We start from the raw sequence: 142,105 nt of genomic DNA on the forward strand, positions 1-142,105 counted from the left end.
TTGTTTCCTCTCTGATACTTGAATCTCCTAAGATTGAAGTTTTTCTGCACAGCTGTGAGGGCTAGAAGTTCTCTCTGTTCTGAGTTCACTTCCTGGCTTTAGTCTCAGGTTGCTGATAATCGAAGCTTTACTCAAAAAATTGTTACTCAGAGGAAAAGGAGTGGCACCACGGCATCTTTGGTGTGGCAGTTCTGTCTGCAAAAATCACAAAGAAGACTACTGTGGTCTAGCACCAGGGCAGGAGCTTAGGAAAGACATAGAAAAGCCTGTACTGTCCTTGAAAACTTCCTCCATCTCCTGACAACTTCTGGTCCTTCCAGAGAAATCAGGCTTTGTTACCGGTTTAAAGAAACTGCACACTCCTCGCAGTTTTTGTTTGGCATCCATCTGCCAGTGGACAATTAATGAAATAATAAGGTTAGACACTACTCTTGTCTTACATTTACTTGGAGCAAAGCATATGCTTTGAAACACCCATCTTTATTCTTTTTCTCTTGAAGTTAATGTCTTATATGAAGCTCTTAGATTTAGCATTATAATAGAAAACAGATGCAGATCTTCTTACATGCAGACCTACTAGTTATTTCTTATTTGTACCAGATTTGTGGTATTTTAGATAGTTCTGCATTTCCAGGTTCATGGAATGAGTTATTACATACTCAGGATCACTTATGTTCTCTTGTGACCTCCAGTTTCCTTATGGGCATTCATGGTTTGTCACATCCAGAGGCAAAAACTGTTCTGCATAGAAAATATGACTAGGGTATGAATGAGCAGTGTTAGGAAACAAAGGCACAGCAGGTGGGAAAATACTGCTCCTCAGAAAGAATGTGTGAAGGGCAGGACAGAATTTGGGCTGAAGCAAAATGCAGCGCCCCGTGCCCACTGTAACAGCACAAATCTCCATGCCCCTCACTGTTCCCAGCACAAGCCCAGCACCTGGCTTAATGTCTTTGCCTCGATGCAGTTACTTTTTTTCCTGACATGAATGTATTTTCCAGAGGGATGATGGTGGTCCCCAACCCTCAGTGTGTGCCCATTGCAGTAACAGAGCTGGTGTGCAGCGCATGGCGCTTGCAGAGCTTCCACAGGAGCTGTGACCAGGCTTAAAATGAAGAAGTGCAAAACTCCGCTTTTGTGACTTGACATCCATCAAGGTGTTATGTCTGTACAAGGGTGCAGGTCCCCCACCCTTACTCACACAGCAAGCCGCCCTATTTATTCCTCTACCTTGTTTTCACACACAAGTCAATTTTACTATTATTGTATTTGAGTCAGCCTGTGGCAATCCACCTGACAAAACCTCGGCAGACAATCTGCTTTAATGTTAACAGGATTGTAGGGGGATGTATCCTGGTAAACCCAGGGCTCACGGAACCTCACCTTTGGGGAACTAATTGAGTTTTGGACCAAAATACGAGCCCTCACTCTGGAAAATAAGCGATTGTAGAACTGCATTTACTCTTTCTGAAAGGCGGGGTGAGCTCTGCGAGGGAGCAAGGTGAATGGTGCATTTTGGGGGATTAGATTCATTTCGCCACCGTGTCACTTGTCACATTTTGGCAACAGAATTGAATTTCCTACTCTGTGAAGGTGAACGCAGATGGTATGGATGCGAGTTACACACTTCACGTTAACAGAGGGGCTCGTGCTCTGAGGCTGCACGTTCAGAGTTTGAGGAGAGGGTGCTCAGGTAAGGCGTATTTATCTTTATTAGCTTTAAACCATCCAGTTTGAAGCACCGAGGCCTCCCCCGGCCGCATCAGCCCCAGCGCCCCCTCAGCACCGCCTCCATCTTGAGGCCGCCCCCACGGCCACGCTCTCGCCCCCCCCCCCCCCACCAGCCCCGTTAGGCGGGGGGTCGGCACTGCGCACGCGCGGCATCCCCCGGCGGGGGCGTGGCCGCGACGCGGCTCTCGCGAGACCTGGCGGGCTATATCTGGGAGGGGGGCGGGCGCGCGGCTTCCTTTAGTGCGCGTCCGCCCGCCGCGCCGCACGTACCGCGCCGCGCTCCGCTCCGCTCCCCCCCCGCCGCCGCCTGCAGGCCCGCAAGATGGAGGACAGCGCCATGGACATGGAGAGCATGGGCCCGCTGCGCCCCCAGACCTTCCTCTTCGGTAACGGCTGCCCGCCGCCATCCGGCCTCCTCCGCGCCGCGCGGGGCCTGGCACAGGCCGCGGCCTGGGGGGCGCCTCAGTGGGTGGGGAGGGGGAGGAGGGAGGGGGGCGGTGAGGGGAGGGAGGGGGCGCGTGGCGCTGTTCCCGCCACTCGCGCGCGCTCTCCGCCGCCGCGCGCGCCCCACGTGGCGGGCACGTGGCGGCTTTGTTCCGCGCCCGGCCCGGCCGCGCGTGGGGAGCACGTGGAGGGAGGGGGGGGGGGGCACGGCTCTGCGCATCTCGGCCCCGGGGGGGGGGCGGTGCTGCTGTGGGGCGCTCCGGGGTCCCGTCGGTGCTCGGCACCAGGCCGCGGCCTGCCCCGCCGCACGTGCTGGGGCTGGGGGGGAGGGTTCGTGGAGATGGGGAGCCTTGGAGCGGTGGGGTTAGGGGTAAAGGGGGGGGGGTGCCTGCCTGTGAGTAGCACACCGTGCTCGTATCGCGCCCTGCTCATCGCTCGGTGGTTTCTTCGCAGGCTGCGAGCTTAAAGCAGATAAGGAGTACAAATTCAAAGTAGATGATGAAGAAAACGAGCATCAGCTGTCTTTGAGAACGGCAAGTACCATGCGTGTTTTAAGCTGAAGTACTGGTGGGTGATCTTGTGAGAAGTGTGTTTAATGTGTAAATTCATTCTCTTCTGTGATAAGTGTAACAAAAACGTCCACTGATATTGTATGCTTTATAAGAAGTGATATAAGGTTGAAAAAGCTTAAAAATTAATTTAGAGTGAATTAGTAAGTGTTTGTTGAAAGGTATTAAAGGCTGGAGTATACACACTAACAAATCAAATGTTAATAGTTCAGATGCTGCAGGAGCACAAGAGGAGAAGAGGTTATTTTAATCATAAATGGACATCCTTCAGAAGACTATGGGAACTTTATTTTGGAAAGCTTTTCTGTACATTTCCCAGATAAAACTCCAGTGCCTTTTTTTTTTCCTTCCCGCAAACAGCGAATAACATGTGTCTTTTATTGCCCCAGTAAGCAAGACACAGCATGTCAAGGCCTTTGCTCAAGGCTGAGCATGTTTTGTTACGGTTAGCATAAGCAGAAGATGCCACAACTTCATAGGCAAGGAGTTTGAGTTGTACTGTTTCTGTGCTTTATCATTTAAGAACAAAGATATATCCTGATGACAGAAGAGCTTTAGAATTGGGAATTGCTTCCTGTGGGAGACTTGGGTGCTAGTCTTGTCCAAGGCACAACTTAAAACAATGGTTACAATGCTTTCATTTACACGTTAGTCTTTTAAATTACATGTCTTCAGTCCTTGCATGTTATGAAAATTGCAGCCTTGACAATGACTAATTTGTACTTAATTGGTAACCTTTTAAAGTTTATTTTGAGGGAAGAATAATTAGTATAGGCAGGGCAAGTTCATCTGGTAATCCTCACACCTAATGCAGATTAAATGTGTCAGTGTGAGTGACAGTTAATTGTATGGCTTTATCCACAGATTCTGATTTGGGAAGTTACTGATGGCATCTCTCGATTGAGTGAGTCCCGATTGAGTACATCCTTCACTGAGGATGAACCAGATTGAATGTTTATCAGTACTTAGTTTTTTAGGGTTGTCTGGAAAGAGGTCTTCTTCAAAAACCTGTCTTTGAAAGAGAAGATTGACCACAGGAGTTATGGGGGTTGAAATAAGAAGGAACAAAATGGAAATATCTTGGAATATAGTTTGGAAGCTTCTAAGAAGCATCTGTCAACAAAAAATACTGTGGCAAGCAGAGAAAGGAGGTACTGGGAGATGAAACTTGAAGCTAGTGAGCTCTGTGCCTGTGATCTGTGCACATGATAACAGACTAGGTGAACAAGGGCTGACACATGTCATGCAGGGCATGTAGGTAAGAGATGCAGAAAAGTGAGGAGAAAAAAGTAAAAGTGAAAGGGGAAGCGGGACTGATGATGCATGTAGAGGCAGAAAGTGGTATGGGGACAGATGTACATGTCTTATTAATGAAAGCTGAGATAAAGCAGGGTGGTCACCACTTTATTGCCTACGTACTGCAGTTGTGCATCTCTCCAGTGCAGAAGGCAAAGCCCAAGAAAAGCTACTTGCCAGCCACTCAGTAAGCAAACAGGAGCCAGAGTATTGCTTGAGCTGTGCAAATGACAATGGTAGCTGGGGGTGGGGGCAAGTTCTGTAATGAAACTTGTCATGGTGGGTAGACCCACCAGCAGAGTGATTCATTGTGGTACTAACCCATTTGAGAGATGACATCAGAGCACCAATTTCCCCTGATCAAATTTACAGTAACAAAACATGTCAGCATTAGTAACTTTTGTATCCTATTTCTCAGTCTTCAGCCTGAAAAGCCTTCCCTGGATCGTGATAACTTGACTAAAACACAGCTCTTAAAGAATGGGAACTTGAGCGTGCCACTGTCAGCCTGAAGAGTTTACACCCACATCTTCCATGGGGGGGTGGGAAACTTTCTTTTCATTCCCATTGGAAAAGAGCACAGAGAGAGCCTTGTTAACTTGTCTCAGGAATAATGGTAATACTTGAGAGCATTATTGGTTTTCAGAGCTCTTAGATGTAATGCTGACTCAGAGGTTAAAACAGGAATTTTAGGCCTGTCCCGTGTCTGTCATTTGTGCCTCCCTTCAGCTATGATTCTGAGTCTTCAGAACATGCCATTGTTGTAGTTGGTGTAAGGAATAGAGGAACTTTAAATGTGCTGGGACAGCAGCTCTGTCCTTGGTGAATGAATACAGAAGGTTCCTGCCTAAAGAATAGCATTGAACTCAGCAGCTATATAAAACTTAACTCCTCCTCAGACTTAGTGCATACTGGAGTTGCATAGAGTAGGTGATGTGGTGAAAGATTTGGCAGATGAAGCATGGTAGGAAAAAGGTAAGGTTTGAGGCTGTGATACTTTGGGAATGAAAGTAGTTGATTCTGTTTCTGTAGTCACGTATTTGTGCTTCTTCTTATGGACCAGCTCCAGTGCTGGTAGGACTTAGCACTGACCCCCCAGAAAGCTTTACTGTGTCTTCATTGAAGCAATTGTCTGCAATCGCACCCTGTAAGCACCAGTGTTACTGGGAAAGAGGTTATTGGCTGGGGGAGGAGTGCAACTCAGTCATTAGCATTCAGAATCACAGACATGAGTCTTGAGTCACAGAACAGTGAATGTACTCTAAAAGTCTTTGAGTATTTGAGGTTCTCAGAATGTGTACTGTTCTTTGCTTCACAGGTTTCTTTAGGGGCTGGAGCCAAAGACGAATTACACGTTGTAGAAGCAGAGGCATTGGACTATGAAGGCAACCCTATTAAAGTAGTACTGGCGTCTCTGAAAATGTCTGTGCAGCCTACAGTAAGTAAATGAGCAAGGAAACCTCTGTTACAAATTGGGTCTCAGGTGAGAAGGACAAGTTAGTAAAGGTCTAGGTTGTCTGGATTGTAATGATCTGCAAGTGATGTAGTGAGGCATAGTGAGTGGGTTCAGAGAAGAGTCACCTTTCGCACATGCCATGAATGCAAGCTAAATGGATATATATCTTTTTGCACCTAGCAGACTTGTTCTAGTCACCTGGAGATGATAGACTTCGGTTCAAATTACGCATTTTTAAAGAAGCTACATTAATTGTGTATGTCATCTCCGTGTATACAAATGTATGTACTTGCAAGTGGGTGCATCTCTAGTCTGTGTTGCTTTCTTGGAGCCTGGGATGAGAAAATCTACTTTTTCCTTCAGATCAGAAATTCTTATAAGATTGTGAAGATGATTGCTACCTTCTGTGGAATTAAAAGCACCTTCCTTTGGTTCTTGCCATCTGGAATGTAATTTGAATCGGGGTTGTTGATGTTGTGCAAGTGGAACTGCACAATGCTGGGGGCAGGTGTGATGGTTGATCTTGAAATTATCATTGCTGCAATGTTGTACAGAAACATGGATTGGTCTGGTTTTGAAAAGCGTGATTTTAATTATGATATGCCATGACTGTTGTAAATCCGACCCTATTGTGGCACTTAGACTGGAATCACTTATGAAATATTCTGCCAGTTTGAAACTTGCAATTGCTGTATTACCATTGGAATCTCCAGATGTTGGTGCTGCTGGTTTTGCTTGAATGGATTGACTGTTACGCACACCTCACCTTCCATAGTTAATGCTTTTTTTTGTTCACCTAGGTTTCACTAGGCGGCTTTGAGATCACGCCACCAGTCACCTTGAGGTTGAAATGTGGTTCCGGGCCTGTTTATGTCAGCGGTCAACATCTTGTAGGTATGTATTCTGGTTGCTAATCTTCAAAACTAATGTTCGTTAATTTGCAAAGCAAAGGCTTCTTACATGTTCTTGAAGTCAACATGCGTGTTACAGCTGATCAGCATGCTATGTTGTAGCAGTGCCATGTGCTTAATTAAGGCATTGCTGTTGGAAAGTTCCCATGCTTGAGCCTGAATTGCATTGGGGCAGAGACCTGAGACCTTACTGACAGCACCACCAGAACTTTAGCGGTGTATCTGGTATCTTGAGCAATGCACTGAATGTCTTCAGAAGCCTGAAGTAACTGAGGGCAAAGGAGTTCAGAGAACTGCTTATATAGACTTTTCATGCCTCATTTTTGTATGGATAAGGGGAGTTTGTCAGCCTCTCAATTTGGGTTCTAATCGCTCCCCTTAAAAATGGACGCTGCTGTTCCCCATATGGGAGCTTTTTCCTTACCTTAGACTCAGAGGAGAGCCTCTGTGAATTATTATTATTTATTTTTTTTTCAGTAAAGGATAAACTTTTTCTTCATAGAACTGTCTTGAAGCTCATCGTTCTAGAAATTCTTAAACGTGTTCTGGATATGAAGAAGTACTTGCTCTTACCTTCTATGGCTTTTTGTGAGATGAGTGTTGTAGCATATGGGTATTTTTTTTTTTTTCCATTCTTCGATTTTGGTGTAGTAGTACCTGCCCCCAGTCAGCTGGAAAAGCTTCTGGACGTAGTGGTTAGTGCTGATAGGATGCTTGCTCAATTGGTTCCAGCATCCCAAGAAGGCCTTACTTAGTTGCGGGTGATAATTTGTTTTACTAGTAATCTTCTTTTTGCTATTGTTAAATGAGGTGGGTATTTTACATGTTGCCATCATTTTATCAGCATTAGAGGAAGAACCAGAATCAGAGGATGAGGAGGAAGATACAAAAATTGTGAATGCCTCAACAAAGAGACCAGCGAGTGGAGGAGGAGCTAAAACACCACAGGTATTCTTCTAATTTGTTGGTCCGCAGAATTTTCTTTTGGTTTGGTATTTATTCTGCCAAGGAGTGGTTAGGTTTTATGCAGTGATTTACTTAATAAATGTTCTGACATTTCGGAGGGGTGGGGGGCGGCAGCGGGCGGTTATTTTGTACTTAGATCTTGAGATGTTTTAAGTTAAAGGATGTGTTAGCTACAGATTGTTTTCAAAGCTTTGCTGGATAGGCTAATATGAAGGCTATTTATGTAGAAACTTTGGACACTGAAGTAACTCAATATGTGCAGATTTTTGAATAAACATTAGTGTGCTGCAAGAGTTTGAGATTCTGTTGAAATACTGTAGTGTAAACCCTTAATTTTATTTATTTATTTATTTATTTATTTATTTATTTTTTAAGAAAAAGGCAAAACTATCAGAAGATGATGAAGATGACGACGATGAAGATGATGATGAGGATGAGTATGTATTTTAGTTTTGATCATATATTTTGAAACACAAGGATAACTTCAAGAATGAGTTGAGTGACATAACTAGATGTTAAGTGAGGAAGCTACTTCTTGGTCTTAGCTACCAAAAATGAGCTCAAATTTATCTCCACAATGTAACCTGAATCAATTACATATTCAAATATGTAATACTGGGTTAGGAAACTCGTTTACCGTAACTCAGTAACTTCGAGTAAATTTAGAATTTCTTTAGTACTACTGCAAAGCCCTAAGATTCACACATTGAGTACTAAAGCAAAGGGAGTGCCTTTAAATACTTGAACAGTGCTAAGACTATTTGGCCTAACACCTTGTCACGTGTTAAAAACAAGTTATGGTGAGTGACCCGTTTCTAATTCTAGTGATGAGGATGACCTGGATGATGATGAGGAAGAGATCAAAACGCCAATGAAAAAAGTAAGTGGCATGTTTGTGTGTATCTATTGAATGTAGACATAGCGACCCCTCTTTATGTGCTACTACCAGATGGACAGTTCATCCGGACAGGAGGGACAAGTACTCACACCTCCTTTTTAATAGGTGTTAATTAACTCTCATGAATTTGACAAATAGGCATCTGATTTCTTACTTTGTTACAGAGGGGTGTCTGGGTACTTCTTAACTGTCCACGTATACCCACATGCAGGAGTCAGGCTATTTTGGTTTTATGTATAAAACGCTGGTGATACATGTGGATTGAGCTTCGCCATTTCAATTAGTCCTGCATGTTGTGAGAAAGGTCTTAGTGACTTTTTTTCAATTAAAAAAAGTTCTGAACTGTGTAAGCCTATAGGAAAAGACTTGCTTTAGGCAGCCAAGTGCTTGAATGTGAAATTACATCAGCCCTTGAGTGCCATCTGGTGGTAAAAACAAAGGAAGACAATTTGACAGTTATAGAGATGAAAGATGGCATATTTTTTTTTTAAAGACTTATATTTGCATATTGACGTTCTTAGAAACAAACGTTTAATGTTTTATTTCACTAAATGCTTCTTTCTCCTGATGAATTTCTTTAGGTAATAGTGCAAGGTAGCTTAATGTTTGGTGAAGACTGTTTGACTGCAAGTTTCTGGCTATATAATCAAGTCCAGTGTGACTGAAGGAAATGGTCCCTTGATTATATAGGAATACAAGAATCCATTCTTAAATCTGTGTATGGCACTGCCTTTGCACATCCTGGACAAGATTTCTGTATAACATACATAGAAGAGCTAATGATTGTGTTACAAATAACAAGTGGTGCTGGTCGGATCTTAGGCTTGCAGTGACATCTAGAATTCATTAAAAAAAAAAAAAAAAAAAAAAAAAGACTTAACCCTTGCACCATCTCTGCCAGAAAAACCCTATGGTGTTACATATACCCTTAGATAATTATATAAATGTATGGAAAATAAAGTCCCACATAGTTGTATGGCATCATAACCAAACTGTCTTGACTATGTTCTGTATTGTGTTGGACCAGCAGTTTGTCACTTGAGTTTCTGTTGCATAAGCTATTTATGCTCAGATAAGAGGCACTGATCATACTGCATGGAAAACGAGAGTGCCTTTTTGCTTGCAGTTAAATAGTATGTATTTGTCATAGTCTCTAGTAGTATGTTAGTGAGCATAACAGCAGTTTTTCATGACAAGCTTAAATGCTTTCTTTTCAGCCTGTCCGTGAGCCTTCAGGAAAAAATATGCAGAAAGCAAAGCAAAATGGAAAAGACTCTAAGCCGTCCACACCAGCATCCAAAACAAAAGTGAGTGAAGGCAAATGAGTCAAATGTTTGTTCTGCTGTGGAAGCTAGTTTCCTTGCCTACCAGAAACAAAATGTACTAATCCTAGGTTTTTGAATGAATAGGAACCATGCTGTTGCTTCGTTGCATTGTGTTGCCTTGTGAAACTCTTCAGTAAAACTGCCTATACAACTACAACAGCTGATACTTGTAATCAGCTCTGCTGTCCCTTGTGAAAGTTAGCAAACCAGTTGTTTAATTGGCTAGTGTATATTTTTTGGGCTACTTGCTTCTACAAGAGTGTTGGTCCAACACTCAGCTGCAGTACAACAGGAGACCCTCCCTATTAGGGAGTCTCACTTTTGGTTCTAGTTTGCTGCCTACCTTGTCCCAGCAGTGTTGCTTTTATGGCTTAATAATATCTTGGGTTCGGAAACTGATCCATGTGAGAGCTGAAAGTTTTCTTCAGTTCTGTAATTCTCAGGCTTCCTTATTCAGCTTTTCCTTCCTGCGTGCACTCAAACAGGGAAGGTCAATACAGAAATTAGTGTGGGATGGACAGCAACATAGCACCTGGAAAGCACTGTGGCTGTGTACCTTTTTTTGAAGTATGAATTGAATCTGGCTGCAGTTGTGGAGCAAACGTGAAATCACTGAATGTTTGGCCTGTTTTCAGTTTCATTTGTGTTGGGAGAAACAGCTGTGTTGACGCGTGCCCAGAAGCATAAGATAACTATAGTTAAATTCCTAACTTAGCATTCTTTACATTTTCTTTGAAGAATGTTTTGGAAACACAACTTTTTCTGTGACTTGTTGAAAATAATCTGAAATGCCTGTGATAGCTAGTTATTCTATTAAATATAAATTACGATTTTTTTCAGAAAAAAATGATTTTGTGTACTGAACAGCTTAATAAGCAATTTTCTAACAATACCTTTCAGACTCCAGATTCCAAGAAGGATAAATCTCTAACTCCAAAAACACCAAAAGTCCCTCTGTCGTTAGAGGAGATTAAAGCAAAAATGCAGGCCTCCATAGACAAGGTGAGTTTTCTAAAACTTCAGGTTTCATCAGCTTTATAATACTTGTGCAGCAGAAGAACGTTGATAAGATATGTTTACATGTCACTGCTTGCAGTCTTGTTAGCAGAGTAAATTGATGTTGAAGCTCAGAAATGAAAACTCACTTAGGACAAAGATGAGCATTGTTACAAGGAAAGGAACAAATAACAAATTCTATTGTTATTCTACCAATATGTGAAGTCAGTGAACTGTCCTAATTTGTGGTGATGGGGGGATGACATGACTAAACTGTGCTGCCTGTAAGGCTTCGTAACTTCCAGAAGGGGGAGGTAGGTGCTTGTGATTAAAAGAACTGCATTTTAGTAGGTGCTCTGTCTGTAGGTTGGCTGGGTAAAAGTGTAGAGGGTAATAGCAATTCTTTCCTTGTTAGCCAAATTTGGATGTGTGCTGTCTAGGTGTGCAGTACAGTACAAACAAAGCTTTACTGCAGCATAGGGGGTAGTGGGGATCTGACATGTACACTATGCTACTGTTGTGTTTTTTCTTCATTGACTCAGAATTGCAGAAAGCATGTAACTGATCCAAAGTCTTGGTTGGAAATTTATTTTTGGACAAAGCTAAAGCCTCTGCTGATGTCAGTGCTACAAAGAGTTCTGGTTTTAGTTTGGTCTGAGAACTGTTTTTTCCTTATGCAGGCATTCAAGTCATCTAAAGAATTAGAATCCCAGAATGGTTTTGGTTGTAAGGTACCCTAAAGATCAGCCAGTTCCAACCTCCCTGCCATGGGCAGGGACATCTTCATCCAACCTGGCCTGGGGCATCCACAGCTTTTCTGGGCAACCTTGTGCCTCATCATGCTCTGAGTGTAAAGAGTTTATTCCTAATAGCTCATCTAAATCTACGCTCCTGGTTAAAGCCATTACATCTTGTCCTGTCACTACACTCCTTGACAAAGAGTTGCTCCCCAGCTTTCCTGTAGCCCCCTTTAGGCACTGAAAGGCTGCTGTAAGGTCTCCTTGGAGCCTTCTCTTCTCCTGGCCAAACAGATCTCAGCCCGTCTTTAGAGGGAGAGGTGCTTCAGCCCTCTGATGATTGCGGAAGCATTAGGTTTATCTTGGGTTTAGATTCTTAAAGCTTTAAGGCGGTTTGGTCCCACAAACTCCTGAAATAGAGCAAAAAAGGTTTAGGTGTATATAGTAGGTGCAGAGCGATTTATGATGACACTGATGTATGACACTTAAGCAAGGAGTGATATATGACACTTAATTGGGATAGAAATGCCTATCTCTAAATTGTGAGCCTGATGGTGATGGATGGTATCATTCTGCTAGGTCAAGCTAACCTCTTGGATCAGATGGGCGTTAGGGTGGTTTCCATGCATGACTCACGGAGGAGCAATGATCAGTGTTTCTGCAGTGTAGGCAGAAGGGGCTTAGCTATTCATAGTAGGCAGAGATGTCCCTTTGGAAGGAAGGATGCACACCAGTTAGCTGGCAGGGAGCTGTAGGTTACACTTCTCATTGCTGAAAAGTTTTTACTGGGAAGTGCTGCGTAGGCAGAAATACTGTAGAAGCAATAGCAGGCAGCTTTAAGGCTTTCTAAGATGCTGTTAGTTTGCCTTAGTAAGTCAAACGGTTTGTGTGGCTTTTTGCCGTAACAGCCAGCAAGTTAACAGCTTCAGAAACAGCTTTTATTATTTTAATTCAGGGGGTCTGCTCCAGTAAGTAGATGTCAGCAAGCTAATAGGAAAGTGTCAGTACTTGGTAGGTAAGGCTTAGTCGAAATACAAGCTTTTTGGTTGTAGTATCTTTCACATAATCTCAGTGTAGCATTGTATCCCTTGAACATAAAATTGCCAACCTGGTAGGTGTACTGTCATAGTTAGCTAGATACTTGAACTGATGTACCTGAAGAATTGCTCATGGGGCATATGAGAGGATAATTATACTGTGCTGTATCTTCCCTGGAGATGGGAGGTGTGAGGATGAACCTAGATCGTGAGTTACTCAGTCTGTTTTGTATGTTTGAGTACATACAAACAGTTTCAGAGGTGAAAAGAAAATGTCTCAAACAGTTCATTAAGTTCTTAGAACTGCTGTATCAGAATGAGATGTAAGGGGTTTGGTAGAGGGAATGTAGGTGGGAGATGACTTAAATTTTTGCTTGGGAGAAGAGCTAAAGCAGATACGTGTCACAAGTTGCACCCTGCAGTAGGAATCTTTAAATGTAGAATTAGTTGATCTGAAAAGCACAGGAATGTTGCCTACAGACTGCTTGCTGTTGTGTTTCGGAGCAACGATGCTTGTATGGGCATTTCAGTGTGTAGGCATGCTGCTGTCAGAAATAACTGGGTGCTGTAGAAAAGCAAACTTTTAAAAAATGGTTTGGTGGGTTTTGGATGTTGCAAGTTGAGTTTGGTAAAATTCCACTTGTATTGCAAGGGATTTAAGCTTTGTTGGAGTTGTTTGTTGGAATGATGAAACGGCCTGCATACGCTAAAGTTTATTTTTTTCAAAATAGGGTTCTTCCCTTCCTAAGCTGGAACCCAAATTCGCCAACTATGTTAAGAATTGTTTCAGGACGGAGGACCAGAAGGTAACTAAATTTATTGAAACTTGATAAAATCCAAAAACTTTTATAACCTGACTTAGGGATTCTTTTCCACTTCTTAATCTTTACAAGCTTTGGACTGTTTCAAAGGGTTACAAACCACGAACAATACTTCAAATTAAATAAATGGGAACGGTTTTAAGGGTTTAGTTGGCTAGGATGAGAAAGCTAATATTTTATTACATTTTTCCAGCTTTTATATGGTTGGTAAATTATCTCTTGCTTACTAAACCCACAGAATTTTCCTTTTGGCACCATATTGGCTAAGGAAATGAGCTGTGGTTTTCCTTGCTGCTGAAGTTGGCCACCTAGGCCAGTCTGCTGTTCAGCCTTTTGTTGGGGAGGGTGTCTGGGAGGGGGAACTGTTTTGCAATTGATATTATGGCTTTCTTGCTGCGTTTTCTCCCAAAGTCAACTGAACTCTTGTAAGAGGGCAAGCCAAAAGGTGGTATCAGGAAGCAAGTTTCTGAATTAGTTATTACTCAACATGTACTAGGTTAAAATGTGTCTTAGATTTCCCTATCAAAATTCCTGTAAGTTAAGACTTTCTTCCAGTGACAGAATTCCTTATGCTTTCCTGCTTCCTTCAGTGGTTCAGAGTAAACTTGTCTGATAGACAAATTGATAGGTTCTTGAAAGAATGTTTAAAAGCAGTTAGCCTCAGCTACTGGAGTTGGTCTGACATTAGCCAGGGTAGGCAGAGTTCAGCCAATATTTGCCTAGCTGGTCCACACCCATCCTCTTACCTTCACTGAATTCTTACTATTGCAACTGAGTGAATAACAGCCTTTTAGCAGAAGGAGCTAGTGTGTTGTTTTCAACTTAATTTTCTCTGAAAGAAGTACAGTTTTGTTGTAATTTAATGTTAATATTTTATAGAGAGTAAGTGGAGATAGTAAACTGAAAATAATAAAAATAGATTTCAATTACTAACTTTTTTGTGTACACTTCCAGGTCATTCAAGCTCTCTGGCAGTGGAGACAGACTCTGTAAGAAAAGAAAACAGTTTAAACAGTTCATTAAAATCTGCAGTCTTACTTCTGTAACCATTATTTGGCTGTCCTTTTTACAAATGCTGAAAGAGCTTTCCCTACAGTGTCTGATAAATGTCATCCAGATTACCTTGCCAAGAATGTGTTGTCCAAAATGCCTGTTTAGTTTTTAAAGATGGGACTCCACCCTCAGCTTCATTTTAAGTATGTATGGAATGTTTTGATAAGGCATGGTGGTGGTGGTGGTCAGACAAATGGAAATGGTGGGAAGACTAAATGTACGTGGAAAAAAAATAAAATTTAGTATTTTAATAAAGTACTATCATTTCTTTTTTATGGGTTGGGGTAGTCTGCATATTCACTGCAGAAGATAACAGGGCTTTAAAGTTCTTGTAGGAACTACAGAATAAAATTCTAAAGTGTTTTAGCTGCTTCTCTTTAGCAAGTACTCATCAGTCAACTTTGTCATCAGTGTTGTCAGCTTCAAAAACAACTATCCCAATTTGTATGAGTTTTACAGCTACTGAGCGTTCAGCTTGGTGAGAAGACTAGGTGGTAAGCGGGACTTTATTCTTGTCTGGAAGTGACCACTAATGATATAATTGCATAAAACAGCCCTTCCTGCATCTCAATTTCTGACCTGCTTCATTGCTCTTTGGTTTATGGTTTTTCTCTAACAACTAAATTTGTAGGGCTTGTGATTCCACTTGTAAAATGTAATGCTTTTGATTTGGGAATTGCTGGCAGTGCTGTTCCTCTGAGGGGCTACAGTCTCTGAGGTTGTCTCACTTAATGACTGGGGTAAGGGTTTTGTGGAGGAGAGTAAGCTTCAGTGCTGAAGGGTGTGCCTAGAGAACTCACACCGAGGGAGATCAGTGACCAGTGGATAAATTCCTGGGAATGGTGGAGGGCTAATCTCCAGTCTTTGAGGACTGCAAATCCCAGAAGCTCAGATGGGCAGGTAGGCAGTTACTCGGATCATTTTCTGAGGTGCTCCAGATAATGGCTGTCCAAGTTCAATCCTTCAGTTTAAGTGGGGCAATTTCTGTACAACTTCTAACATTGGCCTTTGGGGAAAAATAATTCTCAGAGTAAACATGATGAAACTTTCTAAGCAGGAAACGTCCTTTAAAGTGGCTGAGATAGCACAATGGAGCCTTACTAGCTATTCTTGGTTTTGATCCTAAGGATACTATGAGATTGATTTAAAATTACTTGTTGGGTGTGTTCCTATTGTCATACAAAGTAGAAATGCCAAGGTATAAAGGTACTTCTATGTGAAAGGAGGAAGGAAAGCGTGGATGATATGCCTGGCATTGTGAACGTGTCCTCAAAGCTCTTGTCTAAATGCTGTATTGCTTCAGGTGCTCGAATGCTTTATCTGTGTAGTAACTGCAGTAATGGTATAAAGATCTAAATGATACTTAATAAACACTTAAACAGTTGTAACTGTTAAGCTTGATTTAATCCTTCCTTGCTATGTGTGAGAATTAATGCAACTTCATATTTTTCCCAGCAGAAATATTAAACTTGGGAACTGAAAGGCATTAGAGAAGGTCTTAGAGGTTGAGGATTTTTCTGCCTGAAGGACTTGAACAGTTGGGGTCCTACAGAGGTTGCCTTTGTACCACATGGTTGAAACAAAATGTTGGGTTGTGCTAGCTGGGCATGGGATCTCTTCTAGGGTGTTCGGATTGTTCTAGAAGCAGAATATATCGATTTGTAAAATTGTCCGTGAAAGTATTTAGTTTGCTATTACAAAAACTCATTTCTATAGTGGAGATTCTGGGTGCGATGGAAGCAGATGCAACTGTCTGGAAGCAAACGCTTCCTTTGGGAAAAATGAAGCCAAGCACTGCGCATGGTAGGGAAGCTGAACCACAGTGCACGTCTGGTGTCAAAGATGCATTTAAGCTTGACTATAATTGCAGCATGTGAAATGGCAGAGCATGAGCATTTGAAATGCCTCTTTCGGTGGGGTTATGTCAATAGATGATGTCATATGCACAAGTGAGCGCGAATTTCCCTAGTGAAATAGAGCTAATGGCACAGACAGGCTCATTTAAGCAAAGTTGCCCTCAATTTTGGCTGAAACATACTAAAATTGTACAGTAATTTTAGCAAGAGGTTATCCAGCCAATAAAATATTCTGAATATTAAATGTTTAAGAAAAGTCAGGGTGTTTTGTGCCCACAGGTCACTGACAAAGCAGGACAGTGGGGTGCAGCTATGTTTGGCAGGATTGCAGGGGGAAGATGAAGCCTATATGGGCAGTTCTAGTGGGAAAATGTGTTCTTGAAGTATGTAAAGCCACATCGTTGTCAGGCTGCCATTACGCATCATGAGGCATCTACATCGTGGCATGAAAATGGTACCTCTAATTAGCTCCAGTGAGTTGGCTTACTCTGTTTTCTGTCAGTTTATGTCCTTGCAGCTCCAGCTGCGAGGAGTTGGTGGCTCTCTGCTGCCTGCTCCCCGCCCGGCTCCGTGGCTCTGCCCCAGCCCTCTCAGAGCCAGGCTCTGCCCACTCCTGCCAGTCACGTCTCCAAATGCTTCGGTCCTGTTGGGACTGGCCGGCCGATGACTGCTCTGGGCTTCCTGGGCTGTGCAGCCGTGTCCTCCAGGTAGGATTTCACAGGCAGCTGCCAGTTCTTTCAATTAAAGTTCTTTTGACTGGAGCCTAAAAGGTTGAATTAAAGCATTTAAGCTTAGATTTGAAGAGAAGATACCAAGTACAAGATGGGTTGCTGCAGTATTAAGTATTGCTCTTGACTTCCTGCAGTGTTTCCCTTGAACATGTTAATGGCATGATTGCACTAAAACTGGAATGTTTCGATAGAAATAGTTGCATCTAATGATAGGGACTACAAAAGCCTGTATGGTTCTGGTCCTTGAGGACGGCTTATTTGAGAGCACAGAGGTAGAGAAGGAGTAAAGAGCGGTGATGCAAGCACAGGCGTTCTCATGTGCCGTGGCAAAGCATCGTGCCTTGCCTTCACAGTGGGGTCAACACTTCTTCAGGTGGCTGTTCCTCAACCTTTGCTGCATGGTGTTGGCCGCAGCCGCAGCTGCTCCTGATATGTGTTTTGTCTCCAGGTCTGCTACCTTGAGTCTGGACATCTCATTGCTGATGGAAGGTCCTGCAGTGAAATGGCCTTTCTCAGCTTCAGGAGGTCGAGGTCTTGGTCTGTGTCTTCTTTCTTGTGCTCAAGAAAAGTGCTTGTGCCTTCCTTAACTCTGCCCTGGGGCTCTGTTTGCTGCTCCCGTACGATTAGGACATCTCGGAGCCTAAGACAAGCGTGGGCCTCGGCTGCTTCACCTGCGCTCAGCACCGCTTGGAGCCTTTGGAGAGGCACAACCCCAGCATGGCTGGCAGGAGGGTGGAAGGGAGCGTGTGTGGGCTGAGGTAATGGAAAGCAGGGCCAGGATGGGTGGTGGTTCTGGGCTCCTTGCCACCCAGACGGTCCCTCGGGGCTAAGTTCATGCTGGAACATGCTCTGTCCTCCCCTCCTCTAGTAACGTTACCAAGTGCCCCAGGCTGTGTCCTGTCTCCTTCCAACGTGCCACGGCTGACTTGCAGCCAACCTCTCCCAACTTCTCCTTCCCTCGTTCCCTGTGGAACAAGCCGATCCCTATTCCTCTTGCTGCTTCCCCAAAGGGGAATTAAAGGCTGCATCCCGCTTGTGAAATGTCGTAGACAAAGCGCCAAATGATTTTGGTGGTTTGGAGCTGAGCGTTCGATGGAGTGCCTTTATTCCCTGTCCCGGTCTAATGGGCAGTTGGTCCTGGCAAGCGGCACCACGCGCAACTGGTTGTGTTGAGTGAGGTTTGGAGGCTTTGTGGTCTGGTATTTATTAAGGGTTGCTTTGTCTGAGCACTGACTCCTCCATCTGAAAGGGCAGAGCAGAGCCTGCGTGGCCAGGAACAGGAGAACAGGACGTGCTGAGGTGCCTGCGAGGGCTGATATTGTCCTTCCTTTCTCGGACAGCAGAGGGTATCCCCCAGCCTCCCTCTGCTTGCTTTTTACCTACACTTAGGCTTTTGGAAGCAATCTGGTGTGTTGTGTTGGATCAGCTCTTCAGTGGCTGGCTGTTGGTCGTCTGTTATGCAAGTGGTTCTTTTAAGAGGGGATTTGAAGCTGTGCTTTATTTGGACCAAATAAGTCAATCCAAAATATATTGTGTGTTAATTAAGATGTTATAAAAGTGCAATGTGGAGACCACTTGACTCTTCTAATTGCATGCATGGGCTGTGGTCAGCTGTTTTGGGATGACTTTTGTGCTGCTGCTTACTTCAGAAACTTTCTTCTCCCCTTGCGCCACATCTATCAGCTCTCCTGAACCCAGCCAGAAAAGGGCCTTTGTGGGAAAAGGATCCCAGGAGAAAACAAAGAATCAGAAAGGGCAATTCTTCAAAAAAAAGAGCAAATGGGGTTGAGGATCAAAATGAGGGCAGGAAGAGTGGAGACCCTGCAGGGGATGGTCACCACGGAGCTCTGATGGTGCCTGCAGCTTGCAGAGGTGCCCTGGCAGGCAGTGCCGTGCTGCCCGTGGGCTCGTTAAGCTGGGGGAACGGGGATGGTGAACTTGTTGTTATCCCATGAGCGTCCTTGCTGAGAGGCTTCCACTGCCACAAGCCACTACTGAGGGCAGTAACACGTTATGGGGTCACCAGGACAAAGGAAACTGAGCCTTGTGATCCCGAGACTGCAGAACGAGACAGAGGCTGGAGGATTTGGGCTTTTTTAGGGTCTCAGACTAAGGTGAGATGCCTCTGCTTGTTCCCTCTAGCTTTGTGGCTCAGAACAGTCCCTGCCAACTCATTCCCACTTACAGCACTGTTTTCCTGGTCCCTCTTGCTCTCGCAGTATTTAGACAACATTTGAACACCGATGTGAACCCCGTGTCCCTGCATGAATCCATTCCCTGCTGCGTGGCTTTAGCATGGAGTGTCCCTGAGAGGGTGAAGAGCTGCAGAGGTAAATGGGTCCAGCCCTGTCCTGCTGCTGGACACTGGAACTTCCAGGGAGTCTTTTTGCAGAGCTGTGGTGGATTTTCCAGGGAAGGGTCCTGTCTGGGTGTATTTTGTGGAAACAGCAAGACGACCCATCCATCTGTTACACTTCAAGTTCTGGCTCTGAAGCCAGGTGCTCTTTGGTAGAAATGTACTTTTTTCAGCCTCAGTTTTAGAAAGAAATGAGCTCTTTTGACTTTTTTTTTTGAAAGTTACCTGATGCAGGTACATGAAAGGAAAAAATCATCCTGCCCAACTTTGTTTTGCAAAGCTAAGAAAAGACTTTAGTGGGATGTGCTGAGTGGCCTCTGCTTGGTCTTTGGTGGCAGTCTGAGGGCGCGGTTACCGGTGTAAGTCTTCCTCCTGCTGTATTAGGGGGGATGCATAAAGCCTGAGGAGCATCTCCTAGCGAGCAGCCTGCCTTACGTATGGGATCCCAGCAGGAGCATACCCAGGGCTGTCCCTGCAGCCCTGCACAGGAGCACAACGCACCTTCACTGCTGGTGCTCGCTGCCAGCCGAATCCTGCACAGGTACGTCTGCTTCTGACTGCTTACAGCTCTGATGCTCTCCGGTAGAAGGCCTTGGAGATCCAGGAGGGATGATGCTGAACCAAAAGCCCTTGCCCAGGGCTGCACATTGCTCCAAATCACATCTGGGGTGGCACATGGCAGCCGTGGGGCCACGCGTGGTCGTGCAGCCTCCGCGTGAAGTCCTGCCTGTGGGACAGTCCCTGGGAGCTGTGGTGGCGGCGTGGGCAGGGACTTGTCCCCCCAGGAAGAAAGGCTCCACGGGCTGGGCTTGAGGTGGGGACTTGCTGGAGACAGCTTAATTCAGGAGACTTCAGTTAAAGAGGTTTATGTTTAAGAGCTGTTGAGCTGAAAAGCTCCGAGTTAAGGAAATATTAAGTTTTGAAGCTTAACAGCTTGCAACTTTTTTTTTTGGGGAAAAATGAAACCATGGAGGAATATAAATCCAAGGAGCCAAGCTCTAGGATTTAATGCAGTGCGAAGGCTGGAATTTCCCACTGGTTTGTGTAGGGTCCTCTGCAGAGGTTTGTCTGTTCTTCCTCCCTCCAGAAGCACTCGAGCAGCTGCCGCGTGTTCTCCCAGGGGACCTGTGATGCTTGTGGGTGGTGGGACCAGAGAAAGCCCAAGGTAAAGCAGCGATGCCATTGCCACTGTTCCCAAGAAGCCCAGGAAGCTCCTGGGAGCAGCCTTGCTCTCCATGGGCCAGCTGGGCGGGCTGGGGGGGTCCTGGCCAGCTCCCTCCTTGTGGGACTCGGTGCTGTCCCAGCTGGTTGTCCCTCCCGTTTGTATTGCTAAATGAAAGCTGCCAAGGTTGATATTCCATTATTTGCAATGATTTGTTCTTCTACGATTCCATTGCACATTATTCCACTCTTCCCTGGCTGCCCAGGGACTTCAGGGCATCCCTCACAGCTCTCTGCTCAGTGCTGCTCGATGGATTTGTTTTTTTCACCCAGGCTGCAGGCAGAGACCTTCCTCTCTCTCCAGCTGGGCTTCCCAGCAGCAATGACGTGGTCAACACTTCTCCTTGCACACCTGAGATCAGTGGTGCCAGTCATGGGGTCCCTCGGTGGAGACAGAAGGCTGGGTGGGGGCTGCAGGGGCTTTGCAGCCCTGCTGGGGAAGCAATGGGACTCGTGCTGTGGGCTGTGTCCCGGGCTAGAACCTCTCCCAGCTCTGGTCTCCTGCAGGGCTCAGCGTCCCCATGGATGAGTTTCTGTTAGAAATTACAGCCTTGCTTGCTAAGCTTTTCTGTGGCCTAGATATCCATATCTATATGTCCAAAAATTGTGGTGTGGCTCTGTGCTTTGTGCTTCCAGGCTCTACCCCGGAGCGTGTGGCTGAAGCTGCATCCTGCCTTTGCTCATCGCTGCGACTGGATGTCGTGGTGCTGAGGCTTAGCTCTGTCCTCCTGAGCATCAATTCATGTGTTTTTGGTGCTCATCTGTCAAATGAGTGTAATTGTAAAGTATCCACCCCCTGCATGGCCCATCTGTGGGCAGAAGAGTTCCCCAAATCCGTTACCTCGGGCTGATGTTGTTTCTTTGTGTGCATGCTGGGTATGGACGGAATATGCACCGCATCCCTTCTGAAAGTTGGCTGTCCTTTTTCAGAGAGGTTAAAATGTAAAAGTCCTCCATAAATTCTTTTTCAGTAAGAGTCGCTCATGGATGCAACCCAAGGGCAGAGATTCAGAACCTGATGGGGCAAAACCAGCATAGGTACCACTGGCGGGGCTGAGCTGCGTTGCTGGACTTCTTGTAAAATGTGAGCCTGAGGTTTTCCTTGTGCCTTTAAACCCTGGCTGCAAGGGAGGAAGGGCCCTGGTAGTGCAGGGTGCCGGGATCCTGCACTGGCCTTCTTGTCCCAGTTCTGAGCTCCAAGCACACAGGGACACCCTGCAGGTGGGGAGGTTTCCCCCCCACTTAAGTGCACAGCCCCATTGAATGTGCTGTGCCCCATAAAGCTCCCGCTGGTCTGAGCAGGGAAGGGGACGCCCTGACAGCCTGAACAAGATTCACTTCTGGTGTTGTTATTCTCCAGATAACTATTGGGATTTTAAAGACCGAAGGGCTTCCTCACACTCCTGAGGCACAAAACACGGATCTTCAAATGAAAACCCCATTTGTGATGACACAGGGAGTGTTTTCAGGATGAACACCCCCCTGCAAACCCAGCATGTCTTCTTTAAAACCCACCAGCCCTATGTCCAGTGGGGACCCAGCAGTACCAGGTGCTGGCTCCACAGCCTGTGAGTGGTGCTTGGGTGGCTTCCCAGTGTCACCACAGCCCTCACGAGTGACAGGTCCCAGCCTGGGCTGGCTCAGGAGATGCTCTTCTTGGTGAGGAGCTGCTGGCATCAAAGGTGGTGCATCCCCACCACATGGTCTGGAGGTTGGCATGGATTTGGGGTGTTGAGCTTGGTTACGTGTCCTGAGCGCTCCCCAAACCCTCTGCCAGCAGCTGTAGGGCCAACCAAAAGCTGGTGCCATGCTGTTGGTGCTGAGCTGATGCTTCAGGAATGACGGTGGGCCAGTGGGTTCGTAGTAGGTCAATAGGTTGTAGGACCCGAAGTCTGGGGCCGTGTCCCTGAGCCAGATGTGCTCTGATGGGGTGGGATGGGGGCTCATGGCTGAGTCAGGGACTTTGCCCCTTCACAGTGGGTCACTAATGGTGGTGCTCCAAGCCTGGTGAGTCCCCTCAGCTGCTCCCTAGAGAGGCTGGGTAGGGAGAGCAGCTTTGGTGTGCCTCACGTTAGCCATTTGGGGTTTTCTGGTCTAGGAGAAGGAGTGAATTCAGCAGTTGCCAGCACTTTGCTCAGCAAGAGCCCTGCGGAGCTGCGGGTGGTGCTGGCCAGGTCTCAGCAGCAGGGGGGGGCTTTTGGGGTCCTGCTTCAGAGAGGTGCAGGGCAGCAGGGAGGGCAGGTGCCAGGCGTTGTCCTCCTGATTGCACCCCTGTGGTGAGCTGCTGGTGGGCACGGGGAGCAGCTGAAGTGCTGGTGGTGGTGAGGGGCAGGTTGTGGGGGTGTTGTGGCTGGGAAAAGGTGATGGGGGATTCCTGGTGTCTGCGCTGTTGGTAGGGTCAGAGGAGAGATTATGTCCTGAGGATGCCGAAAGCAACACATCAGGGCCCGACTCACGTCCTGAGGCTGGTCTGGGTAGAGTTCAGATTAATTTTCCAATTGCTCTGAGGTTTGGTGTGTGAGAAAGCTGGGGTGGAGCAGTCAAAGCTCAGGTTTGAAGGGTATGGGGGCTGTGAGAGGGTCTGAGCAAAGGAGAAATAGGGATAATTAGGAATATATTGAATACTTTCCTGACTAAGCTAAGAGCTTTGATTTTGCGAGGGTTTTGACAAACAATGCTTTCTGTTACTCCTGGGCCTGAAACTACGAGCTGAAAACCACCGAGTTCTTGTCCAAAGGATCCCTGCTTCAGGGATGAGGAGGCCGCTTGGTTTGTGGCAGAAAACCGGGGGGCAGCTTGGGGTGCCCTGCCCAGGGGGAGAGCAGGAGACGGGTGCCCCTGCGTGCCGCTATCCCAGGGTTTGGGAAGCCCGCAGTTCTGAGCTAGGGTTATGTTCTCACTTAACAAGGTGTTAACTGACGCTAGGCTCTCTTCTGAGAGTTCCAACAGGCGTGGAGGTTAACAGCTCCTGGCATTTTGTCTGCCCGAAACCAGCTCTTGGAACCACCCGGGCACTCACCGCGCGCTCTCAACGTGGGAACATTTTATTTTATTTTTTTTCTCCTCGATGGGGAGGGAAAAAAAAAAAAGGAAAAGAAGGAGAAAAGAAAGGGGACCTGGGGGGTTGAGGGGGGGAGGCCGGCGGGGCTCCTTTGCGCGGCTGCGGTGCTGCCGTGCGGCCGCTGGAGGGCAGGCGAGCCGTGCCGGAGCGCGCCGGGCAGGGCGCTCCGCGGGGACACCCCCGGGGGATGCTCGGGGGGCTGGGGGGGCCGGGGGGGGATGCCCCTGCCCGGTGTGGGTGGTGATGGGGAGCCCGGGGGGGGCCGGGGGCTGCCGCCCGCCCGGTGCTCACCGAGGACGCGCCGCGCTCCCGGCCGCGCCGAGGTAAGACCCCCCCCGGACCCCCCCCCCAAACGGGTGCGCAGCGGGCTGCCCCCCCTCCTCCCCCCCCATTATTTAATTGTTTTCGGGGTTTTCCTCGCGGCTCGGGCTCTGCCCGCTCCGTCGTGCCCCGCTCCCTTTCTCCGTGTTTTTATTTTTTTTTATTTTTTTTTTTCCTTATTTTTTTTTTTTAATACTTTTCACGCTTTCCCAGCCCTCCCAGCTGGGCTGTGCTCCCCCCTCCTCCCCCCCCCCTTTTATTTTTCACCGCAGCGGCCGTGCCGAGCGCTCCTCGCGGGGCTCCCCGGCCGGGCACCGCCTCCGCACCCCGCTCCGCTCCGCACCATGCCCGGGGAGGGGGCGCGGAGCCGCGGGGAGGCTTCAGCCGGCTCGGGGCGGGGGGGGGGGGGGGGGGGAGCGGCGGGGGGGCACGGGCTGACGATCGGAAGTTCCTGACAATAAGCACCTTCATCCCCCCCAAAGGCGGAGAGAGAGAGGGAGAGGAGGAGGAGAGACAGGGGGAGAGGAGAGCTGATGCCTGAGCGAGTCACTCGGCGGAGGCAAGGCGGGCGGTACCACAACTTCCAGCGGTGCGGAGCGGAGCGGAGCCTGCCGGCCGGATCGCTCCCATGTCAGGGCGGTGGGGGGCTGCACTCCGCTAGCGGCAAGCCACCGACCTCCCCCTCTCCTCCAGCGATGTATTCACTGCTCTCCGCCTGCACTTGCCTGTAAGGATTACGGCATCTTTTTTTTTTTTTTTTTTTTCCTCCTTTTTTTTTTTTTTTTAATATATACATATATAAAAATATTTTTATTTTTTCTTATTTTTTTTTAATTGCTTTTCTTTTTCAAACTTTCCTTTTGGAGGCTCCGGTTGCGTTTTCCTCGCGATCAGGTGGGAATGGGGAGCCGAGCCTTTTCATGCGCAGAGCATCGAGCTGCGCCGTTTAAAAAAAAAAAAAAAATCGCAAAGAAAAACAAAGCAAAAAAAAAAAAAAAATCCGACTTTAACCATTTTACCGCATCATTTGATCTTTTGTTGCTTTTTTTTTCTCCTCTCCAGATGTTTACATTTCCTGCTGCTGTGCTTTCAGGTACAGGTACGTGTCCTTTCTGTCCTCTTTCGCTTTTGGTTGTAAAAAAGAAACAAAGGCGGCGTGCTGACCTCGGAGTGCCAGGCAGTTTTGGCTGGGGCTTTCACTTTTCTTCCCCCTCTAGTTTTTATAGCCGCATTAAAATGATCCCCACGCCAGATGCTGGAGTGGCACTTGCCCTGGGAGCTGAGCCGCTTTCCAGTGGCCACTCGGTGCTCGGCGGGCTGGGGCGCAGCCGGGCGCCGGTAGCCTGCGTTAGCGGGATCCTCTGGAGTGAATTAGCCTGGCTAATGATGTGAGAGGCAGTGTTGGACTCTCCTCCTCGCACAACGTTGATTGATGCACTTGCCTTGGAATAGCAGGCGCTCTCCTGCTCGCCCTATTTTCATTTTTATTTATTTTTTTCTTCTTCGTAGGGAACTTACTCCCAAAAACTGATACTTTGAAAAACACGACTTTCCCTAGCCAGGAGAAGGAGGCTGCGCGCTCCCTCCCCATTATTCAGGAGAACGCAATCCAAGCCCGATCCTGCCTTTGATCCTGCCTCGGCAGGAACGCAGCCGCTGGAGGAGCACCCGTGGGATGGGGACGGGTGGTCGCTGCCCCCCGGCAGCACTGGGGCTCCCCAGGGTGCTGCTTCCAGGGATGCCCACCTGCGGGGTGGGCAGGGCAGGTGCCGTGTCCCCGTCACCTCCCAGCCGGTGTCCCTTGGGCTGGGGGCTGCTCGTGCCACCCCTGGCCCTGCACCGAGTTTTGGCTAGGGTTGCACCTGCTCATCCTCCAGCCAGGCAGGGTCTGGGCAAAGCATGGTCATGGGTTTGGGAGGGGGCTCCATCCCCCCGGCCAAGCCTAAACCCAACCAGCCCCTTCCCTGCTCCCTTCCTCTAAAAAAAAAAAAAAAAAAAATCAGATTATTTTTTTCCCCCCTCATCCCCCCTGAAAATTGTGGCTCGAACATAAAACCAGCGGAGCAGCCTCCTCGTCGGGAGGGGTTCCACAGCTGTAAATTACCCTGTGGTTGGGAGGCGTTCGTTGCGTTGCTCCAGTGCATTTTTTTGTTGATGTTTTTCCTTTTTTTTTTTCCTTTTTTTTTTTTTTTTTTTTTCCAAACCCGAGGAATAACAGGCTGCGCAGGGCTCGCAGCGATGGCACCCTTTGCAGCAAGGAGACGTTTTTTTGCGATTGTGTGGTAACTGAAGTTAATCAGCCCTCCAGCCCCCTCCCTCTCCCCTTCCCTTCAGTGCTTTTAGTGAATCAGGAAAAGTTTGGCTCTCTGCCTGGAAAGCACTTGCTAAAATCTGATCTCTTACTTCAGCAGCCTTAAAACTTGGGAAGTTATTGGCATTTATACAGTTGGAGCTTGCAGGCTTCCAAAGCAATAAAATAATATAAAAAAAAAAAGTCAGTCCGCACTCTCGTGCTATTAGAACCATACTTTCTCGATTTTTTTTTTTCTTTTTAGTGCTGATTTTGCAGCATTTTGCGGGATTTGCCGCTCAGCTTCGCCCCGGCCGGGCACTGCGGGGCCGGGGGGTGGCGGGTCCCGGCGGATGCCGCGGCGCGAGGCGAGCTCTTACGGTGCTGAGCATGGGGAGCCAAAACACGAGATTAGTCATACTCAAGGGCCTTCGAGTGAGTGTTTACAGTATTAATGGTAGATGAAAAGATGTGAACGCTGTAAGTTTTTATTGCCCATTCTGTTACACTTTCTTTCTGGATTTATTCACGGGATTACATGTTTTGAGCCTGAATGGGAGCGAGGGATTATAGGATTTCTTTTATAATGATCAGTTTGGGTAGGAGTTAGCCTTTGGTGAACTGGAGCAAATTAATGCATCGCTTAGGTTTAATATTTATTTAGGCTGGAGGAAGTTGTTTGGTTTTGCTTAAAGGGCTCTGCGTTGTGTTGGGGAGGTTTAGGAGCGGATTATATTCTCAGGGTGGATGGATTATATTCGAAGGCCGGCTCTCACCTCCCCTCGTTGCCGTGAGCAGCGGGTCGTCCTGCCTGCTGGCTCCAGCACCGCGCTCCTGGGCTGCTGAGCATCACCCCGTGGCTCTGCATGGGAAGGTGACAGGACCCGGGGCAGCGCCGGGGGTTTTGTGCCCACAGTTCCTCGTGCAGGAGGATTTGTGCAAGGTGGCATCACCACTCACCTGCGGGCTGGAAGCATTCCCAAAGCCACCAAGGCCCCTGCCTGACCCACACTGGTGTTTCTACATGGGGAAGCATCACCTGTGGGTGGGTCACGGGGTGGTGAGGACATGGGGGGCTTTGGGAACAAGATTTAGGCTTGTGGAGGAGTTGGGCTCCTCTAGGGCATCCCATGTCAGAGGGGATCACAGCTCTGCCCACAGCAGCGAGCATCCCTGCGCTGCATCCCCTCCAGGTAGGGCTGTGAGGAGCGTGGCTCCTTCTCCATCCACATCCCCATCTTGGGCAGTTGCTCTGCTGCCTGGGGATGCTGCAGTCCCAAAAGCAGCTCTAGGCAGGAGGGGCAGCGGGTGTCCTTGGGGACACTGGAGAGATCACTTGACTCGTGCAGCTTTCTTTCAGGGATGACCCCATGCAGGTCACTGACTGCTGGCACTTCCCCTTGGCGTTCTCCAGTGGAGTTCTCCTGCTGCTGTCTCGCGCTTTCAGGTGTGATTTGTTCTCCCCACACTCATCTCTCTGTGCATCCTGGTGCGGTTTTGGGTTTGGTTTTGGGGGCAGCACAGCCAAGAAGCCCGCGATGCATCCTGTGTCTCTGAGCACCCTGGGGACGTGTTACTGTCCATGTGGCTGACGGGTCACCACGTTATGCTGGCTCTGGCAGCCCCGAGGACGATGGCATTGGGACCGTGTCACCTTTGGGAGCTCCTCACCTCGAACGAGGCCAGCTGAACCACAGGGGGCCAGGGCTGGGAGCTGCCAGCTCTCCTGGACCCGCGCTGCCTCCAGCGCAGCAGCAGCAGCAGTGCCAGCACGGGCTGCCCGGCCGTGCCGCTCCCCTGCCCCAGTAAACCTCGGCGTGCTCTTCTACACGACGTGAATCTGTCTTAAATTATGGAGAGGTCCCCGATAGGGCCAAATCCTTTGCTTTTACGGCTCTTGTAGGTTAAGATCCAGCTTTGGAATCTGATCCAGAAGCAAACAGGAGGTCAGAGGAGTGCACAAGGCAGCACCGTGCTATTTTCACATCTGCTGTTGTTGTGTAAGAGGAAGGCTGCTGCGTGCTATGCCAATAGTAACTTATGTTTCTCCTAAGCTCCTGTGCAGCTACAGACAGTTATTGTTTGGGGCTTTGTAAAGTGAGACATGGAGAAGCGTTGCTTCCACACGTTCAGCGAGCCAGATCCTGCGGTCTGGCCGGGCTGTGCGCAGCACATGTCAGAGGCATGAGTCTGCCGAGCGGCAGCGACGGGGCCACTTCTCCCCCGGCTCTGCGCCGGTCCCTGGGGGCCGCCAGTGCCACCAGAACAAAGCAGGCATGGGGACAGGCTCCGGGTGCTGGGGAGAGATGAGATGCCGTGGTTGTCATCTCTGCTTAGCTGGGACTGTGACCATCACCAGCAACTTCAGCACCGAGCTGTCCTGCTGTGCTGCGTTACCCCATGAGCTCCTCCACGGGGGTGCTGACGGGTAGCTTTAGTGGTGCTGGTGTGAAGGACAAAATGTGCTAACGGTGGTCTTGGAAAGGCTGAGAATGGGCTGAGCTCGAGCAGGAAAATCTTATGTTGAGTTTTCTGGTCACAGCAACTCTCAATTATTAGGCAGCGAGAGTTCAGGAGGAACTGCATGAGCAAAACCTGCTGGAGCTGGAAGCGGAGGAGTTCGGTGGTAGGGAGAGCACGGCCCCAGCAGGGGATGGAGCTGGTGGTGCCGTGTGTGCAGCTCCGTGCTCAGGGCTGGGTGCTCAGGGTGGACAAAACACCCACTTGCATGGCTCTGTGGCCATCCTGCAGCTAGCCTGCAGCCCGAGCATGCAGGGGCTGACCGCGTATTGAATCGCAGGTTCTTGTTTTAAATCCCTTGCTCTCAAGGAAATGACCGTGCTTGCTTGCCACAAGTGATTTTTTTATTTCATTATTTTTCCTGCTGACTCACCGCTCTGCTCTAGGAAACGCAGCATCCTGAACCTGCCCCTCGTGCCCTGCTTCTGTCTGGGTCTTTGGAGACGCTCGGGCTCTGGAGAAATGGGAGGCAGCGTGGAGCAGGCAGAGCCAAGCGTGCATGCTTCAGTATTTTGGGGCTTGGTGGTTTCTGTGTGTGTTGTGGCAAAGCAGAGCTGCTGCTCGGATGCTTCCATCTCCAAACATATATTGCAGCTTGCATTGAGCTTTCAAAGCTCTGGAGATGTGCGGAGTGGTTCAAGGAAACAAGGAAGGGCTTGGCCATTGTTGAGGTGAGCGTGCAGGAGAGAATAGTATTTGGGGGGGTGGGGGGGTCCAATTTCCCTGTCCACGATAGCTGGACATGCTGTGGGGTTGTAGTTGATCTGTATTTTATCTTCTATATTGCAGCTGGCATGAACAAAACTGGATGGAGGTGAACGATGCTGGGGTTTGAAGAGATGCTTGCTTAACGGCTGCTTGTGCAGCAGCTTGGCTGTAAGGTAGCAAATAAGGACAGAAAAGAGTGGAAGGGGCAGGGCTGATGCTTCCCGAGCACTGTGGGTGCATTTTTGGATATAGGGATGCTGCTGAAGGCAGGGGGGGCAGCCGAGGGTCTGTCAGAGCTCAGGTGTGATCACCAGCATCGCCAGGACTCACCAGCATCAGCAGCAACCCGGGATGTTTTATTTTGACATAGGCTGATAATACCAGGCTGGCTTTCTGTAGGCTGTGATGTGAACACAGCTGAGCAAGTGGCTCTTGCTCCGTGAAGGAGTCTGAACTCGAGAGAAAGTCTCCCCTGGGGTTAAAAGTCCTTCTTCTGGATCTGTGACCTCCTTCCTGGACCCTCGGAGCATTTTTATGGGTCTCTTCCTTTCCTCGGAAGCTGGGAAAACCCCTACTGCGTGCTCTCCTCTCCTCCCTACCAGCGATATCTTCCTGTGCTTTGACTTCTCCCAGATTTGGATGCTTTTGATATCAGTTTTGATAAGAGCAGGTGAAAAAATGTTTTCAGGGAACTGCGATATTTCAGAAGGAGCCATCTGCCTTCTTGTGGTGCCTGTGTGCAGGCGTGTGAGGGCAGACTCCAGCCTGGCTTCCGTGGGCATCCTGACCCCTGCTCGTCACGGGAGGAGTGATGAGGCTCATGGCAGCAGCTCATCTCTCTTGGGGAGCCACCGACCAGCCACGGGGACAAGCAGGGTTTTCCTGTGGGTTTCTGAGCCCCCTGCACCTTTTTGTGGTGGTGGGGCTGGGGTTTGGCCCTCTCCTGGCTTTCTGAGGCTCGGTCCTGCAGGTGGGAGCGGGCATTGTGCAGAGCCACGCATCTCCCTGCTTGCAGCATCTCTTGGGACGCCCACTGAGGATTAGGCATCCAGAGAAGTAGCTGGAGGGGAAATAAGAAAAAAAAAAAAAAAAAAAAAAAAAAAAAAAAAAAAAAAAAACATAGAAAAGACCGTCTGAGTCTGCCAAAGTATTTTCTTATTGGCATTCAGCAGCCTTGCCATAGCATGAAGAGAGAAAGAAAGGAGAACAGAGAGAGGAAGGAGGAGGCTTAGCCTGTCATGGTCTGCGTGCTTTCTTTTGTGAGAGCACCTCGCCGCGCTGGTGTCTGCGGTGGGTGGGAGCGGACGTGCCGATCCCCCCGGGGGGGTGTGGGGCCGAGCCCCCGCTCCTGCCAGCTCCCTTGGAGGGCAGCCTCCCCTCGGCCTCCTCCCTGCCTCTCCTGCCTGGGCTGACAACTGGATTTTGAGCTAAAATGCGTGGCAGTGCTTCCCCCTTAGTGGAGAGACATCCTCCCGGGTGGGCACCGATACGCCCTGCTCGCTGCCCACAGTGGTGTTCCCATGAGCATGCCTGCCTCCTCCTGTGGCCTGCTGGAGAAGGGTTCAGGTGGAGAAATAAGAAATGTGTCGCTCTGCTCCAACACTCCTTGGGAAACGCTTCCTTACGGTGTGACAGCAGCATCCTCTGTAGATAGGTGCTGTTTGCTTGGCTGCTTCGCAGCTCAAGTGGTGCTCGCCCCGTCCAGGGTGATGCTGGCAGAGGTGAGCTTTGCTCTGGAGGAAACAGGCAGAGCTGCGGGTGCTGGCTGACCGCAGCTCACCCAAGGGTGCTTGAAATGGGATAGAAAGTGCTCAGCGGGGAGCAGTGCAGGGCGGGAGGGTGCAGCGGGTCCTGCAGCTGTGCTGCCCGGGAATTAAAGGCAATGAGGCAGAGCCCAGCCCTGGGGCTCGCACCGCACCACCGAGATTAAAGGTGAGGAAGTGCTTTCCTGGGCTGGGCTAATTGGGGCAGATTTGGCTGGCCCTGGGCATCCTAAAAGCCTGCAGGAGAGCTCTGGACATAGGGACAAAATGAGGCAGGTGGAAGCATAGCTCGTTGTCCTGCAGCTTTGCTGACTGTGTGGTTTGGAGAGGCTGCATTCAGCAAACAGCAGGGGGATGGCACCAAAGGGGAGTGAAGTGGGACGCGGTGTGCCCCATGAGCCTCCTGGTAACGTTTTATACCACAGGTCACCTAGAGATTGATCACTAGATCTTGGTGAATTTCCCAGGGCGCTTCATGTTGCATCTGTACAAATACCAGAGCGCAGCAATTAATTAATAGTGGATTGCTTGTCCTGCAAGGTATTTCCAGTGCTGCTTCTTCCTCCCAGCTCCTCTTTCTCCTTCTGTGTATTTCTCATCCTCCTGTCTTTCCTGCTAAAATACCATCTTTGGCATCATTTTCAAGGACAGCTTGTTAAAAAGCTGGTGTATCTTTTGCAATATCCTGAGCTACCCTCCTGCAGCAAAGCAGAATTAACACAACTGCAGCAGGCAATGGTGAGCCCATCAAATAACAAGGTTTGCGGTGTGTGCCCTGGGCATAGCTGGTGGGTTGTGTTTCCCCAAACCCTGGGAATACAAATTAGAATATAGGGTGAAAGTCAACGCTGGTAGAAGGGCTTTTTGCTAATTCTCTGTTGCTATTAATCCATTTGAAGAGTCTTTGGTTGCTGATGAGAATTTGCTCAGACGGCAAGGAATGGCGTCTTGGTTTGGTTCCTCCCTGCCACCCACACCTGGCACTGAAGTGCTGGGATTTTTTTCCCCCAGAATGGGACTGACCCCGTTTCTGAGCTGAGAACCCTTCCTTCTATGCACGCCTTGGGCAATATGTTAACCGAGCCTCTCTTTGGGCTTGTCCTGTTGAATTATCTCCGCGACAGAGATGATGCTGAACAGATGCTAGTACTGTCTGGATTCAAACCGTAAGCAGAATGTTACCCAGTTGTATGAAAGTACCAACCCATAGCTGGTGGGGTGTGCACTCGGTTTCCAGCCACGATTTACAACTGTAAAATGAAAGCTGATTTTCACCCTGTAAGCTGCCAGGCCTTAGGGTTACAATACTGCACGAGCAGCATCAGCCCCTAGCTGTGACGCCGCACTGTAAGACTGCACGGCGCGGGTCTGTATTGATTATCTGTAAAATAAATTATGATGTATGTAGTGCAGGTTTCTGACCTCGTGGTCGTGACCTTACAGCGATTGGTGAGACTTCCGACCAGCTGAGATCAGAACGGCAAGCGGCCCCCCAGCAATCAATAGGAAAGCCAGTGGGGCTGGCTGTGGGGGCCTTTCCTAGGAATACTGTGCTGCGTGTGCCTGGTGCCGTTATCCAGGCGATTCTTTTGCAAACTCTGTCTTGAATTCCATGGGAAGCCCTGTCGGATTTTGCTGCTGCGTGACAAGCTGGCATAACTGCAGGGAAAGACAGTATCATCAGCAAATCTGATGGGCTTGGGGCTGGGCAGGGAGCTGTGGGGCTGCTGGGGGGATTTGTGTGGGGTCGTGCTCGCTTCTGATCCCGCAGTGTGAGCATCGCGGTGATCTGCAGGGGAAGCAAATAGATGGGAATAGTCTGCCAGAGAGGCAGAGGAGTTTCTTTCTGGCTGTTTATATTGAAAGAGTAGATAATATGAATTTAATTGCCCTTTGAATTTAGCAAACAAGAAAATGGAATTTACTTGTGTGGTTCCCGTTTCTGTCTGGGAGCATGATTTCCCCGGTGCGCGCTGTAGCGGTGCGTGCCAAGAGGCTGAGTAACACCGGGTCAAGCAGCGGGTTTGTCTAACAAAACCTGCGCTAGCTCCGGCTGAGCTCGCAGAGCTGTGACCTTAGCTGGGTGGCAGCCCAGGAAGGAGGGGATCTGTAGGCATTCCCAGCCCAATTGGGGGGCTGTTGGTGCTTTTTCATTGCTGGTCCCAAATGCTGGTGCCGGCAGGACTCCCACCCATCCCGCAGGTTCCCTTGCAGAAGGATGCTCGGTGAGCACAGGGATGGGGACATCTGGGATGAGGCACGGGGCTTTATGGCATCCTGGTGACACAGGCACAAATGCTGGGGTGTCGGAGGAAGGAATCACCGGGGAACCTCAGGCTTTATGGCAGAAAGTCCCTTTCTGGAGGCTGGTGGTGGGTGCAGCAAAGTGTGTTGGGTCTCCTTGGTATAGGCAGGCTGTGCGGGGCTGCAGCAGCCCAAACTTTTTGTGCCTAATGATTATAATACCTCCTTTTTTTTTTCCCCTATTTGAAACATTTCAAAAAAGATTTATATTCAGAAACTGTTGAGAGTTGTTCCCTGAAAACAGGAAACCTGCAATGCAAGGTTGATTAGAAACAAACAAAACTTTTCCCGGCTCACCAAAGCAGAAAAATAAGAAATTGTATTTGTCCGGCATTTGCAGTGTCAAGATTTCCGTGCAGGAGCGCAGCTAATAGAGATCAGTACAAATCTTGTATTAGAAAACAAACCGTGCTTTCATTTCTGGCCCCAGGCTCACATGTTTGTTATATCTGATCCCGAAGGCAGATTGACAGTTTGGTTTGGATTAAATTCAACACATGGTTTGTACTGTACGTTTGATAAGGCTCAATATTAATCTGATTTTTTTAATGCCATCTTTAGTATATTAGCAGCAGAATTGTCTGTCCTAGGAATATTTTTGCAGTGTAACCATTGAGGAATTCATTTCTGGAGGGAAGATGAAATTACTGATTTTAAAAACTCTCAAGGTTCTACGTAAAGTTGAAACTCATTAACTCCGCTAAGCTTGACATGACCTGGTCAGGTTTCCAGCTATTTTATTAACTGATATAGAGAGAGTTTCCTTTAAGTATAGTTGGAAAGGCAGCAGAGGGGGTGGCTGGCTCACTGGGAGGCATCAGAGCAGGTTTCTGTAGTTTTCCCCCCATGCCAAGCACCGCCTTGTTGCTCTGGTTAGCTGGGAATGGAGATCCTTCCCATTTGCACCTGTAGGCTTGTGAGCTCAGGCTTCCTCATGGAAGTTGTTGGCATTGCCAATGTCCATGGGCACCTGAATGCCTGGCTGTGTGGCGTCCCAAGGGTGGGCTTCCAGGTGCATTGGCCTATTAGGTACAAGTAGGTGTTTATTTGTACATTATATATTTGTTATGTTGATAAACGGGCTTCGCTCCCTACTGCAAAGCCTGTTAAGCCCAAGTCATTCGTCATTGCTCAGCTCACTAGAAAGGAAGCGGGGGAAGGAAACATCCAAGATTTGGGAACGAGGAGGGCTGAACGAGAAGAGAAAAAAGGCAGGGGAGGGATTGCTAGTGGCCTTTGAAATCCGCGGTCAGCAGCTGTTGGTCTGGGAAGGCGGCTGCGAAGCTCTGCGCTCGCTGCAGGAAGCAGGAGCCCGCTGCGGCTAGTCCCGGGGTGAGCTCGGTCCCACAGCTCGTGCTTGCAGTGGGGACGGAGGTTGGCCTTGTCCCATGGGTGCCCTCGTTTGGCAGTGGGGTGCTGTGTGCTGCCCGCAGCCGTTGGCACTGGTGAGCCCGAGGTGTCCCCAGCCTGATGCGGAGCGCGTCGGGCTCGCGTCCGCACAATCAGCCTGGCCCCTTCCTTCCCTGGCAGCCGAATGGTTTATTGATTTCTTTGGCCCGCTTGCCCCCACCTATTCAGAAATAATGACCCTTCCACCCCAACTCTAAATCATCCCAGCCTGGCTCACCCGTAAAGCCCTCTAATCTTTTTGGGTTGTTGTTGGTATTTATGCTTGTGGAGGTTTATGATCTGTCGGCGCTGGCTGCTGAAATGCTTTATTTATCCATACTCTGGGCCACACAGGGAGCGTCCTTATTCTGGTATCATGTTCAGGATGCTGTAGTTAAGGTTTGTGTCAGCACTTCCATGCACAAACCTTGTTATTCAGGGGTTTTGCAACTCTGTGGAAAAGAAAACCAGCAACCTGGCAGAGGGATCGAAGGCTCAAAGGCGCAGATGAAAACCCAACAACCCACTGCCCATTTAGGGATTATTAGATGGGCAACCTCTTTCCTCAAGGAAAATAGCCAAAAACATCCTCCTCCTTTGGTTGGATTTTTTAAAAAGAAAACCCTCTTTTGTGTGCTTGTATTTGTGTCGGATGGGGAAAACACAGCGAGGTGAGGCGCAGACTGGAATCCTCCCCAGATAGTTAAAAATAAACATCCAGCCCATTCAGAACAAAACCAGCCCACTCCGAACAAGTCGTCTGAGCACTGCTGAAGGTGGAGCACTTGGAAGAGCACATCAGTGGTGCGTGCCTTGTCTCACTTGTCTCATCCAAGGGCTGGGTTCAGCAGGCAGAGTTGTAGAGATGCAGTACTCAGGACTGCCTAGCTAGGTATCAGCTTGAAAAAATAGGAATAAAAAATGAAAAAATAGGAAGAAAAAAGCCACTCCACTTTCAATGGAGCTTCCCTTTGCAGCTTCTTGGGTTCCTAAGACACGGTTTACATCCTACCTCTGCACGGTGCTGTCCAGGAGCAGGCTGTGGGGCAGTTAGCCAGGTTCCCATCCGATCTGCAGGGGGCTGGTGGCTGCAGAGGACGTGGGGTGGCTGCTGCTGCGTGCCTTCGCCCAGCCACGTCCTGCCCGCTGCTCCCGACAGTAGGCAACACTCTGTGTAAGCCTGATTTATTGCCACGTTAGCACGGGAGCTGGTGGGCTTATAAATTACTTGGAGATCTCTTGATAATATAGGGAGCGTGGTGTAAACAGGGGAGATAATGGAGCTTGAAAATAACTTTTGGGGAAAGCAAACTTTCCGTGCTGTTAGCAGATATGTGGTGCTGGCTGTGCTGGAGGAAGAGAGCAGAGTAGCCCAGGCAGGGTATTTTTTATTGCTCTCTCTTTATGGCTGATGGGTTTTGCAGGCAGAGCAGAGTTGATAACTCCGAGTAAAAAATGCCTGCAGAGCCCGTTATCCCAAGGCAGCAGGCTCGGGGGTGATTTGTTTAAGCAGACTTGCAAGCAGGAGCAGGCAGCGATAAATACCCTCGGGCTTCATCAGAAAGGAGACGCTGTGGCAGCAGGGCTTTAAAGGGAAGCCGGGAGCACCAAATGCATGCTCAGTGCTCCTGTTAGCACTGCCCATCATGCCAGCTCAGTACCTGCTAAAGTAGTGCTGCAGAGGTGCTTGTCTCACCTCTGGGATGGTGGCGGCAGGTTTGCAGTGTGCTTTAAGATGGGATGGCCCTGGAGAAATGCTCTTAAGTGGAAAAGGCGGTTGTTAGTGAAAATCAATTAAACTCATTAAATAGAACTGGGTCTTCCCAGGTAAGCAGATTTGAAGAGATTTATTTAAAAGTAGTAACACATCTTCAAATGGAAACTGGATCTGTCCATCGCCTGCTTCAGCAGGTTCCTGCAGGGATGTCTTTGGGGTTCAGAAAGCTCCGCTGTGCGGCACGGTTCATGGAATTGCTTTGTTTGCCTTGCGAAACCTTACAGCAAGATCAAGGCAAAATATCTCCCACACAAAGACGATGGAAACTTTACATCTTATGTTTCAAATAAGTGAATTACTGATCAAAATCAGCTCTGGAAAGCCCTGTTCCAGAAATAACTTGCAAGATTTTTGCAGATAAAGAAATTTCTCATGTACACAGGCAGAGGATTATGCGGGACAGACCCTAACATTGCAGGTGTTTGGTCACGGTAATGTGGGGAAAGGAAAAGGAAACTCATTGGCAAAGTGTGTGGCTGAAACAGGTGCTCAGCTCCACGGCTGTGACTTCATAAACTGCAATTTATTTTTAGGCGAATTGCTGGTCTGCTCCACTTTTCACCCTGATTAATCTTCCTCCAGTGTTGTTACCACAGGACCTTGCTTTATCCAAGTCCCTTGTGGCTGCGAAGAGCTCCAGGGGCTGGTTCCTGCAGTGCTGTGCGGGGTCAGGCTGAAGAGGCTGCCTCAGGCTGGGCATCCCCATTGGGCATTGACTTGTCTCTGAAAGAGATCAGCCCAGAGAGACAGGGCTTCTCTCCCTCAATAACAGGCCTCATCAGGCTGGTATTCAGGAAACACACTGGGGCTGCTGTGCATTACCAGTTTCCAGTGATGCTTTGGTAGTTTCCATAAAATGGATTTGATCCTTGCCTCGAACCTGCAGACACCTCCATTCAGAGCAGAGACAGCAGGAGTGGAGGTGATCCTCAGCTGCAGGCACCTGTAGGAAAACAGAAACAGAAAACAGAAACTTGAGATGTAGGGAGGGAAGGGGACGAGTTATACGAAGGCTTTGGCATCTCAAACAGCTAATGCCAGCCCGTCCAAAAAGTAGGCGTGAAAAAATAAAAATCGCATGCAGGCTGGCAGAGACGAAGGTAAGGCAGAAGGGAGGTATCGGCAGCACAAATTAATTAGCTTCCCAGTGAAACGGCTCCTGCAGTTCCAGAAAATCCCCAGATTGGCCTCCAGGTACTGTTAGATGAATTAACCCTCCCGTCCTTGTCCACAGCTGTTTTCTTACATTCCAGAGCTGTGTAGATGCTGCCGAATCATGGGGTGACACCTGAGCAGGTCCCTTTCCGCTTGGCAGCTGTCCCATGTCAGGTCATTGTGTTATCTTGCCAGAATAAGCAGGAGTGGGACTGTCTGTAGCTTAGTGAAAGGTTTCCAGAGGAAATGTGATAGAGGAGAAGTGGCACAGGATAATTCGATAGGGTCTCCAGCATCCTTACCGCTGAATCAGCGGAGAAATGGGAGCTGTGTGCTTTTGGAGAAGCCACCTTTCACGTGAGATGGGTGCTGGTGGCTAATAGCTGTCTCCTTGGGCAGTAGCTCCCATCTCTGTTTCCTTTGTAAATTCAGTAGAAAAAGGAGTTCTGGAAATGCTGCCCTAAACTTGTGTGTGCTGTCGGCAGTTGCCATGCTTTACCCTAGAGGGAGTTGCTTTTCTGCAGTGGGAGCAGGGACCTGTGTGTTCCTTGGACGATGTCAAGGGACGGGGATGAAAGGAGCTACCTGGGTAAACACCAGATCCCTGCTGCTGTGCTGCCACTGCAAATATTTATTTCTTTTCTGGGGAGATCGGTCTCTGGTGATCGTCTGTCTCCTCCTGACAGTGGTGTTTTACTGAGCATCACTTGCATTTCCCATGTCTTGGGCTTTTGCTACTGTTTTCGTGGAGGTCCCAGCGGGGCTGGCATTGAGCAGAAGAGCCAGAGACGTTACTTCGGACCCGATGGGCTTGTGCTTTAAAGCGTCACTGTAACTCCTACAGAGGAATGACTGCCTTTTTCCAGGGTTATCTGACCTGTTTCAGGGTAGTGTGCTTGGGGTTTCTTCTCTTTATTGCTGCAAAACAGCAGGCCACACAGGTTCATGCATGGCTGGAGCATCTGCCCCAGAAAGATGTGCCTGCTGATGGAGGGGAGGAGAGAAAAGCTCAGGACTGTTTTGAATTTGGTATTTTTTTTTTTTGGTATCATTTGAAGAGATGAACAATTTGTTTGTAAGTATTTTTAGTGGGGTATGTGTGTAGCTTTTGTCCCAGAACACCCTGCATTGAGGACTGCCCTGGTTTCCACCTCAGTCTGCTGGCGTGGCCAGCCCGGGCTCCTCTGCTGCTGTGTGCCAAGCGGGGCACTGCAGCTGCTCGAGCCAAGCATGTATTTGGGGCCACGCGGCCAGCAGCACCCTCGGATGGGCAGCAGGGCAGGGGCAGCCCTATTGTTGTTGTTTTTGCCTTTTGTAGAGATGCCCACGCTTTTTGTGAAGGCACTCCTTGTTGTTTGGGGGCAGTTGTTTGCTGCTTCTGGGTCTGCTTCAAAATCGCCTCCTTCATGGCTCCTGGTGCAGGTGATCTGTGCGTGGGCTCAGGGGTTTCTGTGCTGCTGCCGTGCTGGGCACCAGATTTGCTTGGTGAGTGCGTTTTAGGCTGAAGAGACTTGGCATTTTATTCTCCAGGTTTTGTTTTCTGAATGCACATTTCAACTGTTCAGAAACACTGAGAGACAACTACTTGCAGCAGTCTGAATTGCTGGCTAGTTTTCATTCCTGCATATCAGGGCAGTTTATTTCAGCGTGAGTATTTTCTCCCTAATGAAAAGAAACATTTTTGTTGTCGTTGTTGTTAGCAAAGGCAATTGTAGTATGGCAAGCTCCCCGAATCCAACTGCTGGCATTGTGGATCCGGGATTTCAGAGGTTGACTGAGGCTGTTTTGCAAAGCCTGGTTACTGTTTTCTGTGCAGCAGTATCCATGCCACGAGGGAGGGCTGCTCTGGTGATGGCAGGGGGACATAAGCATGAATCTACTTCCAAAAAATACATCCTGGTGCTAGCAGCGGTGGCAGTAGCACAGAGCCATGGGTCACCCGTGGCTCCTGCAGAGCTTGGAGCATGTTGCCACTGATCAGCTAGGAGCTTCAGCTTGTCGAAGTGATGGTGCTTCTGCTATCTCCTATGCCTACAGTGACAGTGCCATACTGTGTCTTGCTCACAAGTCCCATGGGACCCACTTTCAGTGACGTCCCTGGCGCTCTGAAAGCCAGCGCAGTCGGTCTGAGCTGGGAATGTAGAGTGTGTGGTGAATTAATGAATGCCGAAACTTCCTCCTGTGAGTGCACCCTGTGGAAGGCACGGTGGGAAGGTGGGAAATTGTTTTGGGTTTTGTTTTGCCCTCATTGAACTTGCAGGTGTCGGAAATAACTGTGGTGAAGCTGCAACAATAGGAGCTTAGCTATTGCCCAGCAAAAACCATCTGGGGAATAATTAAAGCAGGAGATTTCAGTGTTAAAGGGGAGTACTTTGGAAAGCTCAAGCTTGTGAAAGCAGTGATTTTTGCAGATCATTACTGTTGGGAAGCCTGTTGTAATGTAACGCATCCTCTAGAGCCGATCCTGTCTTCTCTGCAAGGGCTGCATGGCACAGGCTGGGTTTAATCTGCATTGTGGGAAGCATCCAGAGCACTGTAAGTGCAGTGAGGTCATGGTCCCGGTGACATTTAAGTGCTTCAGCTGGCACCACAGTTTGGGTTGCCATGATCACACCCTCTCCAGAATGGAGAACTAGAGTCACTTAACAAATTCATATTTCAGGCTTCCACCTGCAATGTGGTGAATCTATTTTTTTTTTTTTTCCTAGAGAACCTAATTGCTATGAATGATGCTCTGAGCTGCAGAGCTGAGCTCCTGCAGATCCACCTGGGTGCGCAGAGTCCTGCAGTGACTCCTCAGAGCTGGCCCTTCCCTGTGACATCCTGGGGAGAGGCGATGTCAGAGGGAGGGCAGCGCAGGAGGACTTGGTTTTAACGTCCCTTGCTGAGACCTTCCTTGTGCTCTGTTTTCATGAAGCTGCCACGAGCTTGTGCAGCGCCAGGTCGGACCTGTCACCGCTGACCTTCCAGCAGGGAAGGCTCCCTCGCAAATGCTGGGCAGCGGCTGCTGGAAGGCAACTTTCTGCCAGTAACAGTGGAAGTCAGGAGGACCACCCAGTTCTGATAAGGGCAATTTAGAAAGGAAGGAGAAGATTGTGAAAAGAGGGGCAAAGGGGCACAAAGGAGGGGGGGGGGGGGGAGAAAAAGAACAAAATGAAGATCAAGACTGCTGTTAAACACACTGCCTGCGAGGGAGGTCTTGATCGTGCCTTTTCTAATCTAGAGCCAGCAAGGATTGCATTAACAGCTTCAACGCCATGGAACAAATTAATCCCTGATGTAATTGAAATCGGTGAGGTCTCACAATAGGTGAGTTTGACCCAGTGGGATAGAAATAGAACAAGTATTGGAATGAAGTAGTGAAATGAAGTCACACTGTTAAGACACTGGTATTTCATTCCTAGAAACAAAGGCCAGACAAATGCAGAGAATACACGGCTCTGCTGGGCATGGTTGAAAGCTGCTCAATAATATCAAGCTTTGAAGGGATATTTCTGTGCAGGGAGGAAGTATGTAGGAGAGATATAACAAGCATTAGAAAGAAAGACAAAGAAAGAAAGGAAGAAAGAAAAAGCCCTGCTTGCTCATTGACTGGTAGCTGTAGTAAAATTAACACCAATCCTGAAGAAGAAGAAAAAATTACAACTGGAGAAAAATAAAAAGTTAAGGTCTGAATTGTGTTTGCAGAGAATCTAGTTATGGTAAAAGGCAGTGTCCTGCAGATAGCCATGTGGTTGAGATACATGGGAATGGTTTGCTTTGGTTAATGGAGCTAATGGGAACTGATCCCACGGGGAAAGAGGTTCCTTATGGTCTTGGTAGCTCAGTGAGCAGGAAGCTCAGTCTTGGTCCCTTTGGCACTGCCATGTTGTGGCACAACGCAGGCTATTGTGGAGGGAAGAGTGGATGCTGAAGGGGTGGGCTTGCCCTTGCATATGGTTGAGCTGCTGCTTTTGGTAATGTATTAACAATGTCACTTGCATTGCAGGTAGTGAACTGGTTTTGAATCAGTGAGAACAGGCAGATGGAGGGATGTGGAGGATGCTGCTGGTGGTGTATGTCTGATAGAACTGCACTGCAGCAAAACTTGGGTGCTGAGCTTTGCTCCGGTGGCAGCGCTGGCTGGAGAGGCCTGGTCCTGCCAGCCTTCCCACCCCTTTCCTTTCCTGGTTTTACACAGCGTGGCTGTTTCTTTACATCATTAATCAAGGCTGAAACCCTGTTCTTCCCCAGACCGAACCATTTCCCTGGGTGGAACGAGTTTAAAATGTCACCATCTAGCAAATGGTGCGTTTTCACAGTCCTGGCTGAGATTCAGCCCATCATCAAAAGGAGAAGCTTGGTTTTCTCGAAGGCATCATCGTCTTTCTCTAGAAAGCAGCCAAGTACTCAGTGATAGGCCATAAAACATTTGCTTCCTCAGGCCTTCTCAGGTTCCAGTTTTTTGGCACTTCCTCGTGGTTTTGTGCCGCACTCAGCAATACTGCCGTCCGTCATCGGGTCGGTGGGCACTTTGCTTTCAGACAGGCAGAGGATGCCGAGGGGGGCAGCCGGGCTGCTCTGGGGTGGGGGCTGGTGTGGGGAGTGGGCATGGGGCGGTCGGCGAGGAGAGCGGGCGAACACGGCCGTACTTGGCTTTCTTCCTTCCCCAGCATGGCGAAATGAAGGCTGGGAGGAGAGCGGAGAAAGGGAGCAGCCTGAATGCATCACAAGGAGAAGCGCAAGGGGGAAAAGTGTTGTTCAAGCTCAAGGACGCTGTTGGTACAAGAATAAATAGACGTAAACTGGACGTAAGTACACAAGTTAGAGAATTTATGACATAGAGCATTAGCGAAGTCTGGTCCTAAAACAACCTTATAAGGAAACAACCCCCCCCCAAAATGGTTTATAACTCAATTTGTGAATGGGCTATGCAGTAATGTGGCTCTTGTGAATTGAGATTATTTGGCTTTTAAATAGGACATTCATGTTTTCACCAAAGAACAACAACAACCCCATCCCCCCAGAACAAAACAACAACAACAAAAAAGTCAAATACTTTGTAAGCATCATGGGTCTTTTGTGGAGTCTGGGAGTCTTGTGTCTGTGTTGTTTGAATAACCAATTTCTTGGTGCACCATGCTGCCCTTTCTTACTGGGCATCCTGTAGGGTACATGGGCATCGTTCAAGGTGACATCTGCCAGGACTGAGAATGACTTAGCTTTTTTGAGATTTATTTTTCAAGGAAAAGTTACTGTTCTGTGAATAGCAGAAGGAAGTCACTTTGTAAAACAACAATGAAACAAAAATCTAAATTATTGTGTTATTGTGAAAGGTTTACGTAACATTTGTGCCATCCTGGCAGTGTTGCATCATAGCCTCTCTCCTGTTGGATGCACAGAGATTTGCTCTGAAGTGCTCTCTCCCTTTGCTTAGGGTTCCTGCATGGGGCACTTTGTTAGATTAATTTCCAAAAAAGCACAGAGAAGTGAGTACCTCAAAGCAGTCCACATCCATGTATGTCTTGCTTTGAACTGGGCTGTACAATGTGAATGTAACAACATTCTGGCTGTGGATTGACTTTGCAGTTAAGAATAAGAAAAAACAGCAAATAAGGAATGCATTATGTTTCACTGTATGTCAAAGAACGACTGTCATGGTGAGCTAGCAAATCTCGTAATTGGCATAGAGGAATTTTGCCAAAGTCATGGAAGCAAAGCGGTTTGTTACTTGCCTTTGCAGACGAGAGAGATCTGTCTTGGATATCCTCTTGTTGACCTTATTAAGTTAACTTTCATGTGTTTAGAAGGTCATGGAAAAAAATCATTAATATTAGGTTGATTTGATGGCTGAAAGGTAATAAGTATTTCCTGCTTATCAGATTGGGTTTTGAAAGGACTTTGAGTTGCTTGATTTGTTTATCTTTTGAAATCAGTAAGGCCCTCAGTGAGAGGGATTTTGTATTTCTAGTTCAGTTTGGGGAATGACATATGGTTTGCTCTCTGATGAGGCTTGGAGACTCTGTACGATAAAAAGCAAAAAATCAGGAAATTCTGAAGTCCAGCTCCCAGCTAATTTGGCCATGCTGTGGGCCTTGGACATCTAATGCTGTAACGCTTTATGACATGAACAATAACATATTAACATTCCCTTTTACCGGAAAGCTAAAAATAGAAAATGAAGAGTGTGCAGAGGTTGGTTGAATGGAAAGCCAAATCCTGTAAACATGGTTTGGCACCGTAAGGATTTCATTGACCTTGGCGGGGCTTTGATTGCTTGCAGTTCAAAACAACGTGGTGGTGTTTTCAGAATTGTGGCATGAGCTTGTGTAGGACTAACAACACGGTGTTGCTGTCAGAGGTTTTTGTGATTCTTGACTGTTTCTTGGATTACTTAATGCTGAAACCCTAGGCAGCATCAGCAAAATTGTCTTTCCCTGCCCTCCATCTGGGATTTAACAAATATGATAGTCATTCTTTAAGCTGATGGATTGTTGTAAAGTTATTTCAAATGAAATCCAGTCATTGTTTGAAAGCCGTTCCACAAAAAAAGCACTGAAAATTTCCCACTGTAGTCTGTCAGAAGACGGATTAGACGTTACTTCTAGTTTCTGTGACTGTTTGAGTAGGAGTTAAGACTAAACGGACCTACTTTGAATGCTTCGGTAAGTAAAACAGAAAGCAAAGAGAAGGGAGAGCTGCTTATTTTCAGAAGTGAACATATTTCTGGTGAGGCATTTTAGATGCATCAGTTGCTTGAGGTGATTTTTTTTTTTTTCCTCAAAAGGACTGCTATTTATTCCATTGCATAAACTTCTATATTGCCAACTGTATTTCTGGTATGCTGTTGTAGCTGTGTATTATTGCTGAAAAATGTAGTGATAAATAAATGGATGAAGAACTGTTTGGAAAGGAAAATAAAGGAAGAATACAAATGAAAATGAATGTGATGCTGTTAGACTTTGCAGACTATAAGCAGCAGGCAGAGAACTAGATGGAGCTAAATGACACCTGCTCTTCGGAGATGCTAAAATTGTCCTCCATAGGTAGTGAAGGTCCATACCAGGTGAATAGATTTGCAGAATAGACCACAATACAATGCCAAATAGCAACAAAATGCTGGAGGAGATAAAGTAATGTAAGAAATCCTTTTCTGTTTCAAGAGAATGTAAGTCATGTTCCTGGTCTGGAGCTAGAAGATGCAATTAGCCGTTGATTTTGGAAAGCTGTTGTGATGAACTTTGGATTTTTAGGTTTGCTACTGCGGGCAGTAAGGATATTTCAGCAGTTCTGATCTGATGCTGCAAATTTACTTTCCTGCTGGCATGTAACACTGCTGGGTGCCCCCAGACGGCTCTCATGCAGGTGCTTGGCCCAGGGCCTCATCTATGGTTTGTTGAAGTGAACGGAAAAGCAATGGTAATTTCCAGGGAGTTGGGTTATGTGCTTTTTGCAGGATCTGCAGTTACAAGGTGGTTAGTGTGGATGATCAGATTAAAAGGCAAAAGTGGTCATTTTGTGTGTAATGTTTTCTATGCAGTAATGACACATTAATGTTTTTTTTTTTTAAAAAATCTTTTAAATCTTTTTTTTTTTTTTTAAATCTTTTTAAAAAAAGATTTCATTTTGCTTTGGTGAATACAACTTAAAGCCCTAAAGTTTTAAAGTGTGGCTAGGACTTGAAGACATTATTTGTTTTTGTGTGGTTGTGATTGTTACAAAAATATATTTAGGGGTGAATGGACTTGGTTTTAGGTGACTTTCTTGAGTGAGTGCTGGCGATCAGTTACCGAAGGATGCATATGTTACTAATTTTTTTTTTTGAGATTTATGAAGGAGAGCCACTCTTACGGTATATATAAATGGACCTCCTTATCTCAGTAAAGTTAGCTGCTTGAGGGAGTATACTCTTTAGGGCAGGGATACTGTGAGAATGGATTGCAGCAATGATCAAATAGGTTTTATCTCACGAAATCAACACTGCATGAAATTTTATTTTAGAATATTGATACTCTTTGCTGTGGGCCAGATGCAGCCCAGGCTGGCACAGCTAATTCACTTTGGCTATGCTCCAGCAGAGCATCCTGTTTCAACAGAGTGATTAAGCATGTGCTTATCTTTAAGCGCACAGCTAAATCCCAGTGATTCACTGCTTCTCTGCATCAGGGCTTCTTGACCAGGGGGACAGGTCAGCCACAAGGAGAGAACTTGCATCTCCACCTTCCTTTTTCAGGATTTCTTCCCCTGCTTTAAAGCTAGGCTTGTAACGTCAGGGGCAGAGTGGCACAGGCCTGGATGGCCCTGCTGGTGGGCCAGTGTCCCCAGCTGATCCCTGCCAGGCCACTTCTGTGCTTGGATGAGCTGCTGGGTGCTGGAGTTAAGCTGCATGCCCAGCCAGGCCTTCAGCTGGGGGGAGCCCTGTTCTGGGGAGAAATAGTTGACTTCATCCCACTGCATAAAAGCTTACCCTTCTCGAGCTGGGAGGAAGCGCTTTATTATCTGGTTGTCATGCAGTACCATGCAGGACAGTTGTGAGAAACATGTTTGGAGCTGTTTCCAGCACAAGGTGGCTCCATGCATGGCCCAGAAGCCATGTGTGCACTTTGGCTACAGGCTGGGGCCTTCATGGTGCAAGTGCTTGAGCTCCAGGTGAACGCAGCTCATCTCCTCTAGTGAGAAACCTCTTAAGGAGGTTGCTTTGGCAAGTTAAAAGTCTTTCACTGAAAGACCTTGTGTTATATGTGGTGACATGGGTACGGTCAGGGAGGATCAGGGCCTTTGAGGATGGTCCTGGGCCTTGTCCTAGCATGCCCCAGGGCTTCATCCTTGTGAATTTGTGGGAAAGGGCTTAGGGACGAAAGCTGTTAGGTACGGATAGGAGACCAGACACAGCAAAGGAAAATTGTGGGGGTGCTGGTCCACCCTGAAGGTGTTTCAGTGCAAAGAGACAATTAAAACACGTTTTGGAAAATAGATCGCCTTTTCTATTTGAAGTTTCCAAGAAAGCAAAACAACCTTCCCTTCCCCCTACTTCAAATCCCACCTGTTTTGTTTTTTCCTAGAAAAAATGTGAAATTCATTAACATGTGGTGAAAGCAATGGAGCGACGTCATCTTGATTTAAAATCTGTTTTAAATCTTAGAATGGTGAAGCCAGAATCTTAACTGCAAATAGCCTTGCTTTTGTGGGTATGAGGCAGACTGTTGACATTATTTGAACATCTCTATTTTTAGTAGGTCAGCATCCTTTGTAACAATATTATTTGAAAAGAAAGCAAGAAGAAATGTAGGAAGAAAAAAAAATTAATATTATTCATGTTAAAAGCCAAATCCTGCTTGCTTTACTCAAAGGGTAGCTCTGGTGACCCTGGAGAGGGAAGTAAGCAGAGCTTGGCTCAAGCAAAGGCTCAGCTCTGCTAGCCTCATGCCATGTCCTCTTGGCAGGTGCAAGGGCTAGGCGTGCTCTTGCTTCTTGCTGTGCTGTTTGCTGGGAGTGGGAAATGTTGCTGCTATTACTTGTGTGATTCTTGCCCATCACTTCTGTCATCCTGCTGACTGTCTGTTTAGACACAGCATCACCTTGAATCTTCGCTCTGCAGTGTGTGTGTCCAGCTCCTGCAGTCTCTTTTTGACTTCTGACAGTAAAATAAGAGAGTTAAATAGGTTTCTCTCCTAGGACTTGGGATTCAAATAGCATAAACACAGCATTTAATAAGGGCAGCAAAGGCAATTCTGTAACATCCCTGTGAACCTCATTGCTGTTGCCACCGTGTTGAATATAATGTTTTTGTTTGTGTTGCTTAGTGAAGGTCTGGTGCTAAGCAGCACTGCCAGCCTGAAGTTTTCCTCCTGCTGCTGATCTGTGTGTCTACTTGATAATTGGAAAAGCTAAAAAGTTCTTTTGAGGTTTTGACTTTTAGTGAGTATTTGGTTATTTGGCTTCGAAGTACTTGCTGGTATGAGACGACAGATGTAGGAGGCTTAAGAGGGTCTATATTCAGTGCTTTGACCACTTACTCTCATGTGTTTTAGTTCAGAATGGACCTTTACAAGACTTATTGACTCCTTTTCATTTTCATCGTGAGCTCCATCCACCCACTAATATATCAGAACATTGCTGCTTTCAGGCTAGAAGGACAAGCGTGCTGTAGCTGGAATGTGTTAGGAGTAGAAGTAGTAAGTCCTGCTAGGAACAAGTGTCATTCCTTTGCCAGCCCCAAACCTAGGTAATATTAAATTCCCGTGTGATTCTTCTTGCGGATTTCATCTCTTACGTGCAAGTGGTACAAAGCATTAGAACTCATCAACAATGAGTAAGCTTTGAACATTATTTGTCATGGTCAAATTAAAAATTGCCTGTTCTGTGGTAGTGTTCTTGTGTGCTTCTCAATAATATTTTGCTGCTTTTGGTTTCTGAATTATTTATTATACTGTGAAGGGAGTCTGTCAACAAAATATTGTCTGTTTGTTGGATTTGTATGGGCAGCATGGTCACAGTGGTGCAAAAGCTCTCAGGGCAGATCATGGAGTGATTTCTGGTCTTTTGTATTGTTTGGGTGTGAAGTGCTTTTGGGTGTGTGCTGCTGAAACCTCCCAGTCGGGAGGGCCTTCTTGAGAGCATCTTGGTTGCCTGGTCCTCTGACCTTGGGCAAGCTGGGATGACTCTAAAGCAAAAGCAGGAATCCTGTTTCAGTGTTTCTTGGGAACCGTAAGTTGAGATTGGAAACAGTATCACCAGAGAAGGGCAGATATGGCTGAGAAAGTTTCTTGTAATATTTTAAGGTTGTAGTTAACTAAGGTTAATTTAATCTATTGGCCAGAAAAAACACAGGAAGAGGCGCAAGTGCCCAGAACCCCGCTGGTAATGACCTCTCTGCTGGACGTGTCAGTTGTGCTCTTGCTGGTCCAAATGATCTCTCCCTGACTTGGAGTGGACAAAGATGCAGCAATCGACCTTCAGCAGTGATCAGGCTTCACTAAAGCAAAGCTGGAAACAAACATGCTGAAGAGGGCCCACAAACAAATGGCACTTTTATCATACTAGATTTTATGCCTGTGTGTAGCTAGAATCCAGTCTACTAACCTCAGCATAAATAGGTTTTTCCCTTGACTTCTTCCCTGCCATTAATCCATGCAGCTGCTGAAGGTGAAGCACAAATTTTCTGAAATGGAATTGTCAGTCCCCTTTCTCCCATACATGTCTGCGTAACTTGGTAGAGTCTATGCATATGCAAAAGCGAGCCTAATTTATGGTCAGTGTGGCTGACCAGGATTAAATCAAAGCAAGACCGAGCAGAAGTTTTTACTCAGAAAACCCCCCACAGTTTGATTGTAAAAATCCAGGTTTGGTTTACTGTCTAGAGCCAGCTCTGGATAGAATTACATTTTGAGTGCCTGATACCGTGGCCTCGACTGTCAAGTGAAGGCCAGCCAAATCTAAGTCGTCTTGCGCCATGTGCCCTTTGGCAGGTTGATGTGTAATCTTTCTATCCAAGATGCTTATTTTGTTTCATAGTTTATTCTGTTCTCTTTCTCCCCCACCCTCCTTTCTGCTTTCAGATGTTTGTTGCCGAGGAGAATGTAGATTTTCGGATACATGTGGAGAACCAAACGCGAGCAAGGGACGATGTGAGCAGGAAGCAGCTCCGGCTCTATCAGCTCTACAGCAGGACAAGCGGGAAACACATCCAAGTGCTGGGCAGGAGGATCAGTGCCAAAGGAGAAGATGGAGATAAATATGGTAAGAATATTTACTGGGATCCCCCAGACTCCAGTTCAAAAGCTTGAATTCACTATGTTGGCCTGAGAACCTCATGGTAGAAAAATGAGAAGAGCAATAAAATGCAGAGGATCACAGGGGGAAAAAAAAAAAAAAAAAAAAAAAAAAGAGAAACTTTTCAGATTAAGAACGTGGAATTTGCGGTGCTAGTGCTAGTGCCCAGCTGTGGGCAGTTCCCACAGTACCATAATGCCCCAGTTTATGAGTGCATGATGGTGCTCGAAGACGAAATTAATTTTTCTGCCTATCAGATGAGCTTACAGTTTGCCTGGTGTAATTTGTAAATGATACTGAGGTTGGTGACTTGGAATGTTTTTTCCCAATGATCTCGGGCCCTGGGCTTAGCAACTTGGGAGCTGTGGCTATGACCTGGGCTTGAGTTTGGATGAATCCCATTGCATGAGTGAAGCATCCTCTCATCTTTCTGGGTGTGTGTGTTTGCTTTGAGCTGAAATTAAGCAGACTTTTGAGCTTTGAGTGCTTAAGTTGAATTTTGGGGCACGTAGATCCTGCAGAAATGCAACTAACTTGCACAGGCTAGCAGAATGTTCAACTATTTTTGTCTTGATTTGCACATAAGCATTATGATAGAAATGCCTCCAGGATAGTGTACTATGCAAAAAAACAAAACTCTAATGCTGGTACATTTGGAGATGGCTTTGGCAGAGGTATTTTGCTCTAGTTGTTTTAGGCCTGAATGACTGTTGTTGGAAGGGTTTCAGGGCTGTTTTGAGAAATGGTCCTTTTTCTCTTACGGACGTACAGTCCGTATGTGTCACTGCAGATGTGTTCGTATGTGTTGGCCGGCATGCACATGTCACATGAGGTTGACTTCATGTGCCGTGCTGGTGAGGTGGAAATGGGGTACGATGAAGGGCAGGACAAAATATGGGAATCGTTATTCCCTCAGGGAACTTTGGACAGGATGACATACGGTCCATGCCTGTCAGCGGGGCAGCTACTGCCACGCCAACATGTGCAGAGCTGTGCCACTGGAGGTGTCAGCTAGAAAGTGCCTGACTGCTGTGAAATGAGCCCCCAGAGCTGTTGTGCAAACTCACCCAGTCTCAGGAAAAGCTCTGCCCTGAGGGATTTTCAACCTTGTCTTTTGTCATTCCAAAATTTTCAGAGAAAACAGGAGTGCAAAGTGCCACTCAGCTGCTAATTATTGTGTCATGTTATTACATTCATTCTCTTAAGGTTTGATATGTAAACTAGTTGCTGTGTGCTAGCTGCTAGCTTCCCAGGAAGCGCTCCTGCCCGCGGTGAATGTCAGGTAACGTGATGCAGTTTGCTTCTCCGTGAAAGAAGGCAGCATTTACAGTGGGGTGCAGCAGGGAAGTGTGCCCGTGAGCAGCTGACAAGTGCTAATTTATGTGTCAAAGCCCATCTTGTCCCCTTCATACATATGCAATCATGTCTGAACAACAAATCCTAGCGCAGGGGAGTGCTCGTGACCAGTGGAGAAGCCGCACAATTGTAGAGCCTTACATTTCCAGTCTGAAGAGCTCCTTGGCGTGCACATTGCTGCTCGCCACCAAATCCTCTCTGCTCCTGGTTGCTGGCATCCTTCTAAAAACCCGATGTGCGCTGACTGACCGCTGAGGCCATTTGCTAACACCCCTGCCTGCTCCCTCCCCCTCTCCCACTAATAAAACTCCTTGATGTGTCAAGCTGCAAAGCCTCCCCATTTCTAGCCATGCTGAAAGGTTATGGAAATCTGTTCATCATCTTGCTTGGCACAGGAACACTTAGAGCATGATAATCGGGGAGACAGTGAGGTGGGGCATGGAGATCCAGGATGTGACCATGCAGAGCTCCTAGCTGTGATAATGAAGGGGGGAGAGATGTCGGAGTTACTGAAGTGAGAACCATCTGTGTTACAGCCAAAACTGGATACAAAGGCAATGACACAGGATTCATTATGTGCTGGGAACCCCTCCCCCAGAGGCATTATTATGGAGTAACCTTTGATCAAGACCAGAGAGAGGCTTAAACCAGGTCTGGGGATCTGAACAGTTGCGAACTTTTGATCCAAATCTGTGTAGCTGGTCAGAACAGCCTCTGTAGGAGGACACCTTTCCTCTTAAGCAGCAGATGGCTGTTTTTCCTACTGCCCTTTTTCTCTTCTTTCTTCCTTTCCTGCCTTTAAGTTGGCACAGTGAGTCAGAGCTAGGCTTAGCATTTGGGAGTGCCCAGTTCCCACTCCTTTTCTTGGCTGCGCTGCCCTTGCAGGCAATGCAGTCTCCTGCAGCTTTTCCCCTGTCTTAACCCTGTCCCCACGGAAAGGCGAGATCATGGTGGAGGTGATGTGAATTGATGTTGGAAGGATTACAGAGACTAAGTGTCAGCCTGGGGAAGGCTTTGAGAGGACGAGCAGGAGCCAACATCTGAGAAAAAGCAACAGATGTGGGAAAAGGTGCCTGTGGAGGTGGAACGTGAGCTGGCTCCAGCCCTGAGTTCTCCTGCCTACTCCTTCCTGAGCTGCGTTACAAACCCAGGCAGGGCTATCTCGAAACGCCTGTGCTGGGCTCCAGCTTTGCAGTCGTGGGGGACAGTTGTATCCGCCTGGGCACAAGCACAGGCAATGCAGAAAGGTGCCAAACTGGAAAGCTGTGAGATGCAAGTGTTACTGAGTATGCTTCCAGCTCCAAGTCTCACTGCTGCAGGATCCAGGCTGTGAGCAGGAGGCTCAGCAGAGGTTAGGGGATGGAGTGTGTTAAGAGTCTCTGCACTGGGGGCAAGATGCTGTTTTCTGGGCTTTTCAAAGTGATGCTGTGTCCTTCCAAGAACTCAGCCCAATTAAGAGAAGGTAATATTAAACAAGGGCAGTGCAGACTCGGGCTTAGTGTGGGAAGTACTTCTGAGAGAGAGAGAGAGCATGGCTATGGTCCATAGTGCTCATCATGAACAATAAGCACTAGCCAGGTTAAAGGATGGGGAGCTAATAACATTTTAGCACCTTTCTCCTCCCATACATTCACAACTGGATAAAGAACAGTGTGTCCAAGTGAAGAGATGCCTTTTATTTTTTTGCACATACAGAGCTTCCAAATGGCTGGCGTGTGAGGGTTATTCTGCCTTTGAAGGAGGGAGAGTTGGTTAGTTTTATTGCAAGGTTTTATTGACTTCTGTAAAACTTCTCACCTCTTGGTTGAAGAGAATGCCCAGAAAAGAGGGGAAGTGACAAATCTCAGGCAGTGAATTGCTCGTTTCCAGGCAGCCATCACAAGCACAGCAAAATGACTGAGCAGTCGTGGCTCAGCGAGAGAGCATTCTGCAGGGCCAGGAGAAGTCCAACGGGAGGAAGCCCCCCTGAATGTTTTATCTGGGCCCACGTGTCCCATGTGCAAGGAAAAATGCAACTCTGTAATGCATAGTTTTACTGGCATAATAATTCTGGTATGTGATGTTTGGCTTGTGCATTGTTCAGGGCCAAGATCTGGCCCCATGTGTGGAATTATTAAATGGCAAATTAAGTCAGTTAATAGAATTAATTGAGTCGATGTAATCCTTTTAATCAGATGGATTTGATCCCTTCTCAGATGAATTAGAATCCATTAACAGATAAGTCAATTATTGGACTAAATTAAATCTAATAATAATGCCTGCTGCTCACAGCTACACTAATTAATCTAAATACACTTACCTATCTCCCAAGGTTGTTTTCTTTTAAGGCTTAATTGATGTTCCTAAAGTGCTCTGAGATCTTTAGATAACAGACGGATCTATGTGAGCAAAATATTATCTCTTAACAGACTATAAACTAATTAAATAACTGATCTATTTACAGATTGCATTTTTACTTTAATCTCCTCAACCTATTCAGAAGAGTTTGCACTGGCCCAGAAAAACAATATTCCTGTTATAAGCTTATTATTACTTTACAGGTTCCTAAGTGGTCCTTTCATTCAGAAAATGAAAGGGGGAAGGAGAAAAAACAACCATTAAAGTGCTGACAAAAAAAGAAAAGGACCTGGAACCTTTATATTCTACCTCCGATAAATGGTACAGATAGGGAAGAGAGGGATCAGTGACCTGAAACCTTAGATCCTTTCATTTATTTTCATTTCACAAAAGGCAGAAGACATTCTATCCTGTTTGTTCACTATCTTTGTATCCGGTGCAGTTGGTGAGACAGAGCTCTCTTGGTTGGGTGAAGGCATTTTTTGCCTCATTTGTATTTCACAGCCATGTAATTTTTGTTTTAAAGTGTCTGCTGTTGTCCTGAGGGGCAATGTGAAGTGACAGACGTGAGGGGGATGTGAGGCGTGTTTGTGCTCACCCTTTCCTTTGAGTTAACTTTTATTTAGGGCAAATACTTGGCTATCCTTAAGGTGAGGGCACGGTGTACATAGACGGGTTATTAGCTAGTGTGCTACAGGTTATCACCCACTGCTATTTTGTCCATTGACCTGGTCTATTCCAGTTAAAAATAAATAAATAAAATCTTCTCATTTATGGGAGGCTTTGTCTGAAGATGCCCCCACACAAGGGACAGAGCACACAGGTACGGTCTCTCTCATCCCCGGCATCCCATCGGCTACTGGTGTTTTTGGCTGCTGGATGGACTGACCCCAAGCCAGTGAGGTGCTCTCAAGGACTCCCTCTGGGCACAGGGTCTTTTAGCTCAGGACTCAACAAAATGCATGGGAAGTCCACGGAGTTGGACTGGCATCAGGCAGACCAAGAAGGGAAGCAAAAGCATTGTGCGTGCACGATGAACCTTCATGCATCACAGGTGGCGTACACATCACTGCACCCTGTACTTTCTTTTTTGGTGGGCAGATCTTGAGCTCTGAAGGCTGCAACCAGCATCCTCATGTGTGCAGGGGAAGCACAGAGCTTGGTGAGATGGGTTATCCTCCTTGGGGCTGTCCCGGGCTGGGTGATGTGCCCTGCAGCTGGCAGTCCTGCTGGCTGTTCTGGTGCAGCTTCCCAGAGATGCCAGTGGACAAGCCCATGGAGAGCGCATTACAGCTGTCTAGACATCAGCCACACTCCATCCCGCCAGAGATTTCATTTGTGGTAGAAGTGGGCTCTGTTCCATGAGGAGGTGTAATATGTGCGGAAAATATTATTATAGCAAAATAGCCTCCTTTAATTGACTCGAAATTTTGCAGGATTCCTTCCTAGGTTTGGGTAATCCTGCCCTCTCCAGAATTAATGAGCTGACATAGCACTTCTTTGGGTTTGGCAGCCTGACAGCTAATTTAGAACTCCCTAAACTCATTTCATTAATGACTCCCATTTGTTCTATCTCAAAGCCTGGAAACAAATGCAAAATACCAGTGCCATTGTCCCATCTTTAGCAAGTCATTCTTTCCCCTCAGTATTTCTGGCACCTTAACAGCAAGCTGCCTTGGGAAAACTGATTAACCCTTTCCCTTCCTAGAATAGTTAAAATCAATTTTGATCCCCCTGGGAAGATCAGGAAGGAAAACTAGACTCATGGCTGGAAGGCACAGAATTAACCTGCAAGGAAGATGGGAGATGTAGCCCAAGCAGTGGCTGAGGCTAGTTAATAGCCGTATTTCCACAAGCTCGGCATTCAGAAACCTGCTTTTCTTCCCAGGAGCCAGGTATGTGGAAAAAGGCCTGTCTGGCCCAGTGTAGATGAGCCAGATAGCCTGAATGCACTGTGATTTGCCTTGTAATTCATTCAGCTGAAACATCAGGATGGCTGTTTCCTATTTAAACTACGTATTGCTGCCTCCAGTCTCTTCCCATTACAGTTTTGACATGACAACAAGACAAATAATTTTTTTAAAAGACCTTTTATCTTCTAAACCATTTATTTTCACTTACTTAGCCCGGGGGCAGAGCTGACCTCAGAGTAAGCGATGATCATTCACCATGGCAGCTGTACAGTCATATGGGTCCTGGTGATTGGCCTAAGCCCGAGAAGCCTTCGCTGTCCAGCTGCTGTGTTGTGTCTCGTTTTTTTTCCTCTTGCCCAACATCCCCTGATTGCTTTTTTTTTTTTTTTTTTTTTTTTCTCCCTTAAAATGTCTCCCCTCCTCATCTGGGTGGTGCAGTCAGCCAGTGGCAAAGTTCTCCTTTGAAAGCAGGCGCAGGGACGCGGGGAGTGAGGGGCGGCGGGATGAATTGAAGCATTGCAGCCGACTCGCGGCTTTGTTGAGCCACGAACAGTGGGGCTGGAGCTGGACCTCCCAGGCTTCCCCGTGCGGCGAGGAGGCTCAGTTGCCGTCACCTTAGAGTTGACTCTGAAAGGTTCAGCAGCCATGCGAATATGTTGTAATCGTCTTATACGAACCATCTGTACGTTTCAGACTTTTTTTTTTCTGCTCTATTCTGTGTCTGTGCCAGAAAGCTCTCCTTAGGCAAGATGAAAAGTTTTTTTTTGGGGGAAAAAAATAGAAACCTTTTGCTTTTTGATTTATGACAAGCCTATTTCAAACAATGTACGTTTTTGCTGGTTTCTTAAACTTTTGTTTTTGATAGCTGCTACCCCAAACTCCCACTGTGGCCTGTTTCACACCTGAAGTTCAGCTGCCTCTGCAGTCCCTGTTTGGTGTAAGTACCTGTAGTAGCCCTTACAGCAGAAGCTGCTGGTTGTTTTTCCTCTGACACTAAAGTGATCTTTAATTTCCCGACTTTTGGGCCTTGACTTGTCTTAAAGAGCCTTTACTTTCAGGGAAAAAAAGAGTCACTTTTTAGCTCTGTCTGTGCTTAAAGCCCCTATAATCACTGCTTGGTGTTTGAAAAACCTAGTCCTGTCTGACAGTAAATGTTAGGTGCCCAGAAATAATGAAGAGAAGTAATATAAAGGTCTGCTGATAATTTGTCATTTTTAATTTCTGTGCAGAGTGGAAAGTGAGCTACAAAATGAAAAATCTTTATTTTCATGCAAGTCGTAAAAGAGTTTTTGTTAACAGTTTGTGTATATAATTCTATGCTGTGATTTAAGTGTTCCCATTAGAAATGCAGAATAGGAAATAGGATCCCATCTGTGAGCAATTTAAGAGGAAGTGAGACAATGGAGTCGATTGCTGCTTCAGTTTAGATAATCAATACAAATATTATTAGTATAGTGATTTATCTTCCTAGGCACTTTATGAAAATGTGAATGCCCAGACCCTGAAGACAGGTCAATATGATATTATCTGTTCCTGCCTTGCTGTGATTACGTTTTTTCCCATGAAGCTTGAGCAGCTGCTTTGCTAAATGTTCTTCTCTGTGATGAAATAACACAAAAACAAAGTTGGGGCTTCCCTTTCTCTTTAGCAATTCTAAATAGGCACTAGGCATATTCATGCAAAAATTACTTCTATCCAAAATTTATACATGGGGACTTCATGTTGTTATAGGGAGATAAAGTTCTAGAAGATGTTTGCATAATTTTAAATATTTCTAGGCCATGACTGATTGTACACAAAAGTGCTGACAGAACTCGTCTTGAGTTGATTTTAGTTGTTTTATTTTAATGTCTGTTATCAAGCACTGTATTGTGGTTTCTGAGGTTTTCCAGTATCTAAGCATCCAGACAAGCATGAATTCAAGTTGGTTATTGGGACACAATTAAGAGTACTCAGAGAATAGGCTAGTCACTGCAATGTTTCTGAAGGGCTTTTTAAATTGCTTTTACTTTGCAGGGAGGAGGAAAACCTTGTAAAATAAAAATAAATTGACTTCTAGTAATTTTTGGCTTCTCTGTAGATGACTGTGTGAGTTGTCAAGAGGCCGGTGAGGTTTGTCCTTTGTAAGAAACGTTTGGGGGAAACGAATAATGGTGATAACCTTCATGCCTATTTAAACAGAGGATGGGAAATTGAAAACTTGGAGCGTGAAGAGCACAGTTCTGCTTTTGAAGATAAGATGGTGTGTCACTAGAGTGCAGTTTGCAGACTGATATTCAGCAGCTTGCTTTGCTGGAGACTTAATATCAGTGGTGGCGGCAGTGTTCCTCAGCTGGAGAACCTCCACCACTGTGTTCTGACTAGGTTAGGTGGTGGGGTAAAGACCTTTGATCCTCACCTGGGAGGAAATGGCATGAATTTCATCCTCTGTCTCAACATCCTTGGGTTGTACCTCCCTGATCTCCAACACGAGAGTTGCAATAAACCCTTGTAGGTTTCCAAAAGATAACAGCATTATGAATGGGGATGTGCTAACGAGATGGTGGTAATGGAGAATGTATCAGTAGTCTGGTTAAAACTAATGATTTTGGTATTTTCAGAAGCTGTGAGGGCATTGCTGTTTTCAGGTTTGGGTTTCTTCAAGAAAGGTGTTAGGCTTTATAAAAACTAAGGCACTTTAATTGCTCAGATTTTACCTCAACTTTTAAAAAACCAGATAGGAATTTCCGCAGTCGCGAGGTGGAGCACAGCAAACATTCACGATGCCAGTAGCATTGCGTGGCCGTCTGGAAGAGGAGAGAAGAGCCCTGTCCCCTTCGAATCTGCACAGAGCCTCAGGCTGAGCAGAAAGGTGAAAAATATCAATCTCTGAAGACGAGAAATTGCTGATGCATGACGCTTGGAAATCTGGAAGAGTCCAAAAAGGGAGCTGAAAATACCCCCCAAAAGTGACTATCTGTGGCTTGAACGAAATAGTGTCCGATCAGCATTCAGAAACCGCTGAATTCAGGCCGTTCCAATACTGGCATTTTCCAGACTGCCTGCCAGTCGGATGCAGAGGAGAACACGTGTAGAGCGTCTGCGGTCTCCTCAGCGCTCGCAAGAAGGGGAAGGCAAGCTGGAAGTAAAGGGAAAGAGAAGGCCCAGTTAAAAAAAAAAAAAAAAATCATTATTTTTCTTACTGTGAGAGAGAGAGGAGTGTTGGGGTTGGAGGGAGATAGTTGCATGGCTGCACTGTGTGAGCATCTTTCTTAATGAGCCATGCCAGCAATAAATAGTGCATGCTTTTGTCCCTAATGAATTTTAAGTATTTTCAGAATGCCCATAAGAGACGATTCAGGCTTTTATGGTGACATAGAAGCTGAGAGCTTCTAAATGTCTCCTGAGCTTTGTGTCCCTGATGTTTGTTGTTGTCACTTTAGAAACATGCCTATCTTTTGCATATGCTACCTGGAGTGACTGAGTTTGAAGAAGCACTCAGTAGTACTCAAATTTATTTTCCTCTTGTGTCTGAGAGCTGAAATGACTGCCTGTAAGGCCTTCTCCTTTGCATTTACAGCTGCTAAAAAGGGTGCTTTTCTAACCAAAGCAGTAAGAGAAAACCCAGCCATCTGCTGTGACCCAGCCTTCTTGTAACAGTAATGAGCTTTGGGTCTTCTCCAACGAGCAGCTTCCCAGAGATCACAACTGGATGGCAGCTGTCTTGGCTGGAAGGATTTGGCCCCAGGTAGCGCGGTGGAGATGAGTCCTCATCCTCAGCTGCTTCTGTTCCTCATCAAAGAACTGTGCTCGTGCGACGGAGGAGGAGTGGATGTTGTGCCTGGATGGTGGTGACGCAAGCTGAAACATATTCTGATCGGTGTTGGAGCATATGGTAGGCGAAATACACTTGGGATCCAGGCTTCAAGCTGGCGTGGCTGGTATGGTTTGGTTTATACCCTTTGTTCTGAAGTGCTTTTTCCAAGAATAAGCAGGAGAGGAAGCAGACAACCAGATATGAAGAGGGAACTGTAGCAGCAGGAGAAGATCACCCGCAGCCACTGCAAGAGCTGAAGACCCTGTGATGTGGAGAAGCAGCAGGGAAGAGCTAAGAATCAGATGGCATATATGCACCAGATAAGCCTAAAAAGTGGAAAAGCAATGTCCAAATGGCTTCCAGTGCTTGGCCAGGGATGGTCATGAGGTCTGCACTGTGTCCCTGGCTCCCCTGTGGGGGATTATGTGGGGGATATCCTTCCCATAACCCTCCCTGTTCACCACTCGAGGAGATTTTGGGGTTCCTTGTTCGAAATTACATGTGTCAAAGCACTGGGTGAACTCAGCTGCTGAAAGCTGGTCTTGTCTCATTGGCATCAGTCTTGTTGTCTCTGATTTCAGAAGCCTGGATCTTGCCTATGGGTAACTTTAGTATAAATCCTGAACAGAATTTCTGCTTGTTGTGTGGAGCTGGAGGGGTCACAGTGTTGGATCTCTTTTATGACTGAGCCCTGAATTTCTTCTTGCCTGTGGTCATGAAAGTCCTCGGACTTCAGCAGAGCCTTTTCCAAAGCGACTGTGTGAGACTGAAAGGAGATTAAGTGCCCAGCAGTGCCTCCTGTTCCTCTTGTGTCTTGCACCTTTGTTAAGACCTTGCATTTCAAGCCATTTTAGCCAGTGGGAGGCAAATCAAAGCAGTTAGGTTTTAGCCCGTGACAATAGTACGGTGCTGCGTGGCCAGGCTAGCCCCTTTTCTTTGTGTGACGCTTGGTCAGCAGCAATTCTTACCTTTATTTCATTTGCTTCTGCATCTGCATTCTTGACTTTTTTTTTCAAGTTAAAGTTTTGACTGGTGACTTGTTAGGAGCAAATAGGCAAAAGGATATTGACTTTACACCTACTAATTTGGGGGTGCTAACAAGTAAACATAAGAGCTGTATGGTCACTGGATAAATTGAGCCACCTGGAAGGACTGGAGGAGGGGAGCTCAAAAGCATAACAAAGAAACTGCATTTTAGTTTCTGGAGAGTCACCTTGGTTGTTCTTGCAGTTGTAACGAGTTTGGGTGAACATTTGACTGTCACCAGTGCTGAGACCTGTTTTGGGCTTTGCCAGGGTTTTCTAGTGCCAGAACTATCAAACCTGTGTGGGCATAAGATGAAGCTAAAATCCTAATTAGGAGATGCTAAATATGTTTGCTCAGAAATGAGGTGCCCTTTACAGCGGCTGGTGGAACAAAGCCTTCTTCCTTCAGCATATGTGTGCGCAGCATGATGCATGAGTCAGGATCCGTGTAGCTCTGGGGCTGGCATGCTGTGTATGCTGCAGGCAGAAGGGAAGTTACTGAGACGTGTAGCAGCTCTGATATACCTAGAATAAGTACAGACAGCAGCAAAAATCAGCAGTGTGGGAGCACACCAGACGTCAGTCCTCCAGCTGCAGTGTGGAGGCACAGAGTCAATGGGGAGATGTGTGGTAGGGGAGTGGAGAGGAAACTTTGACCTCCCGAGTGAAAAACTGGGGACAGTGGGAGCTGTGTGGATGGTGGCTGGATTTGGAGCGGATGTTAATACCTTCCTGATGCCCAAAAAGTAAATGTGAATCAGTGCAGCTCCACGTATATTGGCTGCAGGCATCATGGGGGCAGTCATGGGCATGGCCATGGCCATGTGGTTGCTGTTGGGGTCTGCTCTCAGTTCCACTGCTGCTGGAGCCCAGGCCTGTTCGTTTGCAGCGATATCTCTGACACAATAACCATACACCCTGAGGTATTCTTAACCCAAGCCAAGGATGTCAGCATTCTCGAGGAGAGCAGACTATTGCACAGGAGCTGGAGAGCAGCTGAGCCTAATCCTGAGGGGCCTGCTGTGGGCAGAGGGTTGAGCCAGGTGACCTCCAGAGATCCTTTCCAGCTTAAATTATTCTGTGATTTGGTGAGTGTCTTTCAACAGTGATTATCAGAACAGACCTGGTTGATCAAGTTGTCAATGATCAGTTACTTTGAAGACAGTGGTTCTTCGTCAGAGGCAGTGGGACCCTTAGGAAGCCTCTTGTGGTGGTCTGCCCCTCCCTTTCCTCCTTGTGATTTTGAAGAATTTGTAGCCTGTAAAAATTAGAAGCAGTCAAAATTTTCCATGCTGCCATGATGGTGCTTCTGCCCTTTCCCTCAGCTTGACGTGACTCGTGTTTGTAAAGACGGTACCTTTCTGCACCACGGGTGTAACCTGTAGTTCATTACAAGGTGTGTTCTGTGTAGTGGAGGGGCATGCTTTGCACCAGTGCTGTAAACAATATCCGTTGTCTTTACTCCTTTCTGGACATTAAACCAGTTTACTGTGTACTTTGAATGGGGAGGAAAGGCAGAGAAGGAAATCCCTTGGCCTGAGTCTGTCTCTCCAGATTGCTTCCCAGACTCCAGACTGGAGTCCCCAGTCCTGCTGTATCCGCTCCAGGCTTCCTTTCTCCGAGCCCCGCTTTGCTGTTGTGACTTTCAGCCTCAGCCCTTCTCCTCAGTGCCTGACCTGGCTGAAACCAATATCAGTCTCTCAGCAGGAGGAACCTGAGGAAACGCAGCAAATTTCAGCTCCTGGGGCTAAATTGTTGTGCTCTTTAACAGCAAACTGTGTCGAACTAATTGACAACCAGCTTTAAACATACCCTGATCAAGCAAATACATTGATTTATTTTTTCCTCTCTTACCAAGTGTTAAGCAGCTTCCAGCTTGGTTTCCTCCCCAAGAATTGGATAACTCATCCACTGTGTAGTAAAACTGATGGGCAGTTTTGACCTTTATACAATCCTTTAGGTATGTTGAGGGAGGAAAGAGTTTTCTTATACTATACTCCTGTGACTCTTTGACCACTTAAAAACAAAACAAAACAAAAAAGCCCAACCCAAAACCACACACAACAACAAAAGATGAGCCATTTTCTCTGGATGTCTTTGAAAGAAGCTCAGTTTAGAGACAGACTGGAGAGAAAGGCTATTGATTTTGTTTGACCTCCAAACAGACTGCGGTCAGTATATTTTCCCTGTTGGAAGCTGTTCAGGGCTCTGAATTTCACTGTCAGCGTTTGTATTCTAAAGTGTGCTGGAGTTTTTGCTGCTTCTTCAATAAACAGCAAGCTTTAAGGAGAGGAAAGGTAGATATGTATTTCCCTCTGGATCTATCCTCCCTTTCTTTTTCTGTCCTGTAAAACTTGGTTGTGCTGCTTATCAAGCATTCACAATTCCTTTTCCCCCCCAGATGTCCTGCAGGTTAGCGGCTTAGGCTAGGACTCCAAAGCAACAGTTTTGTGATTCCTGTCTTGCTTTGTTGAGTGCTGAGCCAGATCTTTTACCAGCCTGCTACTTCCTTACGTGCACTTGCGCCCATTGCTGTACCTGGCATTAGGAGAGAGATGTGGCTTTTTCTGCAGTGATGCAGTCTCGGTTTGTCCCTCCAGCAGAGCTTTCCTGTCTTGCACCATCTAGTAGGTCTTGTGCATTTTTTTTTTTTACCCCCTCCTGTACACAATAATAAGCCTTCTAAAAAGTACTATCCCCATCTTATACCCCAAATATCAACTTTTACATAGGAAAGCTTGCTTTATTTGTACTCGGTCTCCCGCAGTGAAACCAGGCATTCTGTTTGGTGACTGCTGTAGTCCTGGAAATGCAGCAACTGCTCTGTTTGTTGCAGGTTGGGGTAAATTGTAAATGTTCTTGTAACACAGCTTGTGCCAACTGCTGTGCCCTTTCTCTGGGGATTGCCTATCAAGGAGTGGTTCAAGGGCTGGAAGGACGTGCAGGATGTGTGAAGGCCACAGAGCTTTTGATTGTCAGGTTTCAAATGAACTTCTCGGAGCTCCTTTGAGATGAGCAGTACCAATCAGCATCTCTCCATGCCGAGGTGTTGATTGCATTATCTCCTCATAATTTAACAATAACGCTTTTCACAGCGTGTATTTGGTTTGTGTACTTCCTCCTGCTTTGCGGCAAATTCAACACAGCCAGTTAGCTACTTTTGCACATCAAAGGGCAGCCAGACAAACCTGGGAAGATTTAATCAAGTGGTGGGCAGAGGCAGGTGACATTAGATACCAGCTGCTGAGCTCTGCTGGCCCTGGTAGCACATGCTTCATTTCTAGCTCAAATGGGTGGACATTCCTAGTATCCTCTGTAGAAAAATAGTTGGTTTTCAGTGCCACCGCCAGCCCCACGCGTGCTTCTAGCTGTGTTTCAGGTCAGGGTGAAAGCTGCTGAAACAGATGCGTGAGAGCCTGCCGTGTAACTGCCTGTAGCATATGTGGTCTGCTGACAATTACACAGCACCAGTTTCTAACTTAAGCGCTTCATTTCCCGGAGTAATAGTCCGCTGCATCCCTAAAAAATAACGTCTGGTGCAATACGTATGTGCTAGCCTGTGCCAAGACAGGCTGAGGGTGCAGCCTGTGCTGTGTGTGTAGCTGTGGTGACTCCCCAGGGCAGGACCTCAAGGCTCCCCAGAACTTTTTCTTGCCATCTTCAACCCAACCCCCCCATGTCTGAATATTCAATTACATTAACCCTTTGCAAATGGCTTGGCAGACACCTCTGGGAGGGGTGAGGAAGAGAACTGTAGTTGTTAAACCTCTGCGCAAACATGAAGGAAAGGAGCCGACAGAGGCAGATGAGGTGAGGGGATTGACTTGCTCCTAGGAAGCCCCCAGCCCCAGGCAGGGTGTGAGCCTGCCCAGATCTGTGCCTCTTCCCAGAGCCCAGAGTGGCAGGTGACATACCAGGAAAATGTGTTGTTGGAAATGTAGGCAATCCCTGGGAAAGCAGCAGGGCAATATGTCAATGTACTGCGACTGTTTTCATAGGCATTTTCTAGTACATTTTAATGGTGGATTATGAATACGACAATTTATTTTTAATGATCTCAATCAACAATGAAGCACACGTAAAAAAAAAAAAAAAAAAAAAAAAAAAGCTAAGATGTCCTTGTGTTCTGAGTGCCTGTAATCTGTTTCTAAGAGCTGGGTACCAAAATATCCCTTTGATTCTCAGAGGTAATTGTACCTCTTAATTAGCTGGAGAAAAAAAAACACAGCCTGAGATCTTGCTATATAAATTATAATTAACCCCTTGGCACTGGAAGTTGAGATTTCCTGCCCCCGAGCACAAATGCAAAACGCATTAGCAGCACTTAACGTCAGGCACTCTCGCCCACCGCAGCCGAGGGGTCAGTTCGCTACCCAATAAATACTGCCGCGCTCGGAAGTCCAGTAGGAAAATGGCAGGGAAGCCACAGAAACCCGAGGGGAAGCACTAAATACCCCATTTGAGGATGTTTGACCTGCTTTTTTCTGAGCGCTGCAAATGCCGCAGCGGGAAGGACAACACAGAAAAACCCTGTGGGGAGACGCAAGCGAGGAGAGGGACGTTTCACGGCGAGCGGTTTTGTTCCCTGACATGGCTGGTTGGTTCGCCGTGAGAATGGCTCTTAGAGCTCCCGGTTCACACACCTCGAGTGAAATAATTGTCTATGGCCAGACACACTTGGCTGTGCCTGTTGTATGCAGAGCGCACCAGCCACGGGCGACCGGCCACCCACTGTTATCATTCACCAGCATCCTGCTTTTTTGTCTCCTCCTTGTTCTTGCCAGTTGGGGATGAATTTTAACTCTTCACACTGGAGGTGGACCTGAAGCAAACCGCTGAGTCGGGAAGGCAGAGGCAAGGCAAGCACCACAGCTGTTGTGGGGAGTCTGGAGGCTGCGTGGAGCCTGCTCACACCTGTGGCATTTCCCTTCCCTGTCCCTGCCTGAGCTACAAAGGGTCTCTGCTCATTTCACGCCTATGCTCTGCCCCTCCCTGGTGAAGGGCCAGAGGCCTGGCAGGTTCCTGGGTTAGGGAATGTCCCCTTTCCCTGCCAGGAGCTTGCACAGAAGCTTCTTCATTCAGAGCAGCTGGTTCCTTTGCTCCTTCTGAGGTTTTAGGTGGAGGAACTGCTCTTCCCCTGTGTATCAGCCCTAAGGTGGCTGCAACCCTGCCAGGGGGCTACAAAGCTTTCAGACAGGCTGTTGTTTCCCAAGGGCTGTCTCTAGTTGTGTGGCATGGCCTTGGGCCCCCAAACACCTGTGGGCTCTGCCTGTGAGGGATGTCATGGTCCCCACAGCTCCTCTTGCAGCAGCGGTGGCCATCTGAGAGTTTGGGGTGGCAGCAGCCATGGGGCAACTTGGTTGCCTTGGCCTGGTTCCTAAGGTGGCTTTGTCTGCCACAAAAGTGAATGGTGGTTCAGCTCCTTGGCCTGGCCATGGAGGCTAAAGATGTGGCCATCAGGGCTGCCTTTAAATATTTCAACTCTACTGTTTGTAAATAACCAAGGGGAAACTTGTTCTGTGTACTCTGCTCTGCTTAAAGATTGTAGGAGATAAGAGGAGAGTAACGAGGTGTCCAGCTAGGGAGGAGCGATGTGCTCATCATGGACATAGGGTACCAAGGGCTGGGAGGAGGGATTTTCCTTTGCGTTTTTTCTTTGTCCCAAAGTCTGAAGTTTTAAAAAGTGAATTATATGCTGATTAAAGAGCCCTCCAAGTTAAATAAGCTGTGTTCCTCTGTGCTAGGACAGGTATAGGCTGGACACCTACAGCAGCAGCATCCCTGCCAGCGCGTCACCCACCATGTCGAGGGACTGTCCCCTGCACGGATCCACAGGGTCACCCCCGTTAGTGCAGGGAGAGGAGAAATGTGGGCAGCTGGGACAAGGGTCTGGAGCAGGACAAGGTCGTGTTCTGTTTGAGCATATGGGCATACAGACAAGCAGAGCCTAAAGTATTTGGGAAACTGAAGTATTTGGGAAAAAACATTTGGATGTAAATATGGGACCAAATCTGAGCTTTACAGAAGATGTGTGTCTCTAGGTAAATTGAAACTGGAATAAGTAACAATAATATGGATTTTCATGCTATCAACACTGGTTCTTTAAACACAGAATAACAGTAAGCTGTTAGAGATATTGCCCCTTTGCTGCTCCTGTTCGTAATGCCACAGAAGAAAACTGGCTTAGTTCTGTACTCAATTTATTTTTTATATTGAAATTTAACTTGGAATCTCCTTTTCTAAATCTGAACAGTTGGGCTTTGAATACAGAATTGCATTAGAGCTTTTAAAATACATTTATTAAAACGTAAAACTAATTTTACAGTTCTGACAGGTCTTATTTAAATATCCAATGCCAGATGCCTTTTGTCCCAAGTGACTATAGAAATGCAAAGAAAAAAAAAAACACTTTTGAAACTTTTCATGCAATTTAAAATGAAGTAAAGGGCAGGTAAATAGTCCTACATATGCTGTCCACCAAAGGCAATAGTTAAGAAAAAAACATGTTTCCAGAAATAGATATGAAACCAAAGATGCTAAAGACAGAGTTAATTTGTTATCAGATTTTTATTATTTCTGTTGCTGCTGCTCTGAGAATAGCTGGAAGAACTGTGTTATGTCTGTGGGGAGAGGTCTTTTTTAAGGGGTTGATACAGAAAACCCTCCTCTGAGGGACACCTTGGCTGCAGTCGGTTCAGAGCGTGTGCATCCCTGGAATGGAAGGACCAGGCTCTGCAGCTGATCAGTTCTTGCTCCCCTATTTCAGCCTTTACTGGAAAAGTCATGTTGGCATTTGACAATTGTATACTTCACTTACTAGTACATTATATTCTGTATGGCAAAAGCGAGTGTCAGCAGCATGAGCATTAAAAAGCCAGTTGTATTTCTTTGAAAATGTGTTTGCATCCGTTTGTAACACTGATCCCTGTTTAAAATCTTAAAACATATGGGGAAATGTTCTCTATGCCAGAACATTTTCTTCAGGTAGGTTGTGCTGCTGCCTCTGCTCTTCTGGGTTCCAGAGCCACAAGAATCCCATTGAAAATACCGTAGCATCATGCAACTTTATTTTCAACATATTTTAACTTGTTGGAAGAAAGGAGAGTTACAATGAGCCCCTTTGAGAAAATGCACAAGCATGCTTATGTTCCTATCTGTAAAATTAATTGTCATATTTTCAACTTTTACTGGGCAGCACAGAATAATAAAACCTGCATGGTATACGGAGAATGTAACATTCATTTCTGTGCCAGATGTGGCTGATAGCTTAATTCAACTAACACCGCAAATACCTTATGCATCGCTCCTGATTTGACACCAATTTGGAGTATGCACAAATACAACATGAGGACCTGGATGGGGCTAACTTTTGGAGTGTGTGAAACCATCACGGTGTTGGCAGGGGGAGAGATTTATGTGCTTGGGACTCCTCGGTGAGGGGATGTGGTGATGCTAACATCACACCTACTTCATTGCCGAGGATGAGCAGCCAACCACCAGGCTGCCCAAGATAGATGGATGAGTGCTTTGGGGTGAATACAGTCTGTCCTATGCCTCTGGCCACAAAGAGAGCAGCTTTGAAGAAGCAAGAGTACATGGGGTTCCCATAGTTGTCATTCTCTGCTTATTGTTATTTTTGTGTACATCAGTATTTTTTTTGGGTTCAGCTGAGACTGGGAACAAGAGAGTCAAAATAACTTCTGCAAAGTTTGTTCTTGTGGTAATTCTAGCCCTCCGTGGGACGGGGAAGGTTCACGTTATTTCCAGACCCAAGAGACTCCAATACTTTGGATGAATTTCAGCTGCACGCTCAGGGCCAGGTTCTGAGGTCCTTGTCTGTTGGTCTTTACTATGTCAGTAGGAGTTTATTCAAATGAGAATGATCAAAGACATCAGGGTTTGGCCCTTTATTTTTCATTTTAGGTGCTTTTTCAAGCATAACAGAGCTTCTGAACTTTTTGAGGCTCATCCTTCACTAATTCCAGACTTGGAGCCTGGCAGCTTTTCAAGCAGTTTTCCTGCCTCTGTAGAAATACTGTCCACTTGAGCTGTGTTTGGAGACAGCAAGACACCCTGGTGAGATAGAGGAATTTCTGTGCTAACATTTTTAACGTTTCTCTTTCCAGGCCTACGTCTTAGTCATTGCAAGCTCGCAGGTGGTAAAGTTCAGTTCAGAATTTGTTCACTGCTGCTCCCTGCCCAGACGTTTTTAAAGCACACAACCTATTGCCTGCAGTTTTACTGAATCTTGTCTAAATAAGCTTATTCACCATAATTAAAGCTACTGCCAAAGTATTTTTAGTGTCTCTTATGGTGAATTATGTATAAAACATCTGCAAGAGGCCAAGTCTTATTCTCCAGTGCTTAATCCTGTTTTCATATACCTACAAATGGGTGCAAACGGCTCAGTGTCAGAATGACAATGTTTTACACACACTTTTCATGTGGGTAAATGATGACCGGACTCTGGGTAGTGCAGATCTGGGTAGGTATCATGGTACTTATGGTCTTAATGTTGTCCTCATATATATACATATATAATTTTGTTTTGTTTTGTTTTATTTAAATTGGGTAAAACCTGTAAGACCTACCTTGGTAATTATTCTGGTCTTATATCCACTAAACTGTCAAACGATTTTCATATGTATGGACTGGTTCAAGACCTCAAGTTTAAGTGAATATTTTCATTTAGACTTCCCTCAAGACGAACATTGTTATTAATAGAGTTAGCTTATAGGGATTGTGTCTGAAAGCTCCTTTAGGAGCCAGAGTGGGCAATCCTGAGAAGAGTACTTCTTTGTTTCAGACTCATTTTTTTCCCCGTGGTATTGCCGTTCTGGCAGAAGCAGTACACCTTCTGCAGAGCTGTGAGGCAGGCTCACCTGAGATGATCCCTGAGATGCTTGGGGAGCGCTGGCAGCTCCAAGTCATTCCTTGGGCATCTTTGGTTAGCCGCTGCTGGACTGGCAGGGGATTTTGGGGTGGGCATCTCTGAAGGTGCAGCCACTAGCAGTGTGACAGGCTTAAAGAGTGGATGCTTCAGCAGCATGTAAGTGACATTGTAGTACCCAAATGCCTTTAGGAGCTGAATATCTTGTCCTGTGCACCCTGCAGCATTAACTGCCCGTGGCAGGGTGTTGTGCTCGCACATCTGTATTGGGTTGGGTACATGGGCTGGTGTGGTTGGCACCAGCACGGATATTTCCACATGTCTTGGCCTCGCGTCACGTAGACGTGCCCAGCAAGCACCGAGTGGGTAGCTCAGGATCCTGGAAACAGGACAGGACACCTTTTTGCCGTTAGACTGTTGGTTGCAGATGAGAGTGCCTGGAAGCATTTCCCAGAGACTGAAGCCCTTATCAGCTACTTCAGAGGTAAAAACCTCAGGAAGATGCTCAAGTGTGTGCTAGGAAGGGAATTTTAGCTCATTTCTCTGTTGAAGCTGCTGGGATCCTGGGCTTTTCTATCTCCTCAAGCCCTTAAGGTGGTTGCAGGCAGCAGAGTGAGGAGACAGCCCTTTGGAGGGCTGGGAGGGGAAAGCTCCTACCTCCTGTGTCCACCCACCCAGGGACAGGACCCTGAGGCCATGCAGCGATCCTTATCAGCACTCCAGGGACTTCCGAGGTGTGCAAAGTCTTTTGTGTGGAAGTATGTGCAGGATCAAGTAGCTGCAGTGTAAGTGCCTTTGAGGCCTTTGCTGCATTATAGATTTTCTTCTGACATCTCCCATGCAAATATTTAACCTGTCTGGTTCCTGAAAGCTGCTAGCACTGGTGTGTGCTGTTGCAGGAGGGATGGGTTGTCTCTGAGCTTCCCTATGTTCCCACGGAGCCCTCTGCCCTGCTCCCCTTCCAGCCCCAACAGCAGGCACACAGGAGTGCCATGGGGGATAAGAATGGGCTGATGCTCCAAGGGGCTCACATGCCTGAAATCCAGTCTTTTTCCCTAACTCCATCAGTTGACTGAACAAGAGGTGGTGGTCGTCCCTTCAAACCTGGGTGCTTAGAGGCGTTTGGAAGGAAACACCGGGGGCCTGAACCTTGGAGCAGTTGTTCCTCCACCTCCCCATGACCACCCCTTGTTGTGATTTGACATTCGTAGCCTGTGCTCCCCCAGGACAGACGGGATGAGCTTCTGGTATTGGGAGGTGGGGCAGAGCTCTGCCCTCCCGACCACCAGCCTCACCGATTTCAGTAGTTACACCTGATTTGTACCTGAGCAATGGAGAAGGGGATTGGGTTGTATGGGCTATAACTATTTAAAATGATGCAATTTGGAGGAATATAAAAGTGAGCAAATAAAAAATTATGGATGCAGCATAGATTCCCTCACTTCTCCTTAGTCTACAGGCTTTGTTAGACTCTACAGACTTTATGTAATTTTGGCATTATTTCTTCTTTGTTATGTCATGAATGTGAAGTGGAGACAGGATCTTTCTCTCTGATGTTGTGGTCATACATAAAATCAAAAGGATTCATGGTTTTTGGTAGGGGTAGGCAGTGTTCAAACTAGTTTAAACTGCATGGATGTGCAGAAGAGTTTGCTCTTGGCCAGCCTGGGCTTCTCACTGGAAGGTCCTACAAGAGAATAAATCTTTTTCTCCGAAACTCTCAGGGGATGAGTTAGATGTGATACATGCTGGGAACTATGTAAAAAGCTGTTCTCCATTGCAGGAGCTGTGACCACAGCATCAGTTCATCTATACATCCTTTCTTTTCATTAACTGGAAATGGTTTCAGATGCTGAGAATAGTTTCCCAACTTGGAATTGTGTGAGACTGTAATGGGAAAAAAAAAAAAAAAGGACAAAAGCCTGGAATCTTGGTCCCTCTGAGGTCCTTTTCTCCAGAAAGCCTCCCTTAGCTGGCCTGTTGAAGATGCAGGCTATTGTAGCCTGGCCTCGAGGCTTTTAAAATTTGTTAGTTCAGAACGTGCAAATACAGCATAGGAGGACTTGGTTAGAAGGGCTTCTGTGCTGACCGTCAGCAGACTGACTCCTCCAGCCTGTGGGCTCTGTCTCATCTAGCTTTCCTTGAAGGCAAAACCAGAGCGAGAAGAAGCAAATTGGTTTACTCTGATTATCGTCAGTGCTTCTTCAGAAATGTTCATAATTATCTAGTCCTTCTGCACCTTACTTGCGTATTCCTTTATACTGTCCATTGCACCTGAAACTAGCTGGCACTTAGGATTCTGTGATATCGTATAAACCTGGTGCTTACTGTGCCCTCTTTCTCTTCTCTTTCCCTGGGCTTTTCTGGCTCCCATCCTTGCACTCCCAGAAAATATTTGAAAGATAATTCGGCATATTTTCTGCCACCTTTGCATATCTCCCTGACTTGGTGTTTTTTTAGCTGGAAGATAGCTTTTCAACATATATATGTAATCCTTTTCACCTAGACATTTGAGGAATTCCAGTCTCTTCCAGTGGGAGTTTTCAGGAAGGTTTAGGTTAAATGGGCCAATAAGGCAAAAGCATGTAGCAGAAGATCTTACCCTCTAAAGACATTAAAGACATCTTTTTTTTTTTTTTTTCCTTTCTTTCTCTGTCTCTCTCTCTTTTCTTTTTTTTTTTTTTTTTTTTTTTCCTTGAAAATATGTCAGAATATCTAGTTGTCAAAGAATTTAAACAATAATACCTGATCTGAAGGCTAGAGTGCAGGGCTTTTGAAAATAAAGATTGTAATCTCTTCCCAGTGTATCCAGGGGCAAATGGAGCTCAAAGTAAGGAGTGCAGTGGGGTGAGCAGCATGCTGCTGTGGGGGCACTGCCCCTGCCTGGTGTGGCTGATTTCCATCGAGAACTCATGTAAAGTTCCCTTGCTTTTACAGGGCTGGGATTCACCCCAGCTGATTTTAGCTGTCTGGAAGCTAAATGTGTTTTTCATGGACGTTATCTGGGCTGTTGAGAGAATTTAGGTAGAGACAGGTAAATCCTCCCTCATTTAGGTGGCTGTTTTTAAAAGGAGAATCTAAAGGGTGCCTTAGACTAGAAACCAACTGGGTTGTGAACCGTAGCCCAGACTCATCTCTCTTGCAGGAAAGGAGGACAAGGATACCTAAAAGTAAGAACACATTTACAGTATCTTAAGACTCAGGTTCTCCAGAAGCGGTACCCATGAGTTGCCTCAGCCCATGCTCTGGCAGCCAGGATCACAGCTTCTGCTGAGCCTCCTTCCCTCTGCTCCCTGTTCCTAGACTTTAGGTGCAGGGGCCGATGAGCCTTGTTGGAACAGGGGGTTATGTGGGTGCCTTTACTGGTGTGGTGCTGCACTGGGTGTTTGCCCACCCACTGCTGCTTGGTCCATGCGGTGGCACTCATCCGGGAGGGACTTTGGTGCTGGCGTAACCTCTGCAGCCCACAGGAAAGGTGAGTCCCATTTCATTCTAAATTATAACATTATTTTATTAGATCTTTAAACTTTATTTAAATTCTTTATTTAAAAAGGGGGAGGAAGGTATCATATTTTAATTAGTAGTGGTGTCAAAGGAGACCTAGATTAATTATTTGAAATCACTCCATCCAGATGGTTTTAATTTTCACAGCAGGGAACCGGCATCTTTTTAAGGTGATATTTTTCAAATTAAAATCAGCTTGGATATTACTCATACTGGCTGCAGCACGAGGGGGTGGGGGAAGCAGACGGTGTGCCCCGTGTTTGTTCATCGCAGCACGGACTTGCACAGGGGGCACCCAGCGCTGGAGGCGTGTGGGTTGCTGACCGTCTGGCAGGACAGCAGCCCAAGCAGAGGAATAGAATAGAGAGTTTTTCAACATTTGCTTCTCCTTTGGCTGGACAAGACCCATATCTGATATTCAGGGTTATTCTTAGTAGTTCTAGTAGCAGTGCTGAGGCTCGGGGGGACATGGGATGCCTTGCAGCTGAGACGTGTTTCGGAGCAGGGGCTAGCAGGAGCGGGGCAGGTGGTACAGGCAAACTTGCAGCGTCCTGTTTTCGCCTGCGTGCAAACTGTCAAGCCATGGCTGGACAGCCCTTTGGTGGCCCCGCTTGCATCACTGGGTGGATTTGGCACTGTAGGTCTGCAGGCAGCTCCTCAGAGCTCTGGGTGTTGATGGTGTTTCATGAGCCAGTCTTTGGCATCTCTTGTGCTGGCTCTGGAACTGCCTCTTGCGTTCAGGCTGCTGTTCTCCCACTCTCAGATTGACCATTTAGTGCTCCGGTCCTTCCTCATGTGAGGAGTCAGTCTTTCACAGTCAGTTCTTTACAGATAAATGGCCATTGCCTGATCCATTTCTGTAGCACCACATTCGAGCAGCCCCCCTGAGCTGCCTGTAGTGGTGGGTGTTCTCCAAAGGACATACCAGTTGGCTCGGCCTCCCCTGTAGCCCTGTCTTTGATCTGTGACATACTCTGTTATCCTGGCTTTGCTTGTCTTTATGTCCTTACTATGGTGGAACATTTCTGGTTCGTGTGGCTGTTCCTCACTTAAGCGTGCAGGTGATCCCTGGTTTGGTGCCTCCTTGGCAGGTGGGTACACAAAGCCTGCAGCCCTCCGCTGTTGCTGGCAAGCTGGTGTCCATTTCTGAAAGATTTAGAGATAAATGTCCGTATTTATGTGTGTTTGCAAGTACTATACTGGTATAAATCAGGTGTTATCCCATTTGCTGTCTGAAAGAAGTTGTTCTTTAGATATCCCCTGTGATAAAGGTTTAATATATCTAAATAAATGTAAACAGCTGGTAACTGGCAAACCTTGAACTTGCATATGTGACTGAGCTGCAAAGGGAAAACTCCATTTAGGGCCTCTGTGAGTTAAAGGTTTGTGATATTTGCTCTGCTGCAGAAGCCAAAAGCTGACTTTACAAGTGGGAAAAATATTAATGTGTTTAAATGAAACAAACTCCTATTTCTATCCCCATGGTAAATCCTTACAGTGAACATATTTGCTCTTAGAGGGTTTTAAAGTTTGAAATATGAATGCCAAAAAGAATGTGACTTTTTGCAGCACAGATCAAACATTCTCCAGAGTTTGGCAAAAACTGTGTTTCTACGGTAAGACTCAGTTCTTACAAACGTGAGAATTTCCAGAGCAGGACCGTGGATTTGCACTTGCTGACACTTACACATTCTTGCATTGTGTTTCTACCATGTCTACTTTCTCCCCTGCATATCGGAGATGGAGCTGAACCAAAATGTCCAGTCTGCATGTTCCTGCCTCTCCAGGGAAATTCTTGGAATCTGAACCTCGAGCATGACTGGAATTTGTGTTTAGATCAGAGACAGAATGAAATGCTGAATTTGAATGTGTATAGGTTTTAGTGATGATGATAGCATGCTACGCATCTGGGTGACAGCCTGACCCAATTCTGCAAATAAAATTGTGTCAGGACTGTATAAAGATGCAGCAGAAATCTAGCCCCTGCCATGGCTGCTGAAAATGCTCCAAAGCAGCATTGTAGCCTTAATACCTAGGCATTATGAGATTGACAATATTTCTCCTAGCTAGAGCATGAGTCATGGGCTCGGCAGAAGTGGATTGCCACAAAGAAATCAGAGATGACCTGGGAACATATCTAGATGCTCTGAGGACTTCTGAGCGTGGGTGTTCATCATACAGAACAAGCAGTGCTGAATTTCTACCCTACTAGCTGCCACAGTGATCTTCAGGAGGTCGCTGAGATGTCTGCACCACGAGCGTGTGGCTGGGATGCTTCTGTGAAGTGTTTGAGGGCTGCTGCCTGTGGGGAAAGGAAATTGATTTTAGTCGTGCTAGTCTTGTACCTTGCATGAGAATTAAATCCACTTTCTTACTGAGAACCCTCCTGCAGTGTGCAGGAGAGCATCTAGCGTTGTATTCCTGATGGGATAGCACGGACATATGGAGCGCACATGTGTGCGTGCATGTTCTGTGCTAAACGGGCATTAAATCTGGAGCATCTGCACAGGAGTCAGTGGAGACGTGTCAGACTTGCACCTGTAACAAGTCTGAAGCTCGGTGCAGGGATGGTTCTTTGAGTTGTTCCCTTGTAGAGCATCCAAGCAGCATGGTGTGGTTCAGGGGGAGGCAATGAGACGATATGCTGCTCAGCTTTGCACACTCTAACTTCATGTGACCACGTTGGTAAATGCTTTTTTTTTCTTCTTCCTTTACAAGCCCAGCTTCTAGTGGAAACGGACACTTTTGGCAGTCAAGTCCGGATCAAAGGGAAGGAGACAGACTTCTACCTTTGCATGAACAGGAAAGGCAAGCTAGTGGGGAAGGTAAGTGTTTCCAATTAATTCATTTGTAAAGCGACTGTTACCTTCAGCAGCCTCCTCAAAGCTGTAATGGTGTGTATGAGCTGTGTCTGTCAGCCTCAAATGAAAAGCAGGAACGTGGCATTTTGAGGCAGTCCGTAACTTCACCAAGCCTCCTCCACATCCATAAAACCAAATCTGCAGCCAGCCACCGTGTTTCTGTGGCAATGATTTGGGTGCATATGGGTTTACATTTCATGGTTGAGGAAATTGACAAAAGATGTCATTTCTGCATGACAGTGTTACAGACATCTCCACGATAACTTCATGACCTGATTCAATTCTGACTTTAGAATTAAATTGGAAGAAAGGAAACATAGGGATGTGCTAGAAAGGGTAGCAACAGAGAACTCGTTCGGATTCCAGTATTAGCTTTGCCACCCTACATCCTGACTCACCACTGAAACATCTTATTAGGGCTGGGCCTCCTGGTTCTAGCATTACAGGAATATTTTATTACTTTGGATCCCTGCTCGATGGAAGCATGCAGCAAATTACAGCATATTCACCCATGCAGCTTAACTTCTTTGCTGAAGTCATATTTTTACGTATTAACTTGTTTTTGTAACTTAGGCGGTTTTTCTGTATTGTTGGCGAACCTAGAAGCTTGCTAAGCAGGCAGGAGGTTGTTCAAAGCTAAAATATCACCAAACACCCCAAAAGGCCCCCTCCCCCTCTGCCCACGCTATGCACCGCCAGAAATTAAAATCTGGCATCTTTGTGGCTGTGAAAAAGGGAAGCAGAGTTTTGTTTTGAGTCAACAAAGGCAGAGCAGTGAAAGCCACACTCCCAAACAGAAACCAGAAACCAATTGCTCTGATGAAACATTATTTACTTTTGTGGTCCCAAGAGTGACACTTGTGGGACAAGTGCCTTCCCCAGAGGATCCTTCCTGCCACTTTTGTTTTCCTCACAAGCACTACAGATGCTTCTTTCGAGACTGAGCCCAGATCTCTCAGATGCAGCCGCTAGCTGTGGCGCCCTGCCTAGCTCACTGAAGATCTGCTCTTGTGACGCCGGGAGCATCCAGGATGCTGTTCAAAATCAGTGGGGACTTGGGAATACGTGGTGTTATGCGAGAGCTGGACCAAAGTGGGCACTGCTCTCTGCTTCCTGCACCTCTGCGGTGTAATTACCTGCTCTGACTGGGACACCGCTGCTTGATCTTGGACAAGAGATTTGGTTTTGGCTCAGTGTAGATGTCTTGGGATACACGCTGATGCTTTTGAACATTGCACTGAACGCAAACCAAACCGCTGATTTTTTTACACCTTAGTTTTCTATCATTTATATGTGATAATAGCATTTTTCCACATGTCTTAGAAATGTTGTAAGGATAAATATGTTAATATTTATGAGGTGCTGGTAGCACAGTAATGGAGACCTTAGAAGCATCCAAATTCGATGGGGCTAAAATGAGCATGATATATTACCATTTTATTTAATGGATTTTACCCCAGTGTGGGTCACTAATGGTACACATTGCCACCCACATTCTTTCCCGGTATGTGCTGAGTGTCCAGAAGCATCCTGGCAAAGTCAGAGGCTGTTTTTCAAAATGTATAGTATATTTTGGCAACATCAGTCCCTTTATTTGGCCCACTGGGCAAGAAGGCAGGACATTTCTTTAGCTTGTCACCTTTCATGCAGCATAAAGCTTTTGTTTTTTTCTTGATGTGCTTTTTATAACATTAAGTTGGCAAACAGCTTGTTATTAAAAAAAAAAAAAAATCTATTCTTGTAAATACGCCATCTGAGCCTTCCCACCCCAGACTGCTGACAAGTTCATAAACCAGCCGACCTGAGCAGGAGGGGGTACTGAGCATTGCGTTTGGAAGGAAAATGTTCCAGACGCATTGCCCATATTAACAGCTTCTCATGAGCAAAAAAGAAAATAATAGCATGTCTTCTTGATACCAAAGAGTGTGGTTTTAATTAGTATCATAGTTTCAGCTCTTTTTGTGGCAAGAGTTTGAGGGAATGCTTTTTAGACTGAATGCTCTAAACAGCTAGTAAACCCCAAGGAAAACATTAGATAAAAGTTACGCCTCAGCTTATACAAATATTTAAGTTCAGTCTGGGGGTGGAGGGGAATGAAACCCATAAACTGATTGTTTCACGGTTGCCCCGGTATGTTCATTTGGCAGCAGAGGAGCCATGGGATGAAATTGGTTCTTTTTCTCTGCTCATTTCCTATTGCCTTACACTGCATAATCCCTAACAATACCAGCATATGCCATCTGGCTTTGTTCTCCTTCTCAGTCAGCATTTTTGGATCCCCCCCAGTTGAAAACCTGCTTTGAATTTAGTCCTTCTTGTTTCCCATAATCACCTACAACGGGCATTACAAATGGGAGCAGGTTGTTGTTGTTCTCAGCTGGCACTTGTGACGAAGCACTCCAGAAACTGGGCTTGCTCCCCACTTTGGAGCTGGTTACGTTGCAGGCAAACAGATTAATCCACTGGGTTCAGAAGAGCAGCCTTTGGCTTCTTTATTTATTTATTGGAAGTTGCACTCATGCCAGATCTTTTGAGTGTAGGCCATCTGATGGAGCTTTCTCAGGAGCCCAAAACCTTGTGTTTTCTCACTCATTTGTTACTGCATGTGTGTTCACAGCTAATGTTGGCCAAAGGGCTCAGAGGTGGTGGGGCAGGCTTCTGACAGTATTTCTTGTCACAGCTCACACTTTCTGAGGTCACCAATGTTCTTATGTGCTGCTTACGAAAACTGGATGGGTTGTACAAGGAGTGACTTTTCTGTTAAAGGTGGCCTGCACCAGAGGAAAACAAACTGGATTGTATTTCTTGGTTGGTTCTTAGTGTTATGTTAAGGAAGGGCCAAGAAAGATTTTTTTTTTTCATATTTTTTGCCTGTGGGTATTTGGTGTCTATTTTAGCACATGTAGAAATACTAGCTTCTTTCATACGTAGGAGTTCATAGCAAAACACACGAGGTGACTTTTCATTTATAATGCAGGAACTCTGAATATTTGCAATAATTCAATCTGGGGGGTAGGAAGAGCTAATGGTCACTTTGGAGGTGCTCTGAGCTGCTAACTGTGGTTCTTCTGGTGAGTCCTTTTGTGTTTTTTCTCTCTGTCTCCACTTCTTTTATCCCATGCATTGAGATATTGATGTCAATGAAGTGGGGACTTGATGCTTTTCAAAGATAAGTCTTTTATAGCTCTGCAGCAAGGAATGGCAGACCAGGATGTGAGCAGGTGGCTGTTAATTAGCTTGGCCACCTCTAACTGCTCTTGCTGTGTCTGTCCTTACTGCAAATTTGTGCTATCTAGAGTTGTGGGACGTTGCAGACATTTCCTTTGCCTGTCTCTGCCCAGCCCTCTCATCAAGAGAGTGTTTGCAAGAGGTCAGTGATCTGTCGGAAGCTTAAAGTGGATCTGTTGGCACCATTACCAGATTACCAAAGCTCTGCCCCTCCCTTTAGGCACTGATCTGATTTCCCCACTGCCTCGCATAACACACAGACTTTGAAGATCCATCAGTGTCTTCTGGAAGGTGGCAGAGCAGACCCGGTGCTATTTGAGGGGTTGATACCTCCCTCCACCACTTAGTCTGAAGGGTGTCTGAGATGGGAGCCACGAGAGGCCCAGATTTGCATCGGGCACAACTGGTGCCAGTGGCTGGTCCTTGGGACTGGAGCACCTTCTGATCCCCGGGGAGTGTTGCAGGGAATCTCCTGTGGTCCTGCAGCAGTCACCCATTGGATCACACAGTGTGGTCTGCACGAGTGCTGGTGTCCGTACCAGGAGTATTCTGCTCTCCCCGTTATAAAGGGAGAGGAGGGAACAGGCCTGTTTTTTGGACTGAACAAGGGCAGAAGAGAAAGGACCTTGGCTGCTTGCAAAGTTGCGAAGGAGGAGTAGAGGCTGCTTCTTGTAGACCATGGCAAGGGAGATGTGTTTTTTCAGAGCAATATGTAGGAGCAGGGAAGGTAAGTAATGACTGGAAGCAATCCAAATGATTTGAGAAGAATGGGGAAAGGGCTGAGCATGTCTTAGATTTGATCCAGAAATTTCTTCAGAAGATGCTCCCAGCACTCCCACTGATGTTCTTCCACGGCTGGTTCGCCTTAGCTGGGTTGTGTATTTTCTGGATCCAACAGCAATATTGTTCCTCACTCTTTGTTGGTTGCATTTTGAGCACAGCTCCAACTCTCAGTGCTTGGAGACACTTCTTCAACCCTTTCAGGAAGGAGAAGCAGGGGGCAGGTGCTGGGGCCCTCTCTCCAGGGTGGGATGGGGCTCTGAGCACAGGAGCTGTCAGGACAAGGTGGTTGCTGTCACTGGTCTGTTGGGTAGTGCTGCTGTGCTCATGACACTGTGAGCCTGCAGGAGATCCAGTGCCGCTGTAAATGGGGGCGAGCCCTTGTTCTGGGGCAGGACGTGGCTATGGAGGAAACTCCAGAAATAGGGGCAGAGTTAGAAAAGCAGTAGAAGGGGGTCTGTCCCAAGTATCATCCCCTGCCAGTTTATTTATGTTAAGGGAAAGCAGGGAGTGTGGTGGTGGTTGTGAAAAGCATGAGAAAAGCTGCAGCTCTTTTTCCTAGATGGCTGTGATGACCGAGTGTTTCTGGTTGATGATTTCCTCGACACAACTGCCAGACAGAAAAGCGCACTGCATGTCAAATCTGGAAACAAGTTGTGTCCCCAGAAGCCTCTTCTCATTTATATCAGTTCAGCTCCTTCAGAAGAATTGAAGCCAAAGTTTATGGGATGCTATAAAATGGGCAGTTTCCCACTAAAACCACATGCTGACTTGCACCATCTCTGTTTTGGTTTCCTTTCAAAAATCCTCAGTGACCCCATATACAAACATCCTCAGAAAATCATTACAATATTTATGCATTATTTGGGAAAAAAATAACAATTTAATGAGCTTGCTTTTATTTCCGCTTTCCCTTTGTTTAATTTGAACGGTGGGAAAGAGCTGCTCGTGGCAAGGTAGGAACCCCGCTGGCTATTTGGGGTGGCTGGAGCATTGCTTCTGCTCAATGACAGGTAACGCGGGGGCTTTCTGGGGATAAATTTGCTGCTGCTGTGCCTGCCATGCTGAAACCCTCGTGGCAGTCACCAAGCACAGATGAGCACTGCAGTGCAGCTCCTCTCGGCCCCGCAGCAAGGCAGTGCCAGGGTCCGGTTATCAGCTCTGGGGCTGGAGGTGGCACAGTTCTGCCTCTCCTCCCTCCTCTGACTGCCACGGCCACGCTGATGCCGCTTACAGCATAGACCTGCCTCAGAAACGTAAGGCTTTCTCTGGTGTGATAACTGCTTTCCAAGCCAATATATTTCTTAATGTTACCAGAAAGTTGCTAATACCATATGGCAAGGCTCTCTGTATTTTTGCAGGACAACAAACAAATTGTTGCTAGATGCCAGACTGCTCTGGCAGAGCTTTATCACTGATTCCTGCCAGCAGTAGCCTTTAGGGGATAGTAATAATTTGGGGTTGTTTACATTACAGCTTTAAAATAGGGGTTTTCTTGAAGCATGTGTGTGTTTAGTCAGGAAAGTTGGCTAAAAAATCCTCTGACAGCATCAAAGAGCGAAGGCGCTTGTTATGGCCTTTGCATGCAGTCTTGGCCCTCTATAACACCCCTGGCCTTGCAGGAAAAGGAGCGTGTTGGGTTACAAGGGCTCGGGGTTATTCTCTGGGAGCCACCCTTTGTAGGACAGGGGACTTACCTGGCTGGGAGACACCAGGTGGATTCTCCAAAGCCTTGTTAGTGTGTTTGGATCCACTTTTTCACCAGTTGACTTGGGTGGACACAAGGTCAAGACTGAGGGCGAGCTTTCTTGAAAAGCCACCTTTGAAACACAAAGGGGCAAAATTGTTTGTGGGCAAACAATTTGTTTCTGTAAAGCCAGGGGTCTGCACGAGCCTGAGAACAAGGGCGGTCACGGATGGGCTCAGAGACTGGGGCCATTTGCCTACCTGAGGATGTCCTTCGTGGTCCTGGGTCTTCCCTGGTCCCTCCCTGTGCCAGAGCTTGTCACAGCTGCCAAGATGGGCCGAGCTGCTCTGGAGGTGCATGGTGTGGCAGGGGGGCACTCTGCCAGCTGTGATCTCTGTTACTCAGCAGTTTCATGTATCTAGGAGTTGGTAGGTTGGTCCTCAGATCCAGCAGATGAGGTGCTTACACTCCCCAGCTTGTATATTGAAAACCGTGCCTAACTGCATCTTGGATTTGGGGCAGGACTCCGAGTTTCACACAGCTTTGATGCTTATCCGGAATTTTTCCCAGAGTTGCACAGTGTTCGGGTTGCTTGGAAAAGGGACTTATAAAACCTAATGATTTCTAGGGCTGAATGCTGAACTGGCAACAAAAACACAAGCAGGAACAGTGGAGTGTCAGGTTTAATAACAGGCGTTTTGCGGATCTCTTTGTGATGTGTTCAATCATAAACTGTTCTGACTTGGCATCTCACTTGCAAACAAAACTTGACATGGCTTTTGCTGGATCTCGCTCAGATCTCATTTTGGACTGCAATCTGGTTCTTCATATAGGGTGGAATTGGTTCTTTTTTAAAATGAGTCGTTCCCAAGCTTTTATTCCCCTTTGAGTTTTAGTTTTAGTCATCTAAATAAACACCCCCAGCAGAACCTGGAGCCAACCAACCTCTAACCCTCTTGTATTTGGAATATGGACCTGATCTGAAACCAACCACAAGTGCCCAAAAATCCTGACTCAGAGCCTCCAGGACTGCAAAGGTCTTGAAACCATTGAGAAAACAATGCCAGTTTTCCTCCTATTGAGTGATTAGTCTTCTGTATTTGCCTAAGAAGACTTTTTTTTTTTTTTTTTTTTTTTCTGTGACCTGTGGAGAAAATTTTGATTATTTTTTTTTTTTTGTTCTGAAAACTTAGAAGCTGAGATTCTCATAAAATTAAAAGCACAAGTGGAAGCTAAAATCACCCTCCTCTGTTGTCAGCCCCCAGACCACAAAGCTTTTGGTAACACTGCAGCCTTTCACGGCTGTTCCTTTCCTATCGCTGGGCGAACTGAAACATTGCATTCAAACTTCTGTGGATGCTGGGGGTATTTGCATCTGGTTCGCTTGCTGCAGTTTCACATCTCTGCAGTGCTGGAGAGGTGTTGGAGGGGCTGCTAGACATTGTTACAGGGACGTTGCTGTTGTACCGTTTCAAGTTATGCAGACACACGATAATTGTGTTGTGGAACTTCTCTGAAGCCAGCCAGACTCCATTATGCACCTTCCCTAATGGGCTGTGATGATTTTTACCCTCCATTCTGAAGCTGTAGGTGGCATGGGGATGGAGCATCTCAGCTTGAGGGCTGCTCTGGGTTTGCACACCCAGCGGGCAGGAGCCACGCTGGAACAACTCCTGTCCTTGAGGGCCGCCTGGGGCAGCCTTCAGATGCCGAGCGTTGCCCGGCTTTTCCAGGAATCCCTGCTCTGAATGGCACGACCGTGTAATGATTCCCAAGAAGCCATTTATGGCTGAACCCAGTGAAACTACTTTCCAGTGTTTATTACACTGAGGCTGCCTTGGCACAAAAGCAAATAGACTTAGGTGCTCAGTGGTTCCTTCAAAGTGGTCAGGGTTTGTGTGAGTTAACTGGGCCTTTGCGGTGTTAATGTTTGCTGTTAGCAATGGGCCTTGTCCTGGGTCTGTGTTTTTGGCAATTTGTTTACAGCAGGGTGTTACTTAAAAGTTTCTCTGGAGGTGAAAAAGAAAGGGGAAAATGATGCCGGGAATGAATGCTGTGGAAGGAATTTAGATGTTCCGTGGCGTTGTGGGGTGGTGAGCAGCAGGTCTGGGTGATGCAGGGAGAGCAGAGTCATTTTGAAGCTCCGTGTATTCAGAGGCAGGAGAGCAGTTCTGTGGATGGTGATGAATACTGAACAGCCATGAGGCTTGGGAAGTTTGCGCAGAGGATGGGGATAGTCAGGAATTGCTGGAGGTGTTTGAGCTCACTCAGTGCAGGAGACATTGAAGAGATGGAATAAACTTGCTTATGTGGAGAAGATGTCTTTATTTCGTAAATGGTGAAAAACTGCATCAATTCTTAACAGATTCTGGCCTCGGGGTGTGTTTGTGTATGTACGCTTGGATGCCAAACCTCTGAAGGCTGTTTGACCTAGAGGGTTGTGGTATTCGTGGCACTGCACGGACAGAGCTTTATGCCACCACATAGGCAGCTTACCAATGTCTTCCCTTTGCTGCTCAGTTGTCCGAGATTTCAAAGCACTGGCTGCTGAGTGTTCATTTTACCTGCATGGTCCGATGGCTTTAGCTCACAGGTTTCATAGACTGAGGTCATTAAGCACATTTAAGCATGCACAATGCTGCTGGGCTTGGATTCCGATCTAGCTGCTCTGCCTGGCAGAGCACTCACATTTTTTGGGTTGGGTATCTAGCATCTGAAAAGAATAACGTGGGTATTAAAGTGTGTGCTAAGTCCTGCTGTGTTACCTTCACCTGATGCAATCTTCCAAGAACCTCAGGTGGATGTTGATTCTCTGAGGCTAACCAAAGACAGGTTTTGCTTTAACCAAACTGTGGCATCCGCTGTGCGCCCTGTGAGCCAGGGCTTCCTCGGCTGGTAGTGAAAACATCCAAGATGGGACTGGTGCTCGATACATCATTTCACGGGTCAGGCCAGGTGGTCAAGAGGCCATCGTAGTCATGTTGGAGACATGTGTCAGCATCTCCTGTTAACTTAGGTTTCTCAGTAATGGCACACTACTTTAAGTCAGGTGCCTGCTCAAAAAAAAAAAAAAAAAAAAAGCAAAAGGTAGGTCCCTTTTGACAACCACTTGTCCTTTTGTTTTACAAATGTATTTTTTTCTTGTTTTATGGTATGGAGTCCCAGTTGTCTGTCTGGTCACCAGAGAGCTGTGTAATAAGTTCACAGATTTCTTGCAATTCCTCTTTAGCAAACCTCATGTTTCCCTTTAGAAAACCTTACGTATTTATTATCTTAAGTACTACCAGTTCTGTCTCTCAGACTGGAGTTTTGCAAAGTCAGGGTTCATGTTGCAGACCAGGCTTGCGAGCTTGACATCTAAAGCTTTTTCTTAGCTTGTGGCAGAAAGCTGTATATTCCCTTCTGGACAAAAAATGCCACCTTCCTGAAAGCTATGTGATAATTTAATTTAATCCTTTCTGTGTTCAAGGAGCAAGTGTCACCATAAAGCTGCTAACATCCTGTCGTCTGTGTTTCTTGGTGATTGCAGCTGTGTGTCACGTTGGAGTATTTCAGTTCCCTAGGGTTAAACATTAATTAAAATTATTGAGAGGGGGTGATCATCCCTGGTGAGCCCTGGTCATGCCTCACCCTGTTTGGGTGGAGAGGGTGTGCTGCATGTGCCTTGTGCAGACGCTTGTATCAAATTGCATTTAATTGCTTTCCTTAGATCATCTTGTGTCCCACATGCAATTTTTTTGGTCTTGAGAGCCTTTAAGATGGGGTGATATTTCTTCTAACTGTTACTTTGCAAATACGCTGATGTATTTAACAAGGAACAAAGCAATGTGGTCTTGTCTTCCCTAAGGGGATGCAGTTGAGATGTGCAGTCAGGTGGATCCAGCTGCTCAAGGACTGTTTCTGCTCGGCTCTCAAGTGGTTTTTGGATGTGAAGTGAGCACAGAGTCTAATTCGTTAGTGGAGAATAAAAAGCTATGCTTCAACAGCAGCAAAAGACAGTCCATTTGGTGTGGCCGTTACAATACCATTGTTAAGGCAATGAAAAGAATATCTTGCTTAAGTATGTTTTTGTCCCTGACATGTTCTTATGCTGTCTTTTGGGTGCTTAAAGGATGGTATTAGGTTTTCCTAAAGGAGAACAAGTCTTAAAAGCCTTTCATGCATTGTTCGCAGTTATGGTTTTTTACATTTGTTGTTTACAGTTTGTCATTCACAGGCTGGAGCAAGTCTCGATGGTTTATGGATAGCACTTGATTTGAGTGTGGGCTTCTCCTTTTTCTTAGCAATATAACTTGATGTGAACAGAACTAATGCCATTCTGCAGATAATCAATGACCTTTCTTGGTCCTATATTCCACTGATTTAAACTCACCCCAGGGAAACTGGTGTCACTACCAGAATGTCAGCTGAATGGGATTGTGCCTGTTTGAAATGGCAACTTAGAAAGTCGGTACATGTTTGTTTAATGTGCGTAAATGTAGGATGTAGCAGGTCTACTATGAGGTCAGCAGCTGCTCTGGTCTGGCTTTTTTTTTTTTTTGCTCCAGTTATTGTCTAGACCTGATGTTTTAATCAAAAGTATTTAAGTTTTCCTGTGGTGGCAAAGGTCACCATATAATGAAGGGTGGATGGTGCTGCTTTTACATACCTCATACAGAAAGTTCAGAACTAGCCTGTGGGTCTCAGTGGAGGCTGCTCTAAAATGAAGCCCAGCATTGCATATAACCTAACAGGTGGTGCTTTGTATGGATGGGTAGCAATACCTTCCCACGTCTTCCTTCAGTTAGCACCTAGGAGCGTAAATTCAGCTGGATCAGGTAGGTGCAATTGGTGGATGTCACAGATCTGCTCAGATGTCATGTCTGAAACCTGCCTGTAGTTTCACATCTCCTGAAGCCTAGCTTCCTATTGCAGGAGACCCAAAGTACTCACTTAAATTACATCCTCCTAAGTTTTCATAAAATTCATTTAAAGAGTGATTGACACTTCTTGTCATTAATAGTAAGTACACACAGTTCTCTGAGATGCAGTTAGGAATTTCTATTAACCAAATGTGCATCTTTCCAGATGAAGCCATCCTAATTTGCTCCAATTATGGATATGTGCCTCCCTGCCATGCTGTTAGCAATAAATTTGCCTGTGACAGAAGCAGCAGGTTAGGAGGCATGTCCTGACACAGCCACAGCCTTGCTGGGTTCACCCCTACAAGTACTTATTTCATCTCCGTATCCTTCTGTTTCTCCTGTGACAAAATGCTCTTTAAGGGTTGTACGAGGGTTGCTCAGCAGATACCAGTTAGAAAAGTGGAGTTTTTGAGTGAAATGTAGAAGGAAAGAAAAACTTGTAAACCCTCTCTTCCTTCCTTGGTTCTTGCAGTTCGTGCTGTGTCTGGCAGCTGGGCAGGACAGGGCTCTGCAAAGCCTGCAGGTCCCATCCCTCACAAGCAAGACTGTGCCCATATTTGCATTTATTTGCCCATATTTGCTTTCAGGAGTGCCCACAGTATATGGGCAGGTGCAAAACATGGGCAAAACTAGTTTGAAACTGGGCCTGCAAATGCAGATGCACCTTCTTTGGAGAATCGCCTCTGTGGAGATTTTTGCATTACTTCCCCTGCTTTATGCATGCACTTAGATGTCCTGTGTACGTAATTAACCTCTCCAGTGCTCTGGCAGACACTTTTATTGAACTGCCCATCATGACTCCTAAGTATTTTCCTCAGAGGATTGTGCAGGTTCAGAGGCCAGAGAGCTGGAGGAAACGCGCATGGAGCTGAGTAACTCTTGGCAGTTATAGATGCAGCTTCCCTGATTTACAGCCCGGTCTAGGAGCAAGAATGCATTTGGGTCAAGAGGTGTCTCTGTGGTCAGGAGTCCTTGCCATAAATCCTGGATGCTGAGCATCAGGATGCTTTTGACAGATCTGTCCCGATAATGCCTATAAAGTGCACGAGTGTGGCTGCGCCCAGCTTACTGGCAGCCGGAGCACTGGGATCTGCTGTGCTGTGGGGGGGACTTCTCCTACAGCATTGCTGGGGTTGTGGCTGCCAGCTGCTGTGCCCGCCTCGTTTGTCACGCTTTCTGACCTGCGTTTAAAAGGTGTACGTGTGAAGGGGGAGAGGTGGCAGTGCTAAAAGCTGCTACGTTAACATAGGTCCTGCCTTACCTTCCTCCGCTCGGGATTTTCCGAGCCATGTGGGGCGAGTCTGGAGGCTCTGTGTGCTGCCCATCTGTTTGACTTTGAGCTGAGCTGGTGCAAAAACACTGAAGTAATATGCTTGCTGAAAATCACATGCCACTGCGTACTTGATGCGTAAACTGCTCCGGGGTTTTATAGGGGGGTATCAGTGATGCTAGGTGCACTGGCCTTTGGTCCTTGGCCGGGGATGGTCAGGGAGGCTCTTTGGGAGTCCTGAGCTGGACATTTCCTGAAAACGTAAGACTTCCATGCTGTCACTGCTCTGAAATTTAGAAAACAAAGGGCAGGATTTCTTCTGTATAATGCGGCGCGCAAATCTAACAGTGCCAGCATTAAAAGGGAATTCTCAGCAAGCCTTTGAAATAATTGTTGTGCTCCGTGGGGGGACCTCTCACCTGGGGTGGTGTGAGAGCCCAGCACCGTGGGGTAGCGCGGCTTGGGAAACGTCTGTCTGCAGAGGGGGAGGGAGGGATGCAGAAAAGGTCTGTTTTCAGGGATTTTCCTGGAAAAAAAAAAGGTAGGCAAGTGTCCCACTTGGACACCTTTTGCTTGAGTAGCAGCTTTCCCTCCTCCTGGGTCCTGGCTCTGCATGGGGGGCTCGTGTCTCCATGATTTCACTTAGAGCCTGAAGAGGCTGAAGTTGCAGGGAGGTGATAATTAGGGGAGTCATCCCCGTCTCTCCTGAAACGCTGAGTGTCACAGCATCCTGTGCCAAGCCGGCATTCCTGGGTCCTAACAGGCACGTTTCATACGGCTGCTTGTTTGTCATTATTTGCAGCCCATCACCAGTGCTTTCGGTCACCCCAGCCTTACTCCATGAGCTCCTAATTTCAGCATGGTTTGGTGGGGAGGGGAGGGAGGTGTTTTAACATAAGCTTAGCGAACAACAGCTTAACACAGCATTACTCACAGGGCTTAATTTGCGCCCTGATCTCTGCGAACAGAGAAACCTTTCAGTTTTTGGAGGCATCTCTCACTGCTCTGTGTCGTTATCCGAGCCGTTTGTGCAAGCTTATTGTTGCCGTAAAAGCCAAGGAAGTTTGGATTTGCCGGTGCCCACTGAGCCAGATTTGTGAAGCATAAATGAGAAAACCTGCCCTGGCCTCCCTTTCCCATAAAAAGCTGCTCAGGTGGCTTAGTGTTGCGGGCTAATAGGGAGGAGGAGGAGGCGGCTGCTGCACCTGCTAATGCTTTGGCTCAGGCTGGTGGCACAGAGGCTCCCGCGAATTCCCCCTGAGCAGCAAGCTGTTAGTGGCAGTAATGCCTCGCTCAGAGCCGCGCTCCTGCTACAACAACAAAGAGCCCTTTGATCCTTTCCATTTGGAGAACTTAAAACAAGAAAGCAAAACTACAATAAGACCAAGTTGGGTCATAAAAAAGGAGAGCGGGAGAGAAGGAGCACCACAGCGCTCCGGAGTGTAATTGTAGAAGCAGCAAATGCTTTGGCACTTAATTCTGCTTTAGTGTCAGTTCAACATGTTTCACGTTTAATACTGGGGAGGCTGTCGCCAAATGCTCTGCACAAACAATCCAGTGCTCCTCGTTGGTGAGTTCGTGGCACTCGGAGAGACCCTGGCTCACATGCAGCTCCCTTAACTCCGCGGCCTTCCGCTACACGTGGGGTGAAGCTGGCCTGGGGTAGATAAACAGTTCCGCAGCAGAGAGATCCCTTTCTGGACTTGGAGTGGCTGCTGCTGCCCGAGCCCTGCTTGATAAAGAGATTGCCACAGCTCCAGCTCACTGCCACGCCGCTGGGCGCATCCAGAGCTGGTGCCCGGCTGTGAATTCCTGGAGATGCCCCGCTGAAGCCACGGCTGCACGCTGCCTTCCTCACTGGGTCTGTCCATGTTTCACCCTCAGGGCTGTGCTCCCTGTCACCTCTTTGCAGGCCTGCCTGATGCTTGAGAGTTTTCTGTGGAGGGTGGATTTTAGGTCAGGCATTTTGGAAGAAGTTTATCTCAAGTCTGGCTAACAGCTCCCGGGTCGTCTCACAGGGATTGGGGGTGTGTTTAGAAAATAAAAATCTTTATTTCTCTGGAAAGAGCTGAGGTCTCAGAAGCTGAGCACTGGTGTTGGTGCAAGACTGAGGCTCAGTCCCGCAGCCCTTTCTGTGAGGCAGCTGTGGGCTGTGTCACAGCCACTGGTCCCAAGGGAGTTGGGGCACAGCACCCGCGTGGGGCTGGCGGTTCTGCTGGGCAGGGATGCTTCCTGCAGGGCGGGGATGCTGTACACACTCTACTTTCAGTAAAAAAGGAGGAGAAAGGCCTAAGCCATTATACTGTATTGAGCTTTTCTCTTTAAAACTTCATTTATTCACATAACTGCCTGCAGACTGACCTCCTCCAGGCAGGCAGGTGCCAGCAGGCTGCAGAGGCAAAAGGGACTGAGCACCTCTGGCTGAGCTAGCCCCGCTCCTCAGCCTCAGGAGAGTAAAAGACAGGAGCAGCCTCAGTGCTGCTGATATCTGTGTCCTCCTGGGGCAGGGTCTCAGCTGGGAGCTCTGCGGGTGGATTCCTCTCCCTGCATTCTGTCTGTCTGCATCCCTCATGCCAGCCCTGCTCCGAGGGGCTGCCAGGGCACTGGGGCTGGGTGCAGGTCCTCCCCTGCTGCTCAGCAGCTCCTGCCCAGCTGCGAGGCTCTCAAGAAGTCATGTTTATTTTAAAGAATCAGTTCAAAAGATAAAACTCTGTGTTTTGAAGGGTGAGTGCTCTGCAAGGTGCATCCTGACAGTGAAGTATGTATGAAATGCAGCTTGGCAGCATCTCCCCGCTGACGTTGCAGGAGAGGTTGCAGCCCCATATTGGTGGCAAAGAACTGCATCAAGAGCTTTCAGAGAAGGGCAGGCTGCCTTGTCACCGGCTGTCTTGGCCTGAAAGCCACTCACACGTGGTGAGAGCTGTCTCCCTTTTCTCTTCCATCCTTCTCTCCCATGGAGGAGAGAAGGACCGTGGCAGCAGTCTCCATGAGTTTTGGGCTGCTGTTTTAACGGGGACGTGATGAAATGATTGACACCTGATAAAAACAAGGTGACAGAAAATATTGAAAACCCTTACAAATTGTTATTTTGCCCTAATAGATTACTGTGGGTCCAGCTCTCCATGGTGTAGGTAACGTGTGTGAGTGATTTATGCTCTATTGGGGATTATAATAGATGCTGTAAAATCATCTTGTAAGTATTTGAAAATCATTTGTCTGTCTCTGACATGTCTTAGCACGTACAGGAATGCTCTGTTTGGGGAAGAGCAAGGTCCTTATCCTGATTTATCTTGAAGTACTTGTAAATGTTGCTGTAATTTCATGTTATCAAATCATTTAGCTCTTCCTCTTCCAGAACGAAGTTATTTTATCTCGTGTACCTTGTTTACTTCAAATTAGCCCTGAGGTTGGCCTGAAGTTGCACCTTGTTATTCCTACACCTCCTGTCTCCGTCTTAGCCTCTGTCGGCAAATTTGAAGGTATAAGTAAATACTTCTCTGTTATGAATAGAATAACTTCCCCCTCCTACACACACGTTTTCTTTTAATTCCAGTCTTCGTTTTCCATGAGAAACTGACATTGCAGTGCAAGCGGAAACCTCCCAAATTGCATGAAAACGCCTCAATTCTCCTAGCAACAAGGTCAGGGCTCAAAGCCAGGACCTTTCTGCAAGCGCGAGGGAAACAGCCGTTCCAATTACCTGCTGCCCCTGCAGTACAAATTCGGTCGGTTCATCAGCACCTGGTTTTGGGTGGATTTGAAAGCCAGCCATGGTATTGTTTAAAAGTTCTCCATTCATTGGTGAAAGGTTTCTAGTGGGCTGAGCCCTGAGAAACCTGGGGCTGGTTTTATGGCCTCACATTGAAACCTGGTGGAACCCTGTGGTGTCAACTGATTTCCCCCTTCCCCACTCATGTGGCTTTGATCAAACCCAGGGCTTGGAGAATGACCCCCCCAGGAACTGAAACCACAGTGCTTCGCCTAGTTCTGCCATTCATTAATGCATTTGTAACCTTCAGATTGCGGATGATGAAATTAGGACCTTTGTGCCTGGCCCAGGATGGAGTTTGCTGTTGTATGGCACAGTTGGCTCTGTCCCCGTAGGCGTGCAGACCCCGGGTTAGCTGTTTGATGCTAGAGGAAGTCATCCGGTGCCATTTTTCAAACCTTCTGCCTGTTACCGTCCTGTTCTGTTGTTGCAGAACTTGCTGGGATCTCTCCTGCGCTCTTAATGAGACCTACGTGTGGTAACGAACCCCCTTAGACAGGATGGTTCTAGGTTAGCACCACATGTTGCTGCTTGGACTGTTGGTGCTTCTCTCCTGCCCCTGCACACCAGCTCCCCCGGAGTGCACCAAGCTGCTGCGGGTGTGCAGGGCTTCAGGAAGGCTTTCAGGATGCAGCAGCAGCCTGGCCCCACGGAGCTGGCCGTGGGGAAGGGGCTCGTTCCCCCAGCATCGTGCCCACAGCAGCCCTGTGAGGAGGGGCTGGCCACTGTTGCTTCTCTGTTCCCCCAGGGACAGAAAGGTCTGGCACCGGGGTGTTTGTGTGGAGAGGGATGAGTTTAATCATAAGCATGGGCCTGCAGTACCCGAAGCCCCTTACTTGACTTTGCTGGGCAGAGTCTGTAAAACACACAGGGCTCATACGATATCCAGGGCTGAAGTGAGCCTGTATCTACATAATATCTTCTGATGCCTAAAACAAAGCGCTGGTACAGGAGGCACTCAGTGTGTGATGTGGTCTAGGTGCACACCAGTAAATCAGCAGTTAAAGGACAAAACATGTCTTCTGGCAGAGGACTGCAGGTGAGAAGAATTTCTGCTGTGCATAACAACTTAAACGTGCTGTTGGGTGATGCTGGAACCCCCTCCAGTGCTGTGAGTGCTGTGCAGATTGGAGTCCTGAATCCAACCCGAGACTGATATGTTGTCACACTCCAAATCCAGTTCTGGGACTGGCAGAAAGCCTCCAAGCTGAGGAGAACCCATCTTGCCAAAATCTCAAACCAGTGAGCGGTTTGAGGTCTGGGTGCTGTCCCATCACGGGCCCGTGACAGTGACGGGGAGGTGTGTTTGCATTAGGCTGCGTCTGAATAGTCCTGGCACTGCGGGCGTTTTGCTCCCAGGTGGTCAGGGAACAGCTCTCACACTCAGGAGCATCTGACCTCCAGTGCTGCATTCAGTCCTGGCTCCCTCTGTGAAGAGGCAAGCAATTTAGGGGCGTGCTGTGGGGTGGATATGGTGCTCAGGGCATCGCTGTCCCTAAGCTGTCCCCAAGCTTCGTTGGCTTTGGGGCGCAGGAGGTGTGTAGGATGCAGACCCATCCTGAAGGGGCTGCTCCAACATGGGAATCCAAGTGGGGTCGGCTCGTTCCAGGAGCCCCATCCGCCATTTATTTGCCTGCTGTCATGCCTGGGAGGCTGGGGGAGTGTTCAAAGCACTCAGAAAGCTTAGAGCAAGGCTTATAATAATTTTAGAGGGATTTAGGTAGTTGTGGACACAGCTTATAAGGTATTTTTGGAAATATATCAAGAGTGAGCAGTAGTAGCAGAAGCACTGTTGTTTGGCCCATGTGAATTTTTTTTTTTTTCTTCCCCTGATCTTGTATGAGGTTTCCCTGGAACAAGCTCAATTCATCCTCCTTGCTAGTGGAATACGCAAAGTGAAATGTCTTGCTTTGCTTGCAGTTGAAGGAGCTGGACTAGATAAACTGTTGTCTTTGAAAAATCTCCCCTCGGACAGAATTATTTAAAAAAAAAACACATAATGGGTGATCTTATGTTTTTTAATCATTTCTATTTGAGCTGATGTTTGTTATTGCTCCGACTATCAATGTCGAACCAAAACCAGAGTCCAGATATGATGATTTTATTTATGCCAAATTGGGTTTTGGTCACTGTGCTTGCATTTGGATAATGATTAATGATTTTTTTTTTTTCTTTTTCAGCCTGATGGCACCAGCAAGGAGTGTGTCTTCATTGAAAAAGTCCTAGAAAACAACTATACGGCACTGATGTCAGCAAAATATTCAGGCTGGTATGTTGGATTCACCAAAAAAGGGAGGCCACGAAAAGGGCCCAAGACCCGGGAGAACCAGCAAGATGTACATTTTATGAAGAGGTACCCAAAGGGGCAAGTGGAGATACAGAAACCTTTCAAGTACACAACAGTCACCAAGAGGACTAAGAGAATACGACCCACCAACCCCAGTTAAAAATAGACAAAACAGTGTCACAATAATAAACCACAAAAAAAAACTGCACCAGAGGAATATTTTTACATTAAAAATAAGGAAGAAGCTCTATTTTTGTACATTGTGTTTAAAAAAAAAATAAAAATAAAAAAAATTAATAAAAGACTAGATGGCAAACGCTGGGGAAAAGCTGTTAGGGATTTATTGTGACTTGAAAAACAAAATGAACTGCTCTATTTAAATTGACTTCTTGTTGTTGATGACACACAGGTGCTTATTTCTCTTTTTGGAAAGGACAACTTTTCAAGCATATCCCCAGAGGAAAAAGTAATTATTAAAAATAAATAAATAAAACCAAAGAAAACCAAAGTTCTTTCCCAAAGTTACTGAGACCCTGCCCTGAAAATTGCCAGTTTTGCAGTAATCTATTTATTGTCTGCTGCAAGCTGGACCGAGACAAGATGGTGTGTGCCGCAGTGACTGAGTTTCCGTGGAGTTCTCGACGCATCGATCTTCTGTAACCTTTCTGACGACATAAGGTGTCACGGCTCTGTGATCCTGCATTATGCTCAGTTCTGGAGAATGCTGCTAAATACATTCAAGTGACTACAAAATGACCTAGTACACCAATGATAAGGGAATATTTTAAAACCAGCTATATTATATATATTATATATATATAAGCTATTTATTTCACCTCTCTGTATATTGCAGTTCCATGAACCAAGTATTACTGCCTCAACAATTAAAAAATTATTTAAAACACATGTATATATTTTTGCTGTTCATGCTTCTTTCCCTTTGCTGAATAGTGTTGTTGTTTTTTTTTTTTGTTTGTTTGTTTTTTTTGGATGGACATTTACCTTTGATGTGAGGGCTATACAGTATGTTTGAGATGGTTTCCCCACTATAAACATCATTGCTAATTTAATTCTGTGATTCCTCCTTTTCCTCTAGATTGTCGTCTTTCTTCTCCCTCATTTCCAAAAGGGAGAAATCTTATGTGGGGTGATGGGCTGATGTGCTGGAGTTTTTCAAGAGCGAGGCTTAAATTTGATACTTTTCAGTACACCAAATATTTCCTAAAGCTTTGGCCAAGGAGAAGGTAAACTGGAAAATTAGCATATGACTCAATTAACATGTTCTTACGTGTAGCTCGTGTTTCCTTCACAGGAGTTTTTGAGAGGGTCTATTTGTTTCCATGGAGTCGACGTGATTCAGTATTCTTCTATCTTTTAAAACTCTCCCTAGACCTAGCAAAGCCCCAAACAGACCCATTCCCTCCTTGCCCGGTTCCTCCAGCCTCTCGCTGATTTGCTTTCCTCCTCAGCACAGCCAATTTTCCTTGCAAGTGTTTTGCAGAGAATTTGGATGCTGTAAAGCCACGTGTAAACATGAAGCACTGCTCCCTGTTTGCCAGCAGCATGTACTGACCCACCTGGTGGGGTAGGTGAGACAATATTAAATAGAGACCAGCAAAAAGGTGGAACAATCAACCTTAAATCATTGCTGAAATGACAACTGAGCCCCAGTGAAGCTTTAAGGAAAAGCTCACTTGACTTTCTTCTTGCAGTGTGCGCACGTTGCTGCACTCTCTGATTCCAGCCAGGGCTCCAACTGCTCAGAGCCACTCAGAAAGCTTTTTCTTGTTAATCAGAGGAACGGCTCTCCCAAGAACAAGCTTTCTCAAGATAGCTTTGAGAGCTGCAGCCAAATCCTGCAGATCAAAGCCGTTTGGGGAGATGGTGCAGATAAGCATGCAAACTTGAGGATGCTTATCTGAGCAAATCTCCAAACCTCGCAAGCCTGGAGAAAAATGAACAATGCTGAGCGGGGTCACTCCAAGCTGCTCAGCGAGAGGCTGGGCAGCCTTACAGGTGATGCCCTACCCATGTCTGTGGGCAGTGGCTTGGGCAGCCCATTTTCCAGTGGGAGCCACTCCTGACCCACCTGGGGACCAGCACCGAAGCGGGACCTCTCTGTCTGATGGCACGGTGGTGGATATGGTTGGTGGGGGCTGGAAGGCTTTGCCAGTTTTGCCTTCAGATTGATTCACGTGGGAGAGATTTGGGGAGAGTTCAGAGAAGCTCTGGGGGTGGGCGATGGGGAGCGGCTGTACATTTGCTGTGTGAGTTCATCCAAGAGGAGAAACCCAGTTGCTTTCCAGAGCAAGAAAGGGTTTATGGATGCCTTTCTTCTCCTTGAAATACAGCCATGGCCCATAGCACTGAGGATCGCTGTCAGCACGACAGGGTTTGTTTGCCGTTGGGGAAATCAGAAGGGGTGGAGGCAGTGAGTGATGGAGAAGGGCTGGGCAGGAGTCTCCTGTGAGGCCAAGACCAACTGGGGGTGATCTGCTCCCTGTCCCATGATGCCCACAGGAAGGGGTTTGGAATCTGGCAAGTGTGAACTAGGGGCTGTGCATTGGCAACAGGGGCTTCTGACAGTTGTGGTTTGCAGAAATAGTTGGTGGATAGCAGTGAGGTGGGCTCCTCAGGCTGTGAAAAGTCACTGTGGTGAGAAGATAGCACCCTGGGTTAGGTGCCTTCAGAGAGCTCTGTTGGCTGAGGATGGTGTGTGCTGCGTATGTGTGTTTGAACATCCGCTCCTCACACTTCATTAAAACAACAACCACAAAAAGCAGAAGGATAGATGAGACGATTTCATCACCAGGCTGCCTTCAGAGCACCTTCAGGAAGGGCAAATGGGTGCTCGGGAGCAGAGACACTCAAGAAATGAGAAGAAATAGGGGAAATCCACCACATGCCAAGAGCTGGGCAGGCCAATGCTGACAGCCACTGGGCACATGGTGGTTCTAGGCCTGGGTCATGCCCCATGGTTAGGCCGGAGGTTGCCAGCAGCCCCGCTCTCTGTGGAGAAGAAGCTTTTCTGCGTTTATTTCTTCCTTTCAGAAATTCTTCAGGCTCCCTGGATATGATCTGTGGTTCCCTTTGTAGGCTATTACCTTTCATTTACTTTATAATTGAAAACTGTTAATGAGGATTTAATTACTATTGTGGAAATAACCTCAATAGCACGGGGTGTAGCGCTAGGCGATTGCTCGAAGCAACTGATGGCATGAATGTGTGTGGAGCTCTGGGTGGGCACATTTTAAACAAATACACGGCTTAATTGAAGTTCATAATAGCAGATTGTAACTACGGCTCGAGGAACTACGGCTAGATGTGTAGCGATGTTTTCCTAGCTGGGATCAGATCGTGGCATGCTCTGGGAACGCCATGGTTGGGTTGGTCATGGAGCTGGGTGCAGGTGCTGCAGGGCCCATGGGCATGCCAAAATGTGAGTCTGTCCTAGGGGGGACACTTTGTAGGTCCAGAGAAGAGTTTTTTGTCAATACGTTGAGTGATTGGCACAAACTGGACTGCTGGCTGGGGAGACCTTCTGTGTGGTGGCTCTCCTGGTCATTCTCCTGTGCTGGTCCCATGACAGTGATGGGTCAGTGGTCCATGCCCAGCTGGGCTCTGAGGCTGTCCTGAGCAGAGCCCAAGCCCAAGGTGAAGCACTGGAGCTCTGCAAAAGTCTGGTCCAGATCTAAACTTTGCACCGGTGTGCTTCCCATAGCACCTCTTGTCTGAGGGGCAATGAGAAGGGAATGAGTCTGGACAGAAACAGGTCCAGCTGTCATCGGGGCAGATACAACCCAACTAAAGGGTCTCGTGAACTGCTGTCTGTGCTGTGCTAAGATCAGCCCTCCCCTTTTCAACCTCGCCTTCCATGGAGCTCTGGGCAGAGAAGGGTGCAGCAAACCTTCACCACAGCTTTGTTGCACCCTGCCTGGGGCTCAGCACCAGCCAAGAGGCCAAGGAGTGTCCGGGTCCCCATGCAAGGTGCCCAGGTGAGCTCGGCTAACCCCAGCAGAAGCTGGTTTGGTGTTTCCTGCTCAACAACGGCATATTTTTGTTCTGCCTTTTTGAACAAACGCAGCTGTCATTGCAGGCTTGGCCCCACCAGGCTGGGCTGTAGAAGATGGTCAATCGATTTGTCTCCCTGGGGAGACTTTGTCCACCAGCAAAGCTCTGACACTGGGTTGGCTCTAGGAGGGATGGGTTGGCTAACACAAAACACATGTGAACTTGGATGGAAGAGCACGCTGCGTTACCATACCTAGCTTTGGAAAATAAGGTTGTGTTATGTGAAGAAGTGCATGTGTGTGGAGCAGTGCTGGTTCTTTAATCTCCAAGGCAGGTACCTGCCTACAAAGAAGGAGGAGGTGTGTGGATGCCGGTGAGACTCTGAACAGTCTCTGCAAAGCCCTTTGCCTGCCCCGGTCTCCCTCACTCAGCCCTTGGCAGTGGCAGAAAGGGAAGGACAAAGCCTGGGTGACCCTGGGGAAAAACTTTTCTCCTCCATTCTCTCTCAAGGCATTAAACATTGCAATTTTTGTCTACTCCAAGGGAAAGCAGGTATATTCCTATGCATAATTTCCTGATTTACTGCCAAAGGGTGGAAGTTTACACTTAAGATTCACAACAGCTGTTTAAAGTGCCGCTGTCTCGTGCCAGCCATACCACCTGAATGGCCAAGGGATATATATAAAACTTCAATTATTTTTTGAATGTTTGTTGTTATTCATTTGGAGACGGATGAGAGGAGATTCCTCACGAATGATGTAACCTACGTAGACTCTGTTATTTCCAACGGTGTGAGCTGAAAAATTAGGGAGGAAAAATCAGGTCAAACTGAAACTTTTCTTTTTTAAGTGAGACAAAGTACTGGGTGGAGAGATTTGGGTTTACCAAAAACATTTAATTCAACCTATTTAACAATTTACTTCTTCTCTTAAGTGTAGATGATTTTAAAGGTAAAAAAAAGACAGAGACAAATCAGAAACTTCACGTTGAAAACAAAAAACAATATTTGGTGTTGAAAGAAATTTCCCCTGCTTATTTTTCAGTGGAAACTGATTTCAAAATATCCGAAGAGATTTGAACTCCCCCCTCTAAAATGCTGTCCCTGTGGCAGTTTGTCTCTTCAGCAAATGCCACCCCACTCCAAGCACTGGTGTGCTCTGTGTGAAGACACCCAGAGATATTCCTTGGAGCCTGTGGCCATCCCCATGTCCCCAGCCCTCCTGGGTTAGCCATGCCTTGCTCGTTCCTGCTGTTCCTCCACCACCACCCCCTTGTCTCCAGGACATGAATCTCAGCTGATGAGGGGAGCAATTGTAACCAGAGGAAAAGAGCTCATAGCATGGTTTACTTTATCCCATGGTGTTTTAACCAGCCTCATGTAGGAGGGCGCAATACCTGTGTGGGGGTATGGATCCAAAAGGCCATGGATCATGCCAGGCTGGGAGCCCCGTGGCAGAGCATATGGGTGGTGGGGGTCCCGGTGAGACCAAAGGGATGGGGCCAGGGAAGGGCATGGAGACCCCAAGCACCCCTCTCCTAGCCCAGCATCCCAAACCTGCTCAGCCCAGCTGCATTTGCACCTGCTAGAGCAAGGGAAGTCCTTTTGCTGTCAGAGCAGGCAATTCTGAAACTGCATCCTGAGTAAGCTGGAGGAGCTGTGGGAATCTTGGGAAAAAGCTGTAATTTGGAGATTTTATCCCAAAACTTTCCAGCTAAGGAATCTGGAGGAATGCAGCTCTATTGGGGTGTTGCTGTCCCTTGTCACCATCAGTAGCCGGGAGAAATGTACCTTCAGCAACCTTGGCATGGGCAAAGAAGAAAGGGAGAAGGCAATGGCTTTTGGGGCATTTTGTGATGCTTCCCAGCTTGAAGCAAGCCCTGTCCTGGGCTAGCTGGGAGCCAGCTGTCTACTTGAGGGATGTTGTGTGCAAAGACAGGAGGAAGCAGTGTCAGGAACCACGGAGCAAAGCGATGGTGTGAGATAGGCCATGGCCCAGGGCACGTAAGTGATTAGTGCATTAGTTTCTGGGAGGTAGCACATGTTACTTTGATCATATGACCGTATTTGCATGAATCAGAATGTAAAAATCTTGGCTGGAGTTTACAAAGGAGCCTAAAGGAATTAGCTGCCTATCTACCCATGTATCTGACACAGGCAAATAGTGAAAACCCTTCCACTCCTTCATGGCACTATTATTTCCCAAGGAGAGTCAGCTACATGGAGCTTAAATGTTGTTTACAGCAATGGCAGGCTTTAGGGCTGTGATCATCTCTGCTCGAGAATTTTCAAAAGGATAAAATGAGCCTCCTATTATAAGGGCTGAAAATGATCCTAAATGAATAACACACATGCAGCTTTTGCAGGCACACATTTTTGAGACATTGGAAATGTTGGCACATGCAAACAAACAAAAACACATGTCTCAGGTCTCTGGTTTTCATAGATTTCTGCATGCCATGACATTTCGGGGGGTGGCATTGCCAAGAACTAACGAACCAGATTCCCCAGCTTGGCTCACAGACCTGGCTCGGGGACACGGGGACCAAGAGGGGAAGCTTTGGGCTGGGAGGGGAGCACCCAGCAGAGCCCTCTGTGGGTGCTGCTGCCTGTGGAGGAGGCAGCAGGAGGGAGGCCATCCTCTTTGCCTCCCTTGTGAGCAAGGTTTGCAGCGAGGAGGCTCTCAGGAGGCACCTGAGACTGGGTGTAACACCCACCTCTGCTCAAATGCCAAGAGGGAACGGAGCCTGCTTGCTCCGGTGTGGCTCTGAAACCCCAAAATACTGCCCACAGCTTTAGGCAAGTTATGGGACTGTGACAGCCGTGACGTTGGTGAGTGCCATCAGAGCCAGTGCTGGGGACCCGTCTCCTTGTCCAGGCTATGTCCCTGTGCACCAGCAGTTCCCATCCCATCTGTCCATCTGAACTGCTAGGGAAAGGCAAAATACCGTTTCCTCTGGGGTCAGATATTTTGGAGAGGGAAGAAAGCAATTTGCGGCTGTGTTGTCTGCTTGATCAAAAGTGTTACCGGACTCTGCTACACAATGTGCGCTCCTTAAACCAGTCCCAATTAGCCCTTCTTGCTAATGCTGCGTTTCATTCCTGGGAGACTGCACTGGGAGAGCTGTTATGACTTTGTGATTGTGCACATACCTTTATGTGCTTTCATTCTTAATCCCCTTTTTGCAGAAGCCAAAAGGTCTTCCAGCCAAAAAGGAAATCAAAACCTTTTGTTGGCTGCTTCATAAGAATTAAGGGTGGGATGAAGGTTGTAGCAGGATCTTAATTAGCCATTGTAAATAACGAGAGCGGCAGTGCCTGCAACCATATACCACCTTGGGTTGAGATATTGTCAGACCACACAAAGCTAGGTGAATGGGCAGCACAATGGCAGCTAAAATTCACCACCGGCAACCACGGGGCACGGCACTCTGCAAGGAATAGCTTGAGCTCTGCGCACACCTCCGAGGGCTCCAAATTAATTGCAATCACTCGCACTTTTCTTGAACCATCCTCAACGACTCCGAGGTATTTTTCCTTTTTGCTGTCAGGAAAGTAAAACAAAATATGGGGATGGTTAAAGAGAGGGACGAAAAGTATTCCTGAAAGGCTGCCTGCTCATGTCAGGAATCCCGAGGAGACCCGTGCTGAAGTGCTGGGCTCCGGGCTGGATATCTGATCTCGGAGGGGATGTAGGGGGAATAATAAGTGCTCAGAGGCTGACAATGCAAACGATTAGAGGCCTTGCGAGGGAACGCTTTATGAAGAGGTATTGAAAGGACTGTGCCCGCCTCATTTAGAGACAGGAAAGTAATGAATAGTCTAGACTGCAGGGAAAGTGAATGGGGATTGCCCGTTCACCTGCTCCCAAAACACAGGCAGGGAAATTCCATGAAAGGCAGCGGGCTTCAAACCTGGTAAAAGAGATTGGTTCTGGGCTTGGGGAAAATTAGCACAGGGGCTGGAGACTGACCACTGGGACTGACCACTGGGACTCACTGCGAGGTGGGTGTGGGGCACGGCTGGTGGGACAGGGCTCAGGACTGGGTTTTGTCCCTTGGGGCTTGGGCTCTGGGAGTGCATCCATGCTGGTGATAGCTCTGATCTGGGGAGGGGGACCAGGATGCAAAATTAAGACCTGCTCCACAGCAATGGAGGACTTTTGTTTTGAGAGACCTGCCTTGGACAAGGAGGGCATTTAGCACCATATCTTTATGGATGGGCGGTTCTCCCCTTCCGCATGGTGAAAGCTGTGGTGGCTTCTCCCTGCTTTATTCATGCTAACCAGCTCTGCACATGTCGTGGTTCCGCTCGAGTGGGCAGCCGAGCTCCACCACAGCCGCTCTCTCACTCCCCCTCCTCAAAGAGGAATGGGGAGAAAATATGTGAAAAGGGCTCAAGGATTGAGATAAGGACGAGAAAATCACGCAATAATTATTGTAACGGGCAAAACAGACTCGGCATAAGGAGATAGTAAGATTTATTGCCTATTACTAACAAGCGAGAGAAGTGAGAAAACAAAGAAAAAAAAGCAAACCAAAAGCACCTTCCCCCCCATCCACCCTCTTCCACCTCCTCCCCCCGAGCGGCGCAGGGGAACGGGGGAATGGGGGTTATGGTCAGTCTACAGCACTTCTTCTCTGCCGCTCCTTCTCGGTCACTCTCGTCCCCTGTGCTGTGGGGTCCCACCCACGGGATGCAGTCCTTGATGAACTGATCCGGCGTGGGCTTCCCACAGGCAGCAGCTCTTCCAGAACTGCTCCAGATATGGGTCCGTACCACGGGGTCCATCCCTCAGGAGAAAACTGCTCCAACCTGGCTCCCCTACAGGCAGCAGCTCCTGCCGGGTCACCTGCTCCTGCGTGGGCTCCTCTCCACGGGCTACAGGTCCGGCCCGGAATCTGCTCCGGCAGGGGTCTTCCACAGGCGGCAGCCTCCATCGGTGCAGGGCCACCTGCTCCACCGTGGCACTCCATGGGCTGCAGGGGGACAGCCTGCTTCACCATGGTCCTCACCACAGGCCGCAGGGGACTTCTGCTCCGGCGCCTGGAGCACCTCTCCCCCTCCCTCTACACTGACCTTGGCACCTGCAGGCTGTTTCTCACTCCCTTGACTCTCCCGGCTGCTGTCTGGCGCAGCGTTTTTTTTCCCTGTCTTAAATATGCTCTCACAGAGGCGCAAACAACATCGCTTATTGGCTCAGATCTGGAAAACAATAGGGCCCTTCCCAAACATGGGGCAGCTTCTAGATCTTTCTCACAGAAACCACCCCTATAGCCCCCTGCTACCAAAACCTTGCCACGTAAACCCACTACAGCACAAGACACCTCCCATTGTGCTTTGGAGTCTTTTCCCTTTCTAGCACACACCCCTGTCATCTCTCATGCTCCTGTGCTGGCTGAGGGAGCAGCCAAGGGGCTCCGTGATGCCGCCTGGGGTCCTTCCTCCCTTCGTTAACATTCCACCCCTACACGAAGATCCAGAGCCATGTTTCCCCAAGGAGCCATGCTGCCTGCAAACACCATCCTGCATTTCCTCGTGGTGGATCCCAAAGTACGTCCCACGAGGTACAGGCCCGCTTGCTCACATGGCAGCTGTGTGCACCTGGTTGGAGCTGGAGAGGACAACCGGCTCTGCCTCCATGGAGCCACCTGGCTTCCTCCAGAATAGTCCCACAAAAGCAATTAAGTGCAGATGGTCCTGCTCTGGGGGGTGGAGAAGCAGTGTGGGTGCAGAGGGGGGCCGTGCAGGGATTGGGATGTCCTGGGCAGCTGAACCTCACTGCTGCTGCTGCTGCCAGCCGTCCCCGTAGGTGGTCTGAACCTAGCCTGGAGTGCCCTAATCTCCAATCTGCTGTAGGAGCCAGGTGGTTCAGGGCTGGCTGTTTGCTTCGTACCTGCATGAGGTGTGACCTGGGACCACGTCATGTGCTCAACACCACCAGAGCCTCGCCCTCCCTGGCCAGCTGCTCCAAGCAGGAGGCTCGGGTGGTGGGACATGTGCTTGGGGGTGCTGCTGTCCCACCACCTGCTTGTCCACGGGCCCTGCAGAAGCCCTTCTGTTTCCCTGGAGCATCCAGAGCCTCCCCTTGCAAATTTACAGGTGGCTCGTGCCCGGCACTGTGTGGTGCAGGAGCCAGGAGCAAGGCATGGTGTCGGGGTGCATGCCTTTGCATTATGCTGTTCATCCACCAAAGCCAAGTGGTTCAGGCACCAGGATGGAAACCAAACCCTTTTTTGCTGCTTCACAGCCAAAGGCAGGGCCGTGCTGGCCTCTACTCAGCGGCAAGGCAGCGCCTTGGAGGCTGGGCAGGGAGCGGAGGCACCTGGAGCTGCCCCAGGTCCGGGCACACACAGAGCTCCAGGATGGGTAACCACAAGGCATCGGAAACAGCACCAATGGGGGAAGAAAAATCGCATCAAAGGGGCAGGTGGGGATGAGCAGAAGCAGTTTGGTCTGGAAGCTTCCAGAGAAGAGGTTGTGGGTGAGAGCGAGAGCGGGGCTCTGGCTGGGCTTGGAGGCTGGAGAGCCAGGGAGGGCTGCGCCCACGCCTCCTGGCACAGACCCTGCTGCGAGCATTTTGGTTCATTATCTGCTTCTGGGGTTTTATTATCGACTTCACATCCGTCCCGCAATATCTCCTCCGCTGTTTGGAGAGCGTGGCTGCTTCCAGACCAGAAACATCCGCATCTTCCTGGAGGGCAGGGACACCTGCTAAGGAGGCCGAGTCCCTGCACCCACGTGGACTGGGGTAAATTGAGTCAATTATCTCCCTGCATCTCTGTTGAAAGTGGTACTTAATCCTTTCCTCTAAACCTTTTATCTGACATTAAATGGTCATTAGTTTAAAAGAAAAAAGTTAAGCTGACTCTCTTTCCAGCTGGAAAAACCTTCATAATTGCAGTAAAAATGCACCGAGGGCATGTACTGATAACATTGTTTTAGGGAACAAACAAAATCCACCATCAGTTTTGCATTAATTATTTTTCTGGGCAAATGAATTAAACAAACAGGACCGCTGATTTGTTACTTGTGGGCACATTATTGTGTTTACTATTAGACCTTCCTGGAAATTTCCCGAGTTAGAAGAAACATTTAAATTATAACCAGCTACACGTTCCTAGTGGGAAGCGTTCCCAGTCATAAATAATAAAGCAGACTTTAGGCTGATGAGAAGGAATTCAGATCCATCTCCCCGACGTTTCCAGTCCAAACCAGGAACCCACAGCCCTGCTGCTCAGTGCCATGGGGTCCCGCAGAGATGCTCGGGCAGGCACAGGGCACGAGGCTCGTCCTCCTGTCCTGCACCAGGGCTCGTTAGCTGATGAAGCCCAAACGGGAGCCCAGCCCACCGCCTGCACTGCAGCAGGGCAGGATGGGTCTGTCTTTGCTCCTTGTGGCCAGCGTTGACCTTGAGGAGCTCAGTGCACTGAAGGCTCCCCCAGTCCTGTGCAGGAGGGATGGGCCTGATCCTGCCAAAGGGTGTCCCAAGCACCCTTTGAGCACCCTCTTGGGTTTCCTACCAGGGCTTCTCCGTCGGGGCTCTGTCCTGGTGCTCCAATGCTCCTGGCTTCCCTAGCCCTCCACTCAGGGTGTGAAGGGGACCACTGCTACCTGAGGATGTTTTATTAATGAGACAAGTGATGTGGCTGCCCCATTAATGCCAGGGGCTTAAGATAAGTGCTGTTTGCAGCTGTTGGAGCGTTTTGGTCCTGCTGGCACCCAGCTGGTCACTGCAGTGTCCTCAGCTGCTGCCTGCTCTGCATGCGGAGGGCACAGGGATGCGGCTGGGACCACGGGTTGCATTTGTGGGTTGGTGCAGCACTCAGTACAGCAGGGCCTTTGCATGAGAAATGTCAGGGTAAGGGCAGCACAAGGCAAAGCAGGGATGAAATGCCTTGCAGCAGGAGCCCCTTCTCAGTGCAGCCAGGGCTGCTGCAAGCGGCTCCTGTTTGCATAACGAAGCAGCTCGGTGCTTGCTGTCTGCCCGCCTCATTTATGCTTTTCGACAGTTCCTCGCCCCAATCCAGCCAGACTTGACATTAGCAGATGCCAGATGAATATTTGCACAAATGTTCACCAGCGAGTTTTTGTGCCGCTCCCTCCCTCAAGGTGGCAAGTGTGGGTGCGGCGAGCGCTGCCGTGTTTGTGAACATGTCCCTTTGAACTCCCCGGCGGGGAGGGTGAAAGAGAGGGGAAAAGGTTTTCCAAGCAAGCAAGAAAGAAAGAAAAAAAACCACACACACCACCATCTGAACAGGTTCCAGCATGTGTTATTTTGTTGTTAACCCAGAAACCTGTGGATACTGGAATCTGGGAAAGGAGAGGAAGGATCGAAATGGACTCAGCGAGAGCAGCAATGTGGAGAGAAATAAAGCAAACCTAAAAAAGCCCCTGATCGTGCCTTTGGTGTTGTTGATATGAAAATTAGACACATACAAATTAGCTAGGAAATATCCTGTTTCTTTTGGGGGGTGGGGGCGGAAAAGGTATTAACCTTATAAAGGGAACTCTCCGGCCACCCCGGGGATGGTGTGAAGTAAGTGTTGGGTGATGTGTTGACTTTAATGCAGGAAAGAAGTCTGCTGCTGAGAGCAGCATTAATCCCGTGTCTGCATTTGCTCTGCAGTTGTTAGCATCCTCCCTCATCTCCCGAATGCCAGCGCCCGATTTAAAGAGGCACAGGGAGGATGCTGCTCTGGACGGGGCTGGGGCACAGAGGGGGTTTGTGGCTGGGAAACCCAAATCTGCTCATCCAGCGGTGGGTACTTTGGGTGACCCTGAGCCTCGCCTTTGGTCCCCATGGGACCCTTCCCACCGCGACATCCCTCAGTGAGGAGATATCTGAGGAAGGAAGAGTTAAGCGCAGGCTGGCAGAGCTCCCCTGCCTCGCCTCCCCAGCTCATCTAGCAGATGGGGCAGGCACTAATTATCCCCCCAGCCGGTAGCTGTGCGGTGAGGGCGATGCCATGCTGGAGCCGTGCCACACCGGCCGTGCCATCCCGCTGGGGAGGGTGCGTGGGGTGCCCGGGGGACGTGGTGTGAGGGCCAGGCTGGGCAGGGGACACCTCGGGTCAGGAGTAGGGACAAGGTGCTGAGGGCCAGGGGGTATCTCCCCTCTCCTCCTAGCCTTGTGTTGGGCACACCGATATCCCTAATTCCTCAAGGCAGTTCCCAAAATAACAAGCAGCTTTTAACCGCTGTGACACATCATGGCAGGTAACTGGAAAGCCGCTTCGGCAGACGCTCTTTCCTTCAAAACAAACGAACAAACAACCACAAATCCATGTATTTAACATGTCCAAGAGAAGCACAATGTTTGGTCAGGACTGGAGGGACTGGTCCAGCGCTGCCTTTCTGAGGGATGCTCTGCATGAGCCTCCCTGGGCATCGCCACCTCTCCCCCTCGCAGCATCTGGGGTGTCAGCGCTCAGCACCCCAACACCCTGTGGTATTTGCACATGAAAGATGCGTTAGGAACAAAGCGTTATTGATTATTATCCCCTCTAGTTTCAGAGCAGGCTATAGCATTTCATGTGCACGACACAGTCCATGGGCTTGCTGGAATAAATAACACATGCGAGCTTGTTCGTATGCCGAGTCAATAGGGAGCTGTCGGCTTACATGTGATTTCACACGTTTTTTCAGCTAGCTCAGCAATCCAAATGCAAAATCCTGCAAACAGGGACATCGTGTTTATTTCTGACAATCCCCGGAGAGGGCTGTATCTGTAAACCAATGAATGGATTACACTCATCCATAGATGATTTTTTTTTCCCATCTGTGACAGATATTATATGGAAAATCTCCATTTAATATGTGATCCAAGAATAATTCAATACAAGTGAGTAATATAAGTTTAAAATATTGTAAATCCCTCTTAACTCTTTCAGGGTAGTGTGTGCTGGAGGAAAGCAGAAGCTTGTGGAAATCATTTGTGAAATGGGGGGGTGACGCTTTGCAGTTTGTGTCTCTACCCCAAGACCTAACACTCATACAGCTCTTGGGCTTGAGGGAGTAGGATGGGTCGGCCAGGCTTGGTCCTTCTGAGGGGCAGAAAGAGGGGTCTGAAACATAGAGATCACAGGCATGTCTCGGACAATGCCTTCAACAGCTGCTGGAAAGTTATTCCTCTGCATGAGTCCTCTGCCGACACCTGGATGGAGCACCCAGGGCTTGGGCCAGCAGCTGCACAACTGGGATAGTCCATTGCTATGTGGTCAGAGAAGATGCTCATGGGTGGCAGCGTGGGCTGAGTGATGTCTGGGGCTTTGTCCCTTCATTGCAGCATGGCTGACACTGTGGTGATGCCAAGGCCAGCCTGAGGACCACAAAGGGGTGATGAGGCAGCTGACCGGCATTGGGCAACACCTAGAGAAGCACCTGAGCAGAGAGAGGTGATAGTTCTAGCTAAAGGTTATAAACATATTGGTCTTGGGCTCTGTGCACCAGCCCTCAATTTCTGGGCCTTCTGAAAGACAGCTTCTGTAATTCCTGGCCTGGTGTGGGTTGGGTAAAAGAGGCAGTCCAAGAGAAAGGGGCTCCAAACCCTCTCCTGAGCTTGCCAGTGTGCCCCAGAAACAGTGCGTCACTGAGACATGAGCTGGCAGATAGAAATGAAGGGAACTAGCTTCTGCTTTCTGCTCTTCTACCCTGGCATCTTAAAAAAATAATGTAGTACATACCTGCCCCACTCCCCTGTCCATTTCATGCTGGAAGGAGGAGCAGAGGGTGTACAACAGTGTCCACACACCTGGTCTCTCCAGCCCAGCACTTCCTTAGCATGAGGCGCTGAAATAGATGTTGGTAGGTATTCACAGCAAAAATCCAGAATATTGAAACATCTAACCAACAAATTTTGAGAAATTCCACTGTGGAAACACCATCTGGTGTTACATCAGACTAGGTTGATGTTCCTCACTGTGTTCCCTGAGCAGTCCAGTGTGTCCTGGACCTGTAGCTCCAGGTCCCCTCATCCTCAGGCTCTTTCAGAGCCCTTCTCATTCAGCTTTGTCCCCTGAGGTTCGCCATGGCCCTGCTGCTGTGCTGCCCCAAGCTCCTTGGAGGTGCCTGGCTGTGGTGCTCCATGATGGCCCAGGCAGATGTGGGATTTCCTGTGGGTCTGGCATGAAAGGAAACACTTTGATTTCCCTGCTGGACAAAGCAGCTCAAAGAGATCTCACTCTACAGACATTTAGATGTCAGCCAAATCCCATTTTCTAATGGGATTATTTCCTTATTTTCCCCACCCAGCCAGCAGAAATGAGGCACTGACTGACAAAGGCTGACCCCTCCCCCCCCCCCCACATAGATATAGATGTAGGTGTAGGCATAGGTATAGATATAGACATATAGGTGTAGTTATAGGTACAGGTATAGGAATAGGAATAGAATTACAGATCAAGATATCTCCACACATGTATACAGAAACATGCACGCACATACACATAGAACTGTGTCTCCTTCTCTGCTGCTGCCACCCCAGCACCCCACAGCTTTTGTCCCCGACCTGCGCCCTTGCAGTATCACTGCTCCGAACCCCAGCACAAGCCTGCAGGCAGCAGATGGGTGCAGACAGAGAGTGAGCGCGGGAGGACGATGAGCCAATATTGCTCAGTATGATAGACAGTGGTCTTAGCACACCAGCAGCCTAATTCATTTTTTTGCTGTCAATTTTTTCGGTAGATATGCTGGCAAAGGATGGATTTAAGGAGGAATGTGATGGAGAGCAGGGCTGCTGCTGTGTGCAGAGATGCTCCAGGTGCCAAGGGAGGGCTGGAGGATGGCAGCGGGGACCTTGGGCTGCCGTGTGCTCAGCAGACCCTTGCCAATGCCTAACTTGCCATGAGTATGGGTCTCTGGGGCTTCTGGAGTCCAACAGAAACCATGGCAAAAGCCAGGAGGGGGACAGCTTTTGCTGTCACATGCTGGGGATGTACCAGCATCGTGGGGGTGGAAGTCCAGCTGAAATCTATGTGCATTTTACCTGGATTCCTTTGGGGTAAAATGGGGATGATGTCTGGGAAGAAAAACAAGAAGAGAGGGAAAATAGCAAGGTTTCTGTATAAGGATGGAATTTATGTAGAGTAGGCTTACTTTAATCTAAAAAGAGCATGGTCAGAGCATCAGAACATGTATATATCTATAAATACAGAATATATTGGCATAGTTCAGCATTCAGAAATCAGGATACAGGAGGATTTGCTCCCGGGAAAACACCCATCCCTTTCTCTTAGGCTTCAGCCCTCAGGACTTTCTAGCTTCCCTTGGCTCTATCCCCTGCTCTTACACAAGGGAATGGAGCAGGTCAGGAATATGTTTGCAGAGGTTTTCCCCTACCTCTCAAGGCCCAAATCTTTCATTTCACTTTAAATATTGCTGAGGAATTAATCAATTAATGTGTTCATTACTCATTTCTGGTACAGTGCAATCTAGACATCCTAAGTATAATCCATGCTTTTTGTGGGAAGTGAGGTACAAACCTACATTAAGAGCCCTGCAACAGTCATTGCAGCATTGCAGATAGTATTTGAGAAAGGAATGCAATTCTGTGTCTTCCTGGTAAGCAAAAATTACATCATCACTTCTGCCAGGGAGATTTGGATAAACCAAGATGCTCGTTTAGGGTTAGAGCCCTGCGAACTCTTGCAAGGCCTGTATCGTGGTTTATAGTGCAGTATAATATTTGTGTGTGTCCTTATACTTTTACCGTTCAATCAGTGAGAAAAGAAAGAGGAAATAAGATTTGTTAGCAATAAAGCAGTATACAATAGCTATTAAAATTGGGTAATTACATAATTAGCACGGTAGTGGTAACTCGCCCAGCATGAACAACAGTAAAACAGGCCCCTGTTTCCCTTGGTCTGACTCGAGCCGGGACCCTAACAAAACCTCCAAAATGGTTATTTAGTTGAAACACACACGAAAAACTTAAAAGCCGTCGTAAAACTGAGAAGGGAGGCCCAAAAAACCACAGGGAAGCCAAACACTTTCAAAGAAACAATAGTAAATTAGGTGTTAAAGATATAAAAGCCTGTTCCCTAACAATTTAATTAGGTAGCATGTCTGTTACAGACATTATGCTGCTAGTTCTGGAGCCCATGGCAGGGCCTCACAGCTCTCAATTCACACTAGCCCCCAAGAGAGGAGTTTGTTATGAAGGACTGATGTTTTTGCTCTACAGAAAAGTGTGATGGTAATCAAGTGAAAATGGCAGGTAGCACAAGGAATTACTATTTTTCTTCCCCTTTGCAACTTTCCTTGACATATTTTTACAGTAATTAAAAGCCCAGTTTGAAGAATAGCCCTGTTTTTAATTAGCACCTGCTTCGGTTTCATCTGAGCTCATTCCCTCGAAGAAAGACCAAAACAACAGAACTGGCTGCGAACGGGCTTGAGTCGGACCAGCGGCAGAAGCCTGCCTGCAGCTCCTGTCCTGGGCGCAGGAGCACGCAGCAGCCGCGTGCGGGGCAGCCGCAAGCACCGCTTTTCCGAGAGCTGCTTCGTTTAACGCCTCCTGCCACCACGGGGTGTCTCTTCTGCTTGGAACCGAACCTCTTCGTGCCCATCTGACCTCTGTTTGGTGGGCTTTGGGTGCCAAGAGGAAAGCCTTGGTGGCTCTGCCTGGGCTGTGAGTCTTTTGAGACCAAACCTGCAATGTGAAATGGGGCAAAGATGCCTGGGGAGGCACTGCATGTTAAGAGGCTGCCGTTAATTGAAGGGAGAGTTGAGGGGCCTCTCTGCTTCTCCAGGAGTCACGCCATCGCTAGCTACCAGGTTAATCCTCTCTGGGAAGGATGGCTGTTACCGCCCAAGCTATTTTTTCTCTTTGCAGCAAAGGAGACTGCGGTCAGTGCCTGTTACAGAAGGAACAAAATATTGTAGGATGACTGCCTGAGCTCAGAGGCAGGGCGCAGAGCTGTACTGAGCAGGGACTTTTCCAGGGTCAAGGTTTCCATCGGTGTGTCGCTTGGCAGTTTGTCCTTCCATAACCCCCCAGCAATATGTATAGCCGGGAGCTGGGAATCCATCATGAGCAGAGAGGTCACTTTCTTGGTGGAATTTTGCTCTGCAAGAATGACAGCTCATCCCTGATGGAGACAAAGCAAGTGGAGAGGTCCTGATATAACCTCTCTGTCAGTCTGCAGTCTCTGCCTGGTTTTACAGCACCTAGTGGTAACTGTGCCATGCGGAGCCATGTGCTACCCTGCAAGTTGCACAACGTTGCCCCGAGTCAGAGCTGCCATGCGGGGCTGCCCCCACCCAGCAGATCCCAGCTCAGCAGCACGCACTTACCCTTAAAACAAGACCAAGCCCTCTGGGGAACCAGCCCTGCTCCCTCCAGCAGTGTGGATCCTCTCCTTCAGTGAGATGTTTATCCAAGCCTCAGGATGCAGGAGCGTGCAGGTCTACTCCAGCATCGCCAGCTGGAGCAGGAACCAGAGCTTTTCACTTCCAGCGATGCACAGAGATGTGTCCAAAGTTTCCTCCCCAAGCCACCGAGATTCCACTTCTCCTCCCAAAGTAGCTGGCAGCAGCTCCCCTCCCCAGGGTGTGCAGGCTCCTGCATTTCCATGCTTGTGTGCATTGTTTGCGAAGGGCTTTGGAGTGAAATCTTTCTCACGAGGCATTTTTTTTTTTTTTTTATTAGCGCTTCATTGTTTTTTCAGGGCTGGAAACATAAGCTCAGCCATCCCGATGCTATTTTGGACCTCACACCTCTACTTGACCTAAGAGAACTAAGGACAGCTGCAAAAATACAAACAAACAAATAACTTCGAGCATTGGATATGCTTTAACTGCTAATGAGCTAAGCCTAACAACCCCCCTAGGAGGCACATGTTAATCTATGTTTTCATTAAGTCCAGCCAGCAGCCTCTCGAGCTGTCCATGTAGGCAGGATGGGCCCTGGCTGAGCTGGGGGACAAAGGTGGCACCATGGTTTTGGTGAGATTTTGCTGGTGAGCGTGGTGCCATCAGGGCTTTTTTCTGGTATTGAACTTTTCCTGCTCCTGAGGGAGAACAGGGGCAGTAAGAAGAGACATCCTAGTCACCATGCATGCAGATGCGGGGAGTGAGGCTGCAAAGGGCTCAAATAATTCACGAAATATTGACTAGCAGCAAGAGGAGGGCATGGATCTGCCTCAATCCACCCCAGCTTTGCACCAGGGTTTCCACCACACATCTTTGCAGGACTACCGGCCAGGGGCTCCTTTTGCCAGACCTGCACCCCCTGCCCACCCCACTGCACCCCCTGTCCATTCCACCACACCATCTGCACTCAGATTCCCCACACCCGGGCACTGAAACAGGAGGAAAAGAAATTGCTCAGGGGCTGGACGACGCGATTCCCCGCTCTCGCTTTTCGGTGTTACTCGATGTCAGGCAGTTCTGGCATAAACAGCCCGTTCCCCCCTCGCAGCTCTGTTTTCCAGCTTGTTCCCGTGAAGCTGCAGCTTTTCGTGACTTCACTCCAGATCTGTCACCCTGGGACCGGGGAAGCGCCGCCACTCCCTGCCGGGGGCCGGGAGGGAGGGGGCCGGGAGCAACCAGCGCTGTCACCTTGTGACAGAGCCACGGCCCCCGGGGGGGAGAGACGGGGCCTGAGGCCTGCCCGTGCTGTGGGCAGGGGCTGCAGGAGCTGTAGGAAGCCCTGAGCATAAGCAGCACCATGAACTAGCCACAGAGCAAAGCTCTGGATGAGGCCGCCCCTCCTCTGGAAGGACTTGAAGCTGAGGCTGTGCTCAGCGCCTCACGTGTGAGGAGCAGGGGAGCAGCCAGGCCATGAAGCAGGCTGCCTCCTGCCCCGATCTGCCCTCTTGTTGTCGCCACAGGGTGCTGGACCTGTGGGAGCTCTTTCACTCCCCATGTACACACAGGGGGATATGTCCAGAGCTTCCCCAACTCCTTGCCCTGCCTTCAGCAGGCCAGGGGACACCTCTGGGTGTTGGTGCTGGAGCAATGCGCAGTGGAGCAGAGTCCACGGGCTTCAAGCGTCTCCTTGGTCAGAGAAGCGAAATGTGTAAAAATAGCAGCTTACTGTTGAGGAAAACTGCTTCCTGCCTGGGCCTTATTTCATCACCCAAGGCCAGGGCCGTGCAGCTGTGAAACCACAGCCTGGATGCGGCTCTCTGCTCCCTGCCGCTGCATGGCCAACGTGCTGCTGGCCGCAGCACCTCGGGGTGAGCATGGGGCCTCAAGGCTCTGTCCGAGGGTAGCTGGCCTCAAATACTTGGGGCTCTACATCAGTCACATTTGAAATACATGGTTATTATTTGTTTTCTTGCACTGAAATTACCCTAAGAGGCTTCCTCGCTCTGCTAGGAAGTCCCCACCCTGTTTTACTTATGATCTAACCTTGTAGTTTGTAACCTTTTGGCTGGGGGTGGGCATCTGTCGGCTGAGTAACTTGGTACCCCACTCTTGTGATGGGGCATGGTCATTCTGTTTGCATGCTGGGTTTGACTCCAGTTGGATGACAAATGGCAAAGAACCCTCAGGAAAGTTGACCAAAAAGCAGCTCTCAGACTGGATAAATTCTTCTTAAGTCTGATCCCAAGGCTGTAGCTTAGGTACAGCTGACTGAGTGGGCACAACAGCAAAGGCTGATGGAAGTGGGACAATTTGGTCCAGATAAGCATGGAAGCACCTGATGTTGTAAGTTCTCTTACCAATGGTTAACAAGGTTCTTTGGCTCCTAGGACTACAGCATTACCCTTGATTTGCATTGCAGAGGTGAAATCATTTTATGTGTGAGCTTAGAAACAACCCTATTCTCTAAAACAACTCCAAAGATTTATTTTATTTTATTATTTTTTTTTTTTTCTAAGACAAGTACTCCCTGCATACTACTAGGCTTCTGAGTCCAGCAGAGACTCCTGAGAAGGGTGAAACCTGCAAAGAAAGCAAAGGGGGAAATAGTGGTAGATTTGCCAACATTCTTTTGGATCAGATCTCATCCCGGCAACTGATGCTTCCTCTGTCCTTCTGCAGATGACTGTTGTGTTGTGTTGTACCAACCTACATAGCAAAGTGCCCTCATCTTCACTCTGCTCTCAGGTGATCACCAAATAAGCAGGAGGGACTTGCATCACGTGAAACCAGTAAACACTAACAAATGCAGATGAGTAAGTCCCAGCAGTCCAGAAGGTTGCTTCAGAAAGGAAGGAGCGTCCCTATCCCCAGGAGCATGTCTCTGAAGGCACTACAGACAGAAGAGGAGAGGCTGGCTGGAACTCGCTCAGCAGCACCGCGGTGTACGCAGGGCAGTCTTGCGTTTCACCAGCACTCGTAATGTGACTCACCCCAGGAAGGGATCCCTCTGCTCGTGGTGGGACCTGGCATGGGCTCTAGCTCCTCAACCAAAGCCTGTGGGGTGGGGTGGCCACCGTCACGTGGCATTATTACTGCAGTGGCCTTAATTTTGGAGCTTCACATTCCTGTCTCTCTCTTGGTTTTGGTCAAGGTACATTCAGAATTTTTTGTGCCCATCTTAGCAGTAAAATAACTATGTGAATTTGTTCCACTACAATTCCTCTTCCCAGAAGAGCAGCAGATAAATATTTCAAGCTGCATCTGATTTGATTTAAGATCTTATTTCTGTTGCTGAGGTACATTTTCCTTGTGAGGAGGGCAGTCTGCATCAAAGCCATGATGATTCATGGAGTTTTGCAAAGGGACAGTTTGCCAGTTGTGTTCTCCCAGCCTGTTGCTAGGCTTGTGAATCAGATCTACCTTATACATTCCCACAGAGCCAAGGATTTCAGCTGGAGCTGCGGCTGGGTGAGGACTGAGTGGTAATGAGAGCTGGTTAGGAGGTGGAATTTCCGCTCCAGGAGAAGCCCTGACACTCCCCAGCTCTTTTTGTTATGAATTGAGATGAAAAAGTGAAATTTGGAAATTTCTCATGAAATGTATATTTAGAAACTACTCGGGGGGAAAAAAAGTTTTATTTAAATGACGTTGGTTTTGTTTCTACTTTCCTATTGTATAAAAACGGAAAAACTAAGACACTAGGCAGTACAAAATATAAAATCTGTATAGCATTTGTGTTAATATTCAAATATGTGCAGCCATGGAAGCAAAAAGACCATAATGAAATGGAACACGTCAATGCCATTGAAAAGAACCACTGTGGCGGTGATGAAACACCATGTTTTGACATTCTCCTGTTGTAAAATTTCATTGAAATTGACAAACTGCCGAGAAATATTTTGATTTTGAATAGACTGTACTGGATGAGAAATTGCTCTGTTGAAAATTTTTCAGCTGGCTCTATTGCAAACTGAGTAAACAGCTGACGAGCAGGCCATCGTCACTGCTGGAGACAGCGAGACAGACACACGAGGGTCAAATCCTGAGCATTTTAGCAGTCACTCATCAAAATACCATTTGACTTGAGCAGGAAGCTGGACTAAATACGAACGACAGTGTTTGGCACTTTGTGGGTGTCCAGATGGCCTAGCATTAGGCACTGGCTTCTAAGGGTGGATACAACCCAAGTTATTATCAAGGCTTCGTGCAACAGCCAGGGGAGAGATTGACAAGTCAGAACGCCTTCATTAGGAGCCAAATTCAGGTCTGCTAAATTGTCCTCCAAATTTCAAGCAGATGAAAGATGCAGAAGGAGGAGGAAGATGGCAAGAAGAGTTGTTCACTGGAATGCATGTACTGGAACGCGCACTCGTGTCTTCTGCTGGAGGGACCTCTGCCAAGGGAGAACATCAGTTCTGGGGAGCTGCTGGTTCGAATTGCCATTTAATCTCTTCAGACTGGCTCTCATGTACACCCATGGCACACGGATCTCAACCGTCTGGTAAGTCTGAAAGTCCACATTGTTCTGTTGTCCGCTTCAGAGAAAGACAAAAAAAATGATGAAGTCCACAGTTGCCTCATTTCCAGTAATTCCTTTTAAACTAGTTAAAGTATGTACTTGAAGAGCTAGAAAATAATATCCATTTAACACTTAAAAGGAGCTGTCAGTTAGAAAAATGTGTGCCCTGTTTGTGAAGACGTACTAAGTACTGCTTTGTCTATGTGCCGAGCTCAGCGCGGCACAGCCTGAGGAGCTGCAGTGGCCACAGACACTGTAACGCTGACCCAGGCTGCACCAAAACAGTGTCACAGATGCAGGATAATGCCTGAAACCATGATTTCCTCAACTGTTGTGCGTTAGGGCTGCTACAGGACAGAGGGATTTGTCTTAGGAGTTTTATAGTTGGAAGAAGTGAGTGATAGGTTTATGGGAGTAAATAAGGCTTCTGGATGCACAAAGAAGGAAGGATACCACTCTGAAATTATTCAAGCCATATTTGATGTAGAACCCTAAGGAGGGGTAATGCTGTGACCCAAAGGAAAGGGAGTATTTGTGCTGAAGCTTTGGGATACCTCATTTCATTGACAGAACACAGCTTGGTTCATTGGGACTGGGAGGTGGACATTGCTGCATGCCAGTGTGCAGATGGTTGCTTCTTGATGCAAACTGAAGGTTAGAGGTGCGAAGGCAAACCATTTTTGGGCAAAAGGGGAGACTTTTGATGCTCAGCAATGTGTTGTAGACCTACAAAATAAGGCGTCTGTGTATGAACACGCAAACACATAATTTAACACAGGATATCTTTCCATTTCTGCTGTGACTTCAGCAGCACCCTGTGCCTTCCCCATAAGCTTCTCCAGAGGCAGCAGATCAGTACCGTGAGCTCATGTTCTGTCAGTGGGAGCTGCTGGACAAGGGACCTTGGCAGAAGGGGCAGCAAGGATGTCCCCACCTTGGGTCCCAAAGATACCTTCATCTCTGCACCCATTCAGCCCCAGCCTGTTGCTGCTCTGTGGTCATCCTGACAGCACGATGTCGGCGAGGTGTTTCACCACAAACTTGTGCAATGTCTTTAGATCCTCCTTGCAGCCTGTGTGGTGAGTTTTGATTTACCGTATGTTTCAGTTGCACCTGCGTGTCCCAAAGCAGATGGAAAGCTCTGAAGAAGCAGTACTGGCTCCCTGGTCTTGGAGTGAACTCTCCTGGGCTTCTGGGTTTTCTGGAGAAATTAGAACACATATTGCAAAAGATGGGCTTGCTGGTTTTGTTAATGTTGCAAAATAGCTAGCTTCAAGAAGCAGCCAAGAGTGGAGCTAGTCCCTTTTCCAGCCACAGGTTCTCTCATGTTGAACCCTTCTCTCACTACTTGGCAGTGCAGTGCAAATGTGAGAACTGTGCCTTCTCCTGCCAGGGCTCTCACGTTACGCCTGGTCTCCACCAAGCCTTCCAGCCCAGCTTAGCTGAACGTGGAAGTTGCCTCCCTACTGTAGTCAGCTCTGCTTACCCAGGTGTGCCCGGGAGGATGAGGGGCAAGGCAGAAAACCAGCACCCTGGTGGCAAACAGGTCCCCACGGCAAACACTGCGTTGGTGTCAGGAGATCCCGCAAGCAGCTCAGGCTGGCTGAATGTCCCAAAGATGGTTAAAACAACCCGTCCCCTCTCTCCAAAGGGACATAGCTTGGCCCTTCCACAGCTCCAGGTAGAGGAAAAGCACCACTGGCTGCGAGAACTGGGTGAGTAATTTGTAATGAATAATTTATGTCAGTAATGTTGCTTTTTTTTTCTGGTATGTGAGCTCTCTGTAGGAAATGGCTGGATTTTTCCCAGAGAAACTTGTTATTTGGAAACGTTTATTGAATAATCTCTGAAAAAAGAAAATCTTGGTCTGCAGCTTATTAGTGAGTTGTTTGTTGTGAGTGTTTGATAGTCCAAACCCAGACTGCCTTGCATGCATGCACACAGCTCACATGGACCTGATTAAAGTCCGTCTAAAGTCAGAGGGAGCCTTTCCGCAGCCACCACTGGGCCCCGGGGTGGCCCGTGCATCGTGTGTCTGATTTGAAGGCTGTAAGCTATTTTCAGGAACAGGTTTCTCCCACACTTGCACCAGCTGTAGTTATCCATCCTGATTCAATATTGGCTCAGAATCTGTCAATTCAGAAAACAAATCCATTTATCAGCTCAGCCGCCAGCATCCTCCAGTACCAAGCACAAGCAAGCTTCAGGCAGCATCCTTATCAATTCAGAATTTAGCAAGAGAGTTTTAGACAGGTTTTGTGAAATCAACTTCTCGGGCAGAGGAGACAGGACAGGTAGGTAGGTACGGGACTATAATTATGCGGAATACATTTTTTTGAAAGCATTTTTCCAGTTTCAAAGTACAATCCCTGATATCTTTCAATTCTCCTACATCATTTCTGCCCATTCCCAATTTGATTGTACCTGTTGGCTTTCCTGTTGACTCCAAATCCTTGGAAGTGTCGTGCTGCCCCTGGTGCTGTCAGAAGGAACTGAGCACCTGCACATCTGAGAGGACCTGGGCCACAGGCGCCACCCAGGACAGTGAGGGGTGGGTGGGACTGGCTGGGAATGCAGCTCCTGGGCCATCCAGCCCCATGTATGCCATCACTAGCAAGCTGCAGTAGTGTCCCATAGTCCCATTTGTGGTCAATTTTGAGACCACCACTACTTTTTTTTCCTGATGGGCATGCTGTTTTGGGCCCTGGCTGGTTGGGCATGTCAGACTGCTTGCTGCCCACAACCTCGCTGCAGTAACATTTTGCAGCTCTTGCGAGGAGGCTGTAACTACACATGGGACGCAGCAGACCTCGGCTAACCTGGTCAAGGTTACCCCGAGTCTTATGCACCACATGCTCACATATGTGGTGAGAACCATGGAGGGGAGACGGTCCCCATGAGCTCACAGGCACTGCATCATTGTTTGCTTTCCAGATAGTAAATCATCCTCAGAAAAATGAGGGTGGCCATTTCTGAGAGCAGGAATACAGAGATGCTGAGAACCAGCCTTGAGATTGTTTTGATCCAGCCTGACTCCACCAGGACCCTTATTACTTTTTTTGCTGCAATAGTTAATTTTCTTCGTAGTAACTTGTATTGGTGGTCTGTTTTGGATTTGTGACCCAAACAGTGTTGATAACAGACCAGTGTTTTAGCTATTGCTGAGCAGTGCTTGCACAGAGAGGAGGCTGGGGTGCACAAGGAGCTGGGAGGTGACACAGCTGGGCAGGAGGAAGGGAGGATGTTCAGAGCGATGGCATTTGTCTTCCCAATCACCATGATGTGTGACAGAACCCAGATTTCCCGGTAATGTCTGCTGATGGGAGGAGTTTGTTTTGCTTGCATGCACAGCTTTTGCTTTACCTATTAAACTGTCTTTATCTTATCTCACGATGGTTTGGAATTTTACCTTTCTGATTCTCTCCCACATCCCAGTGGGGAATATTCAGCTCATGTCTATAATGTGGGTCTGAGCATGGAGAACACATTCCAGCTTTGTGTCCCAGTGGACTGAGGTCCTGCAGCACGCCTTGGCGCTCAAACCCCAACCATCCATGCCGTCTCATTGTCAAGCCCTTCCAAACCCAGGCTTTTGTCTCCTTCCAAACTTGTCTGCAAATAGAGAGTGATGTCCTTAAAAAAAAGAAAGAGCTGAGAACTTTTTGGTGGAGTTAATGGATGCACATCCAAGGAGGGACTGAAAAACAGAGAGGCAACGAGCCCTGCCTACATAGCTGTGCGGATAGCCGTGGCTCAGCCAGAGTGCTCCAGCCATGGAGCACGAGCACTAAGCCATGACAGGAGGCTGGCGCGGGATCATCACAGATTATTAGTGCTTCTTGCTTTATAAGCAAAGTTCTGGGGGAGGAAATATGTAGTGAAGTGAAACTGGTGATTGTACAGGCACGCCGGCGATTAAGGTTGAAGTGGGTGGGCAGTCTGTGGGGGCTGGTGTGTTAACTCCAGCCAAGGAGAGGCACAGGCTTTCCAATCTCTGCTATCTCAGTTTCAGCGCTGCAGACAACCCATCAGGGTGTCATTAACAAGCAGTTACTTCGCTCTCGTTGCTGCGCTTTAAGGAAATATGTCAAAGGCATTTCTGGTGAGCGAGGGCTCGGTGCGATCAGATTGCTCGAGCCTTCTCACAGCATTCCATTCAGATTATAATACACAATAGTTCAGACCCTGCTGTGTCCCATTACTCAATTATGAAATTGCTTTAGAAGTTGGGAGCTTACTGATTGGCTCTGAATGATTTCATACCCATCATATTTCTGTGTGTTTGTGCTCTTGGACTGATTGCTCCATCTAGTTGGTTCAAGCCGTTTCACCCTTCGGTTTCATGCACAAGAACGTATTTTATTCTTCCCCCTATCACTAAAAAAATGTCACTCAGAGTGCTTCACCCCTTTGAGTCAGGTGGCGGAGGGGTGCACATTACCTTTGAGGTCGGTTGCTGCGGGTTTGGATCCTTACTGTAATTGCATAGGAACTGGGAGCAATCGGGAAGGTGTGGTGAGCTAAAATACAGGCACACAGAGCCCAGCTCTTCTGCCTTACCCACCGGCTGGCTGGGACCCTGCTGCACCCTGTGCGTGTGTGGAGCTGCAGCTGGGTCTCTTTGTGCAGCCCCTGCCCTCAGACTGATTCCTGAAGCTTTTATCCACCGAGCATCAGAATCGTTTGATCCACTAACCATAATCAGCCTATAGAAAATTTAACTTTGTTCAGAAATTGTATGAAAGGGGAAAGGAAAAAAGGTATCGATTGCTTGTGCAGATATGACTTGCTTTTGTGTATCAGATCTTTACGCACCCGTCTGCCTTCCTGCCTCTTTTGTTGTGGGGTAAACACCTCTTGGTGATGGCAGACTTCACGGAGAGAGGCACGACTGCTTCATGCTTCATGGGGATTTTGCACCTGTTTAAACTAAGCCCCATGAAACCTGACTGTATGTGGTTCGATTCTTCTGAATAACCCAGTTTGTCAGTAGCCCAGCGAAAGGGGAGGTGAACAAGAATGAAGTCTGTGGGACTCAGCTCATGTATCTTCAGGACGTTCAGTCCCATTCGTATCCACCCGTGGAGAAGTGAAACAAGGTCCTGTTCTAAATTAAAATAATGTTACATGTTCTAGTTTGGAGAGCCAAAATAAACTCTGTCTTTGAACTTCTTTAAGACTTACTGCAGGTGATCACTTTGGGCACCCATTGCTAATACCAGTGTCAATTTTCAGGAACATTTTGTACCACCCAAAATAAAAAAGCTGGGGCTGATGAACTGAGGGCACACAGTATTGCCAGAGCCTCTTAGAATGAAACCATTGATGTCTTCTAAGGCGATGCTGAGCTTATCAACAGTTTCTGTGTAAAAATGTCCTTGGTATGCAATTAAAAGTTCTCTCCCTTATTCATCAATAAAGGAATGTGATTCAGAGTCAGAATAAACTGCTCAGGGGGTTGGATGTGTTTAGGAGCCCGTGGATATGGCCAAGCAACTGGATGCCATTGACCTTGTGCTCAAGCCCTCCATCCGCTGTTCAAAGGGGAGAGATTTCTTAATAAAAGCCTGTGCTGTGGCAGTCTTTGAAGAGTTTCTCTTGGGCCAAATCCTGAAATCCTCTCTTGGTTAATTCCTCACTGGAGACGTTTAGATACTTGCAGAAATCAAAATGAAATGAAGATACTAGCCTGTTTTTAGGTAGTAATCTCTTTCCCAGAATCAGCATTCAGTATTTTTTTTTTTCAGCTCAGATCAGACCACCAGCAGGTTTGTTTCACCCTCTAGGTGTTGTCAGGGAATTACTGGAAAGCAGCACGACTTTCTGTACCTTTGATGCTGTTAAAATAATAGCCCCTTTTGCCTACACAGGGATGTAGCTAGAAGGTCTGTGAAAGGTTTTAGCTCATGTTTCCAAGAAGAACCACTGATTTTCTGATGAGTTAAGGCTTTGGCAACGACAGCAGGATTCTCTCACCTGCCAGCAGATAAGAATCATTGTAAATGTTCACCATTCTGGGCTATGCTATTTAGCCAGTTGAATACTCAAAAGAAAAGCCAGTATTGTGCCATCTGAATTTTCCCCTTTCAGAGTTTCCATTGGACGTGGTTGTTCTGACAATCTGCCATGCCACTAGCACAGAGAGGTGCTTATCTTGCAAAGTTATTTCATGTATTTATTAACTCATTGTGTTTACTTATTTAAATATTCTCTGCAGATGAGACATATGGCAAACGCTGGCCAGCTTAGTCTCAGCTGCTTCTCAGATCCAGATGCTAATATCATTTCATAACTTGGCTCGTGCAGTTCAGATCTGTACCAAAAGATTCTGTTTTGAATTACTATTATATTTGATATTAATACTAAGCATACTCACAGCTGTCCTGCATTGCTATTTCCACCCTCCCTGGGATTCGGCTCTCAGACAGAGGACATAACACTCTTGTCTGCCTGCCTCTCAGGCTTTTAGATCTATCCTGGGCTCGCAGCGTATTGTCTACAGCAGAGAAGATGTGCTAATTGCCATTGCATCATTCCCAACTTATGAGCTTGATGGCTTTTTCACGGTCAGGCCTAACCTGGATGGCTTTTCCAGCATCATCACAGTGGCCTTTAACTGGGCAGCCCAGGAGAGAGTTATATGCTGATTGTCCAAAGTCTCTGAGGGCATTTGGGACTGGATTTTGGGAGTCCTTAGTCACCTGAAGATAAGGAATGTTATCCAACAGGATATTCCAAACCACATTGGGCCCAGATCCTCAGTGATATTAAATGTCTTTGTCTCGGTGAAGTCGATGGGAGTTAAGTAGCTGAGTGTGCTGCGGGTGTAGATCTCCATGCCCCATTCTCTTGGATGTCATCTGCATCTGTGGGACCATCACCACCTTCACGAGCCTGGTGACATCCAGGATGCCCAGCACAAGACTTCCTCAGGCTCGTAGGGAATGACCTTATGTCTGGACCTCAGTCTTGCAGATGTACAGAGGCAAAATGCCTCAAGCTTGTGCGAGGTTGGCTGCCTTGTAGGGAGCCCACAGCCCTCACTGAGGGTGTGGAGGGTGCAAAGTAACGTCTGCAGCCTGCTCAGGGCCGTGCTCTACCAGCTGAGCCTTGGTAAACATCCCAGTCACCAGGAATGACACTTCAGTCACTTCTATGACTCAACTATTTTCTTTTTCCCACAGAGCCAGTGTTGTTAGGGAGAGGAAAAACATCAAACAACTTGATTTCTTGTGCCCTCTGAATCCTGGCTGAGCAACGGGCGGAGCCACCTTTTTGTCCACGGCCAGAAATGTGCCCTGGGCACTGTTCCTTTAGCACAAGAGCAAGATGCGGTCCTCTGCTTGTTGGCAGGTCAGCAGTAACTCTTTCTAGAGAGGAGGTCTTGTGCCTGTACTCACTAAATCTAAATATTTCTGCTGATGACAACCTAACCTATCATCTCTTATAGAAGAAAACAGGAGAAAAGCTGTAAATCCGATGCGTCCTCTCCAAGCCCCTCGGGATTTTGCCCAGAACTCTAGGACAAGTGCTCAGGAGTGTCCAGGGTGACGTTCAGGTTTTAAGCAGGTCGTTGTCCTTGGCACAAACCCATTCAAATCTACGGTATTGCAGTGGGCACAGGTCTGGCCCCAGCAGTGACACGTCCTGGCCAGGCGTGGGTTTGAGGAGCACCTCACCTGGGTGTTTTCCAAGGTACACCAAGACGCATGCTGTGCAGCGGAGAGTCAGTGCCTCTCCCTCCATCTTCTGCTTTCTCCTCGGAGAGGATTTGAGTTTATTTAATCTCAGATTTCTTGCTGAAAAACGCTCAGTGAGCATGAAATGCCTTTGAACTCTGGGAGCATTGCTACTGCCTGTAATGAGGCTGGGTAGCAGGAGACAGCCGCTTCCGTAGCTATTCCAAACACATCTGCGTGACGCGACTCAGGAAGCATCAAAATGCCTCTGCAGCCTCAGCCCCGCTTGTAGGTGCGGGACGGATGAAGGGCACGGCGTGCCACCCGCACAGCCCGCTCACAGCATGCAATGGTGGCAAATGGCTGAGCCGAATATAAAAGCCTTTCCAGCCCAGACAACGATCAGCTGCAAGGAACTTGGAATACACCAGAAAGCGGATAGCCAGGAAACCCTTTCCATGAAGTGCAGAGAGGATTTAGTTGCTGAGAGCTGCAAAGATGCATACATTTTCCTAAAAAAACATTCGTGGTGCCAACATGAAGATTCAGTGCATTGTCAAAACAAGCCAAGATTCTTATTAAAACCAATTGCTTTGGTTTGTTAGGCTACTTTACTATGGTGCCTCTAAGCCAACATATGTATTTGGGTTTAGAAGAGCTGTTGCAGCCAAACCTTAGGTGGCTAGAAATGAATGTGAGCTGAGCAGATGCAGGGTATCATTTGCCCACTGCTGTCCTGAGGCTGTTTGATGGTACGTGGTATGTCAGACGTTGGCTTTCTCCTCTGTGAGAGCAGATGGCTTCATGAGGAAGCTGTGCAATACAACTTTGTACAAGGTAGAGGCAAGGCTGTGGGAACTCTGGGTGCACCTGGTTTGCACAAACAGGAACAGAAGAAAATAAGACAAAACACACAGAATATTTCTTGTAATCCAGAATTCTCTCGGTGGAGTGTTGTGAATAAGAAAGACCATTTCGAAGAAAGAGGTGATATCTTTCATTAGGCTGTTATGACCCAAAACAAACTAAAAACCCCAAACAAACAGAAGAAGCCCTTGTGTGCCTGAAAGTTAGTCTCTCTCTCTCTCTCTCTCTCTTTTTTTTTTTTTTTTTTTCCTGGCTAATAAAAGATACCATCTCTCTATAACCTCACTTGTTTCCTTTGCACATCATGTCTACAGCAATCCTGCTGCTGGAGTTAGAAGTCAATGGTGCGTGCTTCTGCAGCACGGGTGCTGCTCTTCATGGCCTCATCGTGGAGGGAGAGTCCTTCCAGCCGTGCCAACGACAACAGGTGGGGTACATGAAACTGGCACCGGGCCTCGTGCGTCTCTGGTGGATATGCTAATACAAGTATTCAACTACTGTCTAAGCAAACTTAAAAAACAAAACAAAACAAAACAAAAACAAACAAACAACAACAAAAAAAAACTGAAGATCTTCTGAATGTGTATTTGAAGCCAGAATTACTCATCTCTACTTTATTCTGAATATGGCACCAGAAGCTTGATTCCATTTTAGCAGCATGAGGCAAAAAAAAGCTGAAGTCTTTAAGAGGTGTGCTAGAGAAGGCAGTTCCATGCATTGCAATGCATCCAAAATCAGGAAGCTGAGAAATGGGGAATTTTCTTTTCCTGTTTCTTTACTGAGCCTTTTAGCTCCTCTTGGCTCCCATGCTAACGTGTTCCTGTGGACACTGTTTCGGTGGCCCTGCTGTTTCCATTGCTGCCTTCAGTAGGCACAGAAGGAAGCTGAAAGGCCCTGTCTGGGGAAGAGCTGCTGAAAGTGCTTTGGTTTTTCAACAGGGTGCGAGTCAGAAGGTGTAGTTAAAAAACAGCCTCATCCTTCACAGACCTCCATCTCTGCAGCCTCCTGACTTATCCATGAGCACACTTCGTGACCCTCAGCACATCACTGATTTCCTAAATGCATTTAACAAAAATTGACAGGGATCTTGCAATGTGTTGCTAACAACACATCATCTGCACTGGATGCCAGGAAGAGCTGCTGCCGCTGCCCCATGGCATCTCATTTTTGGGAGCTCTGAAGAAGACCTGGCAGCCTCAATGGGGAAATGGGCTTCATGTTGGGAAGCACTGGGGTGCTGGTACCTGCTGTCCCCAGGGGCTGCCCACCGTCTACAGGAAAAGATGAGATCCCCATGCTCAGAACAAAAACACATTCTGCCTGCCTTCAGTGAGCTGTTCTTGCACATCTGAGCCTCAAGGCAAGCTCCCAGCCCAGCTATCAGACTCTTGGCAGCAATTTCCACACGGGTTTGTTGTATTTGGACTCGAGATTCCCCCTTGACCCCAAAAGTCACACTAAAAGGCTAAAAGTATTTTCTTTACTTGCTAAAGAAAACACAGAGGACTTTATTTAGTTATTCAGAACTCCTCAGCCATTCTTCGGTCACTTCATGATTTCCTGAGATTGTATCTGTGCCGTTGTCTGCCGGTTCGGGTCACTCTGTGCAGCTCGGAGGGGAAGAAAAGCTGTTACATTTCATTGTCCTCAAAAGAGGGGAGAAAAATCCGACTCACGCTCCCAATCCAAACAACGCTGCTGCCTCGTGCATTCTTGACAGCTAGCGAGGCTTCATTGAAAACCATTTGTAGCCTTTAGCTCCCTTCTAACAAGTTGGCCATTGCCATAGAGGAGATTTTTTCTCCACTGATTTATGAGCTTTAATTTATATGCGAGCCTGGAATACTTGCTTTGGGAAGAACTCTGCCACAGGCCAAGCTCGCAGGGAGATACGCAGCAGTTTGCATGGTATGCTCTGCATTTTCCTCGTCCAGCCGCAGCAAGATGAAAAACTCCAGGTGAGGAGCACGCGTGGTCGTAGGTGGTGCTGAGCACTCTGACTTCCCAGAGGGTCTGCCAGCTTGGGCCAAAGCGGCGCACTTACCAGGTGAATTTAACTAGGTTTGGAAAGCCTCCACATGACCCAGCAGACACGCTTTGGAAGTGTGAAAGCGCTGCTGAAGCCTGGGCTCCCGTGCAGGCTATGCGCGATCACGTGGAGCGGCTGGGAAATTGTTTAACGGTGTCTCAATGGGTGGTAATGGGATTTTCCAACCCTGAGCTGCCTCGGCGGAGTCCGGGTGTAGGTAGGATTGTGCTGACTCCGCTGTTTCCTTTGGAAGGGAGGGAGAGCATTTGGCACTTCTTTGCATCGGGCCAGGAGCTCCTGACTCCGGGCTCCTTGGCCGAGACGTGCGAGAGGCGATGTGCACCCTGAGCCGGCTGTGCCCCGTGCCTGCACCTGACAGCAGAGTGCAGGCTGCTACTGCTGCACCTCAGCTGAAGGCAGGCCACCTCTAGCCCAAGGGCAGCAGATGTCATCTACACTTTATTAATTTCCTTGCTTGTAATGTGGGAGGAACGAGCATCTCACCCCTCCCCTTTCTCCTGTTTGCTATGACCTTTTGTTGCATGCAGATGACCAAACCGCCCTCTGTGTGTTGAAAGTCCAAGGAGATGTGTTAAAATCAGTGGGGTTTGGTGGAGCAGGGAGCACGCTCATTATACCCAGCCCTTCCAAATATAGGTTGCAATGCCCAGGAAAATCACCCCACAGGCAGTGCTGTTGCTTCCCCGAGGCATTTCATGCTGGGTCTGCAGGAGTAGGGGCTTGGATGCTGCTGGCGTGGCTGAGACACCCATGGGCAGCCCTTGTCACCGAGCCGATGGGTTTGGTTTTGCCAAGCAAAATGGAATTTTGCAATTTCTGCTGCAATATCTTTGGGGAGCACCAGACAAGCTGGGTTAGGCAAGGTGTGGTTGAAATCCCCTGGGTTGCTTCAAAGTGGCTGAAGAAGTGACATCCCCAGGACACTTGTAAGGTCCCATCTGGTGCTGCAGTGGCCAGGAGCGTCACCCTGGGGTGCAGGCATGTGGCAGCAGACACCAGCTGGAAGCACAGTCCCCTGGGGTGTCAGCTCATCCCCTGGGGAGGCAATTTGCACCAGGGAGCATGGGTTTGCCTCGGAGGGTAGTCTGTTAGCTGCCCCAGCAGGATGACAGCTGACCCCAGGGCTTGGTCCCACAGCACAGCCAGAAGCGGTGCAGAAAAGCCCCCCCATCCTCTGGGTAAGTCCCTCCACGCAGGAAAACACCAACACGCTGACAGTGAAGCACATGTTCAAATGTTTTTCTAAACTCCGTGGCCTCAGGCCAGGATCTTCAAGAATATTGAGCTCCCTGATTCCCACTGATTGCACTAAGCAGCTTCAAAGGCTCAGGACTCAGCGTGGATGGTAACGAGGCCGGGTGGGTTGGATTCTCTGACTTAGCACTGAATTGTGATGCTGACACATCCTGGAGCCAGTGAGACCTGTTGGCCCGGGGGGTCACCTACGCAGAGCTGTGAGCTAGCAGCAGCAGCCTGTTTACATGGCTGCGGTTGTCTAATCTCAACTGTTATCATTCATCTACATAACTTCTTCGCAAGCCTCAAGATGCTTTATCTTGCACTGTGAGCTTGAGGTCTTGTTCCTGACTGCTGATGCGCCTCCGCTGTTGTGCAGGAATATCGAGACAGTGCTCAAATGTGCTCGGCTCTCAGCAGAGCCTGGAAGGGTCTGGGTTGATGAGGACAGCTCTTGCCTTCAGTGAGGAGTTCAGGCAACGTCACCTTCAGTGCGTGGCTCTTCACAGCACCTTTGTTCTGCTCAGTGCCTGGGAAATGGCTGGGTCATCTCCACCCCTTGGTGATATTTAATCATTAATTGCATCTGAGTTTGGAAAGAACCTGCTACATTTGTAAACTTCCCTTCATCTGAGAGATGGCTTTTCCGACTGTGGAGTTCACTGAAGCCCGCAGGCTGTAGGAGGACAACTGGAAGGTGTCCTACAGAAAATGGTGGGGGGTTATGGAGCAGCCTAGCAGGGGCACATTCAGGTCCTGAGGATGTGTGCAGATCTGAAGAGAATAGCGTGATGGGCATCCCAGGAGGCTGGGAGTGTGAATTTGGATCCAAGCACGAGGGCTTACTCACACCCGTGCGATAAGAAGGCTGGGGGGAGAGACACAGGGTTATTTATCCATTTGTCTGGCAGTAGACAAGGCAATAAAAGGTGCTCTTTTAAAAAGCTCGAAATAAGGAAACCTTAGACAGAGACAGCCTCAGCCTCCCGAGCTGTGCTGCGCTGAACAGGATAACTCCTCGCTCTCCGACTTCTTTACAGATTGCACTCTTGGACTTGTCCTCCCCCCGGGACGCACTCCACCCACCAGTACCTCTCTGACCTCATCTCCCCTCGCCTGTCCCCACCCGTGGACTCGCTCCTGCACTTCTGGCCTCCAGCGGGCAGCTCCTCGCAGCTCCTCCGTGTCCTCTTGCACCGCTTCGCTCTCACTTGGTTTTCCATCCAGTCCCCTCCCCGGGCAGGCTCTCACCTCCCGCCTGCCTCCCAGCTCTCTGGCTCGGCGGCTTCCTGATTCTGCCTCTAAAAATAGTCTCTGTGGTTGGGGAGATTCCAAACAAACAAATAAACAAGCAAAACATGGGGAGGCTGTGGTTTCCGCTGCTTGTCTTTCGCTTACCTGGAGCTAGAACACACCTTTGGTGCAGAAACATCACAATGCACCACACGGAACTGAAGTGGTGGAGTGTGCTTGGCGTGGCCAGGCAGCCACCAGGCTCACGTCTCCTGAGATGGTCCCAGCAGGAGCAGGAACACCGTCCTCAGCACCAGTCCTGCTGGAGGCCCTTCAGAGCTGCAGCGATACCTGGCTGCTGCGTTACTGGCAAGGAAAATGAAGCATGGAGGTGGGTGCTGGAGCAGCTCATTCAGCACATGAGGAACATTGATCTCCCTGGCTTAAGTGATGTGATGAATGCACATGCTGCTGGGAAGCTGATAAAATGTTCATTGTGATGCCCAGGAATTAAAATTTTCTTTAGGTGGGACACCCACACTGTTAGACCAGCAGTTGGGTAACTGGGCAAAAAGGTCTCAGAAGCCACAGAAATAGAATTGAATCTAAATGTGTAAGTATGTGTATAAATGCACATGCATTATATCTCAGGAATATAACTTATTTGATATCAAAACCCCAGAGTTAGGGCCTGGCAGGGTCTCTCCCAGCAGCAATCCAGAGCTGGGTGACTGTTGGAGTTGCAGGGACTCCACTGGTGCCACCACAACTGCGCTGGGTGCGTGCAGGGCATCCCTCCACAGACCAAATGCCGCTCGCCTTACCCACACTTGCAACTAGTGAAAAAAAAAAGGCCAAATATATTGTTTTGAAGCTACTGTCTGATCATGATTACCTGCCTTGCTGTTCTTCACAAGTTCTACAGCACTTCAGTTGCTTTTAGTCTTCTGCTTTGGGCTGGTGTCTGGCAGGGATGGATCCATCTGTGCAGTGCCTGTGTTTCCTTGGTCAGGCCATTCAGCTGGTGCTCTTGTGCCATTTCCCAATGCCGAGGGGTTTTTGTGTAATGGAAAGGGGTAAGAAAAAGCCCTGTGCTAAAGCATGAGCAGTTGTGTTCCCACTCCAATGGGCTGAGGGAGTAAAAGAGACAAAGTTTTCAGAAAAAAAGTAATATCTTACTTATTTGTCCTGCAGGCCTGAGGGATTGGTGGGCATTTCTCATCTGCATCAGCTTGTCTGATAAACCCCACTACCTTACTCCCCACAAAACGTCCTCTCCAGACAGAAATATGGCACGATTCCCATAGTTCCTATGGCTTATGAGATTAATGGAGCAGTCCCCAACCTTTGATATGCGGGAAAGCAGCAAGGAATTGCAACATCTGCTGTGTTCTTTGCATCCCAGGGATGAACCTTGCTGTACAACCTATACATCCTTTGCCATGTACCTCCTTTGCACCTCCTAAAGTCAAAGAGCTGTATGTGCTGGTTTGGCAGTATTTGGTGGCACGAAGAAAAAAACAAACACCAGACAGCCCCATTTGAGAATCCCTTCCCATCAGGGGCCTCTTCCCTCGTGCTCCCACTGACCTGCATTTTGCCTGCAGCTGAAGCATTTCTGTGCACCACTGGTTAATGGACTATTTACAGTGCACTTCACAGTGAAAAGCGAAAAGAAAGGAATTAGGAAAAGAGAGGAGACAGGTCAGGATTTTTATTTTATTTTATTTTATTTTATTTTATTTTATTTTATTTTATTTTATTTTATTTTATTTTATTTTATTTTAATTTTATTATTTTTGTTCCACAAGCCTGTGGTTAGCTAGCATTTTATTTTTTTTAGAGAGTCTTTCATTGAGATGGGGAAAATACAAGCCAGGCTTGTCCCTGGACTAAATTTTGACTCCTAGAACTTAAATAACAAAAATAACCTCAGATGAGTCTACCAACATTCAAAACCTTATCAAATTCTAAACTGTATTGGGCTTATTTCCTACCAATGAAGATGAAATATATTCATAAGCTAGATGAAAAGATGAAAATCCATTACTTTTTCACCAAACAGGAACATACCTGAGCATCCACACCATGCTGATAGCTGTTTCATATTGGAAGGTCCTGAATGTTTTGTGGCTTTGAGGAGCTCGTTTTCATACCTGTTTAAAGCAAATTTGGTTTATTTCTTGTGATATGTTATTAATGTTTTAGCCAGTTAGATGTGATGCTCTGTTTCGGAGCAGGCTGCAGTGATTGAAGTACGGCTATAACTGTGTAAGTACAATAGACTGAAAAACATAAAAAGAAACCTTTTGTGCTTCAAAAAGTTGAAACATAAAACGAAAATGTGAAGAGAACTGGGAAAGAAAAGGGTTAACCATTTAAAGGCTGAGTTAAACAAAACGTATCTGTGCAAGGGCCTCCCCAAGGAAGTGGCTGAGACCACATCGCTTGGATCATTTAAAATTGGACTGTACAAAGCAATAGAGAAAATTCTGCAGGGAACAATCCTTCACTGGCAGGTGGGATGGACTCAATGACCTAATAAGTCTTTTCCATCTCTAAGTCTATGAGATGAGCCTATAACTAGTGCAATATGGCTTTGCCCAGAGTTCCCATGTGCTGGCTATGAGCGGAGCCAAGTTGCACCAAACTGTGTCTTGTTTAAGTTAACTGTTTATGTGGTTCTTTTGCCCCACACTGGTTCCTTTTTTTTAACATCAGATTCCCTCTCCAAACAGATGATTCTTTTATGCTCACTTCATTTTTGGTATGTAAAGCATGTTAAATCACAAAACGTGCCATATATTTTCCTTAAAATAGAAGAGGAGTGCAGGAAACACCCCCTTTCTCCTCTATTTCTGCTAGTGGCCATCTGACTGTTGTCCTGGGAAGGATTTGGACTGCACAGCTCCTTGCCCCAGTTGTCCATCAGGCTGGTCCCAGCTTCTCATATGGCAGAGGAAAGGTCCCTTCTCCTACAGGTGTGGCATGGCACCAGCCAGAGCCCTGCAGGTCCCTTGTGGCATGTGCTCCCCTGCCTGAGTACTGATGTGTTGGGGTCTCAGAGCTCAAAGTGCATTTGCTTTTATTCTCAAGTGGCTGTGTCCGGATGGGCTCAGAGTCCACACTGTCTGTTCTCCGCACCGAAACTCAAATTCACAAAGGAAAGCACCGGGGACGCACAAAGGGCAAATCTGGGGCTTGCCAACAGGCGTGCAGGCAGGGGACTCAGCCATGCCTGGAGGCAGGGGAGCTGTGGGGGCTGCCTGCCTCTCCAGCATCTTCCGAGGAAGCCCCTGGCCGCGGCCAGGCCTGTTGGCTGAGGGCCTGCTCCTAGTCCCACCGGAGAGCAAGGGCTCCAGACTTTGCGTTTGGCTCCAGACAGGTTTTTTTTTCTCCTCCACCTCAGGAGTGCATTGGCAGAAGGCAGGCAGTGAATCTGGATGGGCTGCTGGATGACGGGACTGACAGGAATGAGCACGGGGGTGCTGGGTAGGACCAGGGGCTGTGTTGAGCTTCCTGCTGCCTCATGTGCCGCCCCAGGCTGGAGGTGGTTGGGGCACAGGTGGCCAACCCTCATGTTCTTCCCTGGCATGAAGGTGTCCCACCGGTGGCCTCTAGAAACTGGTGGTAGGCAGAGAAAGCAAGCTAAGCTGTGAGAGAATGGGGCAGCTTACCTGGTACCCACTGGAAGGGGAGGTACATGTGAGGTAGACTACACTGAGGTAGGTATGGAGCTCACTGAGCTACATACACACTCCTTTCTCCTGAAAATCTCAGTTTCTTGAAGCCTCACCCCATCCCCAGGAGATCAAACTTCTGCTGAGCTAGGTGGCAGTCCTGTGGAAGAGAAGGGAAGTTCCGCCTAAGCTGGTGAAGGTTTCTCTGACAGCTGAGAGCCAGCCAAAAGGAAATACTGACGTGAAATGCTAAGTGGCTTGCACGATAGGTGCCTAAACATGTTGGAGAAGTCAGCTCCAACCGCTGGGTGCGCGGACACCCCGGGACTCCCTGGTGGGGCAGAGAACAGACATCCATTCCTGTGGCCTGCGGTAGGACCAAGCTGTCCCCAGAGGCTGCGGCCCCATGCCCGACAAGGAGGGAGGAAACGCAGAGCCCCAGGAGATCTCCTGGAGATGCTGCTCCAGCCTGAGCCCAGAGCCCTCCTTCCTCCTCCTTGCCCCGAGGCCAGAGTAGCTGGGTTAGACCAACAGCAAAGCGTGACGTGCTTAGACGCGGCAGGAAATGGAAGTGGGAGATAACCCAAAACCTCCTCAAATTCCCCACTCCTACTCACCCACCTGACTTGACGAAGTGAATCAGGATGTAACATGCAGTTGCTTCTTGTCAAGACCTAGCGTCCAGATAGCTTGCGCGGGGGGCGAGTGCGTGTGTGGTATATTTGGTGCTTGTGCGGGCATGAACCCAAGTCCCCTCCTCATCTGCCGGGTTCAGCGAGGTCACAGGAGGAGGAGGAATTTGCCCCAGCATGAAGTGCTGTGCAGGAGCCCACTCGCTGCTTTCCAGAGACCTGGATTTTCCTGGTCCCACGGCAGGACCCCGCAGCTCGCTGCCCTGAAGGAGACACTTCCCATGGATGCGGTGGTGCATGGCCTGTCGGTCACCTGCATCTTCTCCTCTGTTCTGCTGGCACCATGGAAGATCTGCTGCTGCTGCTTTGCTCAGAGCTGCATCCTCAGTGCCTGCACCGATGTCCCAACCCACTGCAGACCTGGGTCTCTACTGGGACAGGAGCTCCTGGAGGGCTTCCACAGCAGCGGAATGGGTGGGGAGGATGCAGGGGGCAAGCAATGAATGGGGTTCACTGATGGTCCCCGCACAGGGACACCTGTGTGTGTTTAGGGTGTGATGAGCTGAAGGTGCCCTGTGAAGGTGCCCATGAATGCAGGAACCAAGCCAGGCCTGGCCTTGGCACCCACACAGTACCTCCACACTGGAGATACTGGCAAAGGAGAATGATGCATGGCAAGGCGATGGTGTTGCCTCAGTGGGACCTGAGAGACAGCTCACATGAAGGGGTAGAGCCCAGCGACACAGCAGGGCTTGGGCTGCTGGGATCCAGGGCAACAAAACCTCCCATATCACTGACACAACGCTGTGGGTACCCCAAGCTCATGGCCTGCTGCTTGGTGTTACTGTTTTTCAGGTTTTGTCTTATTTGAGAAAAAAACTCCTCCTGTTTGGAGGCAGAGCTGAGGGAGCACAGGGTGTGAAGCACAGGAGCCACCTAGCACTGGGCTAGTGGCTGGGAAGGGCACAGCAACAGGGCAAGGAAATTCTCCTTTGTACCCAAACCTCCACCTCCTCCATGGTCACAAAACCCCAGAGTTGTGTGAAGTTTCCCCAAAGTCAGTCACTGATGGCAGAGCACTGCTGAGCACGGCGCGCACGAGGCACAGGAAAGCAAATTTCCCTTCGTGGCTTCTTAGGCCTTTTAAATATTTGTTGTGATTGCGCTACTAATTAAATTCAGCTGTTGCAGGTAATATAACTCCTAACGGCTTTTTTTTTTCCTTTTTTTTTAATATATTTTTGTCTCCCTTTTAGGGGGCAAGTGAGCAGCACTTAAAGGTACATGCACCATCTGTTGGGGTGGCTGCTGGCGGCAATGCAGAGCTTGGGTTGAGCTCTGAAGTCACCATGTTCCCCGTGCCAGTTTGCCTTAGGAAAGGAGGCACATTGCTGCAGTGGGAAGGCTCAGACCATCACCCCATAGCTGTCTGAATCTTGCTGGGGCTAATGGTAGATGCATCCATCACCGGGGCTCTTCCCTCACTTGTCTTGTGCCTGCCTGACCCTCAGCACCATCACTTCCCCTCTCATCTCCACTCCTTTATAAGGCTTATCCACATCTAACTCTTTTGGCAACATGATTCAGATTTGAGGGCAAATTGGGTGGAAGAGAAGTCGGTATAGTATGAGAAAATTGCATTTTTGTGCTCCAGTGCTGTGCTGCACTGTGTGTGTGGCTCAGGGCATGCTGGTTCTCACCTTTTGGGCTGTCAAGGAGAATTTCTCTGTGTCAAAAATGATGCGGAACGCCCTCTCCATGTGTCCTCCAATGTTTGAATTTTAAAGCGTAGCCCCAGGGCAGTATATTTAAAACATGATCTCAGGGAAGCTGGTTCATTGCATTTGTAAGCTGAAAGAGAGAGCTCGGAATGACGACGATAAATAGACACGAGGGCTCGTGGAGTCACACCGAGGTCAGGCATCCCCCCCTGCATCTCCCCCCAGGATTCGGGCCAGTGTTGCGCTTCCTAATTCAAACCCAAGCCTCTTTCTCTGTGCTCATCCCATCAGCTCCTCTACCACGGGCGCTGTGGCCTCCTGACATGGGCACTCCTCGTGCAGGGGTGAGTGCCGGTGCTTTGAAAGCTGGGCACCCCAAATTAAGGCACAGAGCTATATTTAGACATCCGCACAAAGAGCCTTGATCTTCAGAGGGCTGGAGCACCTGCAAGCCCCAGCGCTGCCAGTGGGACCTGCAAGCACGCCGAGCCTTTGAAAAAACCCAACCACGGAGTTAAGAGAATAGAGATGGGGCTGATAGCGGGTGATTGAGTTATTGCAGCTTAATGAGTTGCTGCTCATCTGCCAAGCCACAGCAACTGTGTGTGTGTGCGCGTGCATGCACGCCCCTATTCATCTAAGCTGTAGGATTTAACCTAAAATAGTTCCTGTGGATTTGCACTGGTTTGGCAGCAGTCCTGAGGCCAGCTACCAGGCTCTGCTGATAAGCCCTAGTGAGGGGAGCCGAGAGCACATGGGCTGCAGCAGCCCTGCGCAGAGCTCAGCGGGAGATGGTGCCCCTGGGGCAGCCACTATGAGGTGACCGGGCCCCTGGCCTCTTCTGGCTGTTGGAAGAAAGCAAGAGGCTAGGAGAGAGACAGAGCCCGGCTGGAAATGGCAGCTTGCATTTAGGGCTGTGCCAAGCTGTCCCAGCGAGCATCGCTGCGTGCTGAGGCTGGGGCTGCCTTCAGGTGCTCCCAGTGCTGAGGTCCGGCCTCGGGGCTTTAGTGCCACTGATGAAGAGCGAGAGGCCCTTTGTAAGAACTGGCCCTGGCCCCTTATTACAATTTTCCTCTGAGCTTTTGGTTGAAGTCCATCCACTAGTGAAACAGGCAGGAAAAAAGCCTTCTGCTCTTCCTTTCAGGTCCCTGCAGCGCTTGGCTTTCCAGCCCCAGTTAACCATCACATGGAGTCGGGGAAAGCAGGACCTGTCTGGATGAGAAGCCATCATTTTGTCCCATGCTTAAAAGAAGCCTTCTGTGCTTTGAACAGGCCAAATAGCATTCTCCCCCATAATTTTTTAACTTTGGGCACCTTTGCAAATTACTCTCCTGGCTGGGAGGAAGACCAGGAGTGCCAGAACACCATGGGAAGAGGCTGCTCTGTGATACTGCCAACCTGCGAAGGAGGAGGAAATGCTGGAAATCCCCTAAGCACGCCTGTTTTCTTGAGATTCCCGACTCGATTTTGCAAACTCAGAAGATTTTATATAATTTGGTTTAGTCAGTTCAGAGGTTTAAGGCACTTGGCTATGCATCTGGATTGCATCTTTGGGGTGAGTTATCCAAAAAAGAACTCAGACAGAACAGTTTGAAATCCATCCTTTGCTAGCAAAGCTAAAGGAAAACAAGAGCATGGGAAGGGAGTTTCAACTCTGCTACTCTGGGTTTAATCCCATGGCCTGTGCCTCCACCTGCCTGGACATCAGGTGGGCAGGCAGCTTGACATGCCACCAGCCACCATCCCTAACCTGACACCCAGCTCCCTGCCAGCGAAGGAAACCTCAGCTCCCCCTCTAACCACCGGCCTCCGTCACCTGAAGGTCTCCAGAGTGAGAAAAAAAAGAAAAGAGCATTTCTGAACATGCAAATAAATCTCATCGCATGTGCAAGTTCAGCAAGCACGGCTCTCTGACATGACGGCCGCTGCACATAAGCCAAAGGGTTTTATTCAGGCTTCCCAGTCTGAAAATGTTGGCCTTAGAAAGCCCTTAAATGAAACATTTTGAGTTGAAAAGTCCAAGTCAATTCAAAATAGTAACAAAGAAAGTTAATTTTAAGAGCCCTTTAAGTTTTCGACTGTAAAAGCCAAGAAAGTTGCGTATCGATGAGACGGAGCCCCAAGACACCCGCGAGGCAGCCAGCACCCCGCTGCTGGTGTTGACTGCCCCGAGGCCGCTGTCTTCGAGCGCCGATAGCGATCAGCACCTCGTGGGGCCGAACCTTTCACCATTTGCCATGTTTTGCCTCACAGGCAGCTGCGTTTCAGCAGTGGGTGAAACGATTCCTGTTTGTCTTGAAGGGCAAATTCTTCCCTTTAGATGTTTGTGCTCACCTCCCATTAACTTTGGTATGAGCTGAGCTCATGCTTCCAAGAGCAAAATTTGGCTTATAATTTCTGCATGCTTCGGGATCCTTTGGGTACCATATAAATGTAAGATACTGTGATTCAGTGCTAAAGAGCAGAGAAAATGCAAAGCCCCAGGAGACAAAGTAAGAGAAAATCATATAGGGCCTTTGTTTAAAAATAAAAAATAATAATAATAAAAAAAAGCAAAGCAAAAGAGAAAGATTAAGAAAAACAATTCAGCCTCATTCCAAAGCTGATTTCACTGCATGCAAGGACAGAGTGCACATCTCTTACCTAGCCATAGCTTCTCTGACACCAGTGAGTTACGGGCCATTGGACCAGGCCCCAGTTTCGAAGGCATTATTGGAAATGTCTTACCTCCCATAGTTCCTGTTTTTTAATCAAACTCACCGCGCTGCCAGAGGTGTTTCATTTACCGTGCGAGGGGGCGGCGAGGCAACCTCGAGCCACAGGAAATAGGAATTGCAGCGCAGCTCCTCCACACCGGGCGCTCCCGGGGGCACGCAGCGCATGGACACCCACTGCCCTCTGCCCCGCTGCCCAGCCCCAGCATCCCACAGCCACTTCTGGGTTCAGGGCTTTCGGAGTCTCCTTGCTTCATTCAGTGCCCCCACTCTAGCAAGAGCTAATGGCGCATACATTTTATAAGTTTATTTTCTATCAGCTGCCATTTTATAGTTTCTTGGCTTGCTGCGACTGTCATAAAATTACTTTATTGTATTTTCCCATCTGTTACATTTTTGCTTCTTTACAGGGGGACACTGCACGATGCACATAGTCTGATTTAGCTTTGAAATCACTGTCTGAATGTTGTGTAAGGAAGATGAGCATTGTGTTTACAGCGTGGCCTCTCTGTAGCGGCGAGGCAAACGAATGATGCCCGCAAATCCCAGTGTCAGCAGGTGGATGTGGCTGCCCCTTCCTCCCCTGCCCTGCTCCTTTGCTTTGAGTTTTGCACTTGGCTACACCTGTTAGAGCTGTAATTGCTCCTTAATTTAGTTATCCACACACTGGGGCTGTAACAAGGCCTTCTGAAATTTTCTTTTGCTTTTTTTCAATTTGTACCACCACTGAATATTAAAGGTTTTGTCTTGTAAAACTATTAAGATTATTAGACAAAATCCAATATATAATCTGGTAGTTTGGCAACCCCAAAGGATTTCTGAATGTAAAAAATCCTGTTTTAAGAAAACAACAGTGGTTTGACAGTCCTATTTAAGTACCCCTCCTTCATCTTTCCTTCCTGCCCCCAGTGTACTACGCTGTACTTTTCAAACATAATTTTATCACCAAGAAAGGAAGCCTTAACTATTCTTATCAGTGGGCCAGAACCTGTTCCCACCAGAAAGTCTACACAATACACAGGACACGAGGCAAAGGAATCCCATGCACCTGCAACTGGCAGTGACTTCAACAGAAATGGAAGCAGTGAGAGCACGTAGGGAAGGAACTGAGCCGAAGGACTTCCAGCAATGATGTGTGTGCTGTCTTTATTATGATTTGTCAATAACAAGGAATATTTTGTGTGTGATTTCAAAATATAGTTGTAAAATTTATGCACGTAGGTAATTAGTTGGGTTTTGATTGCTGCAGTCTATCTGGAAAGTCTGGGTGAATTTTCATTTTTTTTTTTTTTTTTTTTTACAATTTTACAATTCTTCAGCTATTTAATGCAAACAGTTTTAGAAAAGGGACTCCAGTGTTTCTATATAAAAAGTTTGTTCTTACCTGTTGATTGTAGTAAAAATGGTGAAAGAGGAATCCAAGGTGTGCTGTCAAACTTATGTGTGAGTAGAGCAGTGCGAGATCACTTCTGTGCCACTTCTCTCTTGGTTTCCATCTCTTTGGCAGTACTTACTCCTCCGGTGGGTGCTGTCCTTCAGGATTAAGAAGGAATAAACAGAATCACACACAAAATAATGGCTTGTACTGGAATTTAGCTGGGTGAAGCCCTCAGAATGAACTGGCGAGTAGGTTGTGTCTGAACTCTGCAGACCCCACGTTCAGTTCTTTATTAACTTTTTCAGTATGTTCTATTACGGTCAGGCAACAATATGGGAGCTATCCTGCAGCTAATTTAACACCTGTAAATTCCCATGGCTGGTAATGAAACATTGTAGAGGCTAGTGGATGAAGCATTTGCTTCATATATCAAAGGTCATTAGTTCAGTATTTGTTAATGCTGTAGCTTTTATTATTATTTTTTTTTTTAGCTTTTTTTTGCATCAGTCACTTATAGCCTGATTAAGACTTCTCCTTCCCAAAGCTAAAAACAAAACATGAGCATCTGACCCAGAACACTGGGGCAAAATTCTCTGTTGAAATCTTGAATTAACCTGGTTGAAATGATACCTCCAAAGCTCTCCCTGGCCCTCCTGGTCGTGTGTAGGCTGGGAGGCCATGTGGCACTGGGGGACATGGTGTCACGGCCATGTGGTGCCAGGGGAAAGGTGTCACAGCCATGGCTTAGGGAATGCTTCTGCCCAGCTGAGCACTTGTATCAGCTCCGGGCCATCACTGCTGCACTGCTGGTGCCGAGAGGAGCTGACACAGCGAGCTCACAGCCCTGCAGCTGGTTTTTCTGGATGTTCCGTAGCTAAACTGACCCCTTCTCAACCCTGTCATGGGCTGGGTCCACCACAGTAGCCAACTTTTCAAAACACATCCAGCACAAAGCAACATTATAATGAAACTAAGCAGCTCCTGAAGATGAAATCACATGAGCCGTGCATCCAAATGTGATGCTGCAGCTTCTGGGAAATGCTGAGTGTGCGCTTCTTCACCTTGAAAGGTCTTGGCATGTATGCTGTTTATCAAAATAACAAGTCATTGAAATACAGCTGAAAGGATTGCCAGGAAGGTTGAATGAAGCACTGTTGTTTCCAGTGTACCATGGTCTCCACTGTTTTTTCCAGAGGAGGGAAATGAGTGGGCTCCAAGAACGAACCCCGCGCACAGAGCCCATCTATTTCTGGCCAGGCTGCTCTTTGACCTTCAGTGAGTGCAGCACAGCAGGTCTTGGGCAGAGCTCTGCTGTGTGGAGCTCGCTGCCAGCAGAACCTTCACCTTCATATAGCCCAGTACCGATCCTAGACATTATTTTTATTTGTAAGGTGCCACTCATCAGGAGTCTCCCCTGGGATATGATTCTGGTTGCCTGCAGAGAGAAGTTCTGGATGTATTCCTGAGACTATGAATTTAATCCGTAAATAAGCTATGCTTTGTATTAACATCTTTATGCTGTAGAATTTTATAGGATATTTGGTTCTTTGTAAGACACACATGTTGTTTTGTATTCATATCTGTGCCTGTCTTATAGCTGGATTCGTGATGCTACTCATTAATTCAAGACTGTGATGTCTTTCTCACTGTATGATATTTAGATGTCAGATATTTTCTACAAAGCTTATTAAAACTCAGATTTGTACTACATCGTTCACAGGCAGTCCTCTATCAATGCGCTCCTGTGACTTGCCTGGTCCACTGGAGGAGTCTGACTGAGTTTTCAGGGTAAGACAAACATACCCCGAGGCTCCCATCTTTCTTGGACAAAGGAAAAAACAATCATTATTACCACAGCTGTTCCAATGGCTTCTGTCTGAATTCTGAATTTGCAATAGCATATACACGTGAGTAACAGCAAACAATGCACCTGTTCTCAACCAACAAGCACCCTTCCAGAAACACACGGCTTTCACGCCCGGCAGCCACAAAGCCTGTCTGTGTTACGGGCCCATCTTTTTGGTGATGGGGGCAATAAAACCTACAGCTTGTGGAAGAACCGGCACCACCGTGCTCATGCTGCCTCTCAGCAGGGCCGGCTGTGTCCCCACTGCTGTGGTGGCAGTGGCCAAGCAGGAACCTGGCTGCTCCTCCTCCCGGCACACTGTGCAGCACAGCCACGTGCTTGGAGAACCAGGACGGAGGTGAGCGCCGGCCAGCTAGGAGCGAGTCTCATGGCATTCGGTGTCAGCCTCCATTGTCCCACTGCTGGGGCAGGGAGACACTGCTGGGACCAGCTCTGGTTAGCACAACGTTGTTAGCTGCCCGATACCAATGCCCTTTGTACAAAAAATAACAGTGACAATCAGTGAGGGGCAGCTCAGCTCCTCCAGGGGTCCCTGTGGGTCTGGGTCCCCACTCGCTGAGGCCACCACAATGTCCCACTGCCAGCTCCTCAGCCACCACGAGGGCAGGGGCAGCAAATGACGTTCCCCTTACTGAACTAACACTGGTTCTGTTGCAGCTCCCCCCTCCTGAAGTGGTGCAACAGTCCCAAAACATCACGGGCCAGCAATGCCATCCCCGAGGGGCAAGACCTGTGGGGACGGGTGCTGCTTCCGCACAAAAGCTCCCATTTGACGACGTCGCCGCATGTTTGACTGAACTTCTCAAATCTCCCCATTTCTCCTCAGACACACAGAGACCATGAGCTAAAAGCCAAGCTTTTTCCACAGCTTATGTTCTTGTAAAAACAACTCCAAGTACACACATTCTGCTCCTCGCTCCAGTCGGGGCTCTGCATGCCAAGCCCAGTATTTATTTTCATTACTTTTGAGACCACCAAAATTAATGTATCTTTCAGACAGGAAGAATTTTATTTATTATGGTGGATTTGAATCCAAGAGATGAAAGAAGAGCGGCGTGCATCTTGAAAGCAAGCGAAGCTGGGAGCAGCGAAGGACGGCCTGGCCCAAAGGCCGCGAGCCCTGACCCCGCAGTGTGGCCACCGGGCCCGGCCTCGGC

At 47.7% G+C, this 142,105-nt stretch overlaps 2 protein-coding genes across 3 annotated transcripts; both read left to right on the plus strand.

The window, feature by feature from the left end:
* Window positions 1–1,958: 1,958 nt before the first annotated feature.
* On the plus strand, window positions 1,959–14,498 carry NPM1 (nucleophosmin 1). Its single transcript, XM_084295383.1, has 11 exons — window positions 1,959–2,117; window positions 2,629–2,708; window positions 5,359–5,478; window positions 6,297–6,390; window positions 7,252–7,355; window positions 7,749–7,810; window positions 8,199–8,253; window positions 9,489–9,578; window positions 10,497–10,598; window positions 13,098–13,172; window positions 14,142–14,498. Exons 1-11 carry the CDS (start codon window positions 2,054–2,056, stop codon window positions 14,178–14,180), a joined length of 885 nt encoding a protein of 294 aa, XP_084151509.1. The 5' UTR covers window positions 1,959–2,053; the 3' UTR covers window positions 14,181–14,498.
* Window positions 14,499–24,481: 9,983 nt separating this feature from the next.
* FGF18 (fibroblast growth factor 18) lies at window positions 24,482–93,345 on the plus strand (the record flags this gene model as incomplete). 2 transcript variants are annotated; one of them, XM_084295167.1, is made up of 6 exons in its annotated part: window positions 24,482–24,513; window positions 24,849–24,885; window positions 42,345–42,482; window positions 49,230–49,410; window positions 74,983–75,089; window positions 92,944–93,345. In XM_084295167.1, 6 exons carry the CDS (start codon window positions 24,482–24,484, stop codon window positions 93,208–93,210), a joined length of 762 nt encoding a protein of 253 aa, XP_084151293.1. In that variant the 3' UTR covers window positions 93,211–93,345. The 2 variants fall into 2 exon arrangements, with proteins under 2 accessions (XP_084151293.1, XP_084151294.1); XM_084295168.1 differs by lacking the exon at window positions 42,345–42,482.
* Between the last annotated feature and the right edge of the window lie 48,760 nt (window positions 93,346–142,105).

The sequence above is a fragment of the Netta rufina genome (genome assembly GCF_964035555.1).
Source record: "Netta rufina genome assembly, chromosome: 14".
NCBI classification, from domain to species: domain Eukaryota; kingdom Metazoa; phylum Chordata; class Aves; order Anseriformes; family Anatidae; genus Netta; species Netta rufina.

What these genes read in the sequence shown, in the direction of transcription:
- NPM1 (XM_084295383.1), top strand. Translation starts at nt 2,054, where the DNA reads ATGGAGGACAGCGCCATGGACATGGAGAGCATGGGCCCGCTGCGCCCC. An exon ending in CCCCCAGACCTTCCTCTTCG is followed by an intron (nt 2,118 to 2,628) that starts GTAACGGCTGCC and finishes GTTTCTTCGCAG; the next exon opens with GCTGCGAGCTTAAAGCAGAT. An exon ending in AAATGTCTGTGCAGCCTACA is followed by an intron (nt 5,479 to 6,296) that starts GTAAGTAAATGA and finishes TTGTTCACCTAG; the next exon opens with GTTTCACTAGGCGGCTTTGA.